Source organism: Halichoerus grypus, chromosome 5, assembly GCF_964656455.1.
Source record: "Halichoerus grypus chromosome 5, mHalGry1.hap1.1, whole genome shotgun sequence".
Classification (NCBI taxonomy): Eukaryota; Metazoa; Chordata; class Mammalia; order Carnivora; family Phocidae; genus Halichoerus; species Halichoerus grypus.
Window position 1 is genome coordinate 163,838,044 of NC_135716.1, and position 113,130 is coordinate 163,951,173.

The window sequence follows — 113,130 nt, forward strand, 5'->3', positions numbered from 1 at the left end:
TGGGGAGGCCACGCCCAGCTCCCTGGAACTGCCAGGCCTCGCAGGGAGGCGGGTGGAGGGGGGACGCATTCTCGGGCTTACACCTCACCTCCTGCAATTCCCCCGCCCCCCCCCCGTGTTTCCATTCTTTTCTAGGTAGACAGCTGGAGGGCCTGGGGCTTGAGCCCGGAACGGGAGGAGCTGGTCAGGCGCCTGCGCCCCTATGAGGCCCCCCCTTTTCTGCCCCTCTGCGCTCAAGCCTGGAGCCGGCTCTAAAAATAGACCTAGGCGTGTAACGTGCCCACCCGGGAGGGGGTCTGGGATGCCTGAGTCACCCTGCCCGCGGGGCCTCCCCTCATCTCTGGGAGCCGGGGCCAAGTTGATGGCCAGGCATCACTCCGGCTCTGTTGGCTGGACTCGGCGCTCTTGGCTGTGCCTTGTCCCCGTCCCAGGCCCCGGGAACTGACCAGGCGATGGCAGGCCAGGCTGGGCAGGCATAGCGGTAGCAGCCACAGCCGGGAAGAATTAAGAGTTCCCGGCCCTGATTTATTTAGTTGTTTTTGTGCGTCTGGCGGCGGTTCCCCCCCACCTCCCTGGCGGGACAGTCAGGTCTACACCTGCCCTTCTCTCCCGCCCAGGCCCACGGGGCTGTTCTAGGCTTCTGGGTGGGGACCTGCGCTCAGAGCAGCAAAAAAATCCCAACTTGGATCTTACAGATTCTGGAGTTACCACCCCATTTTACAGAGGAGGGAACTGAGTCCCAAAGAGAGGAAGGGGTCTATCACAGAGCAGACTGTACTGTAATAGCCCTGGATTCAAATCTAGCTCTGCCTCTCAGCAAGCCACTTCTTAGTGCCTGTTTCCTTACCGTAAAGTGCTCAAGTTCAGGATGACAGCCATTCACCTGTAAAATGAGAATCATGATAGACACTTAGGATTGTCCTAGTGACGAAAATTACTTTTTATTTTTTAAAAGATTTTATTTATTTATTTTAGAGAGAGAGAGAGAACACGAGAGCCAGGGAAGGAGCAGAGGGAGAGGGGGAGAGAGATCATCTCCAGCAGATTCCACGCGCTGAATGCAGAGCCCTATGTGGGGTTCGATCTCACGACCCTGAGATCACGACCTGAGCTGAAACCAAGAGTCAGACGCTTATCCCACTGAGTCACCCAGGCACCCAGAAAATTCCTTTTTAGAAAGCAGCAGAGGCATATTGGGAGTTTCTCGCACCTGGGCTGGATCCCAGTCCAGCAAGTTCGTGAGCATCTCTGGCAACTATTTTTCTCCCCTCCTGATGTGCAGAAGAGGATGAATGGGTGAGCTCCCCTCCTCAGAGCCGCTCAGCTAAGGTGGTGTGGCATGGTCACAGGGACACTGGGATGGGTGTGGAACACTTGGCTCTGAGTGGGTGTGGGGCGGCAGGTGAGGAGCGGCGGCTTTGCACAGGTCTGGCTCACCTGACTCTCTTCCCAGTTCCAAGGAGGGAGCATGTTGGGGTCATTACAGGTTTAAGACCTGCACACTTAGGGAATGGAAGGGGCTCAAGAGTCCCCAAAGTTCAGCTTTACCTTGTTGCTAAGGGGCAGGCCCCCCCATCCCCCCACCAAGCCAAACAGTGCATCAAGGCAGACCCTAGCCTTGAACCCAGGTCCTCAGTCTTAGGCTCTTCCCCCCTACCTTCCAACCACCTGCCTTCTTTGTCAGGCCTTCTCTGAATGGTCAAGGCTGACAACACTCCAGTTGATTTTATTTCTTTATATATTATTTGTTATTTAGGCTTCTCCGTGGAGGAAAAAAAACCAACAACCCTGTCTTATATCTGTCAGAAATGTCATTGACCTCTCAAAGCGACATGAAATCAGCTATGTAAATAGTGAAGGGGACTGGGGGACTGTCAGATATGAACGTGGGTGTGAGGTACGGGGCAAGGGTCCCTGGTGAATTACTAGCCCTCCCCGATAATAATAATACTAATAATGTTAATAATGAACATTTTTGAGTGTTTATATGGGCTTGGCTTACTTTCATGCATTATCTCATTTAATCCTCCCCAAAATTCCATGTGGTTTGGTATTATCATTATCACCCCATTTTATAAATATGGAAACTAAGGGCTCAGAGACGTGAAGGAATTTGCCTAAGAGAACAAAGCCAGGAAATAGCAGAGCCAGGATCAAACCTTCTTCCAACCTTTGATTTGACTTTCTGCCTTGGTGAAAAAGTTGCATTTTCGCCCTCAACTTTCCCTTCCCTGCCCACTCCCTTAAGTCCCCTTCCTAGCACAGGCCTCAGGCCTACCCAGCCCAGCCCCCGGGCACTACTGGGAGGAGGTGGGGCTGGATAATAGCAAAGCTTCTCTCCACCCAGAGTTTCCAGGATTCAAAGAATTCCAACTGTCTGAGGCTTTTGCATGCAAAGGAAGAATCTGGGAGTCCCTGGATGCTCCGCTCCTAACCACATCTCCCCCAGAAGACTCCTTGGCCTGCCCTCCAGGGTCGGGAGTGTGTCCTTTGCAGGAGCTGGGCTCTTCTTTCATTCATGCAGCAAATATTTGTAAGGCGTATAGTCTCTGTCATAGGCTCTGGGGATAAAACGGTAGCAAAAGCAGCTCTTTGTATGGCTTATAGTCTAGCAGGGCACAAAGACATTCAGAGAAATCAATGGCTGATAACTGATTGCACCCCTCGTTTTTCCAAGCTTCTGTTGAGATTTACCTCTTGTGAGAGACTGTTCCCCACCGGCTAGTGGTGAGGTGATTTGGCAAAAGTCACACAGCTTGTTAGTAAGGGGTAAGGTGGGGTGTGAACCCAATTATCCTGGGGCTGGAGACCCCACCCTTAGCTACTATTCTGAGTTCTTGCTTAATTTTTGGGTGAAGAAACTAAGACCCAAAGGGGACTAGAGGGGCTCAGAGTCCCACAGCACAGCAGGACTGAGCTGCGTTGGTCGGTAGCCAAAGGAATGCTTGGGTATAAACTCTCCCCCCGGGGCCTTGGGAGGCCAACACTTGCCCCCACAGGGATCACTGGGGGGTGGGGCAGATCTTGGAGGAAGGCTGGGGGCCAGGTCAGCCTGGGGGTCTATCCCCACCCTGCTCCAGGAGGCCCTGTGCTGTGGGGCCGAGGCCCCTTGGGAGGCCTTGATAAATGAGGGCTACATCCCACTGCCCCATCTGTGCTTGTTCTGAGATGTCATCTCTGTGCAGGCCTGGGGAGGTGGCCCGTAGACGGGAGAGGAGGAAGTGTCTGTCCTTCACCCTCTGGGAGCTTCCAGTCTGTCTGGGGAGCGGAGAGTTGCCCGGCTTGGGGATCGTTATGCCAGCCAGCGTCTTTGAGCATTGGCTAGGTGCCCGCACCTTGAGAGCAGCTTTCCCTTTGTCATTATCCCCTTCAGTCCTTCCAGCAAACCCCAAGTGATAGATGGTGCCATTATCTTTCTGTTTCTCAGAGGAAGAGGTTAAGCGTCCCCCGCCCCCCACCCGTTACAGAGCCAGGATTTGAACCCAGGGACAGGTGATCTAAGACCAGGTTCTACTGCAGGGGTTCTCAATATGGTCCCTGGGCCAGCAGCATCCACATGGCCTGGGAACTTACTCAAAAAGCAAGCTCTCTACTGGGGCGCCTGGGTGGCTCAGTCCTTAAGTATCTGCCTTCGGCTCAGGTCCTGATCCCAGGGTCCTGGGATGGAGCCCCACATCCGGCTCTCTGCTCGGTGGGGAGCCTGCTTTTCCCTCTCCCACTCCCCCTGCTTGTGTTCCCTCTCTCGTTGTGTCTCTCTCTCTGTCAAATAAATAAATTAATTAAATTAAAATAAAAAAAAAATAAAAGCAAGCTCTACTGAATCCAAAACCCTGGGGGTGGGGCTGTGTGGGACCAGTCCTCCAAGCTTGAGGACCTCTGCTCTCCTGCTTTGTAGCACTTGGGGGACTGCAGGTGACCTGATTCAGATCAAGAGCCCTGGGGTCAGGCAGAGCTGAATTCAGATCTCTGCTCCACCACTTCCCAGCCCTATGACCTTGAGACTTAGTCTTGAATCCTTGCTTTTCTAGCCCGTGAAGAGGTAAGAATAGTGCCTTATCTCCTAGAATTGCTGCTGGCTGCGTTAAATGAGAGAGTAGATCCCATCTGATGGATGAAAACAAAACAAAACAAAAAAAAACAAAAATCAAAAACCGGGAGGCTGAGAGAGGCGAAAGGACTTGCCCAGGACCGTGCTGTGTGGGCTCTTTCCCAGCGAGGGCTCTGCCCTGTGGGTCTGTCCCAAAATGACCAGTTCAAACCCAGCTCCATCCTTGCCAGCTGGGTGACCTTGAGCTGATGCCTCACTTCTCTCCGCCTGCATCCCCACACTTAGAATGGGCATCTGGCTGGTGCCTGGGCCTCCTGTGAATTTGTGAGACTAACATGAATTTCTCCATGTTGGGTCCGAGCCCATGCTTTAGAAGGGCTCAATCACTCTTAGCGGCCGCTATGAGAGGCAGGGCCGGGACCACCGCTATTGTCTTCTAACGCCCCCCACCCCTGTTCAGAGTATGATGAAGACTTTACAGGCGGTCCGAGAGCGTGGGAATTCCGAGGAGCAGAATTGTCCCCTCCGGGTAGAGCAGAGGTTCTCCACCTTGCCACTGCTGTGCTGGCAGGTGGGCCTGATAATTCTTTTATTGTGAGGGACCGTCCTGTGCCTCATAGGATGCATCCATATCATCTCGACTCATAGGATGCATAGCAGCGTCCCTGGGCTCTACCCCCCAGATGCCAGTAGGCACGCTCCCAGGCACGCTGCCCAGGGGACAACCAAGTCGGGGCCCAAGATACCTAGAGTGCTCTCCCTTCTCCCCCCAGGGACCACCTGCCGGGCCATCACCATATCCGCCTCAGTGCCCGTCAGAGTCTGCGCCTACCTCTCCCGGGGCTCCGGGCTGGTCCAACCAAGCAGGCGCCTGGTGCCATGAGCTATTGAAATCGGGCCCCCTGGTTGGGCATCTGTAAATGTTGCCGGGGCCAAGGCTGTCGGTGTGAGCTCGCCACGGCCCTGCAGGGGAGGTGGGCATCGGGATCGGCAGAGTGGAGCACTGGCCCACCCGCTGAGACCATAAAGCTGCCTCCAGAGGTGAAAGATGGGTCTCCCCGCCACAGGGAGGCAGACAGCTGTGGAGACACGGTGGCAGGGCTGATTTCAGGCAAAGAGATGGAGGGAGGGAGCATGAGAAAGAGTCAGAGATACAGAGCCAGAAACAGAGACCCAGGCAAAGACAGGGAGAGACAGAGACAGGGTGAAAGGAAGCAGAGAATAGGGCAGCTCGAAGATAAAGAGAGACAGGAGACAGGGACATGAAGATACAGGAAGGGGGAGAAAAAGACGGAGACACCGAGAGACAGAGATTCGGAGTTAGAGATGTCAATCCCCAGACAGAGGCACACAGGGGAGTTCGCAGCAGAGAGCAGAGGCAAGAGGGGGCGGCAGAGGGGCCGGCATCACAGGGAAGACTGCAGGCTAGAGGACTCGGGGCTGACACAGACACAGAGAAAAAGGGACAGAGACATTGGGAGACAGCCAGAGGCATAAGGAGACGGGACAGAGACACCCAGAGAATCCAAAGGAGGCGGTGAGTGACCTTGGTCCTCCGGTCTCAGGCCCAGAGACCTCTGTGGCCCAGAAGCTGCGCGCGTGTGGGTATTTCTGCACGTGTGTTCACTCACACCTGTCCTGGCGTGTGATCGCTCCTGGGGGTGCACGTCTGTGCCCAAGCGCTGGGACAGCGCCGGCATGCATCTATCCACTACTTCACCAGGGCATGCTTCCGGGGCGCCAGGCGCAGCTGTGGGCTGCTGAGTACCAGCAGACAGGCCCCTCGTGGAGCCTCCTGCTTATTAGTAGAGAAAGACAGCACACACACACACACACACACACACACATACACACACACACACCCCGCTGCTGTGCAGAGATCTAAAAACAGATTCATGTGATCAGGAGTGACTTGAGATTCCTCTGGATCTGGTGGTCAGGGAAGGCCACTCTAGGAGGTAACTTTGAGGTGAGACCTATTAAAGAGCCAGCCCAGCAAAGATCAGGGGCAAAGCCTTCCAGGCAGAGGAAGGGGGTTGGTACAAAAGCCGCAAGGGGAAAATCCACCTGGCCAATTCAGGACTGAGAATGGAAGCCAGTGGGGCCCCAGTTTCTGGGATGAGGCTGCTGGACAGGAAGGCGGAGGCCAGATCGTGGCAGGCTCTGAATAAGGCCAGGGAAAGGATTTGGGTTTTTATTCTAGGTGAAATGAGAACTGGAAAGTTGAAGCAGGAGAGTGAGTGAACATAAGAGCTACAGATTTGGAAAGGCCTTGCTGGCTGCTGGGTGGGAGGGAGGTGTCGGGAGGCTCCTGCCGGGTCCAGGCAGAAGCGGGTGTGGCTTGGGTGAGGGTGGGAGGAGTGGGGGGATGCAGGCTGTCTTGTGGAGTAGAGTCAACAGGACTGGATGGGGGGCGGGGGAGGAACCAAGGATGACTCCTAGTTTTTTGGCCTGAGCTTCTGAATGAATTATGGTGGCATCTACCAGAATGAGGAAGACGGGAGGAAGCAGATCTGTGGGGAATAATCAGGAGGTCTGTTTGGGCCATGTGTGATATGCGTGCGTGCGTGCACGTGCACCTGTGTGCCCGTATGCCAGGGCCCAGGTATGCGCGTGTGCATGTGGGGTTCAGATCACCTCCGCTCGGCTTCGTGGGAGCTCCTGGGCCTGTCCTGGGACAAGGCCCTGTCTTGGCTCTTCACTTTCCCCCAGCTTCCCGTGCTGCCCCTGCCAGATGGGGATTCCCCAATGGCCAGCTGGGACGGTGGGGTGGGCAGCCCTTGGGCCCGGCTGACATCTGGGCAGACTACTCTGGGCCCAGGAGGCCTCGGTAGCCCCACCCGGCAGCAGCAGTCAGGCTCCAGGGCAGCTGGTGGCGATTAGCAGCATTGATTACCTCGTGGTGATGCCATCTGGGGTGAGGGCACTGAGCCCAGCCCCACAGGAGACCCTGCTTGCTGGTGTGCAGGGCTTTCTGGGGCAGACACATATAAATGTGTGCATGCATGTGCGTGCACGGTCAGTATGTGAAGGGGGGGTGTTCTGCAGGAGCTTCCTGTGTCTGTGGGCACACATGTGTATGCACTGGAGGTCTGCAGCTTTCTCTGCTCGCATATACGAGTAATCACACCCATGGGCACATGTGTGCATGTCTGTGCATGTTTGTGCAGACATATCTCTGTGTGTGCATATCCAGGTATAGGTAGGGCTGTACGCATGTATTCTGAGAATTGTGCACCTGTGTTGGAGTATATCCAGGGATATATTTCTGTGGGTTCATATGTGCTCACATATGTGTCTCTGTGCATCTATTTATGTGCAGGACCATTGTGTGTGTGCGTGTGTCTGTGTAAATATAAGTGCCTACATGTGCATGTGAAGTCTACACGTGTGTTGTGAGACAGTGTATCTGCACGCTCCTGGATGTGTGCACACACGCGTCCGAGGGAGGGACGGGCAGAAGCACCTTTCTAGACTGTGTCTGCAGTGTATCCAGGCCTAGGGAGCACCCCAGGCTTGGCGGTTCTTGGGCGTACCCTTGGGGTGCTGGAGGGAGGTATCTGTGTTCCCCATTCTCAGGTCCTTCTGGCTCTGACTGCTCTGGGTCCAGCCCTCCCCTCCTGCCTGGGAGAGTCGGGGATGAATGGGGGGGGGGAGGGTAGGAATTGCCCAGGATGGCACAGTAGTTAAGAACTTGTGCTGTGAGTGCAGGCTAGCTGGACGTGGGTCCCTGTCCCACCATCTCCTAGCCATGTGAGCTCTGGCAAGTTGCGCCGTTCCTACGCTCCAGGTTTCCCCATCTGTAAAATGGGGATAAGAATAGAATTCTCCCTCCTGGGGTGGACGTGAGGAGTAAAGGAGTCAGCCTATGTGAAGTTCTTAGCACAGACCCTGACCTATAGGTGTTGCCTATTGGTTCCCAAGTGCCCACCTCTGGGACAGCATCCTCTGGGAAGGCAGAGCCTGTGCCCCCCCCCTTCTCAGGCCGGACTGCCCAGAAAGCCCCACCCCTCCGCTTCCCGCCTGCTGAGCTCAGCGCTTCCCAGGCCCCACCACTGTCGTAGCCACATCTGGGACAGCTCCCGGCGGGGCCGGGACCACAATGGGGCTCCTCTGTGGCCTTGGTTGGGGTTTCCGCTGACTCAGCGCCTCTGGCTCTTAAGGCGGGAAATCCCAGGCCTGCTCCCCGCTCTCCCGGGTTAGATGGGGCCACAGGACTACGGTACGACCATGTTGTTTCTACAGGAAGTCTCCCCTCATCAGGGGACCCCAGTTGCTCCCTCTCCACCACACATCGATTCCTCCCATTCATGGGCCTCTTGAACCCAATTCTCTGTAGTTCCTTGGCCTTGCTGCCCAGAAATTTGTTTGCTGCCTTGGGCGGGGTACCCTTGGGAGGGTCACCTTGATCATCCCCTGCCTCTGGATAGAACTGGACACCGTACCTGCTCCTTTTTGCTCAGAAGTCCCATCAGTGGTGTATATGCTTGAATCCCAGCCCCCCCAACCTCCTGCCAGTGTTCATGGTAAAAATGATAATAACAATGAATATTTTTTGAGCTCCTTTTTTAAAAAAAATATCATTTTTATTACTTGACAATCCTAGTCTCTTACAGCTCTTCTTTTTGGGGGGTTTTTATAGCTATTCTTGCATGTTTATTTTTTGAAGTAAACTCTACCCCCAAGGCGGGGCTCAAACTCTTGATTCCGAGATCAAGAGTCCCATGCTCCACGGCTGGAGCCAGCCAGGCGCCCCATATGGAGCTCCTCTTTTGTGGCAGACCCTGTATAAGCCCTTTGATAGACTTCCACTCCTTTCCTGCTCACAACAACCGTGTGAGGTATAGAGATCATTATCCCATCATACAGATGAAAAAGGGAGTCCGAGTTAAGTAGTAAGTTCCAAGCCACAAAGCTAGAGCTGAGGACAGGGACTGGAGCCCTTCTAACCCCATGGAGTCAGGAAGAAGAAGGGAACCTGCTGGGCTCCACTTCTCGGGGGCCTGAGGCTAGAGCAGAACGGGTTAATGCAGCGCCCACCCCCACCCCGGGAGGACCCCCACCCGCACCCTCTCCAGACCCAGGAACAGACTAACTGGGAAAGTGAGGCTGAGAAACTGGAAAAAGCTGACCGAGGAGGCCTGGGCAGTAGCCACGTCACCGCTGCCACGGAACTGGGGAGGAGGGTCTGCAACCCCCCGCCCGCCCGCCCGCCTTCCCCAGCCTTCTGGAGGCCCAGCCAGGAGAGGGGAAGGGGGTGGCACCGGGGAGGCCCTTCACGCTCCGGCCGGCCGGGCCCTTAAAGGGCCGGCCTCCCCGCCCCCCGCCCCCCCGCGGCCGCCGCCGGCTGCCGAGCCCCCTCGCAGGGCCGCTCCGGGCGCGCAGGGACCCGCCCCTCGCTGCAGAGCTCACCTGGCGGGGAAGCGGGCGGGGCCGGCGCGGGCGCGGGGCCAGGCCGGCAGCGGGGCCGTGTGTCCCGCCGGCCGCCTCTGCCACCGCCGGAGCCCCCTCCCGGCCCTCCCTCCCGCCTCCCGCTCGGCGGGCGGGTCCAGCTGTGTTCCATTAGCCGCCCTGGCACGTCCCCAGCCCCCTGGAACCGCCCCTCTTCCCCCACCCGGAGTGGCCGGCGGTCCCCGGCAGACGGGCGCGCGCTCGCTCGCGGGGCAGCGTTCAGCCCCCGGAGCCAGCGACCTGGGAAGCCGGGGTTTCGGGCCGTCGGAAGTGATCGAGGACCTCCCCGCGGGCCTGAGGAACCCAGGCCCCGCTCCCCCTGGCGGGCTGGCTGCCCTGGGCTGCCTGGATTAGTGAGGTGGGGGATCCCCAGCCACGGTAAGTGTGTGTGTGTCGGGGGGTGGAGTGGGCTGCCTCGGGGCTCTGCGCTGAAGCGCCTCTTCTGCCTCCACCTTGCTGTGTGACTTGGGCCAAGTGGCGTCCCGCCTCTGGACCTCAGTCGCCTTCTCTATAGGAGAGCCCTAAACTCCATCCCCGTTCTGCTCTCCCTGCCCCCAAATCTGCGCCTTTGTATTAGGATGGGATCACATCGTTGGAAGCTTCTCAGCTATCCCTGCAGCCCCTGCTCTGGCTGGGGCTGGGGAGTGGAGGCTGGAGATGAGGAGCAGGAAGAGGACAAGCACACCGATATTCCCGCCTCCACATGCGTTCACATGCCTCCCACAGTTGGCAGCCCTTCCGCTGGCAGGACGGGGAGGCCAGGATAGGGTTTTGAGTGATGGGATGTGCCCACCACTAGGAAGGAGGGTGAGTGGGGTGGAGGAACAGTTCTGCCCCAGGAAGAAGGGGATCAGGGTTCTATCTGCAACTATATTGAGGTGAGGGGTCCTTCCTGCAGTCACTCCCTATTCAGGACCGAAGGAAGGGAAATAGAATTCCGTGACAGCTGGGGGGAATGAGGTCAGACTTGCACAAGAACTTCCCGACAGGAGGGCCTACTGGAGGGGTAGTCATAGGCTGGCTATGTGCACGTGTGTACGTGCAAACTGGTATGTCTGGGTAGATCGGTGAACATGTGTCTCTGTGAGCGAGTCTGTGTGCAGGTAGGTGTGTATGCACGCACTGGCACAAATGTGTCTGTGTGGATATGTGCCCGTGTATCTGCGTGTGTCATGCTGACACATGAATGACTCTGTGTGTGCACGTGCGAGCTGCCTGTCTCAGGGGAGGCCGGATGATGTATGGGTCTGCTGGCCGCTTGCTGAGCCTGCATTGATTTATCTGGGCCCATCCATCAGGGTTTAATAAAACTAAAAGACGAGCATCCATCAGAGGGAGAGGTTGGCAACGAGGTCCTGAGCCCGGTGACCTGCTCTCCCACCCACTGTAGCCATGGGGGAAACTTCCTTGGCCCGCACACGACTCTGTGATACCTGCCACGAGACTCAGCCCCTGACCTTGTGGGTGCCTGGCAGGACTGCAGGGCTGAGCTGGGTGCAGCTGGCCGGGTACCAGGCTAGTATATAGCAATACAGTGCTACACAGGTTGATAAAATATCGAGATACTTCTAAGTGTCTTGGTAAATAGTCTCTGTCTCAAGCCCCCTGACTATCCCAATTCACCTGGCCTTCTAGGACCCTCTAGATCTCTCCTTAACCCAGCAACTATCCACTGGCGCCATCCAATGCTGCCTGGACCCAGAATGCTCCAGCCAGCGTTCTGCTCTGGCGGGTTGGCGTCCATGCCATACCGGTGGTTAAATATTTTGAATATCACCCTGGCCCAAATCCTAGCCCAAGGCCTGTGGTCGGGCCTCTGAGAGGGATTGATGCCTGGCCAGCCCTCCTGCCACCTCAGTACTAGGGCCTGGGCCCCAGGGGCCGGCTGCTACTTGCCCATGTCCCATGCCGTGTGAGCTCAGGAAGCCACCTTCCCGGTCTCTGTGGTTTTCAGGTGCTGGGGCTGACCTCTCTGGACCAGGATGTGGGCATCTTGGGTTCCTGGCCTGTGGCTGCTCAGTCTCTGGGCCGTGTGCAGCCGGGGGGCAGATGCAGGTGAGGTGCCACGTGAGGATCGGGGGGCCATCGGCCTGGGACGGGCTCCCTGAGATGCTGGGGTCCGAGGTACAGGTGTGACCATGTGCCTGGGTCACGCGGGCATGTCTGGAGAGTCGGAGGGTGGGCTCAGCGTGGCCTGGGGTGTTGGTACGGTGTGAGCCAGAGCGTCTGTGGGCTTCTGTCTGCATGTCTGTCTGTCCCGGAGCCTTTCTGCATCACAGAGTGTCTCTGCGCCTATTCCTGTGTCTCTGTGTGTGAGCGAACAAGCCTCCCCCCACCCCCACCCCCGGCACATGAACCCATCCTGCGCACACAGTGCTGGCCGGGGCCGGTGAGGTCTGTCCCTGAAGAAGGAAGCTGCATCTTGAAAGAGGCCCAAGCCCTTCCACTCCTTTCCATGGTGGAGAATCCATCCTCCAGCCCACGTGCTCCTCCTCCTCCACAGCTGGCCCTGGATCCTGGATAAAGGGCCCGCCTCGAGGCCCAGACGCTGGATGGGACAGAGGGTGCAGCTTTCCAGGGCCCGAAGCCAGAGGAAGTTGACCGGGCAACTTGCCCTGCCCTGATGGGTGCCCTCTGGGCTTCGTAGCTTAGCTGCCCAGCTGAGCAGAAATAGAACTCCTAGAACCCAAATCGAGCCGAGGGGGGCAGAAAAAGCAAGGTGCAGATGTGAGAGGGCTGTGCAGCCAGGGCGCATGCGACTGCCTGAAGGTTGTGTGTGTGTATATGTGTTTCTGCATGTATGTGCGTGTGCCTTGCTCTCTCCCTCACCGGGTCCCCTGGGGGCTGGGGCAGAGAATTTCAACATCTGTAAGGAATCTGGGCCCATTGCCAAGGGGTGAGTCACCCATTGCTGCTGCTGATGCTGAAGACAGTGATAGTCATTCTGGCCAGACCTGGGGGAGGGAGACTTCAGTGGGGTGACTGGGCTTAGGGATCCAGGATTCCTTCTTCCAGCTAGGCAGTCAGGGAGTCCAATGCCCAGCTTCTAGGAGCTGTATCCATTGTCCTGTCCCAGCTATCCCACCTGCAGCGATGGGAAGGCCTTTGTGAGTCTGGCCTTTATCTCCTGTTGTAGCATCTTTCCTGACATTTTGCTCAGTCAACCCTAAGAGGAGGCAAGCCCACAGCTGCCTGTCTGTCCCTTCAGGGTTTTGGAGACCATAATTAAGCTATCCTTCTCTAGGAGCCTTTACCCACTTAATATACCCTGTCTGGAGCCCCAAGGTCCTGGTGGTTCCCTTGAGCTTGTGGTCCCTTCAGGTCCTCAGTCTTTTCTTACTGTTTGTTTCATAAGGTAGTTATCCAGGTGAAGAGTCATTCTGTTGGCTCAGACTTGTGTCTGGTCTGCTTTTCTGCTGTAGATGTAGGAAATAAACCCCTCCCACGGCAGAGAACACGTGTACCAGCTGCACGTGCCATTCCCAGTGGCATGGGCATCTGTAACTCACACGTGTGCAGATATGCTCAGGTGCTTGCATATAACACAAGTGTGCATATGTGACTTTCTTTACCCCGAGGTGCCCCCTGCCCCCTGCTAGGGTGTATGTGCAGGAGGGAGCACAGGTATATATCCCACTCTCTACCCCATCTGAGTTCTAGGGCTGCCCAGAGTTTCTTTTGCTCTTTCTCTTGCTCACCTGCCACCTGAATTGGTATCTTGGGGGAATTTGGATTCCAGGAGTTCTGGTCCTGCTCTGCTGTGAACTCACTTCATGGCCTTGGGCCCAGCCTCAGTCTCTGGGCCTCAGTCTTCCCATCTATATACTGGGGGTCCTCCTGGCTCCCAGGGCAGCCAGGGTCAGAAGGCAAGAGGTAAAAGCAGCCCCAAGGCTGGGCCCGGTTAAAGGTCCAGAATGGGGTACAAAAACTTGCTTCTCTCCAGGTTCCCCAAGAGCCTGGACTCTTCAGCCAGAGTCCACTGACTGGCCCACTGCCAATTCTCTTCCAGGCGAGCAATGCCCACCTTCACAAGAGGAAGGACTCAGGTTGGAACACAGAAGCCATTTATCGACCAATGTGACCGGTGAGTGCCCATCTCATTCTGCTGTCCCCTCTCTCCCATCTTCCTAGAGTGGCTATTACCCCCTCCTCACCTGCCCAGCTGAGCTCTTCATCTGGTGTCTCCCCCAAAGGCTTTAACCTCATCCATCGACTCAGTCTCATGAAAACATCTGCCATTAAGAAGATCCGCAACCCCAAGGGGCCTCTCATCCTTCGACTGGGGGCAGCCCCGCTCACCCAGCCAGTGCGGTAAAGGCCCCAGTGTGAACTGGGCATTAATACTCCCCAGCAACTCTGGACGTGGGGCCTAAGCTCAGGGGCACCCGTGGGTCATTTTATCCCACCTGTTGCCGGGAGTCAACCTGGTTTCCGCCCGTGGGGCTTGCAGGGTAGGCACAGAGGAGATGCGTGGCACACCCACCCTCTGTCCCTCCCCTACCTCTGGCTAGCAGTCGGGGGACAGGTCTATATCCTACAGACACTGTGGAGACCCCAGGATGGGGGTGGGAACCTGGCAAGAGTCGTGTGTGTGTGTGTGTGTGTGTGTGTGTGTATGTATGTGTGTGTGGGTATGTGTGCCTGTGTGTGTGTGTGTGTGTGTGTGTGTGTGTATGTGTGTGTGGGTATGTGTATGTGGGTATGTGTGCCTGTGTGTGTGTGTGTGTGTGCGCGTGTGCATGCACACACCCACATGTGCCTATGGGTGAAGTTCAAATCCCACAGTCCCGGGGGGCCTGGCCCCTGCTTCCCTCTCCACCCTCACCTTCCAAAATGTTCCTCTTACTTGCGGCTCCAGTCACGCTGAATGCTTTTTATCTTCTGCCAGCACCTCTCCTCCCATCCAAGTCCTGGTTATCCTGGATTCCTCAGAAGAACTTAACCACAATTATCTTGAAATAGTGACATAGTCATCCTGGGGATTCTTTGTTTAGGGTCCTACCTTTGTTTAGGGTCCTACCACTCCCCCATTAGACTTGAAGGCTCCACGAGGGCGGGAACCTTCTCTGTGTTTTCACCACTGCTGCCCCCAGCAGCCGGACCCACCTGGCACGTAGTAGGCTCTCGATCAATGTCGATAGAGCGGATGGACGTGCATATGTATGTGTCGGTTTGAAGGTGTGGGCCTGTGTGAGTCCCGCGTGGGTTCGGCAGTCCTGAGGGCCCAGGGTGGGCAGCAGGTGGTCTCTCACCTGAGCCTCAGGGTCCCCTCCCTGCTCTGCCCCCAGACGAGTATTCCCTCGGGGCCTCCCCGATGAGTTTGTCCTGGTGCTGACACTCTTGTTGAAGAAACACACCCATCAGAGCACGTGGTATCTATTTCAAGTGACCGACGGAGATGGGTACCCACAGGTGAGCTGGACCCCCCTCCCCCGCCCCCTGTGGCCCTTGAGGCATCGAGCAGTACCAGTCCAGCACAACCTCTGTCCCAGCTTGTAAATCCTGGGGCCTCTCTGCCCCATCCCCGGCGCCCACCCTCGAGGCTACCCCGCCCTGGCAGCTCCTATCCCCTTCCTTCAGGGTGGACTGCTCTGTGGCCCTACCAGCTTCCGTCTCTTTCTGGGCTTCAGTCCCTCCTCCTGTGAAATGACCTTGAGAGCCCTGAACTTTGCCACACTGAGCCTGTGGGGCTCTGATTCTCTGTCTCGTTCCTTCCCCAATGCCACACAGATTTCCCTGGAAGTCAACAGCCGAGAGCGGAGCCTGGAGCTCCGGGCCCGGGGACAAGATGGTGACTTTGTGTCCTGCATCTTCCCAGTGCCCCAGCTCTTTGACCTGCGCTGGCACAAGCTGGGGCTGAGTGTGGCTGAACGTGTGGCCTCCGTGCATGTGGACTGCACCTCAGCCTCCTCTCAGCCTCTGGGGCCCCGGCGACCCCTGCAGCCCGTGGGCCACGTCTTTCTGGGCTTGGATGCTGAGCAGGGGAAACCCGTCTCGGTGAGTGCTGGGTGGGGGGCTGTCTGTGCTCCCACGTTCCGAGAGTCTGAGTGCGCTCCCTGGAATCTGTCTCTGACCAGGTCCTTCCCTTGCTCGGACTCCACTTGGGGTTCCCCACTGCCCTCCAGATGCAGCATATGCATATCAACCTGGCATTCAAGGCCCTTCATGATCTGGTCCCTAGAAATGTCTATGGTATCTTCTTCCTGTACATCTCTCTGTACGGCTTACTCCGGTCAATTCCTTCCTAGTCGTCCACGCACCTGCTACTTTCCCGCCCGCTCACCTCTGACTATGCTGTAACCTCACCTGGAATGCACACCCATCTGCAGAGTAGCTACTGGTCCTTCAAGGCCCAGCTGAAACGGAATCTCCTCCGCCTCTGTTCCTCTGGGCCAAAGTGAACTTTTCTCCCTCCTCTCTTTCCTGCATGCGCAGCTCTGTTTCGCTTTTGGTGACAGCTATACTCCTGATGGTCTCCCCAGGTGAGACTGGAAACCCTCTGAGGGCAGATCCTGGGGCGGAGCCATCTCGGGGCCTCCCGGGCAGCCAGGACACTGAGCTGTTTGATCAAATGAAGTGGGAAACTGACTTGTGTATCGTACCCCCTGCAGTTTGACCTTCAGCAGGCACATATCTACTGTGACCCCGAGCTTGTGTTGGAGGAGGGATGCTGTGAGATCTTACCAAGAGGGGTGAGTGGCCCAGCTCCGGCCCAGCTGGGAAGGTTTGGGACACTTCCCAGGGGCATAGTGTGCAGAGGTGGGTGGCCAGGATGGGGATGCACTGAGATCTTAGGATGATTGGGTGGGGGGGGGTCTGCCTTCTGTACTGACCCCAGCCCTTCCCCCACTCCGGACAGTGTCCCCCAGAGACCTCCAAGGCCCGCCGGGACACCCAGAGCAATGAGCTCATCGAGATCAATCCACAGACTGAAGGCAAGGTCTACACCCGCTGCTTCTGCCTGGAGGAGCCTCAAAACAGCAAGGTGGGTGGGCAGGGCAGGTGGACATGAGCACAGGTAGGTACAAGTGGGACTGAGGTCTCCCACCAGGGTCAGTTGTGCCTGGGGTAGGGAGGGCACTGGAAGCTCCACCTGTCTATGGACCACCACTATAGGATTCAGAGAGGCGAGAACCCACTGGGTGTGTCTACCTGCCTGTTGGCATTGAGAGACATGCCCATCTAGCTCTGGCACTACCCAGCCCCTCACTGATGTCACGCCAGACCCCTTTGGTCAGGTCAGGGCCAGGTTTGCACTCAAAGGCAGTCCGGGACAGGGGTACCTGGGGTCAGAGGCCAGGCCACACTGGTTCCCTCCGGGCTTGCTCGCTCTCCTGGGCCCAGCCCATACCAACCCGTACCAACCAACCCATAGGCTGGTCCTATACCCAGCACCATGGCCAGCTGCCCTACCCACTCTCAGGTTCTTTAGGGTGACAGGGAAGCCCAGTTCCTCCCTTTGCCCCACCCCCAGGATGGGCAGCCTCCCTGCCCGCTGGGCATCGTGCCCAACCTTTGGCTGCAGGAACACAGGATCCCATTGATTCATGGTCTTGTTTTCTCCGACATCACGTGGGTGGGGGGAAAGGAGGGAGGCCTGGGGGAGTGCCAGGGGCCTGAGCAGGCTTTCAATGCCTTGGGAGGTGCCAGCTGAGGGGGTACCTGGGCCCATGCCCCTAACTGGGTCCCCCTTTCCAGCGTGGGCCCCTGCACTGCCCCCTCTTCAAGAGTTCCTTTTTTACTCCGTCTGCCCAGGTGGATGCCCAGCTGACAGGAAGCATGAGCCAGAAGGCAGAGAGGGAAACAAAGGTAGAGATGGCGGTTGGGGGGGGGGCAGGGGGCGGAGTTCACGGTGTCCTCGGTCTGCTCTCTGTGCCCTCTGTAGACTCCTTGAGTAAGCCACTGTTCTCCCACACTCTTCTCCCCGCCCCACTCCTGGACAGAGCTTAGGAGGTAAAGGTGCCAGCTCTGAGAAGGAGGGATGAATGGGGGCGAGACAGACAGTACCTGGCACGGCGTAGGGCACCCGCTCCACATGGTTCTTGGGTAGGAGTATTGGAAGCAGGGCTTCGAAGCCTCTGCTTCCTGCCCATTACCATGCCCTCCCTCTTCCCAGGCCCATCAGGAGACAGCAGCCGACGAGGTAAGCCTCCCATCTAGACTGGCAAAAAGAGCTTGGTTGAGGAGGTGCCAACATGGCCCCTTTGGACAGGCTTTGTGGCACTGGAGCCCGCGCATGGGGATTTGGGATGACTACGCAGCTCCCAGCATTCCTTCAGGGCTCAACGCTGGGCCCGGTCTGCCTGCTGCCTCTCCTTGGGTGGGTGGGGGGGCGGGTGTTAGTCCTGGACACTCCTGCTGAGTTGGCAGCAAATGGCTACGGGCATCATGGGAAGAATCCAGGCCTTGGCTGTGGGACCGCAGATCCTGGGCCTCACTCTGCCCCCACATGCTGTGTGACCCAGATCCCACTGCTCTGCCTCTCTGGGCTTCAGTTTCCTCACGTGAGGAATGGTTTGGCACTGGGTTGCTGGGAGTTGAGGGATGAGTCTTGTTTGGTAGGATTCCTATCTTCCTGCTCCCTTGGACTTCACTCAGGACACACATGACGTTCTGTGTGCTCGCTGTGTGTATGCAGGGGGAATGGGGTGGGGAGGGCTGGTCCCGGGCTCTCAGAACTGACCTCCTGGCCCATTCTTCCCTTGCAGTGCCCACCCTGTGTCCATGGTGCCCAGGAAAGCAATGTGAGTGAATAGAGGGTGTGCAGGGTGGGGTGGGCGGGGGCGGGGAGTGGGCTAGTTGGCTTCCTGGTTAAGGACAAGTGGACCTTTGTGTTCTTATCACACTCCCTCCCTGCACATCCCCCAGAGCTGGGCTTGACTCCCACCCTATCCCCACCACGGGCTGCATGGAAGGAAGCCTCACGCCTTGTGATCCGGGCAATGTATTGCGATCCAGGGTGGAATGGGGACAGGGTGGTGGCTGGTGGGACCAGAACCTTGGTTGCTGATCCCAGCTTTTCACTACCCACAAGGACTCGGGGCTGCTCTGTTTGAAAGCTTCCCATATCGCCTTGGAGGCCTTGAGAAGGGGAAGGCTGACTCAGGGTGACACAGCCCAGCACTGGCCCCCAAACCCATGTTGGCTCAGGACTTCCCCTCCTATGCCCCTCTAGCTAGCTGGCTCCGGTCTGGCCTCCCTTTGGGGGTCCAGAAGGACAAGGGAGAGGGCTCGGTGCGAGCACAGCTAGTACCCAAATGTGCCTCTTCCGTGGGCAGCGGAAGTCACTACTTTCCAATAGCCTGACTTTCTGAACTGACATGCCACGTTAGTTCATAAAGGGCACAACCCCGGGTGCCCTCAGCTCCAAGCCCCCTGACCTTGGGGGACACAGGAAGTACCCCCTCTGTTGCCTGGCCCTCTTTCCATCTAGCCCCCCACCAAATGTGGTAAAGCTGATGGTCCCCACTTATGCAGGGGTTACCATGGCAACTGAGCAGCCCCGTAATCCTAACAACCAGCGGGTGGAGCTAGCTAAAGCCAGGAGGTTTAGAGAAGATAGGTTAGACCCCTCTGCAAGTCTGACAGCCTCAGGTTATGAAGTCAGCATGCTGGGTGGCCTTGGAGGCAGAGCTGTTGGTCCGCTGGGGGTCTTGGATTCAGGCTGTTGGTCTTGCCACCATGCTGTGTGGCCCTGGCTTAATTGCTTGCCTTCTCCGTGCCCTTGTTTTTTTCTCCGTCTCTGAGATATAATGCTCTCTTTGCCTCCCAGGTCACAGTTGGTCCCTCTGGACCCAAGGTGAGTCCAAGATGGAGAACAGGACAGTCTTTCTCTCTTTGGCAGTCCCAGCCTGTCCCACAGCATGTGGCCCCATGGCTGTGTGTTTTTATCAGGGCTACCCAGCTCTGTATGTGTGGGGGGTGACTAGGGGTGTGTGTTGGAGACAGTCGGGGGTTGTGTGTGTCGAAGGGTGTTAAGAGCGCCCCTTTTCTGAGTCCTACTGTGCATCGGGCTTTGGGCCTCCCGTTGCACATCTATCACCTTCCCGCCCCTCAAGCATCCTGCAGGCCGGATACTCTCATTTTATTTCAGAAAAACCCGAGAGCCAGCTGTGCCCCCCGTGTGGGACGGGGGGTGTCGGAGTGATTGTGTGGGGGTCTGGCTGTGTGCCTCCTGGGACACATGTTCACATGTGTGTGGCCCCCTGGGGTGGGGGGCATGAGCCCTTGTCCCGGTGGGCCCGACAGGACCACCGAGCCTGTGAGTGACAGGGCGGGCGGCACGCGTGTAAATGTGGGACTGTGTGCTTGTGCGCGCCCGAGAGTACATAACACAGCTCCTGGGGCTGCCTTCATGTCCCATCTCTTCCTCACCACACCCCCCTGATGTCCCATTTTATTGATGAAGACACTAAGTCTCAGAGAGGTGACATGACTTGCCCTAAGTGGTGGGGCAGGATTTGAACTAAGGCAGCCTAACACTCACCAACATGGGTTCTGTCATCCCACATGTGTGTATCCGTGCACACGTGTCCATGTGCCCCTGGGTGAGCTGCGTGTGAGCTCGCGTGCTTTGATAGGGGTGTGGGGAAAGTACCCTCTTTGTGAGACTGTAGATTTGCCAAATATAGCCTCTTGGGGTGGGAGGGCCATATGGATGAATGCATATGGAATCCATATGCTGTGTGCATGGTTGGGGGTTGGGGCAGGCTGTGCTCATTTACACACCCGTGCGTAGGGGATGGGTAGAGAAGACAGACTGGGGAGACCTTCCTCAGGTCACCCATGTGCTCCCCCTGGTCCCAGCCCCCGTTTTGATCTCGTCCACAGGGAGGGAAAGGTGAGCGAGGCCTGCCTGGCCCATCAGGCCCCAAGGGAGAGAAGGGAGCCCGGGTAAGTGCCCCAGCCGGGCCCACTGCAGGGCCCTGCCAAGCTGTGCCTCCCGGGGGGGGGGGCTGACATGTGAACCATCCCATCCGCTCAGCCAAACCCCTGCAGCCTGGCCCACATGGGGGATGATGGGTAGGGTCTTTCTAGGAGTTAGTAAATGGCAGCCTCTATTTTTTAGGGGTACCTAGAAGATGACCAGTGGGACTGTGGGACTCTTGAGCCTATCCTTCTCAAAACAGGGTCCCACCCTGATCCCTCATTCCCTCCCCTTAGGGCAGTGACTGTGTCCGAATCTCCCCGGATGCCCCACTTCAGGTAAGACCTGGAGGCAAGGCCTACTTCAAGGCCAATATGGGGTCAGCCCCTGGGGAAGGGGCTGTGCCCTTGGCAGCCCATGAGGTGACCCTGGGGCCATCTTAACACCTTCTCTCCCTGCTCAGTGTGCAGAAGGCCTGAAGGGAGAGAAGGGGGAGTCAGGAGCTTTGGTGAGTGTGGGACCGGGGTTAGGGCAGGGCAGTGGGGTCCTGGCCCAGCCTCTCCCTCCTTTCCTCACCCCTTCTGTTATGTACCCCCCCTTATCTCAGGGACCCTCAGGACTTCCGGGCTCTACAGGCCAGAAGGTAATGGGCCTGGATTTGGAGGGGCAGGTGCCAGGGAAGTCTGTGGGCTCTTCAGACTTGAGGAAGTAGATGTCTAAAATCTTCTTGGAGGATGGAGGGCCCCGTCCCCGCGGAAGACCCTCTGTCCCTCCCAGTCACCCTGCCCGGTCCAGATTCCCACCAGACCCAGAGGGAAATGCCACCGAGTCCCTGACAGAGGCCTGGCAGGCTCGGAGGTTCCTTCTGTCGTCCACCTTCCTGGAGTGACGGAAGCCTTTCAGTCTCAGGGGAGGCAGAAACTGGGGGTCTAGAAAGCAGTTGTCTGACCTCCCGATAGAGCTGCTTTGGTTCTTCCAGCCCCTTCTTTCAACCCCAGTCCCTTTACCTTTTCCTTCCCCAGGGCCAGAAAGGCGAGATGGGGGACGGAGGCGTCAAGGGCTCGCCGGGAAGGCCAGGCCGCGATGTACGGTGCTTGGGACCCTTCCTCACCACAACCCCGTGGTCCTCGGTGCAATGCTGGAATTAACCAGCAGAGTCCAACCTGCTAGCTTCGCTCAGACGGGAGAACAGAAACCCAGGGAGGGGGAGGCTGGGCCCCAGGAAGCAGAGCAAGGAGGGGACAGAAAAGAATCTGAACCCAGGCCCCCTGGCTCCCAGCCTAACAGCCCCTGGCCTCTAATGCCCTGATGGTGACACCTGATGACCTCGGGGCACAGGGGTGGAGTCTGGCTTTGGGGAGGGGCACTGAGGGTGGGCAGTTTGCTGCTGCCCCAGGGAGGTGCCAGGCCTCAGGCTTTTCTTCTACCTTCCATGACCCCACAGGGCCGGCCCGGGGAGATCTGCGTCATGGGGCCCAAAGGGCAGAAGGTGAGTTGTGGGTGTCTGTGGGATGGAGGGTGGGGGGTGGGGCTGAGGCGGCAGCTCTCTCACACCCACCTTATGTCTGTGCCAGGGAGACCCTGGCTTTGTTGGGCCTGAGGGGCTGGCAGGAGAGCCTGGGCGCCCTGGCCTCCCTGGGCCCCCTGGGATAGGACTTCCTGGAACCCCGGTGAGTACTCCTGGCCCCTCCTGTTGTTCTTTCCTCAGAGACCCTTCTCTTGCCTGCCAGGGCTGGGGAGATAAGGCTCGGTCCTGGGGGTCCTGGTTGGGGGGAAGGGGCTCCGGTAGGTCTCACCATGATGTGGGGCCCCTGGGAAGCCTCTACCTGATGCTGTTTCCACCTCAGGGGGACCCAGGCGGCCCGCCAGGTCCTAAGGGAGACAAGGTAAGCACAGGCAGGAGTGTGGGCCCTTGGGGGGGGCGGATTCCCTGCATGGTGGACGGAGAGAGAAGGGGACCCAGGGCAGCAGGTATGCATGGGGGGAAGGAGCCAGGCATTCAGCTGAGGAGGCTGGCTCAGCTCAGCCAGGCCCCTCACTGGGGAGTGTCCCCATCCCAGTGCTTGCCAACATGGGAGCCCTGGCTTGGGTTCCAGGCATGGGGACAGGTAAGCCTAAGTCTAGTCATGACCAGAAAGGCCACACCTGGAGGGCCCAAGCTCATTTTAGGGTCTTATGCCTCGATGAGCAGAAAGCCCTGGAAATGTCTGACTGTCTTGTCTGCTATGGTTCCTCTGGGGTCACCCGGATTCCTCTCAACCCGCTGCACCGGGAAGGGGTACACAGAGGCCTCATATTCGTCCCCCTGTGCAAGCAGAAGGGCTTGGGTTAGATGTGGAGAAGGCCGGACAGCAGGCGGGGGGTGCTTGCTGACCAAGCCGGCCAGGAGGAGACGGGAGATTTGGCTGAGATCGTACTGCCAATCCAGAGAAGGGACTGACGGGGATGGGGTGAATGGTCTGAGGCTGTGGCCAAGAGCCTCCCCCTTAACCCTTCTTCTGACCACAGGGCAGCTCGGGGGTACCAGGAAAGGAAGGTCCTGGTGGGAAACCTGTAAGTAAGCCCAGTCTGGAGGGGGAGGGGGGCTGCCGCCCACCATGCCCAGAGCTGCTCTACCAAGGCCTCCAGGGAGGGGGTGGCTAGGTCCTGGGGCCCTCCCTTGGCATACCAGTCCCTCTGGCTGGCACTGACCACTAACGTTCACTGCTTCTTCTCCAACAGGGGAAACCAGGGGTGCCGGGGCTGAAGGGAGAGAAGGTGAGATCCAGGCCGGGTTGCACCAGGATGGGGTGGGAGTGGGAGCCCTTCTCTGAAGGTGACACTGAGCATCAGGGGTGCTGGACCTTCTCTAGGAGACCCCTTGTTGGTCCACTCATGGTCTCTCCCTTCTGCTGTAGGGTGACCCCTGTGAAGTGTGCCCAACGCTGCCTGAAGGCTTCCAGAACTTCGTGGGGCTCCCTGGAAAGCCAGGACCCAAGGGGGAGCCAGGTGACCCTGCACCAGCCAAGGTGAGTGCCCAGGGTGGCCACTGAGGGGCTCCACAAAAAACCTGGGCATGTGATCCTGGAAAGGAGTTGGGTACTTGACAGGAGGACTGGGTACTTCTCTCGGCCATAGAGAGATTGTGGGCCAAGGGTCCTGGCTCTAGATGGGAGGGGGGCTGAACCATAGAGTTTAGGGCTGGGCTAGAAGGTCACCCAGGTCTCCATGGCTACCTCCTAGGGTTCTTGAGGAGGCTCCAAGATGCCTTTTGGGCAAGCTGGGGTGGAGCCAGCCCTTATAGTGAGTGGGGCTGTGCCTTCCTCCTGGGATTGGGTGTTGGTTGGGGGTGGAGGAAAGGAGTGGGCAGGACTGGGTTAGGATCCTGGCTCGACTCCCCACCCCACTCCACTCCCTCACCCACACTTTCTTTCAGGAGGGCCTGGGAGCTGTTGGATGGAAAGGTGATCGGGTAGGTACAGGAACTTTCTAGTAGGGTAGCTTAACCTGGCCTGATTTCCCCCATCTATTACATGGGTTGATGAGCCCCGGCTCTGGGTGCTGACCTTGAACCCCATAGGACCCCTGGGTATTTGAAGGGTTTGTGGTGTGTAACATTGCTGTCCTCACATATGGTTAGGAAGTTTGGGGTGCCCCAACAGGCCCAGTCTCAGCCCATAAACCTTTTCTCCCTGTAGGGAGACCCTGGCATCCAAGGCCCCAAAGGAGAGAAGGTAAGGGAACACTGGTCCCCTTGCTGCCCGCCCCTCCCCCCCAACTGCTGGGAGCTTTCCAATTCTCTCTTCCTTCTCCAGGGGGACTCCTGCTTGTCCTGCAGCTTAGCTGTAGGGGCCCAGCATCTTGGGCCCTCCACAGGGGCCAAAGGAGATGTGGGCCCCCCTGGCTTCGGTTTGCCTGGCCTCCCGGTGAGTGACTAGCCCGGCTCAGTCCAGCCCATCTTTGCCACCCTGGTGGCCTCCCTGGCTCCTCTGGCTCGGAGTCTCAAGGCAGAGACCAGGAAGGAGGCCCCGAAGCAGGTGTCCCAGGCCTGCAGCCTCGTTTCCCCCTCCATCCCTACACTGCCCCAGGCTGCTTGCCCTGGGGGCTCCCTCCGTATAACAGAAGTAACTGCCTAGCTACCTGTAGTCATGGCATTTGTAATTCCAAGCTGGCTTCTCTTTCTGGGTGGACGCTGGGACCATGGAGTCTTGGGGGGGGGGTGGGGAGCGGAGGAGTCTCTAATTGTGACTTGTTGTCTTTCAGGGGAAAGTTGGGGCTCCAGGGCCAGCAGGGCTGAAAGGAGAGAAGGTGAGATCTGAGTTAGCTGTCAGGGACACCAGGGCTTTCTGGGCAGGGAGGCGGGAAATAGGGATGAGACAGACGAGAGATCAGATCCACAGTGAAAAAAAATTCATCGGTGCTTTGCAGATGGGAGTCAACGGACTGACTTGTGAGAGCCCTCGTGCTCTCCAAGAGAATTCCTTGGTGTTTTACTTTTATTTTATTGATCATCTAAGACAATTAGGCACACGTAAGATGACCTTTTAATAAAATAACCATATTTAACTCTCCTTGACCACTTACCATGTGCCGGGCACTGTTCCAAGTGCTCGGGCATGTATTAACTTGTTTCACCCTCCTAAAAGCTGATGGGGGAGCTACTCCATTATTCTCGATTTATGGATGAAGAATTGGAGGCAGGGAGGGCCAAGTCAGTTCCCCAAGGCCACATGGCCATTTGGGTATAGGACCGGGATCTGAGCCTAGGAATCTGGCTCCAGAGGCTGTAATGTTTGTCACTCGGCCGGGTCACTCGATTTCGGTGCCCGTGTTCCCATTTGTATTTATGACTGCGGCTGAGACAAATGATGGCACTTCTCACACGAGGGCTTCTGTGCGTGGCCGAGCGTTCAGGGGTGACAAACACCGCCGCAGTGTATGTCCAGACCCCGCTCTGTCAAGCACACCACCCCTGGCATTTCTCCGACGAAGCTTTTGTACCCCCACCTCCGAGCGCCGGGACGCCCTGTCTCAGTACATGGCATGTCCCCAGCTCCTCCGGCCCCAAACCTGCAGCCTCCCAGATCCCCGCCTGCCCCACACCCTCGCCTCCATCTGACCTTCCACCAACGGCATCACTGTGGCGCCCCACTACCCCCCCCCCCCACGAGCCACCACAGCCCGTCCGCGGCCCGTTTGTCGGCCGGCAGCTAACACGACGTGCCCTTGTAAAAAGAACTCGGGTTTCATTATTTCCCTGCTTAAAATCCTTCACCACTGACTCCGTAGCAACGTCCTGCTACGCCTGATGAGAACCCGGACGACCAGCCCCTGCCTGCCTGTCTGCTGGCTCTCCTCTCCCCGGTTCTCGGGCTTTAGATGTGTGGCCTCCTTCCACTCGGGACTGTGTCAGGGCCGCTCCCACCTCTTAGATTCTGAACTTGTGGCGCCCACCTTCTAGCACGTTCTTCTCTACTCTCCCCCCACTGCTTTTGCTGGCTGGCCTGATTCTCGCCTATCTGATAATAATCGTGCTCAACAATTCTCTGACCCCCTGTCCAAAGCGGCCTCCCCCGTCTCATCTCCCTGCCTGTTCCCTTTGTGGCACTCATCCCAGTTTACACCTGCTGTGACTTCATAAAGTTCTGGTTGTCCCCACAAGTGTGTAAACTCCACAAGGTGTTTATGTGCTGCTCACTGCATCCGACCAGCACCTTGGCCCTGCATGCTGTGTAGACGTCCAGCGAATAGCTGTCGGATGAATGAATGAATGATCTTTGTGTGCCGGGTGAAGGCTGAGTGTGGGGCTGGGATTCTGTGAAGTGAGGCCGGGGGCAGGAACCTGCCACAGACCCTCCTGGGAACCTTGGGGGAAATCCCCTTCCCTCTCTGGGCCTCAGTTTCCCTAGGCAGGACATGAGAGGGGTGGTCAGTCTAGAAGTCCTCACAGGTGGCTACTTTTGTGGTTTGTGGTTTGGGACTGACCCAGCACCTGTCATGCTGCCTCATTTTGACCCTATGTTCTCTGCTTTGCTCCAGGGGAATTTTGGGGAGGAAGGGCCAGCCGGCCGGCAGGTGAGTGTGCTCTGGGGAGGAAACGTGGGAAGTGCTGCCTGCTGCCGGCGGGGGGCGGTGGGGCAACAGACCCAGACTGTGCACAGCATAGCCCAGGCAGGCAGGTGCCAGGCCTCACACATGTCTTTTTTTCTTTTTTTTTTTAATCACACAGGGCCCACGAGGGCCAGTGGGACCCACAGGCATCAAAGGAGAGAAGGTGAGTCTGGGGACGTTCTCCATGCTGCAGCCAGGGTGAACTTCCTCAGCACACACTTGCTCTAATTCCAGCCCATCGAGGCTCCCCACTGCCTGAGGGTAACATCTTGCTCCTTAGCATGGCGTTCAAGACCTTAATGACATCGCCCCCACCTTCATTTCTTACCTGTCCTCCCACAGTCTCTCCTGAGATATCCCTCGCCCAGCAGAGGTGCTGTGTCAGGGCCAGCTCGATTCCCCAGATCCCAGATCCCAAGCCTGACCTGGGATCCCGCCCCCCAACCCCGACCCTGTGTCCTTGCTTGGCAGGGGGAGCCTTGTGAGCCATGCCCAGCCCTGTCCAGGCCTCAGGATGGGGACAGCTACACGGTGACCTTGCCTGGCCCTCCTGGAGAGAAGGGAGAGCCTGGGCCTCCAGGCTTCAGCTTGCCGGGAAAACAGGTGGGTTCCTGCGTTGTTGCAGGCAGGGCTCGGGGGGGGGGACCCCTGCCTGGGTCGCTTGGCTCCCTGGACAGCGGGGAGTAGGTGGGAGTGTGTGGAAGCATCAGTGCTTCTGTCCCCAGAGGAGCTTGGCTTCAGGGGCCTCAGCCCTTCCTCCTGGCAGGGCGCACAGAGCACCGACTTGGGACCAGACGGGCCTGGCTTCAAACTCCAGCGCTGCCTTTTTACTCACTCTTTGACTCGAGCAAGTTATTTTTCCTCTCCATGTCTCTGTTTCCTCCGCGTGGCGTTGTTGGAAAGCCTTGGGGTGCTGTGCGTGAAGCACCCCGCCGGCCGCAATAGGCATCCAGGAAGCGAAGGCTGCCACGGGCCCATTATTGTTACTGCTTCACTGAGAGCGGCAAGCGTGGGCATGGGGCCCGCTCTGTGCCGCGCGCTGCTTCCCCCGGCCCGGCGCGTCTAGCCTCACAGGGACCCTGCAGGGTAGAGGCCAGTGCCATTTTCATCATCCCCGTTGATGCATAAGGAAACCGAGTCACAGAGAGGTGAAGTAACTTGCTCGTCTCTTCTCTGTATCTATACGGTATCGCTTCCCTAGAACGAGAGCAGGGATTGTGGTCTGTTTTGCATACTGCTGTATTCCCTGGGTCTAACACCGTGCCGGACACTTAGGGGTGTCCGCCGTGTGTGAATGGGTGCTAGAAATGCTTTCTCCCCAGGGCAAGGCTGGAGAGCGTGGACTGAAGGGGCAGAAGGTGAGAACCTTGTGGGCATGGGTGGGCACCACCTGTCTGATGAGCTTTCCACCTCGTTTTCCTGATTGCCCTGTGCCCTCTCTCCACTCCCTGTGCAGCCCCCAGCCCCAGCGAAGGGCTCCGAGTGCCTTTAGTTCCCAGGGCTGGGTCTGCCCTCCTTGACCCCTACTCCTTACAGGGTGATGCTGGCAATCCTGGAGATCCTGGAGTGCCAGGCACCACGGGGCAGCCGGGACTGTCGGGAGAGCCTGGGGTTCGGGGCCCCCTGGGCCCGAAAGGAGAAAAGGTCAGTCGGGCAGAGGGCATTTTGTTGCATGGACCAAAAGAAATCAGGCTGAGAGTTGATGAGGTGAAGGACGGCAGAGTCAGGCTGTGAGCCTTACAGGATACCAGAGTCACTGGGTGGGGACGCCTCAGGTCTTCTCCACGGCAGGGAGAAGAGCAAAGAGTGTCAGGGGCTGTCTTGATTTCCCAGACTGAGGTGGGAGCGGTGGAGGGGCAGAGCTCTTAGAGGGGCACAGGGCCTCCCTTTCCGAGGCCTCCTCGTGGCCCCGCTGTCAGCCCTGGCTCAGGGCTCCCGGCTGTGCCCATCTCTGACCAGGGTGATGGCTGCACTGCCTGCCCCAGCCTGCAGGAGGCAGTGATGAACATGGCGGGACTGCCTGGGAAGCCGGGCCCCAAAGGAGAGCAGGGCCCAGAAGGTGTGGGCCGGCCTGGTAAACCGGTGAGTTCTGGCTGCCTGCCCTCTGGTCTTTCCCTGCCTGAGCTTTGCCTTCTCTCCCACCTACACCCTTTCCCCTGCGGGACCCGTGGGCCACTTGTATCTTTTAGGGCCGGCCTGGTCTACCTGGAGTTCAAGGGCCCCCAGGACTGAAGGGCATCCAGGTATGTGTGCATATGGGGAACCTGGGCTGCAGGTGTGTGATGAGGGTAGGAGTGGGCAGATACATGGGGGCATAGGGCCTGGAGTGGGGAAGATGGGCTACAGAGTAGGGAGAAGGTGCAAGTAAGAAGGTTAAGGGGAAGAGTCTGGGGAAGGAGGTTTTAAGGGTGAGTGGGGAATCTCAAGCCAAGGATTGTCCCTCTGCCTCTTCAGGGAGAGCCCGGGCCTCCAGCAAAGGGAGTCCAAGGGCCCCAGGTGAGTTTTTAGCCTTACCTTTGCCTACCTGCCCCCCAGCCCTCCCAACACTTCCATTAGCCAGCTGCCCACTCCTGTCCATCCCCAAAACTACAGAGCTCTGCCTGCCCTCCAATGCTCAAGGGCACAGCTCTGGGGTAAGGAATTGGTCAGCAGCCCTAGCCTGCCATTACTTCTGTAGAGGACCTTGCCTTCGCCCCCTGCCTCTCTCACCCTCACAGTCTTCCTGGGGAGCTCTCTCGAGTTTCAGCTGGTATATACCCCACCCCAGGCCAGGTATGCCAGTGGGACAGGTTGGCTTGGGCAGCTGTGGCCCAGTCTGTGTTTTCTGACTTGCAGGGGGAACCTGGAGTCCAGGGTTTGCCTGGCATTCAGGTACGTCTGCTTTGGGCCTAGAGGAGGCTGGGGGCGGTGGGTGGGAAGGGGCCGCTTTAGGATAACGGTTAACTAACTGTGCTTCCATCTGCAGGGACTTCCAGGACCTCGGGGACCACCTGGACCCGTTGGAGAGAAGGGCGTCAAGGTGAGTCTCTGCCTCATCGGGCACTAGCCCTGTGGTGCTTTGGAGTGCCCTGGCTCAGGGGACAGGGGACAGGGGACCTGTGACATGCCCACCACAGGGCCACCCAAGACCTGGTCTGATGCATCCCACCTGCCTGATTGCCCCTGGTAGCCTCCGTGTCTTCTCTTCCCCAGGGGTCTCCGGGACTGAAAGGAGCTGCTGGGCCTATGGGGCCCCCTGGTGCCAATGTCTCTGGGCCTCCGGTAAGGGTCCTCTCTGCTCTGTGCTGGAGGCTTGCTGGGGCCAAGGCTCTTACTGCTGGGAACAGGGCACAGGGCTGACCCCGCTGGGGCCTGGCAGAATGGGGGATGGGAGGAGAGAAGCCCAGCCTCCGAGAAAGAAGACCACACTGTCTGGACAGGGGCACCTGACTGATGACGTTACTGATCACCACCATTTTGGGAGCAGTGACTGCTGAGCCTGGTGCTAAGCTCTAGACCCACAGAGATCCGCTTAAACCTCCCAATAGCCCTGTAAGGGAATGGCTGTTATTGTCCCTGTTTCATAGATGAGGAAAGCTGAAGGCCAGAGACTGAGGCGGCAGAGTCAGAACTTGAACCCAGGTCTATGACTCAAAGCACATAGTGAACTCACCCACCTCCACTTCAAATCTCAGGCCTTGGGGGATCTTCTAAATGAGTGCTGCCCCATCGAACTATCCATGATGATGTTCTATTCTCCTCTGCCCGAGCCACATACGGTTATTGAGCACCCGAACTGTGGCCAGTGTAACTCAGGAGCTAAACTATAAATTTCATTTAGTTTTAATTAATTTAAATTTAAATAAGCACATGTGGCTATGGGCTACCCTACTGGACAGCACAGATCTCTCTAGACCAGCAATACTTCCAACCTCATTACCCTCAAAGACCTCTCTTTATGACTATCCCACCAATGAGCCCCATGCTTTAAAAGATGTGTCTATTGAACAAATCGCAGAGATTAATAATAAGTGCATCTCCTCATTTTCATTCATCAAATACCTGTATAATAGCTTCTGCTCCACACGAACCCACTAGAATTTTACAAGATGGTATAATTCTAGCCAAAATCAAAGAAATGCTACCTTTCAGCCGGCCTGTGCCATGCTGGGTCGTGGGCAAATGTGTAATTTTTCTTGGGCTTTTGGTAATGTGGAAAAGAGCCCAGTGAAAGAGACCTTTTCTATCTTTACGGATCCCTACGGATCCTTTTCTATCTTTACGGTTCCAGTTTGGCAATCACTGACAGAGTCCTCCCGAGGGTGCACGGAAGCCCAGAAGGGCCAGCGCCCTGCCTACGTCCACACCGCCAGTCTGTACGGCCCACTGGAGCTGGACCGTCAGGGTCCCGGCCTGTCCCAGGGAGCCCGAGGGGAAAGGCAGAGGTTAAAGGCAAAGGCGGTCCTGGTCCTCATGGAGTTTCGAGTCCCTAGTGTGAAGGTGGTAGAGCCCACAGAAAGGCGGCCATCAGAATGCCATTGTGCAGCCCGGCGGACTTCTCCAGACTTTCTTCCCTCAGGCCCAGCCCCATGCAGGAGGCTTTCCAGTCTCAGCCCCACACACAGCGCTAGTTGTGTAACCCCAGGCAAGTGACAGCCTTTCAGAGTCTCCAAATCCTCGGTGAGAAAATAAGAGCAGAAATTTCCTATCTCCTGCTAAGTCATCTGAGATAACCTTTGCGATAGAATGTGTGTCAAGCATGAAAGGGACAGACAGGGAGAGAGCAGGCGCCTCGGGTCGTAATGGGCGGTCTGTTACGAAATTTCCTTAAGCCTGAGTTTCCTCACCTGTCAAACAGAACAGTGCCGTCCTGCAGGGCTGGGAGGGGGATCCCACTCAGCGTCGTCTGACAGGCGCTTGGCCCAGTGTCCGACACCCAGAAGGCGCGCAGGAAGTGCCAGTCTTCCTGCTTCCTCCGCTCCTTGTCTCCTGTGCCAGAGTCCCCTCCTCGAGGACAGGGACACTGGGACACAGGCTTCTGCTTGTCCTATCACCCTCCTCTGCACGTGGGCCACGCGGCTGGCTGCAGTCCAGGCTCGCCGCTGACCCTGGGCTCTCTCCCCTCAGGGCCCAGATGGGCAGCAAGGACAAACCGGACCTCCAGGAGCCAGAGGGATGCCGGTGAGTACAGCGTCTCAGGACAGCAGGAAGCTATGGTGTCTTGCCTCCACACCCCTATCGACTCACCTCACTGTGTTTCTTCCCTGCAGGGTGAAAAGGGACCTCAGGGAGTGAAGGTGAGTCCCAAGGCCCTGTGGCCAATACTGGGGGTGAAATTAACCGCCCCAGGAGGCCCGCCCCCAGGGGAACCTATACACGCAGTGGTGGCTCTGGACTGGAGGACAGAAGCTGAGGAGTCATCGTGGTCTCCTTGCTACTGCCAGCCCCCTGGTTCCAGGAAGCAGGGGCCCCGAACACTTCTCACTTCACCTGGTTGCTGGCCCAGGGCACAACCAGGATCCCAGGCGACCCAGAGAGCCCCAAGGGCCCCATGGGGGCAGCTGCATTTGCCGATGGGCCTGAGTTAGAGGCTGGGGCAGGCGCTAAGTTGGAGAGGACCAGTGGTGAGAGGGCAGAGAGGTGGGGGACTGGGCCAGGCCAAGGAGAGTGGGACGGCAGCAGCCAAGCCTCGAGCGTCCGGGAGGCAGAACACCTGTGTGGCAGGAGACGCTGAACCCAAACTGACAGGAATAGCAGCAACATCCAGCCCTTGGGGGCATAAGGGCTTCCCATGTGGCAGGGACTCTGTGTACGTTCATCCAGTCGACCCTCCTGATGGTCTATGCATTTGGTGCTATTACCCTCATTTTACAGATGAGGACACTGAGACTCGAGGGTTTGAACTGGTTGCCCAAGGGCACATTCGTAAGAGGCGGGTCCTGGATTTAAACCCTGGCCTCTCCATCCTACAGCCCTTGCTGCCTCCCAGATGTTGGCTTCCAGAAGGTCCTCCATCCTCGCCCCCCTCTGACAAAAGCTCTTGTCTTTTCAGGGTGAGCCAGGGGAGTGTTCCTGCCCCTCTCGAGGGGACCCCATCTTCTCTGGCATGCCGGTAAGTGGCGCTGAGAACCCTCCCCCCAGCCGGGGGAGAGGCCTGGCTTCCTGCGTTGGCTCAACATGCGAGGGCCCCGCAGGGCTTTGCGCCCCAGCCAGCTGCCTCCCCACGCAGCCCTGCGCTTGGTGTGGACGTTGCCTATAACGTCTCCCTTCTTTTGCGACCCCCACTCCCACCCAGGGTGCTCCGGGACTTTGGATGGGCAGCTCCTGGCAGCCGGGCCCTCAGGTGTGTGTCGCTTGTCTCCTCTGTCTCTACACTTGTCCGCCAGCGCCCCATGGCTTGCCCACCCTAATGCTGCCGCCCCCAGCGGTGGGACAGAGCTTTCTTTGGGGTCTGATTACTTCTCCTCTCCCTCAGGGTCCCCCGGGTGTTCCCGGACCACCTGGCCCTCCTGGAATGCCCGGGCTACAGGTAAAGGGGGAGGAGAGAAGGGGAGTCTGGGAGGCAGGGTGGCGGGGAGGCAGGGCTGGGGCTCCGTGCTGGCCCCTGAGTGTGCTGTGTCTCCACCCAACACCTATGCGTGCCGTCCTCACTCCTCTAGGTTCCTGCTCTCCAGAGCGACATGGGGCGGGGGGCGCCCATTGATCCCTTAGGGCAGGCCGTGGGCAGTCCCAGCCCTTTCTTGAGGAATGCCCTGCTGTGTGCCGGCCCAGGCACCCTACTGAGACCCGGGCCAAGCTCAGGCTAAGGTCAGGCCTTGGTCAGGAACCCAGGATCTGGACCAAACAATCCCTTACACCGGCGTGGCGCTCCCCTGTTTTGGAGCAGCGTGCAACATTCATTCATGCAAGGAGGAAGGAGGAAGATAAAGCAGGGCGTCGGGTCAGAAAGTGGGAGGAGGGCAAGGAAGATGTTCGAGAAGAGTGTTAGAAAGAATCCAGACTTAGAGGAAATGAGTGAGTAAGCCCATGAGGGAGAGCATTCCTGACAGTGAAAGCAGCAGGTGCAAAGCCCCGGGGGTGGGACTGTGCCCGACAGCTGGGGGGATAACAGGGAGGCCAGGGACAGTGAGGGGAGAGCCGTGGGGGTGGAGGTCCGTGTGGCACTGTGCTGAGAGAGTGCATTCCGGAGCCCACCAGCCTGACTTTGCACCCCGCTCTGCCAGGTGCTAGTGGTGTGGTGCGGGGCAAGTTACTTACCCTCTCTGTGTCTCAGTTCCTTCATCTGTTAAGTGGATATAATTATAGCACGGACCTCATGGGGCTTTTGTGAATTTTAAACAAGTTAATGCATGCGAAATGTGTAGAACCATGCCTGGCACATAGTAAATGCTTCGAAGGCATTAGCCATCATTAGGCCGGTGACTATGATTATTTTATATTCATTCTCTCGTTCATGGGAGTCTCATGTCAACAATAGGCAGATGGTGTTCTCCCTAAGTCTCAGCTGGGCAAACGGGCTCTGAGAGGTGAAGTATCTTGTCTGAGGTCATCCGGCTCGGAATTAGTGCGGGACTGGGCTTCCCCAGCGCCCAGCATTTTCTCCTCCCTGCCACTGCCCTGCAGGACAGCTCCCCAGCGGCATGCACACCAGGCCCCGTTCTCTGAAGGTCCTGGGAGGGACAGACAGTGGCTTCTGCTTGTCTGGCTTCCAGCTCCTGAAGAAGCAGAGCAGAATCACATGGAAGCTTTTTACTAACTACTCCCCTCACCCCCCACCCCCCCGGAGATTTTATACATCCCCCGCTGCCTCCCTGGGGTGAGAATCTGTTCTGGTGAGTCCCCATTGCTGATGGGAGTCTCTGCCGGGATCCAATTCTCTCTGTCTCATCAAGAGCTCAGAACTAGAGCCAACTCTCAGTCCCCCATGGGCCAACCACACATTTCCCAAGTGTCCCAGCCTCTTGCTGCACTACCAGGAAACAGGAATCTGTCTGCAGGGGTCTTGCAGTTTGCTTGGGGAAGCATGAGAGTCATTTCAAAGTGACCCATTAACACGCTGATAGAGTGTGAACCCTGCCAAGACATGCTGAGGGAACAAGGCAGAAAAGAGTGACTGCAGAGTCTGGTCCCAGGCACCAGAGTCCTCGCCCAGTGCCAGTGCTGGAGAACAAGCCAAGGCTGCCGCTAACAGGCCCCTGCCCCGTGCCAGGCAAGATACAGCTCTTCCTCGCCAGGTCGGCCCTGCAGTCCTTTCAAGGAAGGGAGGGCCCGGCAGCTCCTTGTCTCCAGGCTCAGAAACGGGCCCAGAGATAGACAGCATTTATTTGCCAAGTAATGAAATCTCCTGTAATCCTCCATCCATTTCCCAGAAGGGGAAACTGAGGCAGGGAGGTCAAGCAATGTGCCTGAGGCTATGTAGTTAGTAGCCAGTGAGTGGGTAGCTCTTGGCTTCTATGGTAGGACAACAGGTGGGACATTTAGTTCCAGGAGGGCAGGGAAAGAAAATCACCAAGTATCAGCCTTGAACTGACACATAGGCAATGGCAAGTGGAGCGGGGGAGGGTGGGGGGGGGTGGTGGGGAGGTGGTGCATAATCTAGGTGCATAAGGATAACGACCAGGTTCAAGGCGTTTTCCCTGCGCGGGACTATCCTAAGCACATCACCCTGCGAACTCCCTCGGGATGCAGAAGGACTGGTACAGGGGCTTGAGGGAGGGAGACTGACTCCTGTCTGCCTCGGGCCTTGGTAGAGCCTGGCCTGAGTTCAGGCGGGCTCGCAGGGGAAGGTGGCGGTGTTCTGTCGCTGGGAGGTGGGACTTGAAGGGAGGCCAGCTCTCAGAACGGGCCAAGGAAGTCCCGTGCGGGGAGAGCAGGGTGTGCGGCGGCGCGTTCACTCCACGCTTATTTAATGCATGCCTCCCCTGTGTCGGGCACTGGGGATTGAAAAGGGAACATGCTCCGGGCCCCCAGGGGGGTATTTAATATGCAAATGTGCACCGTGAGCCTGCGGGGGCCGCAGGGAGTCTGGGTGGAAACACCGCACCTGAGCTCCTCACAGTCATGGTCTCCTCTACGCCTCACCATAGAGGATCCCTGTTTCACAGATAAGGAAACTGAGGCACAGAGATTTTTTTTTTTCCGAGTAAGCTGCCAGATGCTACCCAGGTAGTCGGGGTTCGCACCTGCATAGGTCTGGCTCCCAAGCCTCCACCTTGCTGTGTACACGATGTTCTGAGGAATGTCTTTTGAGGAAGGTGCTGGAATCGTGGTTAAGAGAGGGGATTGGGGCCAGTGGTCCTGACTCTGAATCTCACCTCTGCACTTTGCTTATCTTGTGATCTTGGGCAAGTTACTTAGCCTCTCTGAATTCTTTGTTCTGTTTTTAAGTTGGGTGTGATACACCTAGCTCACCAAGAGCATCGTGACTCAGCGAAATTAGATAGGAAATGGAAAAAGCACAGAAAAAAACGTAGTTACTATGTAGAAGGCCCTCTGCCCGATTTCTGACGTTCCTCTAACATGTAGGAAAAACTTCCTGTTGGACTGCTTTTGGGGGTCACCCTTCTGGGCCTCCTCAACGCTCCCCACAAACGGTCTGGAGATTTTGAGCTAAGCATGGACGCCAGCCTTGTGCCCGTCAGGCTCTCGGTGCTGCAGGAAGGGAAAGGGCAGGGGGGCTGGTGGGCATGAAGCAGGGTGGCCTTCGGCTCGAGAGAAGAGTCCACTCACTCACATCTCTTCTTGGCTGCAGGGAGTGCCTGGAAATACCGGTTTGCCCGGACAGCCCGGGCTAACTGCGGAATTGGTAGGTACCAGCCTGGGTCACCGTGCAGCCCCCTCCCTGCCCTTCCCAGGGCTGACCTGGCCGTGCCAGCTCCCTTAGCTGCAGTGGGGGCCCTCTTCCCTCCCTCCTGCGAGGCGGGGAGAAGCCAGGGTGGCATGTGGCTTCCTGAGGCTCCACCTGATCCCGTAAGTCTCCGTCCCCCTTCCCCCTCACCTGCCTGAGCCCTCCTGTCTTATCTCCTGCAGGGATCCTTACCAATTGAACAGCACCTCCTTAAGGTAAGAGGGTAAGAGGGAAGGAGGAGGGAGAGAAGGAGAGAAGCCTCCTAAGGGGGAGGATCGTTGTAGGATGTGCTCAGCACCGCACAGGGAGAGCTGCAGACGGGACCTGTTTGCAGGGAATGTGCATTCTCCAAGTGTCTGTCACACAGGGCCTAGCACGGTGCCTGGCGAGTAACAGACCCTCGGTCCTTCCAGCCTTGCTGAATGAGTGTTTGAAGGGATCCTGCCTAGGTACCCCCATGGTGGATGTTGTGGGCAGTTCCTGCCCCAAAGCCTGCCCACGGGAGCCACCAGTGAGGCCCTGTACCACCTTGGTCACACCAGGGCAGGGTCTAGTAGCTTCTAGAACAGAGCGGGAGGGTGAAAGTGCAGTTGTGGGGTCGTCAGGCAGGGAGCTGTGGACGTTACTTGTGTTCTTCGACGGGACTGGGTTGGGAGCCTGGAAGAAGGACAGATTGACCAGAGGACAATCCAGAAGGAATCCAGGGAGGAGACAGGATTTCAGGAGCAGTTCTAGTGGTGCAGGGGAGGGGACTTGGGGTCCTGGCAGGGTCGGCCCTTGCCCGTGCTGCCAATAGCATCAAGATCACACTGATGGCTTTGGCCCGGTCTGGGCTCCCTTGCTCGGTCACCTCTGGAGACAAGACCTGGATTCTCCTCTCCTCCAGCTTAGCATCCTCTGGGGTCCCTCCAGAGCCCCTTGTCCCGGTCAGCCCCTTGTAGTACGGGCTAGCCAGTGCCCCGGACCTCTCACTTCCCCCATGGGTCCCGCTCAGGCCAGAGCCTGGGGACTGCCTGCCCTGTCCCCCGCTCTGGACAGCAAATGTCTGCAGAAGCAGCTTGCAGTCGGGTTAGCCTCCTGACAGCTGCTGCAGGTTGGATCACAGTGGAGTGTGGCAATGAAACCCCAATTCTTCTCCCTGAGGCTCCTGGCAAGCTGGGGATCCCCCAAGTCCTGCCCCTGGGCACATGATCGCATAACCCCAAATGCAGGATTTGTAATGTTTCTGTGCCACATGTCATCTGACGGCCTCTTAACCAAGTGCTCTGTGGAGGACCCCAAACTGGAACCGAGTGTGGTCTGGAGAAGGGGTCAGAAGGCACCCCGGAGGAAGCCTGGGCCTGTGGCCCGAGTGTCAGCTCTGGCCTCAGCAGAGCGGGGTCCAGCACAGGCCCCCACTTACCTGAGACAAGTCGCGCCGTGTCTTCGAGCATTGGCTTTCTCATCTCCAGAATGCTTGCAAGATTACCTGCCTCATTGCACAGTCAGGAGTGAATGTGATCGTGTGCAAAGGCCTATTACAATGGCTGGCATCATGGGTGCTGAGTCAATGCCAACCATTATCCCTGGGCTGGGCAGTGAACGGTGACCGTGGGGCAGGGGCTCCTGCCCAGGGGTCCAGGGACACCCCTCCATGGATGGGCGAACCGGGGAGCCCGTGACAGTCAGGATCTGCCGGGGCAGGAGGGCAAGCCCCATCCCGGAGGGTGTCTGCAAAGGGCCTAGTTCCTCCCGCAGCTACTCCTTTGCTCCCTTGGGCGGAGAAGCTGGTGTTTGGAGCCGGCCTTTTCAGCCCGAATCCTCGTGGCGTGTCCTCACAGTGGGGGCAGGTTGCAGGAACAGCCGGGACAGATGGTCCCTCTGCGGGCCCCTCCGCCTCCTCCTACGCGCCTGTCTGGAAAGTGGCTTTGGCTTGGCCCCACAGAGCTGCTTCCTGGAGGAAACTCAAAGCCAGAGTTGGGATTGGGTCTCCTGAGGATGGAGCAAAGCTGCTGCAGGGATGTGGCCGGGGGGAGAGAGAGAGAGAGAGAGAGAGAAAGTGTGTGGACGGGCAGGGTGCCCTGGCTGAGTTCGGGGTGGGGTTCCCCCATTTGGCCGGCCCTGGCCTTCTGGGACCCATGCCCCGCTGCCCTTCCCTCTCTCTTGTCAGAGCCTCTGCAGGGACTGTGTCCAGGGGCACACAGCCCGCCCAGTTGCGCTCCTGGAAAAAGGCGAGAAGGGAGACCAGGGTATCCCCGGCGTGCCAGGCCTGGACAGCTGTGCCCGGGTAGGGGGCTGGGCTCCGGGCTGGCCTGGTGTGGGCACAGCGCCCAGTGCCTCGCCTGACGGAGGGCCTCCTGTTGTCCCCCTCAGTGCTTCGCAGAGCGGGAGCGCCCAAGAGCTGAGGAGGCCCGGGTGAGTGGCCCCGTGCCCGCTGCTCGCCTGTGCCCCGGGCTGCATAGGGAGGGCCCTGGCTGCTCAGCTCACCGACCCCATCCCTCTCCAGGGAGACAGCGGCGAGGGGGATCCAGACTGTGCTGGGAGCCCCGGCCTGCCCGGTCCTCCAGGGCTGCCCGGCCAGAGAGGAGAAGAGGTAAGACCAGGGCCAGACCCTCCCTCGTCCGGGCAGGACCCCAAAGGGGCTGGTGTCTCCACGCAAGTGGCCCTCAGTTCCTGGGGGCAGTTTCATTCCTGCCCAGTGTCCTCCCGGGCCCTCTGGTGGCTCCCTGTCTCTTGGGAGTCCTTCGGGGGCCTCCAAGTCTCAGGTGACCTGGCGCCTCTCACGGCTGGGAGTCCCTTGCTCTGCTGGCACACCGGCGGCTCCCGGCCCAGGGGACCCCCTTCCGGCCTGGCCAGCCACTCCCTCTGCCCTCAGCTCTTCTCCGGGGCTCGCTCCTTCGCCCCTTCCACCCTTTGCTCAGATAGCACCTTCTCAGGGAGACCTTCCCTGGCCTCTCGGAGAAACTGACCCCCCCATACACCACCCCTAGAACCCCTAGTTCCTTCCATGCAGTGCACGTGTCACCCTCTGAAGACCGTGTATTTCTTCATTTGGGAACATTCCACACGCATCTGCTGAGCACCATGCGCCAGCCCCGGTTTTACTTGTTACTGCCCACCTCTTCCCCTAGAGCATCAGTGCCACACGGCAGGGAGTTTTATGTTTGGCTTATTAACTAGTGCCTGGGACATAATAGCTGCTCGATAAATGTTTGTTGGATGATTGAATGGGCTGAACGAAAGGTTTAACCTCAGCTAAAACGGCCCTGCTGTGCCATCCCCCGCCCTCTGTGGACTCTGGCGGTGGCGAGCTGGGAGGAAGGCCACAGAGACCCTGGGGCTCTGTGGGGCCTGAGCCTCTCCCTCCATTTCCCTTGGCTTCCTTTACAGGGTCCGCCTGGCATGAGGGGCTCCCCAGGTCCTCCAGGCCCTATTGTAAGTATCTGTGGTTTCCTGGCCCACTTGAGAAGCTCTCGAAGGGGTTGTAATGCCCAGATTCCATTCTGCTGCCTTGTATCCAGGAAGCTGGTCAGGGCAGAAGGAGGGAAATTCTACCGCCTGCCCCTTTCCCTCATCAGAGCATCTGTGGGGACTGTGGACCCCACCACCCGAGTCCCTGGAACTGGCCTGCTCTGTTCCGCTCTGCTGGTGGTCCTGCTTCAGGGAGGCCCTCCAGGGCACACCCCTGCCTCCCCATCCCCATCCCTACACTGTCCGGCACGGTGGACCCAGGCTCCCCTGGCGGGAGGGCCTAGGCTTCTGGCTTGTGGTCTCGGCTGCCAGGAAAGTATGTGGCAACCCGACCAAATCTCTTCATGCCTCCACGCCACCAGTCACTACGGGGGCCGGGGGCTAAGACGGAACAGCCCTGCGTCGCTCTGTAGGGCCATCTCTAGGACAGGTCTACAAAGGCCAGGCCAGGGATGTCCCCCCTGGAGTCCTCCATGGCGTTGCTATGGCGGGAAACTAGAAGTGCCCAGGAAAGACTGGAAGAACCAAAAATGCTTTCTTTGGAGAACAGGTGGCTGGTGGGAGCCACCCAGCTGGGGGCATCTGGAGGTCAGGTGGCGGGCACGATGGGCTTGCACTCCAGCAAGGGTGTCCAGCGGGACTCAGGAGCACTCGGCCAGGGCCCTTGGACTCTGGGGACTGTTTCTCATCTCTGCTGATGGCTCGAGCCATTCTTCCTGGAGCCAAGGGGGAGGAGCGGGTGTCTTCATTGAGTCTCTTTTCCAGCTGCCTTGGAAATAATCCTGTGACCTCCTCTCCCCATGACCCCCTGCCCCAGACGATGCCCAAGGTTACTATGCCTATGAGTTGTGACCTGCCTGTTTCTCCCACCAGGGCCCCCCAGGTTTTCCTGGTGCTGTTGGCTCCCCCGGATTGCCTGTAAGAACCTAGTGCTGCTTGACCTCCCCTCCCCTTGCCAGCCAGGTCTCTGTGGCATTTGCTTGTCTCCCTTCCTGTGGAGCCCTCGCCCCCCTCCTCCATGTTTGTCTTTGTCCCCCTGCAGGCACATAACGACACGGGTTCCCTGCGGTCCCAGCGGCTTGGACATCTTCCCAAGTCTCGGACTTCTTTCCCTTTTCCTTTCTCCCTCTGCTTCTGCTTCTTTCATCTTCTCTTCCCCCCCCACCCCCCCCAACCTACAATCTCCTTTTTCTCTCCCCCAAACCCACATCACCCCAGGCCTCGGAGCTGTTTCATCTTATTTGAAGCTGGTGCCTCCAGGGGCCTATTGATTCCTCCCTTCTCACTTCTGCCTTCTGCTTCTCCCACCTTTGCTGTTGACTTGAAGATTTGCTGGAAGTAATTCTTGGGGCCCCGCCAGGCCCCTGGCACAGAGCCCGGCAGAGATGCCAGAGCTTCAGGGCTCCACACCGTGGGCTGGCACACGTTGCTGCCCCGCTGCTTGGCTGGGCCGCCCCGGGGCACCCCAGGGACCCGAAGGTAGCCATGCTCGCACCTTGCCCGTCGTCCTAGAGGAACCTCGCAGCTTCCTCCTCTGCCTCTCCTCTTCCTCGGCTCCAGGCCCCGTCTGCTGCCCCAAGGCTGGGCGTGGGATGCCAGCCAGCTGGGTTTCTGGGTGTCGTGGGGCCCGGCACCCCCGTGCCCGGTGCCGTGACCTGCTCCTTCCGCCAGGTGTCGTTAATTGCTCTGCCTTCGTCATCGTCACAAGTGTGTTTAAATCATCCCCATCCTCACTGTTGCTCCCTCCTGGGTCACGGAAACTAACCTCCTGCTTGTCAGATTTAGTGTTCCTGGGGGCCTGGCTCCTCTCCTCCCAGGCCTGGCGGTGGAGGCTCAGGGAGCGGGGCCCCTCCTTGTCATGGCTCCATCTGTCCCCACGTCCTCATCCTGGCCGGACCTTGTCTGTTTCTGCTTGCTTGGGTGAAGGGGCCATCTGTCCGTCTAGCCATCTGTCTTGTGTTGTGGAAAGATTTGGGCACCATCTCTTGAGGGCACAAGGGAGAAGGGGCAGACAGAGCCCCTTAACGCTGTGGCGAATCCACCAAAGGCAGGGTGAGGACTGAGGGGGGGGGGGGCTCTGGCTTCAATTGAAAGCGATCTCCCTTTCCACCCTAAAAAGTGACAGGGACGGCTCTGGAGGGAGCAGTCTGCCCATGTCTCTCCCCTGCATCCCTAAAAGGAGGTGATTTGTGGCTGGGGGTTGGGGGTGGGGTACAGGTAAGTGTTGGCTATCCAGTGATACATTTTGGTCGAGGAACATCATTGTAGGGACACCTCTCCTCACAGTTGCCCCTCAGGGGAGCACACACGTGTCAAACTCCTGAAGGTACACCCCCGCCACTTACCGAAGTAGGGCACACCAGTGACAGTCACCTGCCTGAGAGGTACCCTCTGAGGGTCACCTACCTGGGGGGGCATATCTCCATAGTTACCTGTCTTGGGGGTATGCTCTTGAGAGGCACCCCTGTGTGAGAGTCTACAACTCTCACAGTTACCCTTCTGGGGTACACCCCGTGGTCACCTTGCTGGGGGCCTAAAGGGGGGGGGCATCAGTGATTCCCAGCTCTGCCTGGACTGGGGACAGAAGGCTGCAGAGCAGGCAAAAGGAGCTGGGGGCTCGGTGGGGACAGCCCTCCCCGGCAGGTTCTCATGATTTTTCTCTCCAAGGGTCTTCAAGGAGAGCGAGGCCTCAGGGGCCTGACAGGAGAGAAGGGGGAACCGGTAAGAGGGGGCCGGCAGGGGAAGGCGATGGATGAGGAGCCCTGGGGAGGCAGAGGTGGGGCCCCCGGGGATGGCTGCTGAGTGGAAGATGGGAGGTGGATTCCTTTTGAAACTCACTGCCCCTGATCCCTCAGATCGACGGTCTTCATAGCTCCTCGGGATCAAAGGAGGCTGATCTCCGTGTGCCCCAACCCCCTAGAAGGGACGAACAGCCCTGCCCCGGCCCCCCCCCCCCCCCGCCCCTGGCTTCCAGCAATGTCTCCCGGGCTCCTCCTGCCGCCCCTTCCACACCCCATTTCCTCCACTCCCACCCTCATCCTCCCTGCTCTGGGCCTTTTCCTCTGGCTCAGCTCCCAGGTCCTGGCCAGGCAGGCACATGTCCCTGAGTCCTGGGCTTGTGGTGGTGGGCTCAGCCAGAGGAACCTGGGCCTTTAGGAGCTGGCCCAAGGTGGTGGCCGTCCTCGGATGGGCATGTGCTTGCTCAGTTGGCAGCTCAGGCATCCTGGTTACGGCTGCTCTTTGCCCTGGGAGGGGGAAACAGAAACGTTGGGGGGCTGGTCCGTAATGTCTCCCTTTCTCTGTAGGGTCCTCCAGGGCAACCTGGCTACCCAGGTGCCATGGGCCCCCCAGGACTGCCCGTGAGTAAGGGGATGCTGGCTCTGGGGGTAGCAGAGCCTGGGGGTGGGGATGAGGACAGGGCCAGGCTGGCGCATCCCCCAGCAGGCTCCCTCCCTTCCAAGCATTTCAGTCTGTGCCTCTGCCAGGCTGTCCGCCCGTCCGTCCATGCAGGGCTCCCCAAAGCCCCTGTGGTAGTGCAGCGTGGCCCTGCCACTCCACTTCGGAGGTTGACTGCAGCCACTGCACCGGGAGGGCCAGACTCTCCGAGCACCCAGACCCCAGGACTGAGCTCTGCCTCCTGGGGGGGCGGGTAGGAAAGGTGGGAAGACCACTGGAAGCCTACCCCCTACCCCGGGAAGCCTGCCTCCTACCCCGGGCTGGAGGCTGCTGGGTGGGCGTGGCCCCGCTTTCCACTGGGGGCCGCAGCGGCAGGTGGGGCGCAGCCCCCCGCGCCCTCCCCCAGCCGTCGCCCTCCGTGCCATCTGCCTGTAAGTGCCAGCCTGGGCCAGCGGCAGTCTCCACCCCTCGCATTAGCGCCATGACAGCGGGCCACGGGGCTAATTCAGCTCTCTCTCTGCTCGCTTGTCAGGGCATCAAGGGGGAGCGGGGCTACGTCGGGCCCCCAGGAGAGAAGGGAGAATCGGTGAGTCGCGGCTCGGCTTGGGGCGGGGGGGGGGGGCAGGAGGAAGGGCTCCAAATGGAGCAGTCCCTGCCCCACGGCCACCCGAGACTTTCCTAGCAGCCTGCGAAGGAAGAGACCTGACCCCGCTTCCCTGCCCCCTGAGTCACTCCAGCTGCGGCGCAGGCAGGCCGTGCTGGCTGGTTACCGCGGAGGCGGAGGCGGAGGCGGAGGCGGAGGCGGAGGGAAGGCTGGAAGGAGGGTCGGAGCGGGTTTCATGGAGATGGGCGGGCCAGGGCTGCCAAGGGGTGGGGAGGGGTCGGGAAGAGTCAGCCAGCAGGAGGGCCTCCTCCTCCCCTGCAAAGGCAGGTGGGCGGGCAGGGCAGGGCAGGGCAGGTGGGGGACCCCAGACCCAGCTTGGAGCCTGGCCTGACCCGCAAGCCCAGAGCCACCTTTCCAGGCTGGGTGAGTGCAGGGGCGGGGGCTGTTATCAGGTGAGGCCGTCACATCAGAGGGGTTATCCCGAGGCTCAGGAAGTGACATGGCTCACCCAGCAGGCTGCCGCGAGTCAGTGAGTGAGTTAGGGCAGTGTGTGGACTTGCACCCAAGTCCCTCTGTGACCAACCTGCCTTAGCCTTCCCTTCCCCTCACACGTCAGTGAGGCCCAGGTGGGATGTAGCCGACCCCTTGTGCATTTACTCAATAGCAGACATTCCTCAGGGGCCTTCTGGGTAGCAGGCTGTCCTGGGGGTGCCACAGTGAATAAAACAGGCACCTGTGCCCCTTGATCTCAGGAGCTCACATTCCAATGAGGGAGGTAGATAACAGATGAATAAGCCAATGCATATAAATGAGAAAGCAATGGAGAAAAGAGCAGGGTAAGGGGCCAGCTGGTGTACAGGGTGCTATTAGAAGGAGGATCGGGAGGCCTCTCTGAGATGGTGCTGTTGGACCTGAGCCCCGAATAGAGTGGGGGGTGGGGGAGGGCACATGGTTATCTATCCTGGGGAATCCCAAAGGGAGTAGGTGGGGGCACCTCAGGAAGAGATTGGGGCCATCTAATCCCTTGGTAAGGTTTTAAGAGCCCCAGAAAGGGTGGGGGAATGGTAGGCATTCTAGGGAGAGGGGGCAGCTGTGCAAAGGCCCAGGGGTACAAACAGCCGTCTGACCAAGCAAGGCAGAAGATAAGACGGGGAGAAGGAAGTGAAGCAGGAAAGGGTGGGTGGTACTAGATCACAGGATACCTCAAAACCCAGCCCTGGTGGAAAGAATGTACCTCATTCAGTTGGACAGAGGGGAGCCATGGAAGGCTTTGGAGCAAGAGAGTGTTATAATCAGAGCTATGCTGGAGAAGAGGAGATGGCAGCCAGTTGCTGGCTGGATTGAAGTGAGCCAGGAGGTGGCAGGACTATTTAAGAGGCTGATTCAATAGCTCAGGCAAGAGAAGGGAAGCTGGAGCAAACCAGGGAGAGGAGTCCTGCCGGCATCCCCATCTACTCTCTGTTCCCTGTTCCCTGTTACCTGCCCCATCCCCTGATCTCCCACCTCCCCCAATCAGAGTGATTGATTCTGCTCCTTCGTGTCCCCAGGGCCCACCAGGATCTGAAGGCCTCCCAGGTCCCCCAGGCCCAGTGGTGAGTGATGGAGGAGACAAGGAACTGTGGACATGGGGACTCCTGGTCCCGGTCCAGCCCTGGGGTCTAGGGGAAGAAAGACTGGGTTCCAGCTGCCTTGTTCTCTATGGTGACAGGGTCCCCGGGGAGAGCGAGGACCCCAAGGAAACTCGGGAGAGAAGGGCGACCAGGTGAGTGACCACAGGACCTGGCTGGCTGTCCTGACCGTGGGGGAGGGCTGAGAGGGGGGATGGGCACAGGGAAGGGGCTAGGTCCTCTCCCTGGTGGCCACCCTCACATGTGGAGGGGTGACCAGCTCTAGCCTCCAGCCCTCACCCATCCTTGAGTTGTAACCTCCCACCTCGTGACTAGAGCTTCATCTGCTGGTCATCTTGGGCAGAGTGGAGGGCAAGGCCCCATGGCTCAAGGCAGCCTCACCCTGTCACTCTTTCCATCTGGGCCGCCAGGAGGGAGAGAGTGGGCGGCACAGCAGACTGTCCCTTGCTTCTTCCCCTAGGGATTTCAAGGCCAGCCAGGCTTTCCCGGCCCACCGGTGAGTGAAGACACAAAGCCAGCCCTGTCTGTGTGATCCTATTTGGGAGGGGCAGGCCTGACCAGGCCAGGCTGGGCTAGGATGGGCCGGCGGAGGGGAGGGAAGAGGCATGGGAGGAACGGCCTGGGTGTCCAGGCCTGATTCCAGGAGCCAGGACCTGGAGGGCAGAGCCTCCTGGGTGGGCCCCAGCGAGCAGGCCAGCCAGCAGTAACGCTCCTAGGTGGTGTTTCTAGGAAGTCAAAATGCATCAAAATGCATCGTATTAACTGTAGTGAAGCAGACCCAGGAGGAAGACGGAAGGGGAGCCCCCCTCCAGCCCCATTCTCATTTCCACCTGCTCCTTTGTTGATATAGGGTCCCCCTGGATTCCCGGGCAAAGCTGGAGCACCCGGCCCACCCGGCCCCCAAGCGGAGAAGGTGAGCGGGACCCCAAGTTGGCCACAGCCACAGATCTGAGCCGTGCAGCTCCCACACCCCATCCCACCCCGACTACGGGGCCTTTGGAAATTCAAGGACTGACTCCGTTTCGGTTACGTCAAGGGTGGGGAAAGAGACCTGCAGCATAGATTCAGCAACTGCCATAGGGCGACAGACCCGTGGCCCCAGGATGGCACCTGTGCTGCGCAAGTCCCTGCCCTCTGGGAGCAGGGGGTGGGCCGGAGGCAGAGGGGCGCGCGAGAGGTGGTGACTGGAGCGCAGGGGGCTGGATTCATCTCCAGGGGGAGGGGCCAAGTGGAGGGGGAGGAGCCGAGGGGAAGGGAGGGGGAGGAGCTGAGGGGAGAGGGAAGCGCATCCAGACTGCGAGCCCGAACCCGAAGCCCGAAGCCCAGAGGCCTGAAGCCAGCGCCGCTCTGGCCACTCACCTTCTGGGTCTGACAACGGCAGGAACGGAACGTGTGCAGATTGCCCCAAGGGTCCAGAGAGGGCAGGCATGGCCTGTGAGCTGGTGACAAGGGTCGGAAGGAGCGGAGGCCTGGGGAGCCCCCACACTGGCTGCCCCTGGGCTTGGCTTGATAGTTGGTCCGGGGGCTGACATCCCTGTCTCATCCCAACCTCTGGGCTCCCCAGAGGTGATGGCTGGATAGTATAATGAGGCCCCAAATTGACTTCTAAGCTTGGGGTGGGGGGCTTATAACCCAAAGGGGGAGGCAGGAGGCCTGTAACCTCCGGTGGAGCCTCTTTCCTCTGAAAACACACATAGCACAACAGTCAGAGCTGGAAAGGACTTCTAGAAGGGCCACCTTGGTCTAACCTCTCACTGTGAGGCAATGAGGCCCAGAGAGGCTGAGGGCATCCCAGGGGCACACAGCAAAATAGCAACAGAGCTGAGACTCCTCCCAGCCCAGGATAGCGCCCGGGCGCCTCGCGGCCTCCCCAGAGCCAGCGCCTGTCAGCCACGGTTGAGGCGGTGGTGGGCGCCACCACCCTTCCCTTCTTTGGGGAAGACCCAGGTGGCAGCCCCTGCCAGAGCCCTCCGGGCTGGCTCTGTACCCCAGTGCTGCCTGCTGTCCTTAGGCTGGTCACTGCAGAGAATCCCAAACCTCTGGCCAGGGGTTCTCCATCTCCACTCCCTGTGGGACTGACATTTTCTGGGGCTGTGCTGACCCCTCCTGGTAGCTGGTGGCATTGCAATGCCACCCGAGGCTCTCCTCCCCACCCCCCCATGGGGGGGTCTCTAGCGGGATCATTTCCACCTTGGCTGGTCCACAGCCACGGCTCCAGAGCAGCCACTCTCTTCGCACTAGGGTACGTGGCAGCCCGCCACACCAAGCTGCCCCCCTCCCTTCTCTGGTAAACATTCTAGTTCACACGTTGATGCTCATCATCCCCCTGCTTTGAACAGTCAGTGGCTCCCCAGTGCCCGTAGCAGTGGTTCCCAGACTTTATTTTGAAGTCCCTGAGCCCTTTCATCACACAGAAGCTCACAATGTATATAACATATATGAGTGGAGCTGCTCTGGCTAAGGCAGGGGCAGGGGTCTTGGGTCCCACCCTCTGGGCTCCCACTTCGTGCACCCATCTCTGATGCTCCTCCAGGAACCCCCAGGGCTCTGAGAGGTGCAGTTTGAAAAGCAGTGGTCTGTGAGATAGAGTCTAGCACAGTGTTCGGAGCCCTCCCCACATCAGCCTCTACCTTCCTCCAGCCTTGCCTCCCACCCCACCCCTCACACGGGCTCCCAGACACCCTGGCTAGGCCAGGCATGGGACCACTTCCAAATCTTCATCCTTCTCTGAAGTTCCCTCTGGCATGCCCTCTTCTCCTTCCCCACTTGCCCACATCCCGGCTATCCTTCAGAGTCTAGCGTCTGGTGGTGCTTCTCTGACGCTTCCCTTGAGCCCTGGCCAGAGTGAGCCGCTCCCTCTTCGGAACGGGACTATGAGCTTCTTGAGGACAGCGGCCACCCTTTTTTTCATCTGGAAGCATCAGCGGCTGTATAGTGCTTGGCACTTTTTTGGGACCGATGTGAACTGAACGTATGCCTTTAGTGGGCACTCGTCACTGAGCACCCACTCTGCCGGCCCCTGGGTCAACCCTGAAGAAGATGCTAGACTGAATAGGCTCTGTCCCCTCCTCATAGAACAGTGTGAAAAGGGGGGTGCTTTGCAGACGAAGACAGATCCTCTTGGGGGAGTGGTGTGGAATATACCCAGTTAGGCCAGAGCAGAACTGGGGCTGGAAACCAGCTGCCCTGACTCCCAGTAATCATCAGAACCCAGTGCCCAGCGCCTCGTCCCAGGGCGGGGCAAGGCCCTGCTGACTTTGTTGCGGGGTTGGGCTCCTTTCCAGGGCAGCGAAGGGATTCGAGGCCCACCAGGCATGCCTGGTCCCACTGGACCACCAGGATCTCCTGGGATTCAGGTGAGTGTGTGTCCTCTTAGTGTGACAGGAATGTGCCGTGCGCATGTGTGTGCATGCATGTGTTTAGTTGCGGTGGAAGTTGGGTGAGGGGTGGACAGGGTGGAGGGGCTGGGTCAGGTCTCTCACCTCCTAGGGCTCCAGCACAAGCATGCATATATGCCTTTTTCCTGTTTCTAGGGCCCTGCTGGTCTGGATGGTCTGGATGGGAAGGACGGCAAGCCTGGCTTGAGGGTGAGATGATAGGCACCTCCTTCCTTCTTCCTCCAGGAGCGAAAGTCAACGGAACCCCAGTGAAGGAAACCGAATCCCCCGACACCTCTGCCTTCCCTCCACCTGCTTCTCACCACTTCTCTGATGGCTCCAGGGCCCCTTGGTTCCTCAGTTCTCCTGGTAGCCTTAACCAGGTTGCATGAGCTGGGTCTCACCAAAGGCAGGCAGCCAAGGGAGTGGATTTATATCCAGGCAACTAAAGATACTAGGCTGGGTGTCAGGGAGAACAGGCTGTAGGCACGGAAGGACTCGAGCAGCCCTGGCTCCATGGATCTGGTTTTGCTGGGGAATCTGAAAGGGATGGGGCATGGCAAAGGGCAGAGCATCAAGGCCAACCCCCTTCTGTACCCAAAAGAGGGAAATTGAGGTTCAGAGAGGGATTCACTCAGGGTCCACAGCCAGTCAGAGGCCGAGCCCAGCTTAGATTCTTCCCTCTGCCTCCCGTGACATTCCCTCCATCCTGGGATAGCCGGGGAGGGGCAGGAGAGAGGGAAGACAGTGGTGAATGAGTGGGCATCCTGTCTCATATGCCCCTGGTCTCTTCCCTAGGGGGACCCTGGTCCCGCTGGCCCCCCTGGACTCATGGGACCCCCGGTAAGTTGAGCTGCAGGAAGGAGCGGAGAGTGGGGAGGTCCCAAAGCTGAGCAGGTGTGGGGTCTGCCTTGGTGGGTGGGGCAGCTCAACTCCAGATCCTCCGAGGACCATGGTATGATTCTGGATGGGTCTGATTTCTTTAGCCTGAGGACGGAGGCAAGGGAAGTGGCCTCTGCTTGGGGCAAGGGCCCTGGCAGCTTCCCGCTTTTTCTTCCAGGGCTTCAAGGGGAAAACGGGACACCCTGGCCTTCCAGGACCAAAGGTAAGGAAGGGCCTGGTGACTTCTGCCAAGCAGGTCTTCTCGGCTCTCCTCAAGGCCTGACCCCAGGCAGACAGGGCAGCCCAGCTGGAGTGCCCGCGCCACCAGAACCTTGGCGGAGATGCCATGCCAGCATCTGAGCCTCCTGAGACCACTGGTGCCAGCAGAGTGGGTCAGGCTTCGCCGTCTACCTGCCTGAGGGCATCAGAGGGCTGCTGGCCAGAGCCGGGCAGGGGGCAGGGCTCTTTGGATATGGGGTCAACTTGGGGCTGGAGGAGCCAAGTCGAGGCCTGTCGAGCTCCAGTTGGCCCGCTCTCTTCCAGGGCGACTGTGGAAAACCAGGTCCCCCGGGCAGCAGTGGCCGGCCCGGATCAGAGGTAAAGGCAGAGGCTCCCTTCAGACAGCCTCTGGGCTCTGCTGAGTCCGAGACACAGCCGCTCCCTCCCTCTCCCTGGCCGCCTGGCTGCCTTCTCTCCTGGGCACATTTTGCCCCCAAACTGCACACCTCCTCCTTCCTGCAGCCTGTTGGGTCCCTCACCTAAAAAGCCGGGCCTGGCCTCTCGGGCTGGGGGCTCTGATTTCTCTCTCCAACAATACTCATGGGCAGGGCTGGTCCTCGGGCCCTGGATAGCATGGGCCTAGAGGCCAGGACTCAGCCCAGCGTCTCTGACTATTGCCGTCCCGCGTGCTCTGCTCAGCCTTCTCCCACCTAACGACCCCGTGCAAGTAAGTCTGCTTCTGTGTTGCTTTTTTTTTTTTTTTTTTTTTTCTGGCTCCTACAGGGTGAGCCTGGTGCCATGGGACTTCAGGGAAGACCCGGCCCCCCTGGCCATATCGTGAGTTAAACCGTTCTTGCCCCCGCCTTTATGAGAGTGAGGGCTCTGCTGGGGCTAGGGTGGGCGAGGGCGATGGCCTGAAAGAGCTGACCCCAGGCGTAGCCCCATAGCCCAGTGAGGGGCTCTGGGCCCACGTCATCCAGTGGCCCCCAGGCTCTTTGCCGTTTTCTTATTTTCCAGGCACATTTGAGTTTACTCATCAAACAAGGATCATTCAGTTATTCAACAAACAATAATCGAGCACCTGCTCCATGCCAGGCACCACTCCAAGCGGGGGGCTATGAGTGAGATAGACAAGGTCCCCTGATCCCAGAGCTTGCACACAGGCATAACAAACCCACAGATTAATGCGGAAGCGTCGGGCAGGGATCTGATGTCACAGACAGGGCCTGGGAGGCGCCTTTAGATGTACCTTTACTGCCCAAGTGGCATTTGAGCCAAGGCCTGAAGGACAAAAGGAGCCATCTGTCTAGCAGTCTGGGGGAAGAATGTCCAGGCAGGAAAGCAGGGTGGGGGTGGAGGGCCACTAAACGCTGAGAGCCTGAGGCAGGGAGGGGCCTGGGGTGTAGGGGGAGCCCCAAGGTCAGCGTGGCTGGAGTGGAGTTTGACAAGGGCATGAGTGAGAGCAGGAAAGCTGTGCTTGGAGAGGATCTGCTGCAGACCTGGGACCTTGGGGGTGTGGGCAGGAGGGGAGGGGCGCAGGTGGAAGTGGGGGTGTCCCTGAGGGATGGGGTGGTTGCGGTGGAGTGGTGGTGGCAGGCAGAAGGGCTGTGTTTGGAGGACTTGCTGCAGGCCTGCATGGGGGAGGGGCGGGGAGCCTGAGCGGTGGCAGGGGGGGTGGAGGGGGATGACTCCTCCTCGCCGGGGAGGCCGCGTGTGTGGGTGGCGCACTTACAGAGGTAAGACAACTTGGAGAGGACAGTTATTAAGCAGTAATGAGTTTCCCATCTGAATTTGCTCCTCGGTAACATAGATGGCTGCCGACGGGCGCCTTTGATCAGTGTGATGCCCTGAGCGGATGGGGGTCCTGAGCAAAGGAAACACTCTGGCGTTTGAGTGCAGGACTCTTGTGGCAGATGTACTGTTTCCAAGAGGCTTCTGGAAATGTTAAAAATAGTTCATGAGCAGAAAGAGGAGCTCTCGCGTCCTCATCACCGTGTGTATGGATCTCGAGGGATCCAGAGGCCCTGGCTCGAGGACCCTAGGTTTAGCCTAGTCCCTGCTCACATTACACATGAAAGGAAATGCACACTCTGAATTGTGAGCCCGTCATGGACTCACTGGGGGCTGGGGAAAGGGGACGCAAGGTCCCCCCCCCACTTCTGTCTGCCCAGCCTCAGCCCCTGCTCTGTGTCAGTCCCAGTGCTGGGCATTCCTGCCCCAGAGGTCTAGAGAGGGGTAGAACAGAGTCCATGCCTCCAGAACTTTCCATCTGGGAGCATGGAGGCAGGTGCCGTGAGAGAGGCCTGTGTGCCCTGGGCTTCAGAGAAGGTGTAGCTCTAACCAGGGAGCTGGCATTTGAGCTGTGACTCAGAGATGGGGAGGGCATTCAGGCACCGCCTCAGCCCAGCAGGGTGGGAGCACCCCCACGAGTTGAGTCCCATTGCCCTCCAGGGGCAGCAGAGCAGGAGACCAGGGAGGCCCAGGGTCCGAGGGCCGGCGTTATCCGTTTGGTCTCTGGGGTTGGGATTGAGCCCCTGCTATGCAGCTCCCAGCTTCTGCTCTTTGCTTCTCCCACAGAACAGGAGGAAGTGGGGGGCCTCAGAAGACCCCAGGCCCAACATAGTTAACCTTCAGGCCTTTGCCCTCTGCCCTCAGCTCTGGCCGTGGTCCTGTGAGCTCAGGGACCCCCCAGGTGTTAGCTCTGGCACAAATCTCTTGGTAGAAGCTCAAGGGCAAGAGCAGAAGGGAAGGAGGGTTTAGGGAAGAGAATGGAGCTGCTGACGTTCCATTATTACCTTATTACCTGAGACTCTTTCCATCCCACTGACTTCATTTTTCTTTAGGGCCCACCAGGGCCTCCAGGCCAGCCGGGCCCCGCTGGGATCTCTGCAATGGTGAGTGGCCTGCTCCCCGCGTCCCTCCCTCCCGGGAGCCTGGCTGGGAAGAGTCTGTGTCCATCTCCCTCCTTCCCTGGCTTCAGCCTCTCCTGCCTCCTGGGTCTCCCCAAGTGGCATGCAGTGAAGGCCTTTGGAGGGGCCCTGCTTCAGATTCAGACAGCGCCGCCCCACCCCGCAGGGGTCCCTGGCACACAGCAACACCTGCCTCTTCTATGTGGGCTTCACTGCTGCCTCTCCTGTCCCCTCTCACCATCCACCTCCTTTCTCTCCAGGGCCTAAAAGGAGATCGGGGAGCCACTGGAGAAAGGGGCCTTCTAGGCCTTCCAGGCCAGCCTGGCCCCCCCGGACACCCTGGCCCCCCGGTAAGACCCCACATCTCACTGCACAGCCCCGAGGAAGAGGGCCAGTCTGCGCGTCTGGGGTCTTCAGGGAAGGAGAGGCTGTGAGCAGGGAAGCTAGCAGCGTGGGGCTTGTGCCTGAGGATCACGTCATATCTGGAAGAAAGGACAAGCCCTGCCAGCCAGCGTTTGCCAGGCGTGCACCGGGCCTCCGCCCCTGGCCATGCACCACTTGCGCCGACCCCTCGACCTGGTGTCAGGCAGGGGAGACCTGGCACCTGTTCTACCCCTGCCCCCTCCCCGGGGCAGCTGGCTGGTAACCACAGAGAGTCTGGGAACCTCAGGAACCAGCGCCATTACCGCAGCCCCCTCGGCAACTCAGAAACCACTCCTGGTCTCAGCTGGCGCTTAATGCTCTGAGAGCTGTGATGCATTGGCCATGGACAGTGTGCTGAATGGTGACCTAAGTGCTTGACATTTTGTCATTTAATCGGTACTGCAATCCTATTTACTAGGTCTGATTGTCCCCCATTTTACAGATGAGGAAACCAAGGCTCAGCCAGGTTAAGTAAGTTGCCCAGAATCGCAACAGCTAGTGAGCAGAAGAGCCTGCCTGATTCCAAAACTTGCATCCTTAGCCACTCTGCAATCCTCCCGCTTTCAAAGGTTCCAGACAAGTGACCCACATCAGGTGGTTGGATTGCCAGTATTAGGGATGAAGTCTCCTGGGGAAACTGAGGCAGGAACCCAGGTTTCCTAGCCCCCCAGGTCAGGGTGTTCTCTTCTGGGAACAGTAGCCATGACCCTGGGGCTGGTGGCCTCAATGGGATGGATGACTCCAGCCTGTGCAGCGGTGATGGTTGGCCCAGCCGCCAAGAGGGCTGAGTCTTACCTACACACTCTGATTCTTGCCACAGCCCTGGGGCAGGTGGGTCCCTCCAACCTTCTGGCCTTCCCTGGAGCCTCCAGGACCCCTGGATACATCCTCCAGTTGCCTGGCAATCAGAGTCTTCCCCACCATCTCACCAGAAGCAGGCTGGGCCCACGATGCAGCCCATCCTGTCTTGGGGAGGGAGCAGGCTCGGCAAACATGTAACATAAACTCAGAGCTAGGGCTCCTGCAAGATGCGGGGGCCTCGAGCCAGGAGCCGGGAGTGTGCAGTCCGCTCTTCCCTTGCCCAGCTCGGTCAGGGGGCGGCCAGGGCTATTGGTGTGGGGCTCCAGGACAGGCTAGAATTGGGGATGGGGGGTGGGGATCTAAGTTTCCATGGTCTGTGCCCCGAGGGTCTGAGGGTGAGGGCTAGAGAATCATGGTCCCTTGGTGGCCCAGGGCTGGGCACCTGTGGTGGGCAAGGGGAGGCAGGGGACGCCATGCTGGATTAGTGCCTATCACACATCTCCCACTCTCTACTCCACAGGGTGAACCCGGTACAGATGGTGCGGCCGGCAAAGAGGTACTGTCACGCTGGGCTTCTCCTTTCTGGGGGGGCGGGGGGTGCTGCTGCTTGTGCCTCGCCTTGCCCTCACCCTTCTTTGTTCACTCACTAAACACTCCCTGAATGCCAGACTCCCTCCAGATGGATATGTAGGAAGTTGGTGGCCCTTGCTGCACTGGGGAGAGGGACTGGGGACTGGGGAGAAGGATGTATGACACTTGTTCTTCACTATTTTTCTTACTCTGTACCTGGTCAAAGAGAGCCGATGATGATGGTGGTGGTGGCGGTGATGATGATGATGATGGTGGTGGTGGTGGTGATGGTGATGATGGTGGTGGTGGTGGTGGTGGTGATGGTGGTGGTGGTGGTGATGGTGGTGGTGGTGGTGGTGATGATGTGGTGGTGGTGATGGTGATGATGGTGGTGATGATGGTGATGGTGGTGATGGTGGTGGTGGTGGTGATGGTGATGATGATGATGGTGGTGATGATGGTGGTGGTGGTGATGGTGGTGATGGTGGTGGTGATGGTGATGGTGATGATGATGGTGGTGGTGGTGGTGGTGGTGGTGATGATGATGGTGGTGGTGGTGATGATGGTGGTGGTGATGGTGATGGTGGTGATGGTGGTGGTGGTGATGATGATGGTGGTGATGGTGATGATGGTGGTGGTGGTGGTGATGGTGATGATGATGATGGTGGTGATGATGGTGGTGATGATGGTGGTGGTGGTGATGGTGGTGATGGTGGTGGTGATGGTGATGGTGATGATGATGGTGGTGGTGGTGGTGGTGGTGATGATGATGGTGGTGATGGTGATGATGGTGGTGGTGATGGTGGTGGTGGTGGTGATGGTGGTGATGGTGATGATGGTGATGATGATATGGTGGTGATGATGATGGTGGTGGTGGTGATGATGATGATGATGGTGGTGGTGGTGGTGATGATGATGGTGGTGATGATGATGATGGTGGTGATGATGATGGTGATGGTGGTGGTGGTGGTGGTGGTAGACTCCAAACATTTCCTGGGCACCAGCTCTTGCCAGGCCCTCCAATATGCCATGGACTGGCCCTCTTGCTCTGACTTCTCACCTCTTTTTGTCTGTGACAAGGGACCCAACCAACATGATCACACAAGGCCATGCCTTGGGAGACATCATGCTCCCTTCTAGCTGTCAACCAACAAAAAGGAGGCTGTTGTCCTTCCTCACACAGAGCCCAGCTGGACACAGCCCGAGGCCCCAGGGCCGTGGAAGGTGGTCCTTTCATGACACCTACCTCCCCAGAATGGCTCGGAGATGTTACCCAGACTTGACCCCTGACTTTTGCTTTCCTCTAGGGACCCCCTGGAAAACAGGGACTCTATGGACCCCCTGGTCCAAAGGTGAGTGGGCACTGGCTGGTTTTGAGGGGAAAAACTCATGAGTGATGAAGGCCAGTTCTATGCTATGATTTTAGCCATGGAGAGGAGACACAGGAAGGCCAGTGGGCAGGAAGAAAACCTGGGCAGAACTCAGAACTTGGAGCAACCTCATCTCTAAAAACTTCTCACATGGGCCTATTTCTTAGCTAGGATTGGGAGGATAGAAATCTCAAGTTCATTCACTCATTGACCAGTGGATGGATTCATTCATTCATGCTGCAGGCATCTGCTTGATCTCACTTACATTCCAGACCCTCTGTCCCGAGCCTTGGGTAAATAGAGGTCTCCGAACAATAACCGCTCACTGAGTCCGGTCACACTTACGCTAGGGCATGGTAGCCTTTTCAGAAGATTAGACATAGCACCCAACTCAGCCTGGGAGTCAGGGAGGCTGTGCAAAGAACAGGAGCATTTCAGCAGAACGGGAGGAGTGTACCGGGTAGAAGGAGGGGAAGAGCATTCCAGGCAGGGAGGGCTAAGACGGCGTGGCTGAAGCAGAGTTCTAACCAGTGAGGTATGGCTGCGGGTGCAGGGGCGGGGAGATGGGCCTGGAGAAGAGGTGGTCAGGACCACATCACGAATGATCTTGAATGTCTGGCCAAGGAATCCAGTTTTATCCTGAGGGTGGGCGGGAGCCATCAGAATTTCTAAGCAGGAAGTAACGGCACGAAAACTGTCTTTTCAGAGGACCGCTCTGGAGTCCTTGTCAGGATGCTGTGGCCACTGTCAGAGGAAGATGCCAGGGGCCGGGTGGGGGGATGGAGAGAGAGAAAAGCCAATGGCTGCGACATCATGAAGTGGCCATGCTGGATGTGACTTCTTGTCCTTGCAGGGTGATCCGGGACCTTCAGGACAGAAGGGCCAGGCAGGAGAGAAGGGGAGAGCCGGCATGCCTGGCGGGCCTGGCAAGAGTGGCTCCATGGGGCCTGTTGGGCCACCGGGTCCGGCAGGAGAGAGAGGCCACCCTGGCTCCCCGGGGCCTGTGGGGAGCCCCGGCTTGCCCGGGATGCCTGGCTCCATGGTAAGGAGGAAGCCTGGCAGCCAGGGGCATGGTCCCACAGAGCAGGCAGACAGGGTGGGTGGAGCAGAGACCATTTTAGAAGCTCCTGCTGACCCTCTGAGGGAAAGAGCATGACTCCCATATAGATGCTTCACCTGTGTGGGGGAGAGTGGGGGAGGTTTGGGAACCCTCTCCCCAGAAAAATGCGCTGTGTTTTGCACCATTTCAGGGGGGTTAGGACCTTGGGTTAAGTACCTATGGGAGGCTCCTAGAAGCTTTGTTCCCTTCCTTATCCTTTATTTCCATAAGGTCTATTCCCAGGGGGGAGAGCACCAGGCTTGGAAGTATAATTGAGGCAGGTTTTCTTTGTTTTCCTCAGGGAGACATGGTGAATTATGATGAAATCAAGAGGTTCATCAGACAAGAGATCATTAAAATGTTTGATGGTAATTGGCAGCTGGCTGGGCAGCGGTGGGCGCTGCTGGCCCTTCCCAGCTCTTTTTCCACCCTGCCCTGGCCTCCTTTTCCTTCAAGCTCAGTGCCCCTCCCCAGGCACCCACCACCCCCCTCAACTTACAGGCATATGTTCAGTTAGACGTCAGACCTTCCTTATCACCTGCTTGGTTCAGAGATAAAATGACTCCCCCCCCCCACCGCCCCCGTGCTCCCTGAGCCCCCACTGGAGCAAAGGAGACAGACAAGAAAATTGAAATCAAACGAGTCTGCGTGAAGTGAGCTCTAAATAGAGGGGCGAGCAGCAACCGTAAGAGAGCTAGGGTGGTTTCACTTTTAAGCTTTTTTCCTGTTCATCTGTTCATCCAGCCTTGCCATGCTAGGGCCTGGGGAGAACATGGACCCTGTCCTGATGGGGCTAGCCATCTTGCTTGGGGAGTGGAGCTTGAATGCCAAGCAAGGAGTCTGGACTTTATTGTGAAGCCAGTGGTGGACTAATGAGGGTGTCGGAGGGGAGGGAGGCCATCATCAGGTCTGTGCTCCCGAGAGACCACTGTGCAGAGGAAGGTGGAGGCGAGGGCACGGGAGGCCACTCAGGAGATCAGCCCCCGTGTTCCCTGCTCTGACTCCCCTTTGAAGCAAGGCCAGTTGGGACTCGATGCTGGCAGCCCCTCTGCACCGGTGTGAGGCCCCAGGGCACCCTGTGACCGGTCCCTGGCCTTTCTTACAGAGAGGATGGCTTACTACACCTCCAGGATGCAGTTCCCCATGGAGATGGCTGCAGCTCCGGGACGCCCAGGGCCCCCAGGGAAGGATGGTGCTCCAGGCCGGCCAGGCGCTCCGGGGTCACCTGGACTCCCTGGTCAGATCGGCAGGGAAGGACGGCAGGGCATGCCAGGAATGAGAGGTAGCTCTGCCCTCCAGCTCCCCAGGTGCACCTGGAACTCTCTGGGGGCAAACAGGAGCATTGCATGAGGTCTATCATGACTCTGACATTCGTGTGCATGTGTGTGTTTCAAATAATCTGCCTGGGCGTGTCATTTTTCTGCTCAGGAATAGGACTTATTTTATTTCTTTTGTCCCAGGATTGCCCGGTACTAAGGGTGAAAAGGGGGACATTGGTATCGGCATTGCAGGAGAAAATGGTCTCCCCGGCCCCCCAGGTAGGAAGAGCCAGAATGTGAGAGCATGAATCTTGTAGAATGTTCCTTCGACAACACAATGTATTTGTGTAGAACCTCAAATAACTACAGGCCTATCAGCCACCATTTACAGTCATGCCAGGGTGTGCAGAGGGGGGAGTGGAGGACCCAGGGCCCGCCCTCAAGTCCTAAACCAGGCTAGCGGGACACAGGGAAAGGTAGTTGGATATGGTGGGGCCAGGGAAGGTGAGTTCAAGTCCTGCTAGCATCATCCTGGCTGTCCAGACTTGACAAGGTCACTAAGTCAGGCTGTGGAGCCTGAAAGAGAAGTGACTGTAGCCTGCCGGCCTGGTTCTGAGACCCAGCCTCACTGAACACCTACCCCACGTGGGCAACCTCTCTGAGCCTGCGTCGTCATCTACAACATGAGGTGATAGTTTCTTTCTCACAGAATCGTTGTGAAGATTCATTGAATTATGCATCAAAAGCACTCGCCTTGTGCCTGGCACACAGAAGCTCCCAATAAAACTGGCCAGTAATATTGTTGTTATTGTTACATTAACATAAGGATCAGATCAGGTCTTCTTGAAAACCTGTTGTAACCTGACAAATATTTATCACACGTAAGGTATTATTTACCACGACCACGATTTCTTCTTTTCTTGTCACTTGGGTCTCCTGACCTTCCTTCTCTGACTCTTCCCCCCCTCCCCAGGTCCTCAAGGCCCTCCGGGGTATGGCAAGATGGGCGCCACTGGACCGATGGGCCAGCAAGGCATTCCTGGCATCCCTGGCCCCCCGGGTCCCATGGGCCAGCCAGGCAAGGCTGGCCACTGTAACCCCTCTGATTGCTTTGGGGCCATGCCCATGGAGCAGCAGTACCCACCCATGAAGAACATGAAGGGGCCTTTCGGCTGAAATCACCACCTCTGTCAGATGAAGGACTCCATTGGGAACATTTGGCTGAAACTTACAGGACTCTGTGATGGGTTGTGAATGTTTTGTTTTTCTTAATTGCTATTAATATTTTTTTATCAATAAATGAACAAAACTACCTGCAACCCCACTTCCACGGGGTTCTCTGCTGCTGCCACCGTCTCTCTGTCATCCCCCTGTCATTTGGGCCCAGGGTCAAAAAAAGGGCCTTTCTCTCGTGTCTGCGGTCAACTGGCAGAGCTGTGGGATGCTGCTGTCGAGGGTGCCCCCAGCTCAGCTCTCCTCTCTAGATGCTTCCAAGTCATGCTTTGGTCCCCTGTGGACCTTGTGTCCTGCCCTTCGGGGCACACTTCTCAAAGTCAGAGAAGGCGTCACATAGCCTGTCCCCATAAATGAGCCAAAAGCAGATTTGAAAGCCCCACTTATGGCTCGTAGAGGGCCCTCCCTGGTTGCTTCCCCAGAGAAATCGGTGTTTAGTACTTCTCGGAGAGTGGCCCAGAGCCGATCCAGGGTGCACCTGGGGAAATGCCACCCAGCGCGGGGGTGTAGTCACCTGCCTGCCAGTCTCTCCAAGCAAGCAGGCTCTTCTCGCTGCTCCAGTAATTCTGTCATTAGAACGTCTGTGCAAACAGGAAAGATAGGCTTCAGCTCCCAGCCTACGCAACCAGGGACGGCTTCTCCAGGAAATGAAATGGAAGCTTCTGCCTGTACCCGTGCACAGCCCTGTCACCAGCTCTCCTGGACTGCAAATGGCGTCTTTTGTTAAACTTTGTTCATCTAATGGGTGTGGTGCTTTTCCTGCACATCTTAGCCTAGACCTTCAGAAACAGGTTGCATCAGTGCAAAAGGGTCATGGGCAAGCCATGATCAGATCTAAGCTTGGTGGGGGGGGGGGGGGTCTTCAAAGTCCACTGGGAATTTGGTGATCTATCTTCTGTCTCCTTCTCTATATATAAAAAGGTCAGGAAGAAAAGTGGGGGGGGAAGACAGCAAGTTGAATATTATGGAAACATTCCACCTCAAGCCTCTTCCTTCTGTCCTTTTCACATCTCTTGTCCTGATGGGCTGGCTGCCCTGTGAGAAAGCAACAGGGCACATCCAGAGGGACTTCTAAAGAAAGGCTTTTTACTGGTCCCAGCTTTCTGGAAGGTTTATTCAAGTTGGATAAACTTCAAAGAGATCACAGAGCAAGCTCAGAAATGCACCCAGAGTCTAGATGCTTATCCAAACTGCCTGAAGCCTTCCAACTGGCTGCCATCTCTCCAGAGCCGACATTTCCAGCACAGTTCTGAAAATTTCCTTCTCCAGTTGGGCCCTGGATACCAGGAGACCAGCCTACTCATGGCTTTTCAGAACCTTTGCCCTATTTTCTTCCTGCCAGGAGCAGAGGTGTGCTAGTGGCCAAGGGAATGACATCAGGCAGACTCCCAAGCATGCCCGAGTATCTCATGTGACGCTTTTAGATCAACAGGGCGTCGATTCTTATTTTGTCCCTCATCAGCCATTCTCAGTTAACTCTGGTTCTAACATGCAACATTAAAAAGCAAACGCATCATCTTTGCATTGAAATAGCAGCCAGTTTTGGACAGTGGATGAGGACAGATGTTGAAGCATTCCTACTGGAAGGCCAACTCCCACTTTGGGCCCCAGTCTGCGAAGTGCTGACGATTGGCATCATGATAAGGAGCACATTGGCGTGAGTAGAGAGGGAAGCAAGGACCAGCTGTTGGATCAAGCGGGTTGGCTTTGAAGGCCAGAGGGGACTATCACTATGGGGAAACATCAAACTCCTACCCTTCGAGGGCCACCAGGGAATCGATCCTTACACAGTAAATGACGCTTTCTTCACTTTTCTTCCTGAGTCATGTTCATGCAGCTCTTAGGGGAGTCTACAACAGGCTGGTTTAAACTTTCATGATTTGAGTGCTTGTCTCCCTGGAGTTTGGAACGGCTGTATTTTCTTGGACCATGAAGAACCAGATGGAAAGCTGAATTTTATAGTGTCTTCTGTTACTGTGGTCAGCAAAAAAATCCACGGATTTTGCTCATAAGTTCAGGAGCTGGGTAAGCTGAAGAGAAAGGAAGGAGGGGCGCAAGCTTCAGGCAGTTTTCTCACATTCCTGCCATATTATTCTTTGGTCTTCATTTCTTAGTATATTCCAGGCTGTAAAGGCAGCATACAGATCATTCAGATCGGCAAAATCTAACCTGATGAGTCCGTTTTCCTCTCACTACTTTGTGCCAGGAACTGTAATAGGCTCTGGGGAGTCAGAGGCAAACAAGACGGATCTGGCCCCCGCCCCCATGGTGTCTACAGTGAGAGCAGGGAGTTAAACAAGCAAATACAATAAAGTGGGATGGTGGGGCAGTACCAGGCACCAGGGGAGTGCAGGGCTGAGGGACCTAACCTTGTCTAGACACAGATCGATGGAGGCGGAGGGACCACCACATGCCAAGGTCCAGAGGTGGTTAAGAGCAGCATGCTGAGTGACAGGGGCACAGTGCAGGGGTCAGTGTCGTTTGTGGCTGGAATGCAGAGTGTGAGCAGGGCAGGCAGTGGGAGGCAAGGGTTTTCTGCAAGGGGGTGTTGGTCGGGTTTGCCTGCTCACTGACAGCAAAGTGAAAAAAAGTGGATTGGAGGATCCTTAATTTGAGAAACGCTCTGCTCTATAAGAGGAAGAAAAGGCTGCTGCAGATTTATTCTGCAGAGAAAAATCCCAAATCTGATGCTTTCTGGAATTTAAATCCTCCCATTTGTCATAAGAGTTTCCCCTGGGGGTGCCTGGGTGGCTCAGTCATTGAGCATCTGCCTTCAGCTCGGGTCATGATCCCAGGGTCCTGGGATCAAGCCCCGCATCGGGCTCCCTGCTCCATGGGAAGCCTGCTTCTCCTATTCCCCCTGCTTGTGTTCCTTCTCTCACTGTGTTTCTCACTGTGTCTCTCTCTGTCAAATAAATGGATAAAATCTTAAAAAAAAAAAAAAAAAAAGAGTTTCCCCTGTCACCAGAATTCAACAAAATCTAGCCGCTTTCTTCACATGTGGCTTGTTAACCCCTTATAAGACTAGATCTTCTGGTGTGGTCCTGAATAATTTATGGGAATAGAATATATCAATGTACTCTCTGTATGATCCCATGATGGAAGGGGAGTGTGGCCAAAATGCCACGTCTGCTGTTCTCATTTTTCTGTTGGTTCTGTGGAAAGCTGCAAATCAACCTCTCATCCACAGCATCCAACTGCAATTTAAACTTCAGAACTGGATCTAGTTGGAATCAAAGAGAATTAATTCCACAATAATTAGGTGGCTGTTGGTATTCCTTCTCAGTAAGCAATACTGGAGCTTGGAGCTGATCCAGAATGCCTGGGAGGAATGATGTGTCCCTAGGGGAGGTGATATTTTCCAGTGGATGGACCTTCCATTACCAAGCTCTGCCTCACCTCTAATGGGTCAACCACAGGCCTTCCATGAACTCAGGAAAAGTGCTCTGTGCTCTAAAAAGGGCTGGAATCCAAGTTTTCCCCTTTGGCTAAAGCTGAAACAATAACAGGAACTTTCCCACCCACCTCCGTCTGCCTCAGGTAGTTGAGGTTTTGGAAATGAGTTGACTGTTTTTCAGTCTTTGGAATTCCTGATCTCCCTGTTATCCAGCTTGCTCCAAAATAAACACACCTGGGCCTGCCCCAGGTCCTCAGAGGCATAGCCCTGGACGTTGGCTTTGGCTAGTTTCAGTACCTGAGAGATGATGCTCCCAAAGTGCACAGATATCCAACAGAACGTTCTCCTAGGAGCCCTTTGCTGGGCAGAGGGGGTTAGGGGGGTGAGATTTTCATAGAAATTTAATCCTCAGCACTTAGAACAGAGCCTGATAAGGGGTGGGAACTCAATAGGCTTAATATATTTGTGGAATAAAATGTGCATCACATGACCCCAGTTTGTAGTCCGGGGGTCACCTATTTTCTCCCCCACCAGATACCCCTGGACCTTCAGCCCAGACTATAAGACTTCTTCCTCTCTGAGATTTTGCAGTGCAATTCTACCTACTTTTTTTTTTGGACTGGGTAGGGGGTTACAAAGGTAAAGACAAGACTACTTAGTAGTTAAACTACTGAGTAGTTAAAAGGTGTGGACCTGGGTTCAAATCCTGACCTCTCCATTTATCTTTTTGCTAGTAGGGAAGTCACTTAGCCTCTGTCAGCCTCAGCTCCTCATTATAAATGAGTAGTAATATCTATCTCAAAGCACGGTGATGGAAATGAAACAACACATTGTACTTAGTACAACATCAGCCACCTAGTAAGAATTCAATACAGGACGACGACGACAATGATGACAACGATGATGATATCTAATAACATTTATTAAATTCATGCCAGATACTATTCTAGGCACTGGGGATATAGGAGTGAATAAGAAGAGGACAATGCTACAATATACATTAAACTTTAAAGAGGACAATTCAAGTACTGACAAGTACTGTGATAAAATGAAACATTGTAACATGATAGACGTCTAGAATGTGGGGGGGCAATGCTACTTTAGATGTGGTGTCAAGGAATGCCCCCCTCCCCTAGATGATATTTGAATCGAAACAGTGATTTTGGAAAGTGCCTGGCCAGAGGGTTAGATAGATGGTCTGGAATGGATAACACCTTGTAACACTACTCATTTATTGCTGTGTGTGTGTGTGTGTGTGTGTGTGTGTTTAAATACAGTGCCAGGCACTGTACTATGTACAGGGGACACGACAAGCAAAATCACATACAATCTGGGGCACCTGGGGGGCTCAGTCGTTAAGCATCTACCTTCAGCTCAGGTCATGATCCCAGGGTCCTGGGATCGAGCCCCGAAAAGGGCTCCCTGCTCGGCGGGAGGCCTGCTTCTCCCTCTCCCACTCCCCCTGCTTGTGTTCCCTCTCTCACTGTGTCTCTCTCTGTCAAATAAATAAAACAAAACAAAAAACAACACATACAATCTATGCCCACACGGAAGAACTTAACAAATTAGTCAAATAAGCATGCAAACAAGTGCAGAGCCTGAACCACCAAGAGCAAGTAAGTACATGACTATATGTGGTCACTCAGTCACCAGAATTGGACTCACTTTGGGGCCTAGTCAAGACTTCCCTGCTGAGAACTGGGCATCCATTGACACCAGTTCTAGGCCACCTCTGCCCCCAACCTACTGTGAACTAGGGCAAGTCACTACCTCTCTGGACCACAGTATCCCGTTTTATGAAAGAAGAGACCCCAGATGATTTTAATTTTCCTCCCACTCTGAGGACTTGGCATTTTCCTCTCCAAAGACCACAAATCTCTCTCTAAAGCTAGTAACTGATGTCATGACATTAGAGCGAGGTACTTCCGCCGTTGCCTCCATCCCGTCCAGGAGGCCTAATTCTGTTCTGGTTGTCACGGCAACCGCCTGGGCCCTCCTCCCGCGGGCGGAAACTTACAGTGACGACTGCAACTACCCACTATCAGGCGTCCCATTTGCCAGGTTAAAACATGGCCACCGCTACAACAACCGACCCAAGCTTCTCACTAAATACCCGGGCCTGAGCATCCCTGGGGCCTACGCTAGGGCAGGAAAGGGAGGAACAGCCCCGCCAGTAAGCGAACGGGATTTCCGGAAACGTTCACCCAAGCCTGAGCACCTAGGGCCTCTCCCTGAAGCACCTGACCACCGCCCTGAACGTCACTTCCGTCGACCCATGCGCCCAGGATTGACAGCAGAGAACATCCAATCAGAAGCGGCCACACCCCAGGCCCAGGCGGGGCAGGCTTAGGACCGGGAAGCCCCGCCCCTCGCCAACGTGTGACGTCGAGTCGCCATGGCCAGCTACCCGTACGGGCAGGTGAGTGCTTTTGGCGGGGGCGCGCGATTCCAAGTAGGGGCCTCGCCGAGTCCAGGCCCGGGCTCCGCTTTACTTTCTCCTGGCATTCTCCGCGCCGTTCCCACGCTGAGGTTGGCTTCAGCGAGGTCTCGCGCGGCAGAGAAGGCGAAAGGGCTGGTCGGTCGCGCCTGTCTCACGTCACGCAGGACTACAGGTCTGGGAGGTCGCGTCGCGCCCCCTCTGACGTCGCGCCCGGGAGGATTTGGGGACCTTGGACCCCACGTAATCAGGCTGGGCTGTGCTGGGGCCCCACACCTTCTCAGGACTCCCGCGGGGGCTCCCGGCGGGCTCACCAACGCCAACAGAGCATTTAGAGCACTGGCTTCGTCGGCATCGTTCGGGGCGTGTGATAAAAATACACCCCTGATATACTGCGTGCGAATCATCAGGAGAATCTGTGGTTTCCGCAGGTGCCTCGAATGACCTTATTTACTTAGTCTAACACCTCCATTTCACGCATAGGAAAAGTGAAACCCAGAGAAGACACAGAACTTAACCTGCAGTCTCCTGGCAGGCAGCAGAACCCGGAAGCTGTCAGCAGATGCCTCTTCCCCACTCCCCTGCCCATTTTGATCCAGCCAAGAACACCACAGCAAGGTGATTCTGTGGCCAGAATCCTTTGTTGGATGACAGATAGGTAGACTGGTTAAGTTCAGCTTGGAGGCAGAAGAAGGTTCACACCTTGGCTCCATCACTTAAATAGTTATGAGCCATTAAGCCTTTGGAGCCTCTTTCCCTCTCTGTAAAATTGGGCCCAATAATAGGGTCTACTTCAGAGAGCTGTCATGAGTAGTAATGAAGTCATGCTTGTAAAGCATTTGGTACTTCTAAAAGTGTTACAGTATTTTAGTATTTGGATCTTTCTCTAGACTCCAAGATCATGCTAATTTAGGAGATAAAACCCATGCAGGGAAGGTAGGAAAACAGAATTACATGGGATATTAGAAAGCACTCAACTGAGTATAGTCACATGCCAAAAGAATGGTGAGGAAGTGCAGCTCTGTATGGCTTTTGTACACAGTATTTGGACCTTTTTAATCTCAGTGATGAAGGCCCCGTAAGCATGCTAGTAGAGATTATTATCCCCAGTTTATAGCTGAGGAAGGACCCCAAAGAGGTGAAATGGCTTGCCCAAGGTCACATATAGCAAGTGAGGGAGGGAGGCCAGGGCTGGAATGTAGAACTCCTTTCGTTGCATACTTAGCAGAGGTAGGAAAAAAAGCTAGCATGGGCTGAGGTTAGGAGGAAGTATAACCTAGCAGGGCTTCTGAAGCTCCATTCCGTTTGTTGGGTCTTATGAAATGTTAATAGGTATTGCTAATAGAGGAGGATTCTGTGGTTAAATAAGTTTGGGAAACACTCTGTGAAATACAGCTGAATAAGTTTGTTCAACGTGAAGCATCTCAGAATTCTTAATTTGTTAATATGCTTTGTAAATTTGCCAGAGAGGGATAGAATATGCAGTATTTCTTAAACTTTTTTAACCATGGGAACTCCCTCCCATCCCCAACCCCCTTTTTCTAAAATTTCTGGTCATTTTTTGGTAACACTAGTATTCTTGAGGAACCCAGTTTGGGAAAACATTGCCATGGTGCATTGTTTCTCAGTGGATGGTCTGTATCAGAGTCACCTAGGAGCTTGTTTAAAAAGCACACTTTTGGGGGCGCCGGTGGCACAGTCCGTTGAGCATCTGACTTGGTTTTGGCTCAGGTCATGATCTCAGGGTTGTGAGATCGAGCCCTGTGTTGGGCTCTGGGCTCTGCCCAGAGTCTGCTTAGGATTCTCTCTCCCTCTCCCTCTGTGCCTGCTTGTTGCACTCTCTCCTTCTCTCTCTCAAATAAATAAATAAATCTTAAAAAAAAAAAAAGTGCACACTTTTGGGTTCCATCTCAGACCTATTCTGTGCCCAGGAAGGGCCCAGGAATCTACATTTTAATAAGCTTCTGGAGGTATTTTGTGTGCATCTTAGAGGCAGTGACATAGAAATTAAGAGCCTGCACTTCCAGGTTGGATACAATTGTGCTAGAATCCTAATTCTAGCACTTAATAGTTACATACCCTTGGACAAACCATCTATGGGCTCTGAGCCTCAGTTTCCTCACCTTTAAAAAGGAATACTTCATAGGGCTGAAATGAAGACAAACTGCTCAAACTTGCAGTGAGCTTGGCACATTGTTGATACCAAGTGTGTGCCCATGCCTGGTGGAGTCTCTTTTTTTTTTTTTTTTTAAGATTTTATTTATTTATTTGACAGAGAGCGAGAGGGAACACAAGCAGGGGGAGTGGGAGAGGGAGAAGCAGGCTCCCCGCTGAGCAGGGAGCCCGATGCGGGGCTCGATCCCAGGACCCTGGGATCATGACCTGAGCCAAAGGCAGACGCCTAACGACTGAGCCACCCAGGCGTCCCTGGTGGAGGTTCTTGCTGCTGTTGATTGCTGTTACGCCACATGGCCTGGGCTTCTGCTCAGAGTGAAATACTGAAAAGGAGCACGGAGAGAAATGCATCCAGAATAGAAGAAATACTTTTATCCCTGCCATCATGCCCTGTCCGCCTGTGCAGCTCTTGTCCAGGGTATTCTAAGAAAATACCTGGTTGTTTCAAAGCATACAAAGGCTAGTGCCGCCTCCCCTCTACCCAGAACGTAGCCCTGCAGGATTCCAACCAATTGTTAGGAGTCAAAACTCTTAATTTTCCACTGCCGCCAGCCCCAGGGTCCTCAAGCATGGTCTGGGTGTTGGAGTAGTGAAACCCAAGTGCCCTTGGGTCCTGGGCGGGGGAGCCAGTTTGATGGGTTTCAGTGATTGCGAGCTTGGTCTCTGAGACTGAGAAATTTGGCTGCACATCTCTGCTCTGCCATTTCCCACAGAAATTTCTTGCCAAAGTCCAAGGCTCAGTTTCCCCTTCTTTAAAATGGGGTCATAAGAGCACCTGCCTCAAGAGTTACTGTAAAGATTAAAGGAGCTAATCCATGTAAAGTGCTTGGTGTGTTGTTTGGCATATAGTAAATACTCCCAAGGAAAGAGTGATACAAATAGATAAATTGTGGAATCAGTGTGATAAATGCTAAATGGGAGTGAGTGTAAGGTACTAGGACAGCACAGGAGGGATGCCAAACTAAGTGTGTGGGGGAAGAAGGCTTCTTGAAGGAGGTGACATTGAAGCCAAAAGCTGAATCACCAGTAGGCATTAGCTGAGTGAAGAAAGAGGGAATAGCACGCACAAAGGTCAGCTGACAAGAGCCCAGTATTTTGGAGGAATTTCAGGAGATCAATACCGAGTGAAGAAGGGGAAAGGGCTGAGAAATGAGACCAGAAAGGTAAGCAAGGGCCAGATCCTCAAGGACTTTGTATACCTTTCGGGGGAGTGTGGATTTCATCCTGACTAATGAGGGAGCTGTAGAAGAGTCTTGTCTCATTTGTGCTTTGGACTTGGTACCGTGGGGCACTGTGAGAATGGACCAGTGCAGGAGACATTGGAGGCAGGGAGACCGGTCTCAAAGCTGATGAAGTATCCTTAATTAGAGAGAATGGGGGCCTGGTGAAAGTGGATTTGAGAAACATTTGGGAGGTAGAATTGAGAAAACTTGGTGCCTAACTGGGGTGATGGAGGGGAGGAAAGAGGAAGTGCCCAGGAGGGCACTAAGTCTTCAGATTTGGGGGACTGGGTGGGAGGTACCATCCACTGAGATGGGGACACAGAGGGAGGAATAGATTTGAAGGGAAGGTCCAGGAGGTTGTTGGATACGTGGGTCAGCCAGCAGCTCAGGAGAGATGAAGCTGGACAGAAGGATTTTGGAGTGTCAGCACACAGATGGTAATTGAAGTCTTGGGACATTTCTTGGCCCGCTGTTTTATTGGCTGCAGGTTTCTTGCCTTTAAATATTTTAGGAGGCTCTGCTGATGAATGCCCAAACCACTCCTGTCTTCTTGATTGTTTAACCCCTTAGAATGTGCGTTAGCCTCCTCCAGCCGACACTTGAGGGACAGCTTCAGAGCACAGGCCTCTTTGCAAGGCAGCCTACTTCCTTCCCCATCAGGACTCCACGTGGACCAACCTTTGATATCTCTGAACTTCACGGGGGTCTTGAGGGTAGAAGAATGAACCCTTGAACCAAAAGAAGATATTGAGCTTCCTGAGTGGGTTATTTAGGAGGAGGTGAGCTGCCCATCACTTGCAGGAATGCAAACAGATTCAAGATGGTGCTGCAGAGATTCCATCCTCTCCTGAGAGGTCGGACTGGAGGCTCTTTGGGATCTCTTACAGTACTGTGCCTCTCAGATTGGGTCTAGGTGCAGAGGTGAAAAAAGAGTAAGATTCTTCTGAGTCTCCCTGATTTCTGGGCTTGAAGCCTCTGAAAGATCACCTAATCCAGCCCTTCCCCCTTCAGCCCTGTCCACTGTAGAAATCCATCATGTCTGACAGTTATATTGAGGACAGTCCCTGTTCAGTCACAGTTGAGTGAACACAGCAGAGGGTAGTAGAGTAGAGGCCCTGTTGTGAATCCCAACTCACCTGTTCTAGCCGCGTCATCACAGGCACACTAGTAACTCTGTACCTTAATTTTCTCATCTGTAAGTAACATGGGGGTAACAGCACTTCCCTCACGGGACTGAGGATCAGTGGGAGCCAGCTGAACTGGAAGCACCTAGCAGAGCCTCAGGAAAATGTTAATTGCCCCCTCCCCCACCCCAGTATATCAAATGTAGTTTATGTGCCATCAGTAAAGACCTAGGGAGGGGCACCTGGTTGGCTCAGACAGCGGGGCATGCGGAGCTTACAACTCTTGATCACGGGGTTGAGTTTGAGACCCACGCGGGGTGTGGAGATTACTTAAAAATAAAATCTTGGAGGGGGGGAAGACCTACGGATAGTTTTCTGTGATGCTTCAGAAACTGTGGTTGCTGAACCCTTCCTTCTTTCCTTCCACAATCTTGTGTTGATCAACATGAAATGCTCTTGGAAAAAGTCTCAAAAGGGTTGGCAGCGTGGAGTAGCATAAAAGAACAGGGAGTCAGGGACTCCGGTTTTCATGTCTGGTTCAGACCTTCACTAACAACTCAGTGACCCTGGGAACCATCGTCCCCGGCCCGGGTTCTGCCTCAGTTGGTGGCTGCACTTCGTCTGTACTTGCTGGGTCCCTGAGTCATTCTAAACACTTCCCTTTCCTTCCCCCTCCACCTCCTCCCTAATCGAATTAGTCGTCAAGTCATGTCTAGCCTATCTCTGAAATAGCTTCAGAATCCATCCTGTTCTCTCCATGTCTAAGTCTGCTGTCTGGTTCAAGCCCTGCCTGCCTAGCTCCTGGGCTCCACCCTGCTGCTGATTAATTCTCTAAACAAGGCTCTGATCACATTCCTCCTCTATTGGAAACCCTTCTATGGCGCTCTGTTTCCTCAGGCATAAAGCCCAAACTCTTCAGAGCGGTATTCATCTGTTCAAATATTTATGGAGGCTTGCAGGTGCCAGGCACTGTGCTGGACCCTGGGTACCCTGATGAATGAGGCCCAGTGTCTGGCCTTGGGGCGCGCACTGTTGTGTGGAGGAGACACAGACAGACAGAAAGTACATTAAGGCACCAGTAACTCACCCGCTCACTGAAATGCAGCAGGCAGGGAGCCTGGTCAAAGAAAGTGTAAAGAGCCTGCCTTTCTGAGTTCACCTTGCATCCTTGCCCCCGCCCCTGCTTTCCAGCCATCCCCCCACCTCTCGGTGCTCACTCACAGGCCTGTGCCTGTCTTCTCCCTCCTGTCCAGAATATCCTTTCCTGCTTTCCTTTTGGGGAATGCCTAGGCACCCTTCACGGCCAGCTCCAGTATCACTCCTGCCTCCTCCAGGAAGCTTTCCTTGACCTACTTCGTGCATTGCTTCATTTGTTGTTGTTGTTATTTTTTTTTTAAGATTTTATTTATTTGTCAGAGCACAAGCAGGGGGAGCTGCAGGCAGAGGGAGAAGCAGGCTCCCTGCTGAGCAAGGAGCGCGATGCAGAACTCGATCCCAGGACCCTGGGATCATGACCTGAGCTGAAGGCAGCCGCTTAACCGACTGAGCCACTCAGGCGCCCCTTGCATTGCTTCAGTTGATTGCTCATCCATCATTCAACAAACGGAATAAATTCTTCTCTCTGTGCCTCCTTGATAGCATTTAAGTAGGCTTTTCTGATGGCACCGGTCAAACTGTATCCGAATCACCGATGGGACCCTCAGGGACAGGCCCTGTTTAGTTTTGCGCCCCATGCCTAGTACGGTACACTCTATAAATGCTTGCTGGATGAAGTCATTGCGGGTTGCATACCTCAATTTCTTCATCTGAAAAGCAGCCTCCTAATAGCTTCCCTTTTTCTGTTTGAGGACTGTTGGCAGGATTCTGCTGGTAGCATTTGTGTGTTTGTTAAAGTGCTCTGTGAACTGTGCAGGTGAGGGCTCTCACGCAGGGCAGAGAGGAGAGGGTTTAGTTGCCAAACTGCACCAGATCCAGCAGGCCCCTGGAATGTGGCAGTGGGAGGGTCAGAAGACCTGCCTGGCAGTACGTGCTTTGTTGGTCGGGGGGCATTTCCCGGGGGGGAAGGCCTGGGCCTCGGGTGCCCTAGGCCAGGGTTTATGGCTTTGCCCACCAGGCTGCTTGTGGAGCAGCTACTTCTTGGCTTGGTGTCGGGCCTGTTCTTTGGGTGTGCCCAGACTCTGCAGGGTCCCCACCCCTCTTTCCATCCTGCGCCGGCATCCTGTGCCCTGTTGCTTAAGGAAAGAACACTGTAGCACAGGCAGCAGGAGTTACTGTGCCCGGGTGTGGTGGGAGGTGGTCTGGACCTGGCAGAGGTCCACCTCTGCCTCCAGCTCCGTGGGATTTGAGCAAGTCCCTTTCCCTCTTCTTAGTTTCTCCCCAAGTCCCTTTCCCTCTTCTAAGTTTCCCCATCCGGAAACTGAAGGGGTTAGATGACCACCTCCCGCACATCCCTCCCATCACACTGCTCCAACTCCCTTGGAATCTTTTTCATTCCTTTCTTTTCTTTTCTTTTTTTAAAGATTTTATTTATTTGACACACAGAGAGCACAAGCAGGGGGAGCGACAGGCAGAGGGAGAGGGAGAAGCAGGCTCCCCGCTGAGCGGGACTCGATCCCAGGCCCCTGGGATCATGACCTGAGCCAAAGGCAGACGCTTAACCGACTGAGCCACCCAGGCGCCCCTTTTTCATTCTTTTCATCCCAGCTCAAACACTGCTTTCTCATGGAAACTCCCTCGACTTCACCCTCTTTCCTTTCATGGCTTGTGTGTCCACTTTGGAAACACCCGGTTCCTTTGGCAGTTTTGTTAGATGTTATGGAGGGCGTTTCCGTGCCTCTGCAGTTAGCTGGGAGCTCCTTCAGACCGGTTCTCACCTTTATATACCCCCTCCCCAAGAATTTACCTGGCCCAGGGCTTTGCTGACAATGAGTAATATAACAGTAGCCAAGATTTATAGATCATTTGCTTTATGCCAGGCACTGTTGTAAGAACTTGTTTTCTTATATCAGTGGTTTTCAGACTGTCTTTTGAGTCACCATGTGGCATCTGCAGAGCTCCGTCAGCATCTAACAAAGGAGGGGGCCCTGCATGGTCGGGGCTCTGGAATCCCCACCGGGCTTCAACCAAAGCCACTTTCTTTTATCAGTTTTTAAAATTTTATTTTATCAAAAGAGTCTTTAGCTAAAAGTAAGACTGACAAAATTCTGCTGCATTTATGTCTTGTATTCAGCAGAGCGACCCAGTGAGGGAGAGATTATCATATTTTGCTTGTGAAGGAGCAGGCTCAGAGAGATGAAGCCAGGGGCCCACAGTGAGAACTCAGCTGGTGAGTGCAGAGTTTCGGATTGAGAGTGGCCCGTGACTTCACCGCAGAGAAGTCTTGCTGCCTGCTTTGGAGGCTTCCAGGGCAGCAGAGCTCCCACCATACTGAATGGGGAAGGTGGAAGGACCTGCTTCCTGCCCCCCTCAAGAAGGCCCCCTTCCTTGAGCCGCAGACCTCCTTTAGATGAAGTGTGAGTTCGGCCTCAGCCTTGAGGGCAAGTGTCTCAGAAGCTATCAAACACAATAAAAAGAGCAAGTCCAGGCTCTCCGAGGCTAGGCCACTAATGTGCCTTCTGGGTTTATCTACAGCATGTCTAGATGGCACCGTCCTCGGAGCTGGGCCCAGCTGCTCCCCGTGCCTCTGTGCCCAGCCTGTCCGCAGCTGTGTTGGGGCTCGCTTTGCCGTGTAGGCAGTTGCAGCTGAACACTGAGTTTGGGGATCCCTGGCTAGTGGTGTGGGGACATGGACAAGAGAGGGGACACCCCCTTGTGTGTGCTAAGGGACAGATGGCCTGGGTCCCGGCCCCTCTACACAGTCTATGTGCAATTTTTCCGGATTGGGGTTTCCTCCCGTGTCAAAGCGCTTCACACACCTGGTCTCATTTCATTCACATTCCGACCTGGGCGGTGGGCACTGTTTTATTCCCCTTTAGAACAAAGGATATTGAGGCTTCGAGAGGGGAAGTCATTAGTCCAGTTAGTAAGTGGCAGAACCTGAACTCAAACTGGTCTTTTTGACTCTTACCGATTGTACTCTGGTGCCCGAGGAGCAGGGTCTCCCCTGCCTGTCTCCAGAGTCACGAGTGAGAAGGGGACATGCTTTTGTATCTCGAGCTATTCTTGGCTGAGGAAGACATGCTGCAGATGAGCCCATGCTATGGATATATCGTTCGTGATTGAAGACTGTCAGGTTGTAGGGTGGAGACCGCATTTGCACTGTGAGTCCTCCAGGTAGAGATGGAGAGAGATGGACGTAGCACAAGGTGAGGGGTTGGGATTTTGACTCATTTGCCTCCTCATTCATTCAATAATTATTTACTGAGCATGCATTCAGCACCGGGGGCTAGGGAGCAAGTGGCAAACCAGACATGATCCCAAGCCGTCACAGAGCCCTTGGTGTGATGGAAAGGGGAGCCAGGAGGGCAGGATTCCAGCCCTGACTCCACACGTCATTGGTGGTATGATCTTGGGTAGGTTTTCTCTTCTCTAGAAGCCTCAGGTTGTCCATCTGAGCAATGAGGTCATAATTCCAGCCCTGCCTATAGGATCAGTTGAAAGAGTGGCAGTGGCTGGGCTTTATAACGGTACAGTGCCATACTGGCTGTTTTCTGGCCTTACCATTCTGACTGATAGTTTGCTCTTCTTGCAGGGCTGCCCAGGAGCTGGAGGACAAGCGCCCGGAGCCCCTCCGGGCAGCTACTACCCTGGGCCCCCCCATGGTGGAGGGCAGTATGGCAGTGGGGTACCCCCCGGTGGCGGTTATGGAGGGGGTCCTGCCCCCGGAGGGCCTTATGGACCGCCAGCTGGTGGGGGACCCTATGGACACCCCAGCCCTGGGGGACTCCCCTCTGGAACTCCAGGAGGACAATATGGTGGAGCGGCCCCAGGGGGCCCCTATGGTCAGCCGCCTCCGAATTCCTACGGTGCCCAGCATCCTGGGCCTTATGGACAGGGACCTCCTCCAGGTAAGTAGGGCTCTTGGACTCCAGGCGCCTCTGACTTTGTTCTGCATTCCCCAGGGCCCATCCTTGCCCTTCCCGTGGGTATGCAGGCAGCCTGGTCTCTGGCCCCCAGCATCTTGCCTGTAGCTGCAGCTTGCATCAGCAGAACGCGTCTGCGAGTTAGCTTTGCCATGGTAACAGTAACTCCAGACTCATTCGGGCTTACGACGACGGCATTTATTTCTGTTGCTTACGTGCCAGCAGCTGTGGGTCTGGCTGCCAAGGTTCTGTGCCGTGCGTCTTTTCCTTCCAGATCCAGGTGGAAGGAGCAGCCCTTAATTGGGGTAGGCTGTTCTCGTGGCTAGACAGATCGGGAGGGTTAGCAGGAATGCACAATGCCTCTTAAAAGCTTCTGTGTTGAAGTACTTTACATCTCTTCCACTCACGTTCTATTGGCCAAACCACATCCCCTGGCCAAGCCTGACAACAGTAGGATGGGAGTGGATATTGCTGTCCTGCAGGGGCTCTGCAAGCCACCAGGCAGTAGAGAGGATGTACGGTGCTCTTACAGGGGAGGGAGAGGGTAGGATTAGCAAACAACTAGAGGCAGTGTGCCGCGGGGAGAACCCGTTTCTACGTGAGGGAGACTGGCCACTCTACACAGAAAGGCAAGATAGTGTAGTTGTTGAAAGCCTGGGCTTTTGAGATCAGGCCACCTACTGACCTGACTGAATTACTTCACCTCTTTGCGCCTAAATGTCCACTTCCATAAAATGGGTGAATGCCACTACCCGACAAGATTATTAATAAGTATTTGATGAGAAGGTGCAGGTAAACGCTGGGTACAGTGGGAAGGGCTTAATACGCAATATTCTATGAGAGGACTCATTCTGGGACGTTCTCAGCAAAGAGGTATTCCGCATGAATGTGATAGCGTTTGTGGCAAGGGCCTCACCCCTGAGAGATACTGAGGCAGGTAGGAGAATGATGGGATGCAGGGAGGGTAAAGAGCAGAAATGCTGAAGGTGAGGTATTGGACAAGGTAGGGGAGGAGAGCTTGGAGAATCCTGGCGGGGGGCTTCAGGCTCCCTGCAAATGACCGAGTGACCTCAGACGGGGGCAGGGAAGGTGAGTGCCTAGATCGCTGTTTCCTCCGGGACTCACTCAGTCGGCCTCTTCACAGAATGCTTATTCCCAGGAGACAAAACCAGCAGCACGCAGCCTGGAACCACTCTGGTGCACCTGCAGGGCCTCCTGGGAACGGCCCCGCGGGGAAGCTGCCGCAGCTTAGCACACATTCCCAGGCAGGTGGCCCTGACGGAGAGCTCACACCTTGGGGGTTCCAAACACTGAATCAGCGGCATTTATCTTGTCAGAGCCCCAAGCTCCTGGCTGTTTGCTTTTAGCTCAGCAGCTTCATGGTGGAGTTCCTCAGCCTTCTAAGCTCTTGCCTGTGAGCCCACGTGAGGTCACTGCAGGTAAAGGAGCCCCTCTCTGTGAGGCTTGTCCCTTTAGGGCCAGAGGCCAGAGATCATGTCTCGGGCTGCAGAGAGAGGAGAGACGTGCCTCCGACTCTTAGCTGCTCCCCATCTTCTGCAGCTTCCTTTCACGTGGCCTCCATTCCTCTTCTCCAGTGCAGTTCATGCCTCCCTGGAGCTCAGCTGCAGGGGAGTCACCTGGGAGGCCCCACCTCAGCCCCACTGGATGAATCCAGGATCTAAGGTGCGAGCACCACTGCTCTGCAAGACAGATTAGCCCATCGAAGGTGCTCCACTGCCCTCAGGAAAGATTCTGCAGGTGCTCGAGACCCAACGGGCCTTTCTGGCCTCCACGCCTGCCGTGGGCCCTCGCTGCCATCCACCTGAGTCCTGCTGGAGTTCTCTGAACACCCTCTGCCCCTGCCGCCTGCTTTCCTTCCTCCCTTCGCAACTCTTTTCTCCTCCTTCCAGACAGTCCTTCCTCTGGGAAGATGTGCCCGCACACATTGTCAGGCCCTTTGCCAAAGCTTTATTTTGCTGTGACCTCAGTTACTCATCACACAGCCCTGGGAAGTAGGTCCTTTTTTGGAATGGGGCCATCAGTACTCAGAAAACCCAGTCGTTTGTCCGAAGTCACACAAGCTAGTGAGGATCAGAGCTGCTTGCTTCCAGAGCCTGGGCTCTTTCGTGCAAACCGCCTAGACCATGTGTCCCAGAGACTCTCTCGCCCGGGGCCATGGCCCTCACTCCCTGTGGCCCAGCTGCTGTTTCAGGAAGGGGCTGTGGGACCTGCCTGGGTTTCCCATCCATGGAGGTCAGCCTAGGCCCTCAGTCAAGCAGACCTTTTTCTTCGGGCCTCAGCTTGGGGACTAGGTGGTGGCTTCTGTGCTCCACCAGGGCCCGTGGCTGCCTCTGATGTCTGCCTGGGGGGAGGGAGCCCGTTTGGTGGCCAGTTCACCCAGTTGGCTTTCCAGTACTACGTAAGTCTGGCTTTTTGCTAAGATAGGCCTGTGTGCTTCTCCACTTTAATCTCCCACCCCTTCACTCTGCATGTCTTTCCAAGTGAATGATCTTTTCCTCCACCTTCTGACAGACACCCAAAGCTATTTGAACCACAACAACAGCACCAATAATCAGCAGATAGATAGTACTTAAATTGTACCAGATGCTTCAGGCTTTTCATGTGTTACGTCTTCATAGTAACCTTGTGAAGTAGATGCTCCTGTCCTCACTTTACAGATAAGAAAACTGAAATAGAGAATTTAAATAAACCAAGGCCGCAAATGGGGGAGCTGGGACTAGAACCACGAGGCCAGCTCTGGCATGAATGGAGCACCTTTCCTGTCTGGGTCTGGCCCCGTGCTAGCCCTTGGGGACTCAGAAAGGAGTTAGGCGGGGAGCTTGCCCACAGCTTGCTCTAACTCTAACCTGGAAGGGGGTAGAAGAAAACATGTACAGAGGAGATCAAGGCCATAAGAGAGAAGGAGTGCAAAGGAGAGGGGAAGGAAGCCTGTCCAGAGATGGAAGAATAGGGAAGGCTCTGTGGAAGGAACGGCATTTTATTTGGGTTTTGCAGGAGGACAGGAAATGATGCAGAGAGGTGAGGGAGAAGGGGTCCATGGTAGGGAACAGTGAGTAAGGCCTCTGGTGGGAATAAACAGGAATGGCTAAACGAGTCAAATACTTCATCTGGGCTGGAACAGAGCTGTGAGGGGGACAGAGTGGGAGAGGTAGGCAAGAGTGGACCACGTTGCGGGGGGACCTGGAATGCTGGATTAAGGATGCTGGACAATTTTGTAGGCAGTGGAACCTTGAAAGAGTTTTATTTATTTATTTATTTATTTATTTTTAAAGATTTTATTTATTTTTTTGACAGAGAGAGACACAGCGAGAGAGGGAACACAAGCGGGGGGAGTGGGAGAGGGAGAGAGAGAAGCAGGCTTCCCGCTGAGCAGGGAGCCCGATGTGGGGCTCGATCCCAGGACCCTGGGATCATGACCTGAGCCGAAGGCAGACGCTTAACGACTGAGCTACCCAGGCGCCCCTGAAAGAGTTTTGAGTTGAGGCGGGGGGGGGTGGTGGCGGGGAAAGGGGTTAGAACTGAGCTGGATTTTAGAGATTACTCGGTAGCAAGTGAAGAGTGGCAGAGAGTAGCTGTAAGGATGATTTGGTTAGGCCTTTTGGTTTGTTACAGCAATCCACGTGAGAGGAGTCTGAACCAGGGCAGGTGCATAGGAACGGGGAGGAGGCACAGAACTGGGCAGCTCTCTGGGTGTGGGGGGGTGAGGAGGTGTCAGAGAGGTCTCCAGGGAGGCTGGGGATGGGGTCCTGCGTTGGAGCTGATGGGGAACGAGAAGAGGTGGTTTCGTGGCCATGTTCACTCTGGTGGCTCCCGGTAGAATATGTCTACTGCCGCTGTGACGGAGAAGTCAGACGGGTCAGACCTGGTTCCCACGCCAGAGAGCCCCCTGCTGCTGTGACTCTCAAAATACCTGTTTCTGGGCTGTGTGTGTGAACTGCTCAGCAAACATTTTTGGATTCCCAGGCTGTGGGGAAGAGAGAATCCTTCTTTTCAGAGCATTCGTAGTCAGCTGGAAAGTCCCTGTTCCCTAGAAACTTAAGATCAAAGAGAGCACTGACTGAATGTTGTAGGAAAAGCCCAGATTCACGGAGTAGAAGCCAGCAATAGATACTCGTTGAGTCTACGCTCAGAGACTCTGCTCTGAGTCTTCCATCAGAGTAAGGCTGTTGGCTTGCTGGAAGACGGGGTAGGTGGACTTGTGAGGCTTTGTGGGTAAGGAAAACCTGTCCCCAAGGAGGCACCGAGGCTGGCCCTCCCCAGCATGTCTTTGGACTGGCTTTGAGACCGGCCTCTGACTCCTCTGGTTTGCACCCCTTCCCGCAGGTGGCGTTCCTCCCAATGTGGATCCTGAGGCTTACTCCTGGTTCCAGTCAGTGGATGCCGATCACAGTGGCTACATCTCCATCAAGGAGCTGAAGCAGGCTCTGGTCAACTCCAACTGGTCCTCTTTCAATGACGAGACATGCCTCATGATGATAAGTGAGTTCTAGCCCTTCCCCGTGGGCTGTGGGCTCGAGGTGGGGCAGAGCCACCTGACGCCTGACAGCGGGTGCGCAACCATTCGGAGGAGAGATCTTTCAGCCAGGGAGGATTTCAGGCAGGAAGTTGGGTTCAAGGTGAGATCCTCTAGACTGAGAGCTCTTTCCCCTAGATCTTTTCTCAAGTTGCAGACCCTGCTGAGTCACAGGCTCTGCGGTTTTCCATTCTGCAGAATGGGACTCCCTGCACCGGTAGCAGATGGCACAGAGTGGGGTCAGCTGCCAGGTGTGCAGAGAAAATGCGGTTCTGGAAGGGCCAGGGCTAAGGGTGGCCAGGGGCGGGGGCTGGTCCACACTTGATGAGAGTATGTCTCAGGTGCAGGCATCTGGGCCTCAGGCCTGTGGTTCTGTGGAGTCTCGTACTCCGGCCCGGGTGCTACCCGAGGACCCTTGGCCCTGTCTTGAAGCTTTTCTTCCCTCCCCACCCAAGACATGTTTGACAAGACGAAGTCAGGCCGCATCGACGTCTATGGTTTCTCAGCCCTGTGGAAGTTCATCCAGCAGTGGAAGAACCTCTTCCAGCAGTATGACCGGGACCGCTCCGGCTCCATCAGCTCCACGGAGCTGCAGCAAGGTGAGGGCCGTGGGAGGGGCTCAGTGCACAGGCCCAGCCCCACTTTTCTCTTTATTCCCTATGACGGGGAAGCCGGTGTTCTCTAGCCTCTGACTGCCAAATGCCCATGTGCACTGTAAAATGCTGCTCTCAGCACAGGCCCGCTCTCTGTCCCGTCTGTGATCTGGCTGGGGCACTGAGCCAAGATCCAGGGCAAGGGAACACCTGGTTCCGGGATGAGGGCTGGACACCCTCCTCGGGACGGCACTCCTGGCTGTGCTGGATGAGGTAGACCCAGCCAGCCGGAGCCTCGGGGGTGGGAGCTCGGTAGCCCAGGGCACCCTGAGACCAGGACATGTGGCTTGTGTGGCTCTTTCCTCTCTGGTTTCTAGCATGCTGAATGGAAAGAGCCCTGTACAGGGACTCAGAAAGGTGGTTTCTGTTGCCATCTCTGCTAGAAGGCAGTTTCCTTCCCAACTCTGGGACCCAGACCATGCTAAAAGTGACAGTCGGCTCAAGATGACCTGAGGCCATAGCTCCAGGTCCGGTTCCGATTCTGACTTTAGAAGATGGGTGGTTATTGGGGTGATAAGAATTTGACAGGGAGTTTTGCCACCTGGGAGGGAGAAAGGGCTCCCCAGAGAACCCGGCCTCTTGCCCCGGCCATGGATTTCAGTAAGACTGAGGAGCTCTGTGGTGGGGGTGAGCTCACCGCATCTGCGCCCTGGTTGAAGGGAAAGGACATGACCTGCATGACTGTACTGATCACCTCCTCTTTTGCGCGGTCCTGTCCTGGGTATTGGTAAGGGTGATGCTGTCACAGCAAATGTGTGTTTACTGACTGCTTGCTGTGGGCCAGGCACTGGAATAAGCACTTCTGTGTCACATCACTCTCCGTGCGAGAGCTAGTGTCTCTTCCTCCCCACTCTTACCTGAGGGATCTCTTATTATTGCCCTTTTGCAGATGAGAAAACCAAGGCTGAGTTTAGGCAACTTGCCTAAGGGCCACATAGCAAAAGGGGAACTTTTAACCTGGGCTGGTAGATACGCGGAGAGGAAGAAAGGAAGCCTCCCAGGTGGGGGGACAGGGTAGCACATAGGCGGTGACCTTGGAACCGCCCAGCAATAGCCTTGCCTGGGGAGGTGATGATGATTTTATTATTTTTAACAAGTAACACTGAGGGCTTATTATGTGTCAGGCACTGTGCCAAGTGCTTTACAGGATCCCCTCTCTTAGTCCTTACTAGAACCTACAAGGTAAGTATTATCCCCGTTTTAGAGATGTTAGGACAGAGGCTTAGCAAGGTTAAACAACTTGCCAAGGGGCTCTCTTGACTCCAGAGCAGGCCTTTGTCATGTCTCCCTCTCTGCCACACTGCTTCTGATGTCCACCCTAGGCAGGGGGCTCCTGGGGGCTCAGGCTTCCTTCTGTAAAGCAGATGAGTCACATATGAGCATGGCTAGCCCCGTGACATTCTGGGACCCTATGGGTCTGATTGCACAGAGAGTAATGGAGATTTGGAGAAAGGGATTGGGGCTTCCAGCTAAGGGGATCATCCAGACAGAGCCCCTTTTGGGCTCCCACCATCTTGGGCAGACCCTAGGGACTTCTTCCTCCTTCTGTCCTCTCAAAGTCCCCTGCACCGCTGGGCTCCACAGAGCTGGTTGACGGTGGTGCTCACAGCAGGGTTTTGTGTCTGTTATCTGTGCCCTCGTCCGCAGCTCTGTCCCAGATGGGCTACAACCTGAGCCCCCAGTTCACCCAGCTCCTGGTCTCCCGCTATTGCCCGCGCTCCGCCAATCCCGCCATGCAGCTAGACCGCTTCATCCAGGTGTGCACCCAGCTGCAGGTGCTGACCGAGGCCTTCCGGGAGAAGGACACAGCCGTGCAGGGCAACATCCGACTCAGCTTCGAGGACTTCGTCACCATGACAGCTTCTCGGATGCTCTGAGCCAGCCCCTCTGGAGAGAACGGAGCGTACCAGGGACCTTTCCTGGCTCCTGAGAGTGGGAGAGGCGTGTGGGCCTCTCCTCTTTTCCTGCCCCTCCTAGAAAAAGATTCTCCCTTGCCTGATACAGCGCTGTTTCCGAAGAGGGCCGGGAGTCTCCCCGTCACCAAATTGTGGGGACCTGGGCTGAGGCCACACAGGTAGTGGCCTGACCTGAGAGAGGCCTGGAAGCTGAATGTCCTTAGAGCCCTGAGCATTTGAATGGCCCAGCCTTGCGCCAGGAGCAGGAGATGCCAGTCACTGCAGTGGAGTGAGTAACGTCAGTCAGCTGGGCTCCAGCCTCTGGCTGGCCCTTCTGCGCCCTGACACCAGCCGTGAGTGTTCATCAGCCTCTTGCCATTAGCACCTGAGCCCCCTCACCCATACCGTCTTGTCCGATGAACCCAGTTTCTCCAAAGCGGAAGCTAAGCAAGCATGAGAGAGGTTTGTCCGCGGGACCAAGGGGCTTGGGTTCCACCAGCCCCATGCCCCAAACCTGCGCGCGTTGACTTCTCGCTGCCTGGGTGCCGTCCCTGCTCAGGGAGCTCGGACAGGCTGCTCTCTGGGCATCCTTGGCTAGGCTCCCCCTCTGCAGCTTGGACCCCTCCCTTGCCTGCCATTCTCTGCTTGGCTTTAATCCCCAGGGGACAGTTGCCACCTCCCACTGCCAATGCTCTTTTTTTATTTGTGTGTGTGTTTTTTTTTTCTTACGGGGCCAAAAGTTCAGTGAAACTGTAAGCTTCAATAAAAGGACAAAACTCTGAGTCCCCTGTGTCCCATCCCACCTTCCTAGCTGCTGGTTCATCTGCGCGATTCACGCGTGTGCGTCCTTTCAGCCACTCATTCCTTCTTCGTTCAACGAACAGTTAAGTGCATACTGTACGCCACACTGTGCAGGAAGAAGCGTGTCAGGGGGACATGGCCCGCATGGGGCTGGTCCCATTTATCAGGGTGGCGCTGACGTGTAGGAGCTGAGCAGGTTCGTGTGTTTTATGACCGTTTTAGGACTGGCGCTCTGGGCTACAGGCACCCACCAGACTTCATAGCGTGGCCTTTTTATTATCTCAAGCCCTAGTTTTATCTTCCAAACTGCATTTATTAAGTCATAACTTTCCCCCCATTTTTATTAAGCACAGACATCTGTCCTTGCTAGCTGGATCTTGAGATCAGCGTGATAACCAGTCAACACCAAATGTCTACAGTGATCTGACAGAATTTCAATCAAAAGCCAAGACACCAGACATTCTGGTTTTGGCGGGGGGCGCTTATCATGGGCAATCGTGTGATAATCCTTTTGCTCTTGGGGATGAAGATAAGAAAGCTCTGGTCCCTGCAGGGGGTGGTTGGAAGCAGCTCAGTGAGGCCCTGCAGGTATGTCGGGCTCAGCCAGTTCAGCCCTTTTGTCCTCTGGGCTGCTGTCATGCTAGAATGCTAGCGCCAGTGCCGAGGCCAACCTCCACCCAGGGCTAGTATCCTCTCTCTTGTTGAATCCTGCCTCTGCCCGCCAGCCTCCAGTGACAGCTCAGTGCCCTTCCAGGAAGCAGGCTTCCTCTTTGACTAGCAGACACTTCTTCCTGCTGAGATTCCAAATCCTGCCACCTTGAAAACCACCCATGGACTATGGTTTTCTCTCTTGGACCACCCAGAAGCTCCATCTATCACCCCTTTCTGCATGCCACACCTCTAGATACCTGGAACCTGCCACCATGTTTCCCCGAGGCCTCCCTTCCCTGGGCTGGGTAGTCCCGGGTTCTTTCGCGGCTCTTCCCTAAGCATCGCTCACCTTGGCATCCAGGTCCTCTGAATTTTCTCCAGTTCATCTGAACCTCCCAGGGTGGAGGCCTCGGGCCCACTGTTAGACTGGATTCAGCCAGCAGAGTAGAGTAGAATGGAGGCCATTGGGGAAGCTTCTGTTGTTGGCTCGTACTGAGCCAAGTGTCTACTGAAACCTGTCTCTAGAATGGTACCAATCACAGTTTCAGCCTTGTGCTCGGCCAAGGGCTCCTTAGCCCTGGACCTGGGTTGGTCCTTGTGGATACGGTTGGTTCCGAGCTTGGGAGCCAGCCCTCACAACATCATTCTGCACACTGCACCTCCCAGCCTGGCTACATGAAACTTCACAAACAGCTTTGGATCGCAAGGCCAGCGGGAGTGAGGAAGGAGCAGGGCAGCCCATCCCACCTGGCGGCAACCGCACATCTGTGGAAATGGCCACAAGCGCTGGGCTGGTGAGTCATCCAGAGAGGGGATGACATACTTAGGCCGTACCTTCCACCTGCTCTGGGAAAAGTGTGATGCCTAAGAGGAGGTGTGCTTACGCATTCCTGGGCTGGGCCCCTGGCAGGACCCTGGTTTTGCCCTATTTTTTGATGGAGGAGGTCAGAGGGAGCTCGGAGCTCCATTAATCAAGTTAAGCAGAGCCGGTGGTGCGCACGGCCGAGCTGGCCCCTGCCAGATGTCTCCCGCCCCTCAGCGGAGCTGTACTTGAGACTACACTCCATTCCTGCTCTGGCAACGAGGAGCAGGGGCTCTGGCAGCCCTCTAATCATCTTGGTGGCAGACGGAGCACGTCTGTGGCTTTCTCTTTTTATCCTGTGAGTTCATAGAAAATAAATGCGAGCCTGATTTCCAAGAAGGTGAAGATAACAATAAATCAGTCTGTTAACCCCGCTGTCTGCCCCCGCATCTCCCTTACCTCCCACAGGCCACTGGGCCCATAAGCAGACAGATGTGTCAAGGATCCAGGTCCTGGGCGTCAGGATTGGCACGGCCTGAGGAGGCAGCACTGCGGGTGCTCTGAATCCTGGCTCGGAGCCCATCTGGGATCTGGTGTGTTGGGGGCGGGGGTGGGGTGGGTGGGAGGTGGTCAGGGAGATGACAGCATTCCAGTGCTGCCTGGTCTTCTCCCCTCCCCCAAGCTTCCCCACCTTCTCTCTCACCTAAGCAGCACAGATTTTGTGCAATGACAAGGAAAAGGAACATTCGGTGCCAGGCTTTTAATTACAATTGCTTCAGGCTGCTGGCCTCCATGCCAAACGGCCACACGGAGAGGGTTCTATCACACCAGAAAGCCAACGGGGTCCAGTCTGTGGTGCACCCGGCACCTGGTGAGGCTGGGCTGTGTTCCGACCAGGGAAAGGCTGGACCCAGATTAGTTCACGTGGGCCTCAGAGCAGCTGGGCTTTCGCTGGAGCCGCTGGGCCAGATGGAACTGCCCGCCGGGACCCTTACAGCAAACTCCAGGGAAGGCCTGGAATTGGGTGGGAGAGGGATCTTTGGGAGGAAGGCCAAGCTGCGGAAGGATGATGGGGATGGATGATACCGTGGGGCACAGCCACGCGAGAGGAATGTGATAATCCCGTCCACAACACTTCACAATCTACAAAGAGCTTTCCGCTTTCTCGAGCGTGCTTAATCCTCCCATCAATCCTGCTTAGGAGATCGGGCTCAGAGAAGGGGAGTCACTTGCCCAGAGTTAAACAGGCACAAAACCAGGTCTGGAGCCCCGGCCTCCCACTGCATCCAGCAGTCTCCACGAGGAGGTGGGGCCCTCGCTCAGGGCAGCACAGTGGTGACACTGGTGAGCACCACGTGCTCGGGGACTTTGGAGACGGAGCACCGGCTGTGCAAGGACCAGGACTTGTGGCTGGCAGAGGAGCGGGGGCTGGGGGCCTTCGGAGAGCTGCAGGGACCCAGGCCAGGCAGGCAGCAGGAGAAGGCGGCCTTAAACTGCTCCCGGAATTTGCCTTGGTTGGAGACAGAAGACACAGCCATAAGAAGACGGATGAAGCAGGAAGGGCCTTGGGCCCAGGGACACCCACGCAGCTCCAGCCCAGCTGCCTGTGAGGGGGTGGGAGGGCAGAGTAGAGCTGGGAAGGAGAAAGCCCCAAGGCGACCTCGGCATTGCCAGGGAGAGTGAGGACAGAGGGCCCGGAGCAGTTCCCAAGGAGAAATGCAATTTTCATCTGATTCCTTGACTGATCTCTGGCTCTGAGCCCGGCTCAAAACGTGGTGTCTGGCTCAGGGGCCTGGGGCCACCTCTGCCCTCCTTGGCGGGTAGGTGGAGGGGCTTGGACTCACCAGCTATGGCTAGGCTTTCCCCACCTGTGCCCCACAGTGACGGGAAGGACAGCAGCAGCCTGCAGGAGGCACTGTGCTGGACACCTCTGCTTGCCCTCCCCCCCCACCCCCCTCCCCTGCTGGTCCCAGCGCCCTGAGAAGCTGGCGTCCTTTATCCTCACTGCGCAGGTGAGACGCACAGAGGTGCAGCGACTTGCCCAAAGTCACCCAGCCAGAAGTCAGGCCCGGTTCTCATTCCGGAGCCCTTCTCTTGAAGGGGAGGACAGAGTAGGGAAGAAGGGACTACCACAGCCAGCTCCATCAGCCAAAGGACACCAAGGAAACCGATTGTGTCTGGAGCAGAAAACGCCTTGACCGCGCTTCATTCGCCAGCAAGCCTCTCCGGGGCCCCAGCGGAGGGCCAGGAACACAGTAGGTGCTCAGTAAACGGAGACAAGACAGGGATACCCGCCTCTGCTGCAGCCCTTAGCTCTTCTGTTCTCCGCCCTGAGCTGGAGACTGCTGGCTAGGCTTCGGAGAGTAATTCTTTAGTCTCAATGAGGGTTGTGATATGGACCCCCGGCCCCTCCTTCTTCAGCCTTTTCCCAAAGATTATCATTCCCAGGCTTGAACAGGAATCTGGACCAGTTCGTTAGGCCTAGTTCTGGAGCCAGAGGCCTAGTGAGCCACACTTCTCCTGAGCCCAGGTGGGTCCAAGGGTGGAGGTATTATCACCGCGAGCCTGGGAGGTTGGGGGAGGAGGTGCAGACAGTGGGACAGCAAAGGGGAGAGGCCTGGGGTGGGGCTAGGGGACTGGGGATGCCTGGACTTCCAGAGAGGGGAGCAAGAAGGCTGGTATTGGAGGCAGGTGGATCCAGGGACAGCCCCCACATTCTGGCCACTCTGCCAGTCCGTGTCTAGCTGGGCATGGGGAAACCCTTCCCCGGCCCTGGGCTGCCTCCGCTGGTGACCCTCCCTTATCTGGATGACTTGGCTATGCAGTCATCCTCTCAGCCCCGGGCCCTCTTCCCAGAGGCCAGTCTCCCCTGGAGGCTGTGGTGGCCAGCTGGGGCTGACTGGAGGTCCCGCTGGCCAGGCACCAGGGGAGAGGGAGGGGAGCTGGCCTAGCCCCTTCCTTTCCCCACCCACTCACTGGTCTGCATGATCTGCACAACCGGATCCTGGGTGCTGGTCAGCTGGTTTTGGCGACTCTGGGGAGGGTGGCCTGTCTCCCACTCAGACCAGGGCTCCTGGGCAGGGCCGAGTCTTCCCCGAACGGGAGTTCACAGAGCCAGCTCAAGATCCCCAGGCAGGAGCAGGGATGTCCTCTCTGCCCTCCCTTTACTCAGCCTGGCTTGGGGGCGGGACTGCCGCCCCCCTCAGTGGCTCTGCCTCCGCAGCCCACTCACCACTGAGGAAGTTGTAGATGATGGGGTTGGCAGCGCTGTTGGCATACACCAGCCAGTGGGAGAAGGTGAAGCAGGCATAGACAGCTTCTCGGTCGCTGGCTTGGCGGAACATCCCGAACACCCTAGGACCAGGGGGAGGACAGTCAGAAACGGGGTAGATGTGTGTGTGTGGGTTCCTGTTTGTGTTGGGCGGGAGTCACTATCCTTATCTAAAAGACAGGAAAGCCAAGGCTCAGAAAGACAAAGTGAGTTGACCAAGGTCACACAGCTCACGAGTGGCTATCAAGTGCACGAGTTCCCGCTGCCCCTTCTGTCCCACCAGGTGGCCCTTTCCTGGGCCTTTAGGTCTGAGATCTTGAGCACAGACAGTCTGACCAGGGTGGGTGTCTGGACAGGAACCAGGGTTCATCTGCTCAGTCACTGGCTATCGGATCCCCTGGAAGCCCCCATCCACTTCCTCATCCATCCTCACAGCAACATGATGCGTCAAGAAGACATCATCCATTGTTCAGCTAGGGAGGTGCAGAGAAGTGACGTGACATGCCCGAGATCACAGGAAGTGATCCAGGAAGTGGCCAAGCACAAACTCACCCCGAGATTGTCTCATGACAAACAGCCTGCTGCTCTGTCCCGGTGCCCCGTGGCCCCTCACTTGCTGAGCCCCTTGTTCCCTCCACTTCCGGTGCTATTCCTCCAGACACCTACGGGCCTGCTCCCTGGGTCCCTCCCTTCTTTCAAGTCCCTGCCCAATGCCATTTCCTCGGATGAGCCTTTCTTTTTTTTTAACCCTTGTATCTAAAAAAAAAAGATTAAAAAATAAACACACAAAACCCCACTAACTCCTGTCACCGTCACTCTCTGTGCTCTTTCCCTATTTTATGTGTCTTCATAGTGGTATCCCTGCCTGCCAGTATGGTGGAGACTTATTTCTCTGTCCCACTAGATGTAGCCTCCATGAAGGTGGAGACTTCATCCTGTGCGCGTGGTCACTGTGCTCCCAGCCCCCACTAGCTGATGGTTGAGTGAATAGATGGAGAAATTGTCATAATAGCCCCGCAGGCTATAACTGGCATTCTTCATAGTTTACAGGCGAGAAACTGAAGCTGGGAGGCTCAGAGAGGAGAAGTGACCTGCCCCCAAGGCCACACAGTGGGTGAGTCCTAGAGCCCGTCTTTCCCCAAAACAGAGAGAGGCTATCGGCTCTCCCTTCATGCTCTCACCTCTTGAGGATGTTGAGGACACTGATGGGCAGGTAGCAGAGGGCAAAGACCAGCAGCACCACCATCAGCATCTTGGCCGTCTTCCTCCGCGCGCGCATCTGCTTCACCTCAGCCAGGAAGGCCCGGGCCCGGGGCGGGGGCTCTGTGCTCAGGCCCGGCCCCTGGTCGTCTGACTGGTCTGAGGGGCGCTTCCAGTTCCTCACCAGGGCCGACGTGGTGCCAGGGATCTGTCCGGCACACACAGAGAGAGCAGTGGTGGGTGGAGCTCCTCGGGAGGGCCATTCTCCTTTGCTGGGTCCTGCTCCGGGTGGACCCCAGGGCGGGGTGGAGGTGGGCCAAGGGAAGGAACTCTTGCCATAGGAAGGAACCTAATATTCATGATGAAGACCGACACTCAGGACTGGAGGGTGAACAGTGTACTTTCATCACTCAGGACTGGAGGGTGAACAGTGTACTTTCATCTTCCACGAGCTCATTGTGAGCCCCCTGTGGCACGCCTTCAGGAAAGGTGTTCCTGGCCCTTAGTTACAGATAAAGGAACCGAACCTTACAGAGACAGGAGACTCTTGAACATCCTCTCAAGCTACCCATCCGTCCTCCTCAGGCCATCGCTTCCTGTTGTGGGGGCAGGGGTGCAGGGTGAGCTGTGCCCCCCCCAACCCCGGCCTGTGCCTGACACGGGGGAGGCCTGGGCAAGGAGCGAGCAGGTGAGCAGGTGAGCGGCACGGAATGGCCTGGGCCTCAGAGCACAGTCCCTGCCTAGGTCACTGCCTAGAAACCTAGGATGGTTCCAGGCTTCTGGAGAAGCCATAGATATCCTTGAGCCTGTCACACCCCTGGACACCTGAATCACCCCCCAAAAGAGGGGTATGGGGCTAGAGTTGAGGAAAATTAGGGTCTAGGGCCAGCTCAGCCACTCATGAGCTATGTGAGCTCGTTCAACTCACTTTCCTTCTCTGAGCCTTGGTCTTCTCGTCTACTAGAGGAGGATAGTGACTCTTGCCATCTTGACTGGGGGGCTGTCAGGGGCAGATGACAGGTGTTGGTGGACTGCAGGCTGGCCACGTTCTGGTCTGCATCCTCTCCTTGCCCAGGCACGGGACCCAGAACTTAGTCCCCCTAGTGCCCAGAACCTCTGAGCATTCCCCTCCCCCCCAATTACCCTCCACCCCCCGAACCTGCTGTCGGTGGGTCTGTAACAGAGACCAGCGGGCAGCCCCGGAACCAGAAAGGCTCTGCCACTCGTCGGCTGTGGCCAGTTGGCTGCCCTTCCTCAGCATTTGCAAAGGGAGTACTACTGCTTCTTCATTTAGATTGTTGTGAAGACATTGCGAGCAAAGTGCCGAATTTGGCAAAAACACAGAGGTGCTGTTATTGTGGTGCTGACCTGAGCACTGGAATGTCACAGCTCTTCCCCTGGCTGGCTGAGGGATTCGGGAGAAGTTGCTTTGCCTCTCTGGGTCTCCGTTTTCTCAAACATTAAGTTGGGGATAATATGATGGTTGGGAGGAGGCAAGACTAGCTGGAAGTACATGGTACAATAAATGGCAGCTACTGGCATCAGAATGATGATTAGATTTTAGATACTGAAACCGGTATTAGTTACTATTCGGTTCCAGGGTACGCACCAGGGCTTTGGCCTTGACTTCGACATGTCCCTGGGCCTTGCCTCTCTCTGGTGGCAGCCAGGATGGCAGGTTCCGTCTGTCTCCTTAGACCAGTACCCCTTCCCCCTCCCAGTCCAGACAGTGACACCAGAGTGGGCCTCACCTGGCGGCCCCAGAGCTTGTGGAAGATCTGGAAATAGGCCATGGCCATGAGGCCCAGTGGGGCCAGGTAGGTGACAATGAAGAAGCAACTGTGGTAGATCTTGGGATAGAGGTCATCTGTAGGGGTCAAGAGATACAAGGGCCAGAGATTCTCCCCTTCTGGGAGCCTCCAGCCTGTTCTGCTTAGCCAAGCCGCCCTGCCCCATCTAGAGCCGTTGAGCCAAAGCAAGCAGCTGGGCCTCACACAGACCCCATGGCAGAGAGAGCCTGGAGTTGCCCAGCCCGAGGGTGTCCATCCTGGAGGGAGCCCTAGCAGATGTCTAGACTAGAGGAGGCACCCACCCTGGAGGTACCCTGGCTAGATGCCTGTTCTGTGGCATCCAGCGAGGGCTTACCCACCCTGGGAGCGTACCCCATAGAAGCCTGCTCCAAGGGTGTCCTTTTGGGAGACGGCCACCCCAGGAGTGCCCACCCCAGAAGTGCACTGGCAGACACCTGTGCTAGGGGTACGTGTCCCAGAGGTGCCCAGGCCCCCACCATTACCTGGCCAGTGTTCATCACAGACGGAGAAGAGCCGGGTGCGGTTGGCTAGCTCAGGCAGCACGCTACTGCATTCCATGACCGCAGCCTGGGGCACCGTGACGGCCAGCGACACCGCCCAGATCCCCAGGACGGAGCCCCGGGCGCGCCGGGCGGTGCTCTTGAACGACAGCGGGCGGCAGATGGCATACCAGCGGTCCAGGGCGATGAAGCTGAGAGTCAGCACCGCCACCGACACAGACACGGCCTGGCCCGTGGGGACACAACGTCAGGCCTCGTGGGCCCCCCCGAGACACGGGGTGAGCGAAGGGGCTCAGTCCTGAAACGCCAGGCGGCCAGGTGCGGTGAAAATCCTGACCGCACCGCTTACGGGCTGTGTAGCTTCAGGCATATCACTCACCTTCTCTGAGCCTCGTCTGCGGAATGGGAATATGTCCTCCACCTGGTGGGATTCTTGTGAGAATCAGTGAAATCACGGGGGGGAAATGTCCAGGTTGAGACCTGGTACAGAGTGGGGGCTTCCCTACTATGAAGAATAACTTACACTTATGGGACCTACTACGTGCCAGGCACTGTTCTCATTATCCTCACAACAACCCCATGGTGCATACTCTTACCCCATGTTACAGATGAGGACACTGAGGCACAGAAATGTTAAACAATTTGCCTAAGGTGCATTTCCTCCCCACCCTGTCTTTATTCCCAGCGTTCCCAGGGTTAATCTGTTGAGTGGAAAGTCTTAAAACAATGGAAATCCAAGAGGCAATCTTTCTGCCCAGGGATGCCATCCCTTCTCTGGGCTGTAAGGAAAGAGCCTCCTGCAGGGAGGCAGACATGAGCCTAGGAACAGAGGTGGATGTGGATGCTGCCTTTGGGAGTGAACCCTGCCCTCTGGGGTCCAGGGAGAGGGACGAGGGATGCAGCTGAGGGGCCATTCTGGCCTCTGGCCAGCTCTCTTGCCACCCCGCCCCCCCAGCCCCATCTGGACATCCTGATTCCCACTGCTGGGGGAGGGAAGGCCCTGGCCAGGGTTGGTCTCCTCACACCTGCCCCCTTGGAACCAGGGAGCAGGCTCAGCATGCATTTGTGTCTGTCACCATGGGTTTGTGCTTCTCTCCTCTGCGGTGTGCCCAGGTACCTGGAGGCGACTGTCCGTGTGTCCAAGGGCTGTGTGCGTGTGGGTCTGCGGGTGTGACCACGAGGGGAATCTCTGTATGAGTGTGTGGGGCCGGGTCTGTGTCCTCAAGTGTCAGGCCTCACGGCCTGGCCTTGCTAACAGTAGAGGATGACACGGCAGAGGAACTGAGCCGCCGCATCCTGTCTGAAAGGTAAGTCTGAGGGTCATTGAGGTCTATGCAAGGCCATGGTTTTTTGTCCTTGGGGTGACAGAGGGGTGATGGACGGCGCCTGGGTGGAGCTCACCTGTAGATAGGGGATGACCTTGCAGAGGGCAGGACCAAAGAGCCAGGACTCGGTGATGTCCACCAGCAGGCTGGCTGGAAGGCAGATGGTTGTCACCAGCACGTCAGCCAGGGACAGGTTGACGATGAAGTAGTTGGTGACCGTCCTCATGTGGTGGTTCCTCCACACGGCCAGGCAGACTGCAGAGCAGGGGGGGAGGTGGGAAGAGGAGGAGGAGGTGAAGCCAGGGACAGAGCCATGCCCGTCCTCGCAAGTGAGTCTCTTCCCCCACGGCCCCCATCCCCCACACTACCCAGCCAAAGGGAGGTAGGGGAGGGGGGGAAGAGAAGCCAGGCCCAGGACACCTTCCAGTCCCCAGGGCAAGTCCGCAGCACCACAGGGATCTAAACACCTACCCAGCGTGTTGCCCACCAGGGCCACCAGGAACACAGCCACGTAGGCAGCGATGAGGACCCACTCATACTGCTTCGGGTACAGATAATCACGCCACAGATAGCTCAGGAACTCGTCTTCATAGTCGGGAGGCACCTGTGACGGTGACAGTTCCCCGCCGCCAGTGGGGGTCCCAGTCTGGGCCCCTGCGGTGGCCGAGGGCTCCATGAGCTCAGGAGCTGCTGATGCCGCGGGGCATCCTGGGCCCGGGGGGGGGAAGGGGAGCCCGGGCCAGGCCTCAGCCCACTTCCTTGCACACAGGTCTCTGGGGTCCCAGCCCCAAACCTCCTGAAGGAAGGAGGGGAGGAAGGAAGACAGAACATTAGGAGTGTGTCAGGCAACTTGCACATAAGCCCCCTCAATTCCCATAGTGCTGTGGGGCACGGTGAACCCGAAGTCGATGGAGAAAGACAGATGTGGCTTGCATCTCAATTCCATGCAAGTTGCTCTTGGATACCTTACGTCTCCCCTTTCAGCCTCGGTTTCCCCATCTCTCCAAAGGAGTAATAACTGTACCTACCTCACAGGGCCGCGGTGAGGCGTAATGAGCTCTAATGCGAGCCAAGTGCTTTACCCAGACCCTGGCAAGGGGACCCGGCTTCAGGGCCGACTCCGGTTACCATTAGAGAACCCTGTTTTGCAGAAGCTCAGAGAGGTTGAGCCCCTTGCTTAAGGTCACAATGGTACTATGCCAGGTCTGTCTGAATCCCCGAAACACCATAGATTTGCAAGGGGAAGCCATCCCGATTGCAAATGTTCTTTCCTGAGTCAGTTCACGGGCCTGAATTTTTGGTTGAAAAAATGGTCAAGGGAGGCGTTAGAGACCCAGGCCCCGCCCGCCAGACCTGGACCCTCCCCTGTAGGACACACAGTGGAGGCAGGGATGCAGAAAGGAACTGACGGCCTCCCTGCAAGAGAGGAGAGCCCCAGGCCCAGCAGCCAGGCCCCTCAGACCCCCGATCGTCCCCACTTGAATCCCCGCGGCCGCGATGTGCCCCAACGGCCGCCAGGGGTCGCTGGGCCGGCGCGCAGGCCGCTTTCTCCATTCATAAATTTGGCCTCGCTCCCCGCCCCTCCTCGCTCGCTCAGACCCCTCCTTCCCGCGGCTGGGCACAGACGACCCCGGACGTGTGTAGGAGGGTTGCCGGTCCCTGGAGACCACTGGGGGCGGGCGAGGGGGCTCCTTCATACCTCCTCCAAGTGCCGAGGACCCAATCCCTCAGCGGGACCTCCCTGCACCTCGGGGGCTGTGGGGGGGGGGGGGCTGCGGGGAAAAGGTGGAGGAACGAGGGCGCTAGGGGTTCTGCAGAAGCCTGCCGGGAGGAGGGCAGAACCTCCTGGGGACCCTGCCTTCCAGCACCCAGGTTATGCCCCGAGACCCTTGGCTCCCGCCGAGGGTCCTTTGGAACCTCCACCCCGGGCCTGGTGGGGGGGTCCCCCAAGCCCCGCACCTGTTGGCTCCGGGACCCCGGCGTCCTCGGCTGCTGGTCCCCGCACCTTGCACCGGGGACTCCGCCTCCCTGCCCCGAAGGCCGGGCTCCAGGGGCCCGGGCCGGGGGAGGGGTCCGGGGCAGCCCCCTCCCAAGGCTGCGCTGCCTGGGCTCGCTCGGCTGGGCGCGGGCAGCGGCTCCAATGCGGGCTGTGGCTGGGCGCGGGCTCCGCCGGGCTGCGCGCCGCGGGCGAGGGCGGGGGGGGCGAGCAGGAGGGGCCGGCGGGGAGGGGAGCCCCCAGCCGGTCTCCGCTTCGTGTCGCCCAGCGCCAGACCGGGAGGGCGGGGGAGACGCTCATTCCTCCTCCCCTGCCACTTCATGCTTCCATCCCACCTCCATTCATGCGTCCATCCGTTCATTCATTCGTTCGCGTTCACCGGGCATTTATGCGTGCGGTCGCTCGGCGTTCAGAGCGCACCTACTGTGTGCTGGCGGGCCCTGGGCAGCTCCGGAGGGCCACAGCGCAGAGGGGGATCCCAGCTCCACCTCTCCTCGCGGCCTCACCTAGCTGACGAGGATGATGGCACAGGTGGGTCCCGGGGTGAGAGCGGGTGCCTGCACCGCCTCCGGCCAGGCCCCTGCTGGGGCTGGTGCAGCTGGCTCCCAGGGAGGCCAGAGGCCCGGCTCGCCCATCTCCCAGCCCCCACCCCACCGTTCTCTCTGCCCCCAATCCTTTTCCTTCATACCTGCTTTCCCCCTCCCAAGATGGATGGTAAGTGGGGGCAGGAAGAGGGGAGCCTGAGGGGCTAATTCAACAAACATTTACTAAGCTGTGTGCCAGGCAATGAGCTAGAATAGTAGGGCTGCGGCTTGCAGGGCCCCCGCTGCCTGATCTCAATCTTCCCGCCAGTCCAGGGAGGTAGTTACTATTGACGAGGACACTGGGCTCACATGGTCCAGTAACTTGCCCAAGGCCACACAGCAGACACAGAGCTGGGATTCGGGCCTGTGATCCTCTCCAGGTTTACCCACCTCCTTGCCAGACAGAGGCACCCGGTCCTCCAGACACGCCTGGGCCATGGCCGGAGGCAGGAGGCTCACAGCCCAGCAAGTGCACTATGGCATGAAGAGAGCTGGGAAGTGGCCCAGAAGGACAGACTGACTCAGCCAGGGCATCAGGACAGACTTCCTAGAGCAGGAACACGGGGACCTGAAGCATGAGAAGGTAGCCTTGCAAGGGGGATTGTGGTAGCCCCAGAGAATTCCAGGTGGAGGACACACAGTGACAGGTCAGTGACCTCCCTCGCCTCTCCAGAACGGGAGGGAGAAGCGAAGCTGATCGTAAGGCACAACTCTGTCCCTGGGCAGGATGGGTGATGGGTCACAGAATCCCTGCGGTTCCAGTGCTCCGTCCTGCCCGCCTGGGGTGCTGGCGGAGGTAGGGGAGTGGATGGGGGGACTCGAGAGAGGAGCGCCTGGTGTGCGTGCACACGTGTGCGCTCGTGTGTGTGTGCACGCGTGCGTGTGCACGTGTGTGACTGCACTTGCACGTGTGTGTATGTTTTCCTGTATTTAGGAGTAAGGGCTGTGAGGGTGTGTCTAGAGAATCCAATGTGTGACTGTGTGTGTGTGTGTGTGTCTGAGTGTGCATGTGAGCAGAGGACAGGCTCCGGGTTGATGACTGAGGGTCACCCTGAGTGGGCTGTGTCTGTATGGGGCTTACTTTGTGTGTATTGGTGTTTGTGTACACGGCGAGTGTGTGTGTGTGTGTGTGTGTGTGTGTGTGTGGAGGGGTGTCTGTCTCTCTGTGTGTCTGCGGTTTGGGCTTTGACTAGTGTCGGCTCCCCTGGCGTGTACCCCTGTGCGCGTGGGAATGTGTGTGTGGGCACGCCTTTGTGTCGCCGGCTCTGCGACTGTGCGTATGTGGGACTGGGTACGTCTGCCCCCACAGCGATGACTCATCTAATCGCCCACACTCGCCCCCCAGCTAGAGCTGTGACTATCTGCCATGTCAGGGCTGGGGAGGGGGCTGCAGCACAGGGTGGGATGACGGGCAGACCATGGGGGACACTCAAGTGACAGCAGCGTGAACGAGGTGCGGCTGCTAAAGCGACAGGTACAGCCCCACGTGTGTCTGCGTGGACAGTGGGCATCAGCGGAGCCCAGCCCAGAGTTCGGGGTGCCATAATCCAGGGCCTCCCAGCCACCCTGGGTTGCAGTGAGCAAGGGGCTCCCCAGGCCCCCAAACCATTATACGTGGGGTGCATGAGTCATGGCTGAGAATGCAGTTTCACGGAGCCAGTCCTGTCTCCCCTTAAGAGGGATCCCAGGGACCAACTCCCCCTTCGTCCTTAGGTGCCCCAGAGATGGCTCCTCTCCAGGATGAAGGTCCGGAGTGGTTCCTTCTACCCTGAGGCAACAGATACTTCTTCCTATCAGACCCTCACCAGGGAGGAGGCTCTGGGCCCTCAGGTCCCTCTGGTCCTAAGTCTGGCTCCCTCATTCATGGCCTGAGGGTAGGAGAGGCCAATTGTTTGGTCTGCGTAGATGCTCAGAGAAAACCCCAGGATCCCAAGAGGGGCCGGTGATGCTCTGGAAGACCCACAAGGGTGCGGTGGTTGGGTCCCTGAGCCCAACAGCACCAGTCTCTGAGAGCTCCTGGCAAAGCACCAGTGCCCAGGAGAGGAGTCCAGGGACCTCCTGTCATCCATCTCCAGGCTGGGCACTTGGCCCTGGCACCTCCTCGGCCCAGGGAGGCCCGGCCTGAAGCCTTTGCTTTGCCTGAGCTGTCTGTCACCTGGTGACACATGACCTCTTTCCTGGAACCAGCCAGCCCCGGCCTTGTTGATCTAATCCTGAACCTCCGAGCCCCAGGTCCCTGTCACATCCATCTTTAAGTGCGATTCCCTGGCACTGGTCCCAGGTGCTGCCCCCCCCCATCCCTCCCAATTCCAGTGTGACTTACAGTAACCTCTGTCAGGCTAGGACTAGAATAATCAAAATATAATTGGGTTTTCAACTTGCTAAAGCTGCCACAGGCCTGGGTTGTGCATGGGAACACTCTGAGCAGGGCAGAGGTGCCTTTTAGAAGAACAGAAATCAGAAAACAAGCAGAGGTGTGCAGAGGGGTGAGGGGCAGGCCAGCAGGGGCTGGGTTGTGGGCCTGGAATGGGGAACTCTGAGGGCCTAGTCTGGCAGGCCACTGAGGAGGCTATGGTGTTTTGTCCTCAGGCCCAACAACACTGGCCTCTGGGAGCTCCTAGCAAAGAGTCACAGCCACAGGAGGAACCCAGGGACCACATGTCCTCTGTTTCCAGGCCAGGTGCTCAGTCTTTGTGCCTCTTCTCCTCAGGAAGGGCTGGTCTTCCTTCAGGGTATAGGTGGCTTGAAGAGGATGGACGTCCGCTGAGAGAGTGGGGTGCGGGGGGCGGGCAGGGCCCAGAGCCAGGCATCCTTGGGGGCTTCACAAGCTACTGAGCATCTTCAAGCTGGAGCAGGGGCCAGAGGGCAGGGGCTGGAGACAGCAGTCTCTGCTCACTCACTCATATATTCACTCAACAAACACCGACGGCGAGTAAGCTGTCAAGAGGGGGGCCCTGCTGCTTAGTCTGGGGAGACCCCCAGGTGAACAAACGGGTGGGGGTGGGTATCATATGCATTAGAGTGGGAGCTCGTGGTGTTGGGGGTGGGGGACGGGATAGGATCGGGGTCAACAGTGATAGTGCACGTGAGCCCAGAGACAACTGCCCCCCTCCCAGTCTGTTGAGCCTTGTGTTGAAATGTGGTTAGAAGCACAGGCTTTGGGGCCAGAAAGACCTGGGTCAGACTCCCAGCCCTGCTGCGTGTTGCTGTGTGATCCGGGACTAGGCACTTCACTTCTGTGATAGGCTGGGTAGTGGCCCCCAAGGAGGTCCGCATTCTAATCCCGGGAACCGGTGACATGCCACCTGGCGAAAGGGACTTTGCAGATGGGGCTAAATTCAGGCTCTTGCGATGGGGAAGTTACCTGCGTTATCCAGGTGGGCCCGATATAATCACAAGGGGCCTTGTAATAAGGAGACAGCAGGGGCAGAAAGAGCGGGTGCAGTGGCAGAGCAGAGGTGGGAACGATGCCAGGAAGGTGGCGGGCTCTGGAAGCCAGCAAAGAACAGACTCTCCCCTGGAGCCACCAGGAGGAATTCACCCCACCGATTCCTTGATGTTAGCCCCCACTGGACTCATTTTGGATTTCTTTTTTTTTTTTTAAGATTTTATTTATTTATTGAGAGAGAGAATGAGATAGAGAGAGCATGAGGGCGGGGGGGTCAGAGGGAGAAGCAGGCTTCCCACTGAGCAGGGAGCCCAATGCGGGACTCGATCCCGGGACTCCAGGATCATGACCTGAGCCGAAGGCAGTCGCTTAACCGACTGAGCCACCCAGGCGCCCTCATTTTGGATTTCTAACCTCCAGAAATGTGGCAAGAAAAAAACTTGTGTAGTTTTCAGGCCCTAAGATCGCAGTAACCTGTACAGCATCCACAAGAAACTAACACAACCTCTCTGAGCCTCATTTCACTGGTTATAAGACGCGACCAACAGGATCCTTTGGCCTGCAGAGCTGCGTCAGGATCACTGCGGGCAGGTGCAGCAGACACCAGCAGGACGGAGACTCACATTCGTACACACCCGTACTTTAATATTTCAAAAAATCAGAGTGGTCATCATGGGAAAAATCAGAGCTTGTCAGTCAGACGTCCTTATGCTTATCTTGTCATTTGGGATTGTTTTTATTTTGAGTCACATTGGTGCAGGAGGCTGCTAATGAACTTAAATCCTAAAATTATAAATAATATTAGCTATAAACAATGATCACGGTAAATGTGTGCTGGTGTGATTATTTTGATAGGGGAACACACAAGGGGAAGGAAAAGAAGGAGAAACCTGATCTTTCTAGGAGGGGTGTGTGTGTGTGTGTGTGTGTGTGTGTGTGTGTGTGTGTGTGTGTGTAGACTGGATATTTTTGTTTTGTTTAACTACGATCTGAGTCACCAGACATTTGAGGAAAGTCTTTAACAGGACAGAGAAAGAGCAAGATAAACAGAAAAACGTTCCAGAGGCAACTTGGGCTGGGCCTATGAGGGACGAATAGGAATTCACAGATGGGCTTTGAGTGGGACATGTTGGGCAGGAGTGGGAGAGAAAGAAGGGTTGGGATTCCAGGGAGAGGGGATAACATGAGCAAAGGTGAGGGGTAGACATGGCCGAAGGTCTGTTCAGAAATAGAAAGGTGGGTGACAGGCTGGCCTGAATCTAGGCTGAGGAGCTTGGACTCCATCCCAAAGGCAGTGGGGTCCCTGAAGGGTTTAAGCAAGGTTGTGATATGGACTGATTGGCACCCCCGCCCTCCAACTTAAACACACTGTAAATGAATAAAAAGTATATTTTTCTTGTAATAGATTCAAACCACTCAGAATAAAATAGAGTAAAATCATTATTTTAAATTATGTAGAGTAGCTATTGACTTCAGTATTCGAATATAGCCGCTGTGACAAAGACTCCCAAATGGCAATGCCTTAGAAAGATGGAAGTTTTGTTTTCACTGCAGGCCATCCAGGCCTGGCCAGGTGGCTCTGCAATCATCGGGAAGCCAGAATTCTGCCCGGGTAGGAGAGTATCACGGTCATGAGCACAGGTCCTAGTGCCAGACTGCCCAGGTTTAAATTATGGGTCTGCCACTTATGAGCAGCTGTGTGACCCTGGGCATGCTACTTAATTTCTTCGTGCTTGAGTTTCACCATCTGTAAAATGGGGCATAATACAGCACCCGAGGGAAGGAGCATAATGTTCCCCCAAAGATGTGCGTGCCCTAATCCCTAGGAATTGTGAATGTTATCTCATATGGCAAAGAAGACTTTGCGGAAGTGATTCAGCGAAGATCCTTGAGAGGGGGATATTATCCTGGACTGCTCCAGTGGGCCCGATGTAATCACAAGGGTCCTTAGAAGAAGGAGGCAGGAGGGGTGCCTGGGTGGCTCAGTCGATTAAGCAATTAAGCGTCTGATTCTTGGTTTCAGCTCAGGTCATGATCTCAGGGTTGTGAGATTGAGCCTGGCATTGGGCTCCTTGCTCAGTGCAGAGTCTGCTTGAGATTTTCTGTCTCTCCCTCTCCATCTGCCCCTCCCCCTGCTCACGTGTTCTCTAAATTAAATAAATAAATAAATAAATAAATAAATAAATAAATAAATAAAATCTCTAAAAAAAAAAAAAAGAGGCCGGAACTCAAAATAGTAATCAGAGATGTGATGATGGAAGTGAGAGACTGTAGTGACATGGGAAAGGGACCATGAGCCAAGGAAAGCAGGTGCCACTGGAAGCTGAAAATACAAGGAAATAAATTCTCTCCTGAGTCTCCAGAAAGAAACAGTCTAGCCGACACATTGATTTTAAACTTCTGAGCTCCAAAACTGTAAGAGAATACATTTGTGTCCTTCCGAGACGCTGAGTTTCTGGTATTTTGTTATAGCTGTCATAGGAAACGAATACACATCCTTGTTAGGTTAAAGGAGCTCATATATGCAAAGCACTTAGAGAACTGCCCGACACAGAGTTAACATATATATGTAAGTGTTAGCTATTATTGTTTATGGTAAAACTCTTGGCCTGGGTCAGAGATGGCCAAGCACGCCCGTATTCCAGCTCGTGGAGAGGCACGCCCGTTCTGTTTGCATCCAGTTGGCCTGAATGGGGTCACCTGATGCCATGTGGCTGCGAGGGAGCCTGGGGAATAGACTGTTTCTCCGGGTAGCCACGTGCCCAGTGAAATGCAAGGGTTCTAGGAATAAGGGAAGGAGGGCAGGTGGGTACTGAGCTAACAATGTCTGGTACCATGCCCAACTATGAAAGATGAGAAGTTTGGCAAAGGTACCATGCCTCCGGAGTTTGGTTAGATACCCATTTTCAGCTCTTCTTTCTTGTGCCATCTAATTTTGACTCCTGCTGTGCAAGATGAGACATCCTTTATCACACTTGCCCTCCCTCCTCCTAAATCTTCTTGCTAAACCACTACATATGAATCTAGTTCTGTATCCAGAGTGAAAGTGTTCTGGTTTTGTGTGTTGTCCGTCTCTGAATTTCAAAAATTGAAAATCAATAGTGTTTTTTAAAAATATTATGATTATGTAAACATTAGTCTCTGAAGAGCTAACTAGCATCCAGGGACCCATAGAGAAGGAACTATGGGGCGCCTGGGTGGCCCAGTCGTCAAGCGTCTGCCTTCGGCTCAGGTCATGGTCCCAGGGTCCTGGGATCGAGCCCCGCATGGGCTCCCTGCTCCGCGGGAGGCCTGCTTCTCCCTCTCCCACTCCCCCTTCTTGTGTTCCCTCTCTCGCTGTGTCTCTCTCTGTCAAATAAATAAATAAAATCTTTTAAAAAAAAAAAAAAGAGAAGGAACTATAGTCTTATGATTTAAATGCTGCCTGAAGGGAAATGCTCCAAGCTTCAAGTTCAAATGTATTTTCCCACGCTCCCTCAATATTCGAAGTCATGTTATATTTTAATTCCCTTCATATTTGGACCATGACTTTCTTATATGAGTTTTTGTTCTCCTGGAGTTTCTAATTGCTTTTCTCCCTTTTCTTCTTGAGAAAAGAAACATATGCCTTTTTAATCAGGTCATTAAAATCTCCCAGCTTCTTAATTACATTATTTGTTGAATGAAGCCCATTTTCTTCTTGAAGACACTTTTCTCCAAACCCTCTGACTTCCTGTTCTAATTTCGACTGATGGCTTTATGGACCTCTGGTATTTCTACTCATTACACTTGTGGGTCAGTTCTACTGCTGGGTGAATCTGGTCTCTCTTTCTTGGGGTTTGTCTCTGTTTTCCTGGAGTATATCTTCAAATAACATTTTTAAAGGGGGTGCATGGAAGGAAAGCCTTCCGAATCTTTGCATGTCTGAAAATGTTTTTAATTTGTCCTTACTCTTCCTGAGTGGGAAGATCAATCCGCAGGCTTCATTTTAGGGCATGCGGAAAGGGGGCAGACAGGCAAGAGGGCACCCAGGTTCCCACCCTGGGCCAACATAAGGAGAGATTTACTCTAGACACCAACGCTCTGAGTAGGAATTCTGGTCCTTTTGAAAAAGATCACTGAATTTCTTTAGAAAGTGGTTCTCTCTTACTTTTTTTTTTAATTAGAGAAGGGGAGGGGCAGAGGGAAAGGGAGAGAGAGAATCCCAAGCAGGCTCCACGCCCAGCACAGAGCATGACGTCGGCCTCAATCTCACAACCTTGAGATCATGACCTTGAGATCGTGACCTGAGCCGAAATCATGAGTCAGATGTTTAACTGACTAAGCCACCCAGGTGCCCCCTCTCACTTTTTAATCTCTCCCTTCTCTGTATGTTCCTAATGTGTAGTGGATTTTTTTGCAGGGGATTGTTAGTGGCCAGTGCTGGCTTGTTATTCATTAAACAGGCCTTTCCTTGAATTATTTCCTAACTTTGGTTAGTCTCATACCACCATCTCAATTTTTGCCATATCTTCTTACTACCTGTGTTAATATTTACTTTTTTTTTTTTTTTTTTTGTATTTTTAATGACTGAAACAAAATAGATCTAAAACCGCAGCTTCTGGAAGAATCATTTGTTCTCACCAGTTGGTACCTCTCTTCGAACTTGACCTTGGCCTCTTGTCAGGTCTTGCCTTTAAGAGCAGGGTCTCTGAAGACATCCTTATTGATGACAGTTTTGTCCAAGGGGATGTCCACAGAGTACCTTGTGGGCATGAAGTGACTGTGGTTATAAACTTTCACAAAAGACTTGATCTTTGACCTCCTGATGGTTTTCTTCTTGCCCATGGCAGCTGTCACTTTGTGGGGACAGCGGTCAATTCCAGCCACCAGAGCATGGCTGTAGGGATGGTCTGAGGTGTTATCATCCATGTTCTTTACGATGACCGGGAGTAGGGTCTGGCCAGGACCAGCACCACCTTCCCGGGTTTCATGAACTTGCCCACCTCAAACCTACAGCAGAAAGAATATTTACTTATGGTATTATTTTTATTTAAATTGACTATGCTAGTCCTACACCATCGCTAGCAAACTGCAAGTTTGATGTTATAGTTGTATCTCTTGTTGTTTGTAATTATACAGTTATATTTTCTAATCTATAGACACCATTCTTAAGATAACAGAGGCTTATTTATTTGCCACCAAATAGCATCCACAGCAATGGTGCTTGCGCCATACTTTGCAAAATATTTCTCTAGTTAATTACTGTGTTGATTACTGGCCAATCAATTGCCTGAGCTTTCTGCCACTTTGGGCTTCCAAGGAGGTCTCCTTTCAATAGTCCCTCTCCTCCTTGGCCTGATTCTGATATGCTGGGAATAAAGTAAAACAGTAATTATTATTGATGATGTAAAGTGAAGACTGCAAAGGCCTTGGCGTAGGGGGGGAGCTGCGGGACCTTCTAATTGAACCTCCCTCACTGCCTGCAAGAGCAGATGGTCGGGCCCTCCTCTCACAGGGAGCGGCTCACAGTCTCAGTCCTGCCTCTCCCATCCACTCGGGGTGGCACGTGGCTATAACAATCAAGTACCTTGGGGCGTCTGGGTGGCTCAGATGGTTAAGCGTCTGCCTTCAGCTTGGGTCATGATCCCAGGGTCCTGAAATCGAGCCCCACGTCCGGCTCTTTGCTCAGCGGGGAGCCTGCTTCTCCCTCTCCCTCTGCTTCTCCCCTGCTCATGCTCTCTCTCTCTGTATCTCTGTGTCTCGAATGAATAAATAAAATCTTTAAAAAAAAAAAACAATCAAGTACCTTGGGCTCAGGTACGTATTCAGAGAGCAAGCAGTCCATATCTTATCCAAATTGCTCCAAAAAGTAGAAAAAGAGGGACAACTACCCATTGCATTTTCTGCGGCTAGTAGAACCTTAATATTCAATTTAGACAAGGAAGTTTGAGACAAGATCTTAGGTCAAGGACACCTGGGTGGCTCAGTCGGTTAAGTGTCTGTCTTCAGCTCAGGTCATGATTCCAGGGTCCTGGGATCGAGTCCTGCATTGGGCTCCCTGATCAGTGGGGAGTCTGTTTCTCCCTCTCCCTCTGTCTGCTGTTCCCCCTGCTTGTGCTCGTGCTCTCTCTCTCTCTCTGTCAAATAAATAAATAAAATCTTAAAAAAAAAAAAGAAGATCTTAGGTCAATCTCAATTATGAACATAGATTCAAACATCCTAAATAGAAAGCTACCAAACTAAATACAGCAACATATTTAAAAATGCATAATGACTAAGTTGGATTTATTCCATAAATGCAAGAATATTTCAACATTAGAAAATTATTATTTTAAGTCTCGGCACCTGGGTGGCTCAGTCAGTTAAGTGTCAGACTCTTGGTTTCTGCTCAGGTCATGATCTCAGGGTGATGAGGTCAAGCCCAGCGTGGGGCACTCAGTGTGGAGTCTGCTTGAGATTCTTTCCCCTTCTCCCTCTCCCTCCCCCTCTGTTCCTCTCCACTCACCCATGCTCTCTCGATCTCAAATAAATAAATAAATAAAATCTTTTTTTAAAAAAGAAAATTATTATTATTTTAAAATATTTGTTTATTTTAGAGAAAGAGAAAGCAAGCAGGGGGGGAGGGGCAGAGGAAGAGGGAGACAGAGAATCTCAAGCAGACTCTATGCTGAGCACAGAGCCTGACGTGAGGCTCAATGCAGGGCTGATCCCCCGACCCTGAGAGCATGACCCCAGCAGAAACCAACAGCTGGACCAGCTGCCCAGGTGCCCTTATTATTATTATTTTTTAAAGATGTTATTTATTTATTTGAGAGAAAGAGAGCATGAGAGAGGGGAGGGTCAGAGGGAGAAGCAGATTCCCTGCTGAGCAGGGAGCCCGATGTGGGACTCAATCCTGGGACTCCAGGATCATGACCTGAGCCGAAGGCAGTCGCTTAACCAACTGAGCCACCCAGGCGCCCTTATTATTTTAAGTCTCAACATTAACAGATTAAAAGACACAAAAATCCTATGATCACATAAAACAGATGGAGAAAGTGCATTTGATAAAATTAAGCAGTTTATAAAAATTCTTGGCAAACTAGGACTAGGAGGGAACTTCCTTAATGTGATACTTTGGTAAAGGGTATCTTTCTAGAACCTGCAGTAAAAGTACCACTTAATGATAAAAACTTAAAAGAATTTACTTTAAAGTGAGAAACCTAAAAAGGATATTCACTATCTCTATTTCTGTTCAAAGCTACCCTGGATTCCTTAGCCTGTGCAATAAGGGAAACAAAAGGAAATAAATGGTACAAACTTTTGGAAAGGAAGAAAGAAAATGGTCATCATATATTTGTAGATCATGTGATTGTCTACCTAGAAAATCAAAGAGATTCTACAAGCAAGCTGTTAAAATTATTGAGAGGATTCATGTTGAGAGACAATTTTCCATGGGTCAGTTGCATTTCTGGATGCTTTGCAAACAGAGACTCTAACTGACCTTTTGTTTGGGACTATCTTTTTTTTGGCGGGGGCGGGGGGATGGAGACAATCTCTTCAAGGATGTTTATATCAACCATCTTCAGAACATAGAGTAATTATCTCCCTCCGGAACAGAAAGCAGATTTGCTTATTGTCCAGTGTATTGAAGATAATGTCTTCCTCTGCAGCAAAGAGCTCAGTGTTCTTCAGTGAATATGCAAACCTGTTGATTGCATGTGCAGCACCCCTGTGGGACTTGGGGAGCCAGAGGAGTTGCTGGCCCAAACATGAGGCACATGCTTCTTGCTGAGCCATGAGCAATGATGTCCTTTGTCTCTGACCCAGAAGTCTCGTGTCTTCTGCAGCATCCCTGATACTGTGGTAGCTAAGAGTCTGACTGGGGTAAAATCCCAGACCCTTTACATTCTCGATGGTTCAGCCATCTCACTTTTAAATACCAACGACAGACAACACGTGCTATTTATAAAAGGCACAAAAACCCTTAAGTGCCCAAGAATAAATCTAAGAGATGTGCAAGATGTTTATAGAGAAAATTAGAAGGCTTGATTGATGGTCATTCAAGAGACACAGAGATAGAGAGGTATAACCTGCTTGTAGAAGGAGGGACTTGACTGTAAAGACATGAATTCTCCCCAAATTAATCTATAAATTTATTTCAATGTCAAAGGGTTAAATAAAGGGGCACCTGGGTGGCTCAGTCGTTGAGTGTCTGCCTTTGGCTCAGGTCATGATCCCAGGGTCACAGGATCGATCAAGCCCCGCATCGGGCTCCCTGCCCTGCTTCTCCCTCTCTCACTCCCCCTGCTTGTGTTCCCTCTCTCGCTGAGTCTCTCTCTGTCAAATAAATAAAATCTTTAAAAAAAAAAAAAGGTTAAATAAAGTGTTTTTTAAATTAATATTTTTGGAAACATTATCCTAAAGTCATATGAAGGAACAGCCAAGGGTAGCCAAGCAACCTTGAAGAAAATGAACACAGTGAGGAGAATCATCCTTCAGATGTCAGGACTTATCCAACTAAAGTAATTGAGACAGGGAGATATTGGCAGAGGGATGTACAAATAAATAAATGGGGCAGAATGGAGAGCTCAGAGACAGAGGTATGCAGACTGGAGGTTCAACGTAAGTCAGAAGGGGCATTTAAACCAGTTCCTTTATTTTAATCTTTATTTTTTATAAGTAGGCTCCACATCCAGCATGGAGCCCAACACAGGGCTCAAACTCATGGCCCTGAGATCAAGATCTGAGCTGACATCAAGAGTTGGATGCTTAACCAACTGAGTCACCCAGGCGCCCCTAAACCAGTTCCTTTTATGGGGCATCTGGCTGGCTCAGTCAGTAGAGCATACAACTCTTGATCTGAGGGTCATGAGTTCAAGTCCCATGTTGGGTGTAGAGATTACTTAAAAAAAAAAAAGTTAAACCAGTTCCTTCCAATAAATGGTGGTGCGAAAATTGGTTTTCCATGTGGAGAAAAGAGAACTGCACTCCTATATCTCTCTGATCACCAAAGTCAGTGCAGAGGGATACTACATATGAAAAAGAAAACTTTGAAATAAAAATCTTTTCTAGACCTCATGATTGAAGATTTCTTAACCAAGTTTAAGAAGCATAAACAATAAAGAAAATACTGATAGATTTGACCACATTAAAATTCCAAAGTATTGTATAACAAAAATATGATAAACAAAACCCAGGCCACAAGGCTGGGAGAAGATACACATATAATGAACACAATAGACAAAGCATTAGTATCCAGGCTTCATCATGAAGTTCTACAGATCAGTAAAAAGATTACAAACAACTCAACAGAAAAACATGTATAAGATATAAATAAGTAAACAATACAAATATATGTGAAATGATGTTTAACCTTACTTGTAATTATTGGAATGCCAATTAAAACAACAACAAGATAGAATTTCAGACCTCAAGTTGGTAACACAAACAACATTTCCAGTCCGACTATATTAAGTGTTGAAGAATATGTGAAACAATGGGCCCTCTTATAAATGCTAAAGAGAGTTTTAATTATAACCACTTTGTTTTTTTTTTTTTTTTTTTTAAAGATTTTATTTATTTATTTGAGAGAGAGAGAGAGAATGAGAGACAGAGAGCATGAGAGGGAGGAGGGTCGGAGGGAGAAGCAGACTCCCTGCCAAGCAGGGAGCCCGATGCGGGACTCGATCCCGGGACTCCAGGATCATGACCTGAGCCGAAGGCAGTCGCTTAACCAACTGAGCCACCCAGGCGCCCTAATTATAACCACTTTGAAAAGCAATCTGACAAAATCTGGTAAAGTCCAGCATGTGCGTACTCTCCAACCTAGCAATTCAATTCTGGAAATAAATCCCAGCTCTTGACAAGTACAAGAATGTTCATTACAACACCATGTAGAGTGGAAAATTGGAAACAACAGAATAATGTACAAGCCAATCTTGTTAGAGCTATAAAGTAGACAGTTAAGATGAACGCACTGGAGAGATATATATTGATTGATAGGCTGCCCCTAACATTTATGAGGCCCAGGGCAAGGGTAATCTGGCGGCTGAGGACCCTCTTCTATTCTCTTCCCACTCTGGCTCCATCCCACACAGTGAGGAACCTCACACACACATGCTTGTGGACTCTTCAGTCTATTTGTCCCAACTCTGTCCACGAACCCCACCCTCCCACAACTGCCACCCTGGCCAGCCCTTAGAATTAGGGTGGGTTTGGCTGCGTGGTCACCTCAGGAAGAAAACTCTAGGGAAATTACTGCCCTGGCCTTGGAAAGAGGCTCTGGGCCTTGGGGGCAGAGGAAATCCAGGATTCAGGGTTTAGAAGAAGGAGAGAAGGATTGTGGGTGGGTCTTGACTCCTTAACCCATGGAGGAGGGCCGGGGGCCGGGGGGGGGGGGTCCAGGGTCCCAGCTGCCCGAGTCTAAGAGAGGTGCTGTGTGTTAACACGGACGACCCTCATGATATTGCACAGAAAAGGCAGAGAGACGTGCAGCATATGACGCATCAGATGAAGATTTAAAACAGGCAAAACAGTACTGTCGACCACTCAAGGATATGCACAAAAGGAGCAAAGTTATAAAAGCTTGCATGGGGGCGCCAGGGTGGCTCAGTCGGTTAAGCGTCTGCCTTGGGCTCAGGTCATGATGCCAGGGGCCTGGGATCGAGTCCCGCGTCGGGCTCCCCGCTCCGCGGGAAACCTGCTTCTCCGTCTCCCTGCCGCTCCTCCAGCTTGTGCAAGCTCTTTCTCTCTGTCAAATAAATAAATAGAATCTTTAAAACAAACAAAAACCTTAAAAAAACAACAACAACAACAAACAAAATCGTGAGCCGAACACCGAGCTAGGAGGGGTACACATTTCAAGCGGGCATTACCTCAGGCACATGTGGGTTCAGCCCCACAACCAGGAGCTGATGCGGCTGGAGCAGGATGGGGAAACCACCGAGGTTCCTCCTTTGCACGGGGACCTTGCAAGGGAGTTCAAATGGTTTCAGGGCCGCCGCTCTCCCCAGCTCTTAGATACAGTAATCTCAAAATTAAAAAAAAAATTTTTTTAAATCACCTCCAACAGACCTACATTAAAAGAACTTCCAAAGATGCACTTTGGAATGCAGAAAAATGATCAAAGAAGACCACTGAGAGATGAAGGAATGTTGAGAAAGAGCTGTGATAACTATGTAGGGAAGTCTAAACAAACATATGGCATTTTGAGCATGAAAGCAAATTTGTGGACTGAGAAAAGGACAGACAGAAATGAACGTTGGAAGGGGCAGGTGGAAGGGATGGATATCAGGGTTAGTGTTCCGAGGTGCTCATACCGTTTGGCAGGACGGTGGGGATACTGAATATAAGCCGGGCTAAGGGTGCAAGGTGAAGTTTAAGGGAGCCACTCAAAGAATAGGAAGAGGATCAATGACTTCCAAACCAGCAGACAGAAAAAGTGGAATAAGAAAACAAACACCTGGGTGGCTCAGTTCGTTAAGCGCCTGCCTTTGGCTCAGGTCATAATCTCGGGGTCCTGGGATCGAGTCCCCCATCAGGCTCCCTGCTCAGCGGGGAGCCTGCTTCTCCCTCTCCCTCTGCCCCTCCCCCTGCTCATGCTCTCTCTCTCTCTCTGTCTCACTTGCTCTAAGTAAATAAATAAATATATATTTATATAAAATTAAAAAAAACAGTCTAGTTTTAAAAAGGCAAGGAAGGAGAACGCAATGTAGAGCAAAGGTGAGACAAACAGAAAGCAAAAGGTAATGTGGTAGATACAAGCTATATTTTAGTAGTAATAATAAATTGACAATACACAGTTCTAAGTGGGATAGTTTAAAACACCTCTCTCTATTACTGAGTGCTGTTTCTAATCAGAAAAAAATTAGGAAAGGCATGGAAGGTTTGAACAGCACAGTAAACAAGCTCAACTTACTGACATAAAGAGAAGCCAATGCCCAGCACTCATTCTTCCCAAGCACACGTGGGCCATTTAACAAACACTGAGCCACATTCTAGGCCATAAAGCAAGTCTTACACACCAGTCCCACACACCATTATCTCTGACCAAAATGCTTTTAAGAATTGATAACAAGAAACTATTCCATCATGTTTGGAAATTTAAAAACACACTTCTGGAGACAACCCAAATGTTCATCAGCAGTCGAATGCATGAATAAGTTGTAGTATAAGTTCATACAATGGGATGCTACACCCCAAAACACATCATACACAAGCACATACACACAGCTATTGTAACAGGTGATGACACGGAGGAAGCTCACAGACGGAATGTTGAGTGAAAGAAGCCAGAAAGAGTAAATACTCCATAATTCTATTTGCATGAAACTTAAAAGCAGACAAAATTGGGGCGCCTGGGTGGCTCAGTCGTTAAGCGTCTGCCTTTGGCTCAGGTCTTGATCTCAGAGGCCTGGGATGGAGCCCCGCATCGGGCTCCCTGCTCAGCGGGGAGTGAGGTTCTCCCTCTGCCTCTCCCCCCAGCTCATGCTCACTCTCTCACTCGCTTGCTCTCTCTCTCTCAAATAAATAAATGAAATGTTTAAAAAAAATTTTTTTAAAAGCAGACAAAATTAATCTACAATGACAAAAGTCAGAATAGTGGTTTTCTCTGGGACAATGGGGGTGATGACTGACAGGGACGCTGAAAAAGTCTATACCTTAAATTAAAAAGAACCAGAGAATAAACCTGATGAAAGCAGGACAAAGAAATGATGAAGATGAGAGCAAAACTTAATAAAACAGAAAACAAAGATACAACTGAGAGGATTAATGAAGCCAAAAGTGAGTTCTTTGAAAAGATTAATAAAACAGTAAAACCTCCGAGGTTGATCTATATATGTATAAAAGGAAAGGCACAAATAAGTAAATACTAAGAATGAAAAGGATATGATCACTACAGATCCAGGAGAGATTTAAAAGAACAATCTGAACAACTATTTCTTTAGTATTATGTTTTATTTCTCATTTCCATTCCTTAAGTCAGTTTTGATTACTTATATTTTGTAGATATTTACCCACTGCATCTTCATTTTCCAATTTATTTGTACAAAGTTTTTCTTATGGTGAAAAAAAATCTTTCTCTAGCTAACTCCCTCTTTTCATTATTTATTTGGGCCTTTTCTCTTTTTTCTTAATCAGTCCTTCTACAAATATATCTTTTTATTAGTCATTTGCTTTATCGATCATCTGTGTTGGTTCTTTGTTTTCTGTTTTATTGATTTTTTTCTCTTATCTTTATTATTTCCTGCTACTGGGGGACGGCATTATTATGTTGTCTTTCTCTCGCGTCCTAAATTGAATGCTCAAGTCACTAATGTGCAGTCTTTATTAAGGCGCAATCTTTAATATAGGCATTTAAAAGGATGCACATCCCCTCAAAGATTGTTTTAGCTGCACTGAAATTTCAAAATGTAATTCTTTCGTTGTCAGCCAGTTCTTATATTTTGTATTTTTCTTTGTCCCATTAAGTATTTGGAGATTTGATTTTAATTTTTTTCTTAATTTTTTAATTTTTTAAAAAGATTTTTATTTATTTATTTGACAGAGAGAGAGAGAGGAAGCACAAGCAGGGGGAGTGGCAGGCAGAGGCAGAGGGAGAAGCAGGCTCCCCGCTGAGCAAGGAGCCCGATGCGGGGCTCGATCCTAGGACCCTGGGATCATGACCTGAGCCAAAGGCAGACACTTAGCAACTGAGCCACCCAGGCGCCTTTCAAATATAAGTTTACCTTTTTGTAACCGTTTTCTCATTTCAGTGGATTATGGTTGTAGAAAATGGTCTATGTGACATCAGTTCACTCCTTGGCAGACTTGCTTCATGACCTAGTATGGGAACAATTTCTGTAAATGTTCTCACACTGGATGAAAAGAATGCCAATTTTTCTGTTTGATCAAGCTTCTTAATTGTGTTATTCAAATATTCTACATATTTACTAATCTTATGGCCACTTGATTTAGTAACTATGGAGAAAGGAAAGATAAGATCCTCAGGAGGATTATGGATCCATCCATGTCTCTTTGAAATTGCCTCAAGTTTCACTTCCTATCAGGAGTCATCAAACTATGTGGTCTGTGAACCAAATTTGGCCCACTCCTTGTTTTTATAAATAAAGTTTTATTGGAATGCAGCCATGTTCATTTGTTTATGCATTCTCTGTGACTTTTTTCTTGCTACAATGGCAAAGTTGAGTAGTTGAACAGAGGCTGGATGGCCTACAATGTCTAAAATATTTACAATCTGTCCTTTTATAGGAGAAGTTTGCTGACTCTGCTTTATATATTTTTATTTTTTAAATTTTATTTAGATCTTATTTACTTATTTGAGAGAGAGAGAGCACAGAAGGAAAGGGAGAAGCAGACTCTCTGCTGAGCAGAGAGCCTGACGCGGGGCTTGATCCCAGGACTCTGGGATCATAACCTGAGCTGAAGGCAGATGCTTAACTGACTGAGCCACCCAGGTGCCCCAGACTCTGCTTTATATAATCTGTGGGCTAGGCTGTTAGGTTCAAAGAAGTTCAGAAAAATATCTCCCTGGTAACATTTTTCTTGTTAATCATTATGTAAGGACCCTCTTATCCATAATGATGCCTTTTGACTTAAAGTCCATTTCGTCTGCTATTTATAAAGCTACACCAGCTCCCTTTGGCTTGGTATTTGCCTGCTGTGCCTATTAGAAATGCTTTTAGTTGCAAGTAACAAAACCCAACTAACAGAGCCTGAAATAAATTGGGCTATGTTTTCTTTAAGTAACAAAAATCCCGAAGTCAGGCCATTGTTGGCATTATCTTAGCTGCTTCATGATGCCATCAGGTACCCAGGCTTGCTCGGTGTCTCCTCTCCATCAGCATTAGCCTGCGGGCCTTGGTGCTCACGGTTATGTCAAGATTGCAAAAAGGGCT

The 113,130-nt window shown here is 55.0% G+C and overlaps 3 protein-coding genes and 1 pseudogene across 8 annotated transcripts; 2 read left to right on the forward strand and 2 right to left on the reverse strand.

The window, feature by feature from the left end:
* Positions 1-9,497: 9,497 nt before the first annotated feature.
* Positions 9,498-59,588, forward strand: COL16A1 (collagen type XVI alpha 1 chain). 6 transcript variants are annotated; one of them, XM_078073491.1, is made up of 72 exons: positions 9,498-9,877; positions 11,454-11,554; positions 13,509-13,583; positions 13,693-13,810; positions 14,788-14,911; positions 15,230-15,496; positions 16,111-16,191; positions 16,359-16,484; positions 17,255-17,308; positions 17,616-17,642; positions 18,208-18,243; positions 19,272-19,298; positions 20,330-20,392; positions 20,663-20,704; positions 20,830-20,874; positions 20,974-21,009; positions 21,389-21,451; positions 21,811-21,855; positions 21,941-22,036; positions 22,214-22,252; positions 22,875-22,919; positions 23,088-23,123; positions 23,264-23,374; positions 23,782-23,817; positions 24,044-24,079; positions 24,161-24,271; positions 24,609-24,653; positions 26,385-26,420; positions 26,575-26,619; positions 26,928-27,059; positions 27,779-27,814; positions 27,993-28,100; positions 28,416-28,538; positions 28,646-28,699; positions 28,911-28,952; positions 29,292-29,327; positions 29,422-29,475; positions 29,649-29,717; positions 31,563-31,616; positions 31,706-31,732; positions 32,488-32,547; positions 32,731-32,778; positions 32,911-32,964; positions 36,187-36,240; positions 36,465-36,497; positions 38,432-38,548; positions 38,635-38,676; positions 38,768-38,854; positions 39,652-39,696; positions 40,606-40,650; positions 42,400-42,453; positions 43,038-43,091; positions 43,661-43,714; positions 45,280-45,324; positions 45,441-45,494; positions 45,821-45,856; positions 46,211-46,273; positions 48,645-48,716; positions 48,894-48,947; positions 49,536-49,580; positions 49,798-49,842; positions 50,163-50,216; positions 50,622-50,675; positions 52,682-52,732; positions 53,008-53,097; positions 54,492-54,527; positions 55,849-55,893; positions 56,765-56,953; positions 57,312-57,378; positions 58,116-58,292; positions 58,471-58,548; positions 59,243-59,588. In XM_078073491.1, exons 2-72 carry the CDS (start codon positions 11,482-11,484, stop codon positions 59,443-59,445), a joined length of 4,878 nt encoding a protein of 1,625 aa, XP_077929617.1. In that variant the 5' UTR covers positions 9,498-9,877; positions 11,454-11,481; the 3' UTR covers positions 59,446-59,588. The 6 variants fall into 6 exon arrangements, with proteins under 6 accessions (XP_077929617.1, XP_077929618.1, XP_077929619.1 ...); XM_078073492.1 differs by lacking the exon at positions 40,606-40,650; XM_078073493.1 differs by lacking the exon at positions 32,731-32,778.
* A 5,611-nt stretch (positions 59,589-65,199) lies between these two features.
* On the forward strand, positions 65,200-82,743 carry PEF1 (penta-EF-hand domain containing 1). Its single transcript, XM_036098611.2, has 5 exons — positions 65,200-65,318; positions 74,549-74,864; positions 79,224-79,379; positions 79,869-80,012; positions 81,714-82,743. Exons 1-5 carry the CDS (start codon positions 65,295-65,297, stop codon positions 81,941-81,943), a joined length of 870 nt encoding a protein of 289 aa, XP_035954504.1. The 5' UTR covers positions 65,200-65,294; the 3' UTR covers positions 81,944-82,743.
* A 2,503-nt stretch (positions 82,744-85,246) lies between these two features.
* Positions 85,247-93,081, reverse strand: HCRTR1 (hypocretin receptor 1). The gene is made up of 7 exons (XM_036098599.2): positions 92,794-93,081; positions 92,399-92,577; positions 90,980-91,223; positions 90,438-90,553; positions 88,668-88,894; positions 87,448-87,569; positions 85,247-85,725 (listed from the first exon to the last, which is right to left on the reverse strand). Exons 1-7 carry the CDS (start codon positions 92,996-92,998, stop codon positions 85,535-85,537), a joined length of 1,284 nt encoding a protein of 427 aa, XP_035954492.1. The 5' UTR covers positions 92,999-93,081; the 3' UTR covers positions 85,247-85,534.
* Positions 93,082-102,747: 9,666 nt separating this feature from the next.
* LOC118539614 (large ribosomal subunit protein eL27 pseudogene) lies at positions 102,748-103,256 on the reverse strand (annotated as a pseudogene).
* Positions 103,257-113,130: the final 9,874 nt, after the last annotated feature.

What these genes read in the sequence shown, in the direction of transcription:
- PEF1 (XM_036098611.2), top strand. Translation starts at nt 65,295, where the DNA reads ATGGCCAGCTACCCGTACGGGCAG. An exon ending in CCAGCTACCCGTACGGGCAG is followed by an intron (nt 65,319 to 74,548) that starts GTGAGTGCTTTT and finishes CTCTTCTTGCAG; the next exon opens with GGCTGCCCAGGAGCTGGAGG. An exon ending in TGGACAGGGACCTCCTCCAG is followed by an intron (nt 74,865 to 79,223) that starts GTAAGTAGGGCT and finishes CCCTTCCCGCAG; the next exon opens with GTGGCGTTCCTCCCAATGTG.
- COL16A1 (XM_078073491.1), top strand. Translation starts at nt 11,482, where the DNA reads ATGTGGGCATCTTGGGTTCCTGGCCTGTGGCTGCTCAGTCTCTGGGCC. An exon ending in TTTATCGACCAATGTGACCG is followed by an intron (nt 13,584 to 13,692) that starts GTGAGTGCCCAT and finishes TCTCCCCCAAAG; the next exon opens with GCTTTAACCTCATCCATCGA. An exon ending in CCGGCCCCCCTGGCCATATC is followed by an intron (nt 50,676 to 52,681) that starts GTGAGTTAAACC and finishes ATTTTTCTTTAG; the next exon opens with GGCCCACCAGGGCCTCCAGG.
- HCRTR1 (XM_036098599.2), bottom strand. Translation starts at nt 92,998, where the DNA reads ATGGAGCCCTCGGCCACCGCAGGGGCCCAGACTGGGACCCCCACTGGC. An exon ending in ACAAGCTCTGGGGCCGCCAG is followed by an intron (nt 88,895 to 90,437) that starts GTGAGGCCCACT and finishes TGTGCCGGACAG; the next exon opens with ATCCCTGGCACCACGTCGGC. An exon ending in GTCCTCAACATCCTCAAGAG is followed by an intron (nt 87,570 to 88,667) that starts GTGAGAGCATGA and finishes CCCTGGTCCTAG; the next exon opens with GGTGTTCGGGATGTTCCGCC.